Source organism: Meleagris gallopavo, chromosome 1 (assembly GCF_905368555.1).
Source record: "Meleagris gallopavo chromosome 1, MGAL_WU_HG_1.1, whole genome shotgun sequence".
NCBI lineage: Eukaryota > Metazoa > Chordata > Aves > Galliformes > Phasianidae > Meleagris > Meleagris gallopavo.
Genome location: NC_139404.1, coordinates 103,015,208 through 103,151,195, shown reverse-complemented (window position 1 = coordinate 103,151,195; position 135,988 = coordinate 103,015,208). Strand labels below are relative to the sequence as shown.

Genomic DNA, 135,988 nt, shown 5'->3' with positions numbered 1-135,988 from the left:
AGGATTAGATGTGTGTGTTTTTCTCATGGTGTTTAAGAGGAAAGAATTAAAGTGTGAGATAACTGCAAGATTTGCTAACCATCATTTTTTTCTCAGTGGGGCCACATTTGAGGTCCACTGGATTTAAAAGGAGCAGCTTGGTGGCTATGATTTATTTATGTTATATCCACACTCGGACAGAAACACAAAACAAAATACTCAGGAAAGCAGAAGGACATCTCCCATGTTCCAAATGATAACTTGTCTTGATCAACTGACAGCTGAGATTTAACTGTGCATGAGAAATTCATGACAGTTGTTTTTCCTTTCTCAAGTAACAGTGATAGGACAAGAGAGAATGGCCTCGAGTTGCACCAGGTGAGGTTCAGGTTGGATATTAGGAAGAATTTCCTCTCAGCAAGAGCAGTGAGGCAGTGGCACAGGCTGCCCAGGGAGGTGGTGCAGTCACCGTCCCTGGAGGTGTTCAAGAGCCGTGTGGACGTGGCACTGAGGGACATGGGCAGTGGGCCTGGTGGGGGTGGGCTGACTGGGTGATTGTAGAGGTCTTTTCCAGCCTTAATGATTCTATATGCAAACAAAAGTGTAAAAATAAATAAACAAATACACACATACATATACGCACTCACAGGCCATACATATGGACTACGACACAACACAAAGGCTACATAAAGATGTCAAATGCATCACAGTCCCTCACATATTTTACTGAAATAGTGACCATAGTCTAAAGACACAAATACTGAGAAAGGACTCCTAGGTCACATCCTTCCATGATATCCATGTTTTGAGGGATATGGTGATTCTGAAGAGGTGAATGTCAAAAGGTTAGGAAAACATCGAATCATAGAATGGCTTGGGCTGGAAGGGACCCCAAGGATCATTGAACTCCAATCTCCCTGCCACAGGCAGAGCCACCAGCCTCCAGCTCAGGCTGCCCAGGGCCCCATCCAACCTGGCCTTGAACACCTCCAGGGCAGCCTCTCTGGGCAGCCTGTGCCAGCACCTCACCGCTCCCTCTGTAACATGCTTTATTTCATTAGATATTTTAACCATACAAACTGTTCAGCTTGTCCTGTGACTGGAAGTGTGTTGCCTGTTGGTTCATCCCCGAGTAATGGAGATCTGTAAACATGAAGCACACTTGTTCTAGCAGCATAAAGGAATGAACTAGTGACATGGACTGCAAGCTACGCAACAACTATATTTGAAATGAAGTGTGTACTTTTTAACAACCAATGAGCCAATTCCTATACATGAATGTACTCAAAATATGCTCCATAACTGGAAATCCATAAGATAGGCACTGCTGGCAGTGGGTTTCTGTGGGGTCTCTGGGCTGTGGTGCTGTGCCAAAGTCCCTGTGAGGTGCAGGGCATGCAGCCAGGATCCATGCAGTCTGGCAGGGCTTGTTTGGGCAGCCTTCCCTGGCCTCATTTGGGTAAAACTTTCCTCTCAGGGCCCCAGTTCAGAACCACAAACAAACAAGAGCAGCAGTAACAACAAAACAGGGACTGGAAGCTGGTTTCATGTTACCATTTTCAGGCACCTAAACCCGAGGTGTGACTTTCAAGACTCTGGCGACCATCCAAGTGAAATCTAAGGGGATTAAGCCTGCTTTAGGCTCAGGTGTTTCATCTCTTATGAAAAATCAGTGCTTAAATGGCCACCTGGGAAGTGACCTTTGGGCAGCCGCCTCATTTATTTAAATCTTGACCCGAATACCCAGTTGCTACGAGATGACCGGGATGATACACATTTCATTTATTTGCTTGCTAACGTTTCAGGAGGGCAATGGAGGCTCCCGAACTTCCCCGAAATGCCCGTGCTCACACGCAACCACCATCCCTCCATGCTTCCCCAGCGAGGCCAGGAGAGGGCACATCTCCATAAGAATTCCGCTGCTGCTGAGTGGTGACGATGGGGATTTTCCTCTCTCCAAAACCCTCCCGCTCGTTCGGAACGCGGATTTTTCAATAGTTTTTAATGGCTGCTCTTTAAGATTTGCATAAGCAGAGATCTGCATTATATTGGGCCAGTGGGGCATTTCTGAAAGCAGGTGATGAGGAAAGAGCTTACAAAGCTTCATATGTGAGCAGGAATTAACAACGCTTGGAAGCAGTTTGCAACTACATCAGCTCTTCCTGATTGCCACTATCAGAAAAAGATCGTTTTTTAAAACACCTCCTCCCCAGCCTCAATAAATATGGAGTGCTGGGTTGGCTTAGCCAAGAAAGTCTGCAGACTTCCATTCATGATGCTGCTGTTAAATTTTAGGCTGCTTATTTTACCTATCCCGGTGCCTCATTAACTGCCTTGAACAATTCAACTCTTTAGACATGGTGAAAGCTGGGCTCCAGAGCTGGAGAACTCAGGCTCAGGGATATAGCTTTGCAACCCTTTTTCTTTATTTGGATGCGTCATTTGACTGCAGTGTTAGTTAGACCCAAGGGCTTTCTATTCCACAGAAATGAGCCATTCCAAATAATCCTGGGGAAGATGATTGGGCCAGATTCCTTCCAGGACGCTTTTTCTCAGCACAGCATTGTCCAGTCAGGTTTAAATTCTTAATTGTCTTTATTAGCTTTCTTGAATCTAAAAACTTCTAGGTTATTTAACAACAGAGTCCTCGCCACCATGTTGAAGCTCCTGACTTAATGTCAGTTAGCCAGAAGGAGAGCTGTTTAATCAATGGGTATACAGATGGTATAGATATATATCCAGGAGCTTGGCTAATATAATTTATATTGGAGAAATAAGAGAAAGTCACTCACCCTGTCCTGGGCTCACAAGATGAACTCCTGATGGAGCAGATCTCCAGAGAGATTCTTCCCCACTGGCAGTCAGCTCTTAAATGGGTCTAGGAGAGGTGGAGCCAGGCTCCACCCCTTCCTGCAGCACAGGTGATTTGCCTTCACCTGTGCTCCCCTGGCTGACTCATTGCTCGCCTCAGGTGATCAATCAAAGGTTCAGGCCGTGATTCAGCAGCCCCATACAGAGAGCATAGGAATGAATGGGCAACATGAGGCTATCATCAGCACTCACTGCAAGAACACTTGCTGCTATTCCAACCCCATGCTTATACCTCATGGACATGCAGTGCTGCCACATCGCTACTGATTAGAGTTTCAGTGTTTCAGAGTCTGGAGTTTCCATCCTTCAGTGGCACTTTTACCACCAGACATGCAGCATGTGAGCTTTATCTAGAGAAGACCCCAGCTGAACAAGGTTAATGTGTTCACTAAAGCTCTCTGCAGCGTATTTGCAAGCAGGACTTGTAGCTGCTAGAAAGGTCCATGGAAACCCTTCTCCCTCTCTGAATGTCAGTGGTGACACAGTCCTGCAGTGGTGAGTGTGAGTTCGCCATGCCTGGTGCCCCTCAGGGTATGGTTGACTTGTTTGGCTGCCAGGCATGCTGCTGTCTTAGATTCAATTTACCTCTGACCAGAACCCCCAGATCCCTCTCCATGAAGCTCTGCAGCCCCTCACCCCCAGTCTGTACACACACCCAGGGTTGTCCCATCCTGAGGCAGACTCCCGCACTTGCTCCTGTTCAATTCCATGTAGTCAGTAACTGCCCAGCCCTCCCATTTGTCAAGATCTGTCTGTAAGGCCTCTCTATCCTTGGGGGAGTCAACAGCTCCTCCCAGTTTAGTGTTGTCTTCAAACTCAGCATATATTTGAGTCCTGTATCTAGACACCCTCTCTAGATCAAATCTTCCCTTACAGATAGAGCACTTGATCCTGTAGAGAGAGGTGTGATTTAAATGGCTTAGAGAACATTGCTGATTTTGTTGGATTGCTCTCTAGACTTCTAAAATATCAAATAACAGCACAGGAACCAGTTAAAAGAAAAGAGGGGCTGCACATCTCCCATTTCTGTCATTAGCAAAACTCAGGGTCTTTTTCCAGTTGGACCCACAGAGCAGCTTCTGGGAGATGGCTGACATGGCAGCACATTGCCTGCCCACACAGCTATTCCCTTGCAGAAGCTGTGCTGTTAATGTCACAGAGCATGTGCAAGAAATGGTGACAAACTGGGAAGAGATCACTATTTTCTTCTGTGTTAGCATTGCTTGGGAAACTGGTGCCCACCGCCATCTGGCGAACCAGAGGGACATCAAGGAGGCCGAAAGAGAGCAAGCTGGGGACCACACAGGGAAGGAGAAGCGAGGTCTGGATGAGGAGTCATCTCCTTCAGACAGTTTTATTTGCTCCTTGAGTAAAGTGACAAAACCCATGGCCCTGTGCAGGACCAGTAACAAGTGTGGGTCAACAATGCCTGCTCTGGATGCTGCAGCAGTCAGGCCCTTGGCACTGCATGGAGATGTCCATCTCCATGGCACTGCAATGACACATGGATGCCATGGTGACATCTGTGCATCTCCCCAGAGGAACCCCTGACGGCTCTGTAGGATTTCGCTTGCCAACTGGTAGGGCAAAGAGTGGCTCCTCACAGAGATGGCTGCGAGTGCAAACTTGGTCAGAGCAGATAGTCCTGGAAATAAGATGTTTGAATAACAGACCCCTTCAGTTGTCATACCCTTTCATCCATTCATTTGTTCATTCATTCATTTAACGGTTCTGGAAATAAACTGCCTGAATAATAAACCTGTTCAGTTGTCATGTCCTTTCATTCATTCATTCACTCATTCATTCATTCATTCATTCATGCATTCAGTGGTGAAATCTCTGTCTGAATTGGTATTTCTTTGCTCAAAAGGCAGAAGAAACAATGCTTCTTGCATCAATTTAATGATTTTCTGTGACAATCAAGCTTTGGATTCTTAGCTGTAGAGGATAACAGACTGGTTGATGTTTTCGTGCTGCATGCACTGAGAATGCTCATCCTAATGATGTCTTCTGAGAGAAAATTAGGAGAGACTAATTAAATAACAGCATTTTAATTATTGAAGACTCAGACAGAGAATGTCACCTTCTTATCAGGATGACTGCTCACAAAGTATCTCTCTACACTGTCACGCAGTAATAACCCAACTTAATTTCCGAGCTAATGTTTACCAAGTTTGTGAGAAACCACGTGCCTTGGAGAGGTTGTTCTTAAAAATCAGACAATGGTGTTCAGAAGTTATGAAAAGATAACTATTTAGCTTTTCTTGTTATAGAGAGGTTACAATGGATATCACTTTGAGAAGTGTTTTAAATAGTAAAATCCATTTCTTTAACATCCTGAGCACTATGCATTGTACCAAGAAGGCAGTTCAAGCAGTCACGGAAGACAGCATACGGCAGCACTGCCACAGAGAGACTGTTGTCCTGTTCCCTTTTTCATTCCTTGTACTAGGCCAGAATTTTGCACTTCCGTGTAGTGAGCAGGAAAGCTGAAAGTGTCCAGACTTTTGGGACTTAGTTTTAGAGCAGATCTGCTCTCATATCAGGTTCACCACTGTATCACTACTGCCTGGGTGACCCACTGCTCGGCAAGAGAGGATCTGAGCAAAGGAGAAGGGTAATGCAGAGGTGAAACAGACAGACACGGGACTGTCATGCTGGCCACTGCCCTTACTTATACTAGACCCAGAGCGTGGAACTCAATAAACATCACTGACTTCCTTTGTGAATCTGCAATAATATGAGCAGAAACAAATACATAAGTGCTTCAGTCCCTACGTGGATTCTGGTGAAGTCCACTTCCTCTTCTATGATTTCTGTTTCGCAAAAATCATACTTACTAGAGAAAAAAAGACAGTTTACATTATTAGTTAGTAAGACCCGAGAAACCCTGTCCCTTATAGATACCATTCTTCCTCCATGTTTAAAGCTATTGAACTGTGAGTGAAGGGCAAAATCACTAAAGCATTAAACAGATCATTAAAGCTCTCAGGATGTTCAGAAGCTCTTCAGAGGTTTGTGATCCCTCCAGTGGAGATGCCATCTGCCTGTATTTGCATTAACAATATGGCTTTTAATAAGTGTGAATCTCACTCACACTAGTCTCTGTAGTGCATCTCCATCCTTGGCAGCTGCAGTTGTAGGGGAATCAGCCTGTCCATACAGGAACCATGCTTGCTCACAGCAGCCATTCAAGAGCCTGATTCCACTACAGCCAATGAGAATCTTTGCTGCTTGCAGGAAGTTTCAAGAATTGAGTGCGAATCTGATTTCTTCTTGGACTGCTGTTGAGATTATTTTCTGTAGAGGGTTTGTTGGAGCCTCCAGGTAAACATGGAAGAGGGAACTCAGTCATGTTCTTCATCCCCGTCACTGGTGCTTTCTTCGGTGAGAAATGTCTGATAGAAAATGGTGATGGAGATTAACTTCCTATCAGGAAGGAACAAGAAGGCCATTTCCTTCCAGCATGTTCTATGTTTGTTTGCCGAGTCTCAATGCCTCTTTCTGGAAGTGTAACCAGCAAAGGGTGGTTGCTTTATGGGGAGCCAATTCACCAGGCATGGAAGCAGTACACAGAACAGCCAGTGGCACTGCCCCATCACACAGCTTTGAGCCTCTACAAGCTGCCATTTAAACATGTTTCACATGAAATGTGTCAGAACATGGGTATGATTTTTTCCTAATGGAGATGGGCTTGCCTGTCTGCCTGTTGTCTCTGATTGTAGCAACCTTTTTTGGTGGACATTTCAGCCAAGACTGGCAAAGCAGCAAGAGCATCCAGCTGAGGGCTATAAGCTTTGTGAAATCCAGCATTGTGGTGGGGAAGCAGTATATATTGTCCTACTGAGGGAAAGGGGGTGGAATTAAATCCCTGTACATTCTGGACTCAGAGCTTCAGAAGAACTACAGCACATGACAGTGCTCATCTGGTATGTATGTTACAGGGGACATGGAGGAGCTGGAACTACTGCAATGTTGGCAAAGGGAGTGATTATCAGTCATCACTTCAGAAGAAATCCTGTAGGTGCAGTGCTTGATTTTGTGATGGATGTCGTAACGTCTAACTGATCACCTCAAGTGGTTGTGCTCCTCTTTCTCTCAGGGATGAAACATAACAAGACAACATTAACTTTGGTTTAAATTCTGCCCAGCTCTTCTTTTCAGATGTTCAGGCACAGAGTACTTAGGCAGTTTTATGGCTCCAGAGCTGTTCTTCAGATTCAGCAGCCTGATAATAGTGCTATCCTTTTGCCCCTTTGTCCTCCAGAGATTTTCATCAGTCCTTGCAAAGATATTTGAAGCTTGGGAAATAAGACCTTGCTCACACATGCCACAGAGATTCTGTAAGACCAGCATGTTCTAAATGGAGGGGAAAGGCAGATCAAGTGAGCTCTGCTTTCTCCTGATAACATCAAGGAAAACTTGTGCAGTTTACTTTGGTGCAGTCAGTGTACTGTTCTTGATCCACAGTGATATTGTGGGCTAGGTGGGTGCAGCTGTGAGGTGAACGGGCCAGGAAGAAGCTGTGCAGTGCTTGTTGCCCCACCATCTGCCAAAAAATTGCCAGCAAGGGAGTGAATGACAGTTTATTATGCTAAAAGCTGCACTGATGCAATTTTGTACTGATCATAACTGATCCAGGTGCACAGATGAGTTAACAATTTCCTCATAGACAGAAACCATGTCATTTCCTCCTAAAAAAAATGAACACCACAGGCATGGCTAGCAGCAGAAATCTGGTTTTAACCTAAAACAACAAGCAAGGAGGTGAGCTGAGACTTGTTTCCAGGTGTATCATCAGGCAACTGTGTTGACTGGTCCAAATCACTCCTTGTTTCCTGCTTGGAAAGCGCAGCTAAGAAGATAGCTTTACACCATGAGAAAATGAGACCTTAGCTTTTGCATGCACATGGGACAATCTGCTGATGAACTCCCTGGAAAATCAGTTTGCAGGTAAACTCAGATACTCACAGAGAACCATGTTATCAACACAGATGAAGCTACAATAACTGAAAAGACATTTTCTGTGCTCCTCCATTCAAGATTAAAGTGTTTTTTTAGCACGCCAGGTCACTCACTGATGTGGCAAGGTAGTTGAAAGGTTTTTGTAAATCAGGCTGGTTTAGCGACTATATTTTCTGAGGTCACTTTGCCTTTCACACTAACGTAAATTAGTTATTTTCTGCTAAACAAGTGAAACAGACATACCAACTTAAGAAATTTCCTTTTAGCAGAAACACCTTCAGTTTTCTCACCAGGACTCCAGGTCTTATGGCTGCTCAGTTTTTTGTACACAAACTGTCTCTCTTCACAAAGAGCAGTTATATCCTCTTTAAAGTGGGATAGGGGAAGGGTGACCACATTTCAAGTTTCATATCAGTCTTTCTGCAAAATGTTAGGTTCCTGTTAGCTGCAGCAGCTGGTTTAGTCAATGAACTAAAAAAACAATATTCATCTGCAAAAGTTAGAAGCCCCATCAAGCAGGCAAGAGTGAAGAGTTGTGCATTTAGTGCTGCTGTGTGAGCTTGAAGTGCTCAGCAGAGAGTATGGGAGAACTTCCCTGACTCCATTTGTCCATTTTGATTGAATAGAAGCTCCTATTGTTCGTTTTCATTCATGTGGATACCAGCTGCTTCAAATGTACAGCCTGCAGTTAACCTCAACTGGAAACAGCCATGCAGTGAGTGGGATGGCTCTTTATGTACAAAGATGGCAGAGAGCATCAAATAATGCTAATAAAGAGTGATGGCCACATTCCTTCATCTGGGATGAAATTCAGGGAGGAACCTGTCCATGCAGAGTAACTTGCTATGAGGTCTTTCAGGTGTTAATAACACCAGCACATTTTCTCTTCAAAAGTCTAATACTACATTAGTGATCATGAATTTCACAGAGAGAATGTCTAATTAACACTTTGACCTTTGGTATGATTGGTTGCTCCAACAAGGCCCATACCATCATGCATCCCCCCTGCAAATCTTCCCTGTTTACCTGTCCTTGAGTTACTTATCTGTAAAGTAGGAGAAGAATTACATCTTTAGATATGAAAGTGCTTGGCTGTAAGTAGCACTGCAAAAAGCATTTGAATCCTATCCCTAACACAAAGACCAGAGGTGAGGTAAGAATGCTGCAGAGAGGAGGCTGTATGTTTAAACGTGCTCCCATATCAGGATGGCTTCAGTGGAAAGATACCAACAGGGGAATCTTGTAGACAAAAGCTAACACTCACAAATGGTATCAACAAGGATGATGAACCCTGTCCTGCTGTTTTATCTTTAAACAGACCTTCTAATGTTAACGAGAGTGGTAGGAGGATAAGGCTAACTTTGGCAAGACCATCTCAAAGTAAAGCGAACTCATATCAGATAGCTTTGAATGAGACTTTGCTTTCAGCTAGTCCGTATGACTTGGCTATATTGAAAGAAGCAGCATATCTTTTAGCAATGAAGAAAACCTCTTGTTAACTTCAATTGTCTCCATTCTATGTTTCTTAAAACCGTATTGTTGTTCCCCATGACTGCTAATCCTTGTGACTCACACAAGGCTAATAATTTTAGCACAATTTAAACAAAGCATTTTTTCATCAAATTAATAAATTAAATCTAATAAACACCATTTGTTTCCTGCAGAAGAAAACAAAACCCTTGTTATTGTAGAATTAGCACAGCTATTTCTCAAATATTAAATTAAATGAAAAGGGATTATCACATAGCCTTTGCTGAGTATTGTCATCACGGTATTCTACCCCCTCCTTGAAGTCTTGGATTGGGAACAGAATAAACTCCCCATGATTCAGGTGGAAATATTTAGAGACCTACTACTTTACTTGCACTGCAATGAAGGTGTCTAGAGAGCTGGTGGAGGTGATAGCCAAGCTGCTTTTCATCATCTATCAGCATTCCTAGTCAGTCGGAGAGGAACCAGAGGAGGCTTGCCGATGTGACTTCCATCTACAAGAAATGTAATAAAGAGGATCCAGGGAACTACAGGCCTGTCAGCCTGACCTTGGTGGCAGGGAAGGTTACAGAGCAGATTGTCTTGAGGAATATCAGTATGAGTGGGACAGCTGAGGGATCAAGCCTAGCCAACATGGCTTCATGAGAGACTGGTCCTACTTGAGCAACCTGATCTCCTTCTATGATCGAGTGAAATGCCTGATGGATGTGTGAAAGGCTGTTGATGTAGTCTACTTAGACTTCAGCAAAACCTTCAACACTGTCTCCCATGGTATTCTGGAAAAATCGGCAGCCTGTGGCTTGGACGGATACACTTTTTGCTGGTTAAAGAACAGGCTGGATGACTGGGCCCAGAGAGTGGTGGTGAATGAAGTTAAATCCAGCTGGCAAGTGATCATGAGTGGTGCCACCAACGGGTTGTTACTGGAGCCTGTCCTGTTCCATATCTTTATTGATGACCTGGATGAGGGCATTGAGTGCACTGTAAGTAAGCTTGCAGATGACACCAAGTTGGCGGGAAGTGTCAATCTGCCTGGGGATAGGCAGGCCCTTCAGAGGGCTCTGGACAGGCTGGATATCTGGGGATGAAGTTCAACAAGACCAAATGCCGGGTCCTGCACTTTGGCCGCAACAACCCCAGGCAATGCTACCGGCTTGGGGCAGAATGGCTGGAAGACTGTGTAGAGGAAACAGATCTGGGGATATTGGTCATCACTCAGCTGAACATGAGCCAGCAGTGTGCCCAGGTAGCCAAGAAAGCCAATGGCATCCTGGCTTATATCAGAATAGTGTTGCCAGCAGGAACGGGGAAATGATCATCTATACTCAGTCCTGGTGAGGCCACACTTTGAGTACTGTGTTCAGTTGTGGGCCTCTCACTACAAGGAAGACATCAAGGACCTGGTTTGTGTCCAGAGAAGGGCAGCGTAGCTTGTGAGGGGTCTGGAGCACAAGTCTTGTGAGGAGCAGCTGAGGGAGCTAGGATTGTTCAGTCTGGAGAAGAGGAGGCTCAAGGGAGACCTTATTGCTTTCTACAACCACCTGAAGGGTGAGGTGGGAGTTGGCCTCTTCTCCCATGTAACTAGCAATAAGACTAGAGGGAATGGCCTCAAGCTGCACCAGGGGAGATTCAGGTAGGAAGTAAGGAAATAATTCCTCTCTGAGAGACTGGTCCGATGCTGGAACAGGCTGCCCGAGGAGGTGGTGGAGTCACCAACACTGGAGGTATTCAAGAAACATTTAGATGTTGTAGCGAGGGACATGATTTAGTGGGAAATATTGCTGATAGGTGGACAGTTGGACTGGATGATCTTAGAGATCTTTTCCAACCTTGGTGACTCTATGAATTATAGACACCAAAATTAGTGAAAAGTAAAAATAGCCATCACAGAGGAGAAATGAGAAACAAAGTAAGAACAAAAGTCAAACAGTTTTTGGTAGTATTTTTGTAAGAAGGAAGGTGATCTCAAGTGTACAGCATTTCCATGTATGAAACACTCTTGAGAAGTCAACAGGACCAGCCTTGTAAGTAAAGACTTGCCCATTTGGAGAAAATAACTGTCACACTAGGTTTCCACAGAGTTATCCCAAAGGATAGCCTTTTTTTTTTTTAATTAAATAAAAGAATAAAAATGATTTTATTCCAGAATGATGACATTTCTCTGGAAATGCACTAATTCTTTTACAGGAGCATGTGCTCTACCATTATCATTTTTGCTAGTTTCTCCATGTAGAATTTTCCACTAGTCCCATGTTAGCTCAGATATTTTTTCCGGTCAGTTCAGACAAGGCAAGTTTTCCACCATTATTTTTTGGATTGCCTTCATCATGATGGAGGCTTTTGTTCTTTTTTTGGGGGGAAGGGAAAAGGGTGTCTATGAATGTTAATATCCTTTTCCTTGCCTTATGTTGCATTTCTTTGACTCGCCTTGCCTCATCTTGCTGCCTTCTCTTATTTTTCTCTTTGTTCTATTATTTCCAAACATTGATTGAAGGTACTGTTTCCTTCCCACTGTAATTCTTAAATATGCAAGCAGATTTGACTCTCTATTCACATCTGATGTCTCCAGGCCTTGCAACAAGAGCTGAGTGCATATGCTACTGCGGTGAGCTCTGCCGGGCTAGGACAACTGGAACCTCATGGAGCATCTCCCACTTGCAAAAGCTTCTTGAAAGAAAGACTTGGGCATACCAGGCTTCCTCCTACTTCTCTGGGATCCAGCAGATGAGTCATGGCTTCCTTGCCACCAGATTCAGTTCTGGTTTGGAGTACCAATCAAATTGAAGCTTGAAACAATCAGTGTGTAAACCAGTGTAAAGATCCTCAGTCAAAAGTTTTGCAAAATAATATTTAATAATAAAATATAGGCATAATTCCAGTGCCAATAAATGTGCTACATGTAAACAGACGTAAAGATGAGTCAGAAAATTTGTCCAATTAAATATCATCTTTACTATATTTTTTATATCTTTACTAATAGCTTCTGCTATTAGTACAGGGTTCTACAAGTGTTCAGGTGTAATGCAGAAGTCCTCGTAAAGTAATGATTTGAATGAATCACTAAGTTAAAAAAGTCATCCTGGGCACCTGAGTTCCTTATCTGGGCATACTTTTAAAAATTTTTGCTACATGTTTATGCCAGCTGAGATTTTTTTCCATGTGTAGCAAATAAATCTATTGAAAAATAGAAAGTGTTTTGTGGACAAGTTCACCAGGAGGTGGTGGCTAAAGACTCTTTGCAACCTTAGCAAAAAATGAACCAAGAAAGTATTATGAACAGAAGGGTCACTGAAAGTCTACACAGTTTGACAAACCTTTCTGCAGCATGATTTGTTTTGTTTTCAGTTCATGCCTAAGGTCTGAAAATGAAATATAAATGTCAAAGGTTCACCTGGTTCTTCAGCCTGTTGTTTTTTTTCACAGAATCACTGAATATTAAGGGTCGGAAGGGACCTCTATTTTTTAAAAGCTAAAAAAAAGATGAAAAAGAAAAAAATAAGGAAGGAATAGTTGTTGGAAAATGCTATGTGAGCATGAACAAGCCCTTCCAGTCAAATACTTTTTTTCAGACATCTGAAGCTTTTCTCTCTAGTAAGTTGCTACAAGCATATAATTAAGGTTCCAGGTCTGTGACATTTTCCTATATGCTTAAGGGGGTGAGTTCTTGAGGTTTCTTGAGAGATTTTTTTCCCAAACTGAGGTCAAATAGTTGACTAGTCATTCCTTTCCTTGTTCTATATATAGACTATGCAAGAAGTAGGATATATTCTTTTGTGATTCACTATGAGGAAAATATTCCATTTCTCTTTGGAGACAATCCTCAACAGACCCCACAGCAGTCATTCATTTATGGTTTTCTGGGGGAAAATTTTACTTTCTCCCTATGTCTGACATTAAGAACTGCAGTGCTGCATGAACACAGTCCATTAATTCAAATTAAAGATTTACTCAACCATAGTCGGCTTTGTAAGGGCACTCAAAATGACACACACTTGAGAGCCACGTGTCTGTTAGAGATCTAGCAGGGCTGTGTCAATATCTTGGCCTTTCTGTAAGTGCCTCTGTGCCCAGGGTATGTAAATAAAAGAGCTCAGGAGGCCTCCATAAGGGGTCCTTGTTCACAGGGTGCAGAAGATACTGCTGAGCAGTCCAGCTGGAAAAGGAATTATGGTAGCTCATCCAGCTGAGCCCTAATTTTGGGGCTACTAATTTTGACTACAAATGAAAGAGAGAGAGAAAAGAGACCATGAGAGTCCCCTTCACATTTATATGGAATGAGGAGGAAATATTCCTCAAGTTTTGCTTCTGCTTTCAGACTGTCAGCATCCCACCTTTTGAGATCTTTTTGCTGTAGTTTCTAATCTCCAGCTCCGCATGGCATTGCATGGGGGTTTTCTTCTGGGAAGAATTATGGGGAGGGAGAAATAGAAAAAACACTGATTTTAAAGAGAGACAAGTTCTCCCAGGAACAAGTGGGCCTCTTGAAATCACAGACTTCAGGCTACCCAACACTGGAAGTTCATCTACTCTTTGGCTCTCAGAGATTTGTGTCCATTCCTTCTCCACAAACAGAATCAGCAGTGACAGAAGGGAAATGAAAGCCAAGAAAGGTAGACAAGGTAGACTCCTCTAAAAAATCATGCTGTTGTTGAAAGGAATGAACACTTATTTATGAAACTCATGCTGTACACCTGAGGTTCATAACACTGGCTCCTTCATATCTACAACATGCCAAATCCTAGTATATGATGTAAGGATTTTTCATTGGCAGCACAGCTGTTGTGGGAGGCATAACCCCTTCCTACAGTTTCTTGTGGGTATCATCATCCATTCCTCTTCTGGAGAAGATAATTTTTTGACCAAACACGATGTCTGAGGAAGATGAGTCAGCAGAGCACGGAGCGTGTCATCTGGAAGGTGACAAGAACAGGGCATTATTGAATTTTGCTCTTTCTGAAGAAAATGAGCAAACAATCGAGTAAGTAAAATATGCAAATCAAAGATACTTCTTTTTTCCAGACAATCTACTGCATTCGTCATGAAAGACACGGACAAAGAATGTCGTTTTCAAGAAAATCTATTATAAAACATCATTTTTCATGAAAAGCCTCTAAAACATTTCAATTCAAACAACTCCAGGAGGAAACTGCAATACAGATCTCCTGTGTACATGTAGACAGTGCAAACAGTTGCAGTATTATTTATGTTTTCAGATACAAGATATAAACTTTGCCATCTTGAGCAGGGGAGGAGAAAGATAATTGAAGTCATGTTTGGTATTAGGAGAAATTTTTTCTCAGAAACAGTGGTGGGGCAGTGGCACAGGCTGCCCAGGGCAGGTGGTGGAGTCACCATCCCTGGAGGTGTTCAAGAGCCGTGTGGATGTGGCAGTGAGGGACGTGGGCAGTGAGCGTGGTGGGGGTGGGCTGATTCTAGCGGTCATTTCCAGTTTTTATTATTCAGTGTTTCTATGGTTCTATGTAAAAGTCTAAGAGCCTGCCATTATCCTTGCTGACCGCTTTTCTTCTTCCCATTGAAGTACCTTAGAGCTTGCCAAGAGGGAATGACAGCTTCTCAACTACCGGTAGCATTGACCCTTTGTCTGGGTAACTTCTTAGCATCATTCCCAAAGAAGCTTAGATGCTATAGCTATGCAATGTAGTAACCACATATATAAGCTTAGCTAAAACATAATCTGCAGCCTGCAAATACCATCCTTTCTCAGTATAGTCTCTGTACCAAAAGTTACTGGCATGACAGGCAGTGCTCACTCCCAGCTTCATAGTTGTAAACACTTGTAAAATTCTCTAGTCTGGCCATTACCTATATGTTACTTCAGCATTTCACTTGGTTGAAGTGTTAAGGTCTTTCCTAACACTTCCAGTAGGATCAGTGCATCTGCTTTTGAGAGGTAGTACCCACACAACGCTCAATATTCTGTAGCTGCGTTGCCCTGTTGGTAGACAGCATTTGGAGTTTGACTCTAGTTTGACGCTTAGACACAATGTTGGAGCCTTTTAAGTCATGTGATGAGAACAGCAGCTCTTGAGGCGGGAGGTGAGACGAAGGAAGGGGAACAGGGTATGCTGTGAAGTGGGGTGCTGTGACACACTAGGGACCCACTGTGGAGCGCGCAGAGATGCGTCCACACCTGCACCCCTCTGACTTCACTGTGAGGAGCAGCCACCTGCTCAGCTTGCCATACTCTAACCACAGACAAAGCTTAGGCATCCATGCCCATTCCAGAAATTCTCCTTCAGGTTTTCTGTTCCTGCAGCTTAAGACACCTGGCTAATGACACCTATACTGCAGGCACATTTTATATAGGCTCAGAAACCCTCATTAGATCATCATGGTTCAGCATTTTCCTGTGGTAGCTGCCTGAAAATTGATATCCAGGCATCAGACTAGTAATTTCTAAAGTTAAAAAAATGTTGGAGTAGAACTGCCTTTCAGATCCATCAATTTAAAATAATTATGGGTTCATGCAGTGGAGCACAGTGGATTGACTTGAGCAGTCATACTGGCTTGAACTTGTTGACTTGATCTTTTAGTCAGACAACAAAGAACTTGTGTTGAAGTAGCTAGTCATTTTGCTTGTCAGGAAAAATTATTTCTCCCTTACAAATGGGTTTGTATTTGTCTGTGTAGAGCGTGATGGAGGATTTAAACAATTGCCTACTTGCAAGCTTGATCAGCATATTCATAAGACAATTGGTTCCCACAAAATACCCAAACTAGCACCAAACAGCTACTAGTTATTCCAGTTAAAATGTTTATGACAACCTTAATGTCAAAAATAACATTATCAGCAAAATTGCCCTCTAAGGCTTAGAGAATTGTAGAGGTGTAAGAAGATTTAGAGCATACGTATGAATATGCAAAATACCTGTTCTTAGCCAGTTATAATTTTTGGCTTACACTGCTGTAAAGAATATCCTGAAATGTGACACAGAGAAACCCACTATAATGTCTGTTAGTAAGGCCTGATTGAACCTGCAGGCAGCCTCATGATGAGTCTTTTTCAGTCTTGCTGAAAAATGCATGCAAGAGTTAACTCTGGAACACAGAAACAAAGACTGTGACCTGACTATTTACCTATTCATCATTTTAGTGAAAACATAAAATGTACAGAATCATTTTGGATGTATTCTTATGCCTTCACAATCAGAAAATCTTTATCTCACTGCCATGCTAGACATCCAGCTCTCCTCTGTGTGGCTATTTTCCATACAATATTCAGCAGTGCTCAGAATATGAAACGTGATGTGGGAACATTCAATTAATGCAATTAAGTAAGACACAATCATGTTTCACGCTAATCATTTCCACGATCCAACAAAAGCCTGCCCCATTTTTAATTTATCGGGAGCTGCCACTGAGTTTCCAGTCTGCTGCACCAGAGCCATCACAGATTTAGGTCAGGCTTGCCATGTCCTCTTCTGCCTGAAACAAGCTGTTTTCTTCCCTAGTGGGTAGATGCACACATCTCACCCCTTCTCCCACTGCCAGGGTATGGCCTGCATCCTGCAACTCTGCCTGCTGACTGGTGGCTTTAGGGCTGCTCCATCACCACTGGTGCTGAGGTTGGTCTGCTATGTAAGGGACTTCAGCACTGGGGCCAGAGTGATGCCTTGGGTGAAGAAATGAGAAAGTTACATCCTCATGGTGCACTGATGGCATAGCTGGTCCCCAGCAACCACACACTGCTTGGATAAAGCACTCTTCAAATCGCTAAGTTGTACACAACAAATCAGTTCAAGCAGTTTCACTGATTCCAGTATCATCTTCCAGGCTTGAAAAAGCGAATCTCACTTGTGTTTTAGTTCTTTTTCATAGAGCAAGGAGTCTCCTATATCTGATCCATTAATTCCCATGTGTAATACATCATACCCAGTGACATCTGTTTCCTATGATAGAATGCTATTAAGACAGATTTTCCTCACCTGTTGTGTAATACAAATTAAAACATAGTGTCATGAAGCACATGGATGGCCCAAAACTGGTGCTGGCTCCAATTTCCTAGCACCACATCCACATAAAAGCTACATCAATGAGACGGAGGCTTTGAAAATCCATTAAGCCCAGATACAATATTGAGGATCTCCAAAACCTAGCTGAGACATGTAGCTATACAAATAACTGGACATACCTCTCATATGGCTGGGGAACTTTACAAACCACCTTGAAATTCCTTAAGGTAACTTTTGCGGTGGGAATCCTTCCTCATCTGACCCTTTTTTTGTCTCTGACTTACAAGAACATTTGAGAAATGAGAGCAGGAGAAAATTTCATATGCATTTGTGAAACATTATGGTATACAGCGCAAAATAAAGGGCCTCTACTGATACAGCCAATGCAGAGACACGCAGAGACATAAAGGCAATCATTCAACAGGGACATGCGATTTCCCCTTTGGCCACCAAAGGGAAAGAGCAAACATTTTGTGAAACCTTGTCCTGCTGAAGACAAATCCAGCACTAGAGACATACATGTACAATAGATCACTGTGTCTCACAGACTGTATGCTAAAATCTCATGGACTCAGTCCACATCAGACTTCTACCTCAGAGCTCATGCACTTCCCAAGTGTGACCACTGGAAGCTCGATCTGGCCTTGTAGACTGATTCCCTGCTTTGGAGAGTGCAGATTTTGGTAGTTCAGACCTAAGCACACTGTCAATGAACCTTATATATCACAAAGGACATAATCCAGTGATCTAGGGCTTGTTTTACATGCTGCCAAGCTAATACTCAAATTGAAATCTTAAACTTGACTCTTCGTTGTTTTTTTTAATTTGTTCATTTGGATTTATTTCTTTTTTTCTTCTTGGTAGAACAGATTTATTGTAAGGAGTCTTTTATGCTCCTGAGCAGCAAGTATCATTACTATTTTTGGTTATCACAAGTGCTTGAACATGTTAGAAAGCAGGACGTCTGAGCTGCAGATTTTTTTCTTCTGTTGGTTTTGAACCCAAACTAGGCAAAATTCATAAATATTCTCAATTTTCCACAAGCTGCAGAATTCCAAGAAAGTCTAATTTGAAAACAATCATTACAAAAACATCTGTCTAGAATATCACAGTCTTGTGAAATGGAATTTAATCCTAAAGCACCAGGTGTTTTTCAGAAAACACAGGAGAATCCCAGCTCAGATGGATTCCAGAACTGTGAAGGCTTGCAGCTGTGTTCCAGGCAGCACTGAAGAAGTCATGATCTTCCTGGAAGTCACTGTGGACTTTGCGACCACAAGCCCACAAGGACATCAGCTCCAGGGCAATGTGCCATGGATCTAACCTGTGTTCTTTCCTATGTTCTGTGCACTGAGCTGGATAATAAGGTCACTGAACCTGCTAGTTTCAGACAAAATGTTCCTTGCTCAGTGAGTCAGTAACATCAGACTGTCTCCATTTCAAGTTTGTGCTGGTGAGCTGAACAGCTCTGTGCATCTGCACATGTTGGGAAAGATGATCATAGAATCATTAAGGTTGGAGAAGACCTCTAAGATCACCTATCATCCTAAGCCCACCATGCCGACTGACCATGTCCCTCGGTGCCACGTCCACACAGCTCTTGAACATCTCCAGGGACAGTGACTCCACCACCTCCCTGGGTAGAATTTTCTGGAGCCCAAAAGGAAAAAGAATGAAAACAAAGAGGGATAGGAGACCGGGGAAAGTCCAAAGTTCAATAATGAACCAATCTGTCAGAATCTGTGGAATGGTTGACTTGCTACACTTATCCTATTCATTCTGATATGACACGACATGAGAAGAAACACTGAGATCTTTCTTTGGCCAGTACTGCTATGGACAGTTCCTCACCTTCAGCTTTTGGGCAGTCGTACTGAGGCCTATAGTTCCTATAGAGGAACATGTATCTGGGGAAAAAAATCACATCAACTGAATCATTCAGAGCAGATGAATAAATAAATGATGAGCCTTCGCAGTCTTCTTTGCAACATTTTAAATATTGCAGCATTGGCTGTAATGGATGGATGCACTGGATGAAGCATAAGTCCTAACTGACTAGTGGTTACAAACACATCCTTAGGAGATGCTTTAATAGCATGCCTTGTAGCAGATATCCATTTATAGAGCACCAAACAGGATGAAAAGTGCTGTGGGTTATTACTGTCCCTGAATACCCTCTCATACAGGACATTTGAATCATTACTGCAGTGGCAAGAGCAAAGGCAAGTCTAGCACAAGCATTAGAAGAATGCACACATTGTAAATGTGAAAGTTGACCGTTTCTTTGCCAAAAAAGCTTTTGCAGAATTTTTTTTTACTTCACAAAATTCTACACAGGCATGCATATGTATACTAAAGTCTATGTAGGAATTTGTGCATGTGTGTGTGCTCACACGCCTCTACTACTGCAATCCTATGCTTAAATCTCTATGGCCCTATAAAATCCCAATTACTAATGTGTCTAAAATAAAACATGAACGTATATTTATAACGATGTGTAATATTTTATATAACACTTGAGAACAGATGTCCAGGGAGCTGCAAAATTTTAATTAAGGTTTTTCATTGCTTTTCCTAAGAAGTCAAATCAAAGTCCCATTGAAAGACAGGAGTTAGACAGATTAAAAATAAAACAAACCCCCATCCCACCCCCCCACCACCCCAACGCACAGCAACAAACATTTACATGTATTTTATACTTCACTCTGTAAAGGACATCTGTGGCTCATCTAGTGTAAAATAATCCAAAACTATCTGGTCTTTTCTGATGTACATTTCTCTAACGATCATAGAATCATAGAATCACAGAATGACTTGGGTTGGAAGAGACTTCAAAGTTCATCTAATTCATCATGTTAATCATGTTCAGGATAGTGTGAAAAAACATTGAGCGACCTGAATTTCTGTTAGCCTTTGTCACTGGGTTTATAAGTGCTTTATAAAGAGATGTTTTGACAGAGAAAGCTACCTGAGGTAGCTGCGTGCTGTGAAGGTACCTGTGCTGGGCTGGAAATCCACTGTCCCAGAGTACTGCCAACTGGAAGAGTAAGGCCGCATTCCAGGCAGAGATGCAAAATTAGCCTGTAAAGGCTGAGACTGACTAAACACGCTTTGAAGTGTCATATGTGGGTGCTGGTAGAGTGTGGCTCTGATACCATGGAGCTCAGCATGGCTTGATTGCCCAGTGCTAAAGGCAGGATCTCATGCCTCCTGAGATGCTGTTTCTGTACTCTTCTGGAAGCTAGTTTAAAGCAGGACTAGAAAACACAAACATAACTGCAAAAATATGTTTGACCTCTGGGTTGAGATATTCGTGTCTCTCAGCTATTGTAATTCTGCTGGCTGAGGATATCATTAATTTATTAAATTCAAGCCATCTCTGCACACAAGAAAGTGTCATTTTCTGTTTGTTTTGCAGAGAGGGAACCAAAGGAAAATGTCCAGGTAGCTGTCCACCATCCATCTCAGAGGATGAGCCCAAGAGGGCTGGACATGGTCTAGTGCTTTCACCATAGTGCCAGCTTTTTGCCACCTAAGATAGGACACAGGAGGCTCTTCTCGCATCTAAAGAAGGAGATCTTCCTGAGTTCAAAGGTCTAAGCCTGCTGCAGACTGAGGCAGAAGTGAAGACAAGAGGCCACACTGAGACAGGGAGTGACTTCAAGGAACACTTCTCTATTGCAGTATTCAGTCGTGGCAGGACATTGCCCTTACCTACTGGAATGTCTGGTTGCCCAGAGAAGCTTGGTGCCCCATCCCTGGAGGCGCTCAAGGCCAGCTTGGATGAGGCCCTGGGCAGCCTGAGCTGGTGGGGCAGCCCTGCCCATGGCATGGGTTGGAGCGGCATGGGCTTGGAGGTCCCTTCCAACCCAAGCTGTTCTGTGATTCTATAATTACCCTCATGGGACTGACACTGAAGAAAAGATGCAGCTTTCTGTGTAAACATAGATGTTGCCTCACTATCGTAAGTGGCTTAATTAGAGCCTGTTTCTAAATAGGTTTGGAATTACTGGTCATTCTTAGCTACTTCTAAAGCAGCAATGTGTTAAAATATTCTGCTTGATTCATTCAGTATCTCAAAGGCAACTTCACAGAAAAAAATGCTGTGAAATCAGTAGTAAGATGTTCACTCTTGATTCTAATTACTCTCAGTGGTTATATTTAAGCATTATTAGACATGATTAAATGCATGATCAATAGACAGGCCTGTTTTTATATACTGCGCTTAATATTCAGGAAAGGCCGCCGTGATGTGTACTTCAAAACATGAGTAATGTGATGGAAATCTACTAGCAGGTGAAAAAACACTTTCATGAAACGCTCTCTGAAAAGGGCAGTCAGTTCTTCTTTAGGATCTTACTCATCAAACAACAAAAGAAAACCCACACAGATGAGGGCTGAACTATTCATTTGGAAGTTTTTAATTTCTTTCCCCAAAAGAAGCAGAAGAATGTTTTTAAAATATATACTAAGTTATAAATGACATTTCTTTGTCCTAAAACATTTGTTTGGGGGTTGGAACAAGATGATCTTTAAGGTCCCTTCCAACCTGAGCCATTCTACAACTCTCATTCTATGTGTCTATGATTCTATAGTGTCCCCCCGCTCCCTGTGAGGAGCTACAACCACTATGAGGCCTTCCCTCAGCTCCTCTGCTCTGCACTGGACACACCGAGGGGCCTCAGCTGCTCCTCATACATCTTGTCCTCCAGACTCTTCACCATTTCGTAGCCCTCCTTTGGAAGGTCTCTAACAGTTTTATGTCCTTTTTGCACTGTGGTGCCCCAAACTGCAGACAGTATTCAACATGAGGCTGCACCAGTGCAATATAGAGTGCAATAGTCACTTCCCTCAACAACAAAGCATGTGGAAGTTCTAAGTGCCAAATACATATGTCTGTTCAAACACGAGCATGGATTTACTAAGCTGTCTGAGGCACTGTAAGATTATGAAGGTGTGCCATGGGAGATGCCCTTCAGGGCCCTGGCTGACTCTGTCCTGTCTCAAGGTCTCTGAAAGCCAGCAAAGAGACATCCTTGAGCAAACCACAGTGCCTCAAGGAAACAGGCATCTTTTTCCTACAGCACAGCCAGTGCTGCAGCTGCACCTCCCAGGTTGGCAGTGCCTTAACAGCTCCCACACGTGTCCTGGGAGAGTGTCTATGGTGTGGTCCTTTTCAAAGGATAAAGATACAGAACAGTCCTGCACTACAGAACAGGAGCCAGGAGTTTGAATGCAGAGGTGACGGTCTGCATAGTCTTGTGCGAAGCAATCTTTTCTGTGGACTATGATTAGATCCAATGACATATCAAAAATGAGTGACATCAGATATCATGAGGACTGTGACAGAAATAGCAACATCACATCCACACTGACCAGATGTGCCTGTGATGAATATACATGGCTTTGCCTAGTTATCACCGCAGGCTTTGGAGGAATCATTGCTGCTGGCATGTGTTTGATGTTTGTAGAGAGAGAGGCTTGTAATTTCTCTGGCAGAAACAGGCCACATTCACTCAGAGGGAAAAAAAGTAGCATTTTCCCATGCCTGGAAATGCGGAAAAGAAAAATGACTTCAACTGGACCTGCACACAAGCCAGCATCCATTGAGTATCATCCTAAGGGGAATGCTGGGCGATCTATGGTAAAACCCCTGCTTGCCCATTTGATAATCTTTGCACTCCTATCTCTGCCCCTTGTGAGCAGAGGTACCAGGACACATGCTCCGTATTTGCATGGCTATGACATCTCAAGTGCATGACACTTAAAAACAACAGCAAAAAATTGGTGGCAGATGGTCTAAAAGGACAAGGCTGAATTTGAGGATTAACCAGACCATAATAAAAGCTGTCATTACAAGTTGTCATCATTGGTGAGTTATATATTAGCTCTAAACAAACAGTGTTCCCTTCAGATACCAAATGTCAAATGTTTTAATGTGTAGAAATCAGGTCTTCCACTTCCAGCTGCTCTCATTTCATCCTGCCAGATGTACTGTCTCATCTTCTAAGACCTGCCAAAGAGCCGAACATTAACATACCTTATTATGCATGCTATTTTGCCAAAAGGGGCCAGATGAGGCCAAATTGTTCTGATAATAAGCCCTGCTGTCATTAAATACTATTATGCATGCTACTGTTGATCCTGAAACCTTTGCAGAATATTAATGAGGCCATCCTTGGCATTTGCTGAAAGTGTTCTGGATTAAATGAGTTCAGCACTCACTAGATTTGTCCAGAGAGAACCTGTGCTATGTGTAACTCAGAAAAAAATTAGGTGGCTGCATGCAAAAGATTTCCATTTCTTGGAAGAATTCTTTCTCCTTTAAAAACAAAACAGCTAAAATACTAATGGTTTGCGGTTTGAAGTTGGCTCATTAGCAGCAAAGAAAGGGAGGATAAAGGAAGGTATCACCACTGGGTGACCTGAATGTTACATTTCTTTTTTGAAAACCTTTTTTTATGGTCAATTTTAAATGAAAATGTTGTGAATTCTGAAGCTGAAAATGTCAATACAAAAATAGAAGCTGAAATATTTGAACTTCTCTGAATGTTTTTTTCCCCCCTTTTATTGAAGCGCTGTATGGGATTTTGACCTGGAGTTGTGAACATCTTTAGTTAACTCACAACTGGATTTTTCAGTGATTTTATTACTTGGAAAAAAAAATTCACTTGCTCTGTGCAATCCAACTTCTATGGGGTGAATACTGTATATTTATCTGGAAGTTTTGAAGTTCCTTTCAACCAAAGTTTCAGGTGCAATTGGAATCATTTGATTTGTTTTCTAGAATTACTTACATCTAGAAATTAAATTGTTTTTTCTTTTTCCTATCCGTTTTCTGCAAGTTTTTGGACAGTTTTTATATAACAAGATTTCAGTACAATAGTAACACATAAAAACGGTGGAGAAAAGTGCCATAAAGTCTCCATTGCAACTTGACCATAAAATCAAGCTTTACATCTGCTATGGGTGGCCTCTTCTCAGCTATTTAAAGGTTAAAGCCTTGTGTGCTGTGATTAATTAGTCAGAATCTCAGCCAGCTGCACACCCTTTGACAGAGATCAGGGAAAGTTATTGTGGTCATTTTTTTTGGCTATGCCACAGAAAGGGAGTATAAAAGAATACCCAAAAGGGAAATATTTTCAGCCCTTAACATCTGTCTGAGAAGAGATTGCACGTTTGCCAAAAAGACTGTCTCTGCTTCTAGAGGTGCAAAATCTTGTTATTATAAGAATAAAAGGGAATGAAAGATAGAGAGTCTTAAAGAGAGCCTTCCCATCTGGGTGCTCTGCCTCGCAAGCATCATACGGTTTTGCTGTAGCCCTGCAGAGATGCAGGAGCTGCAGAGAAGGCAGGGGCTTTGCAGGGAAGCTGCTGGGCACAGTATGCTGCTATACGATGCTCCCAATGGCTGCAGAACCCACAGCACAGCCTCATGCTGGTATGTGTCCCATTGGAGTTGGTCCACAGCTCCTTGCACAGGACAGCCTTCTTTTTATTTATTAACTTCCCTGAAAGAATGGTCAGGCACTAGAATGGGCTGCCTGGGGAGGTAGTGGAATCATCAACCCTGGATGTGTTTAAGGAATGTCTGGATGTTGTGTTGAGGGATATGGCTTAGTGAGAACTACTGGTGATAGGTGGATGGTTGGACTGGATAATCTTGTAGGTCTTTTCCAACCTTGGTGATTGTGTGTATGATTTTTTCTCCTTTTCTTTTTATTTACTATTTGGACAGCAGTTGGTTTTAGTGTGTGTTGCTCAGATTTGTCGCCTCTCAGAACTTGAGCAGCCACCACTCTGGAGTCTTATTTAACGTGTTTTCCCTGACCCTTTTGTCAAGCTGTCACTGTAGGTAATTTATTTCACTTTGTGCAAGGGCCGCCTGTCCTGGAAGTTGTGCAGCTTTCAGCCTGCCACAAAGTGATGTCTGCAGCTGCTTCTGGACTGTGCTATTGATCTAATGTACAGAATTGAGCAAATCACATTATCTCTCTGCATTTCACAATTTCCTTTTAATACAAGGGTACAGTGAGTGGGAGCCAAGAAGGGGCTTCTGAGAGTCTCTGACACTGCATCACTCCCTCCTGCTATGGTGCTGACATTCCACAAGACCCTGCAAACATCTGCTTGCCATTGCTCTGCTTTGGCAATGCTGAGGGTCTTAATCATACTTTGCTGCAAGTCCTTCCACATGTGTGTTTGTATGTTCAGCGTAAGTGTGGTTATACACATATTTTTGTAGCAGAAAAAAGTGAAGCCTGGTGTTTTTTCTTCTTTAAACCCTACGACACTCTGCATGTATTTCACCATCCCTTGTACCACCTGGGAAAGCTGGGGTGTCTACCCATGGCATGTGGACTCAGCAGTTGAAGGCAGTGTGAGGGCAGAGGGGTGGAGAGGAAGGTTTATGAGCCGGACATGTGAGAAGAATCTTCAAAGTACACATCTGTACTCTGTGCAGCAGTACGTATATTCAATAGGGTCTCACCCACACGTTTTGCAGCCTATCCAAAAGGAGGTTAAGGCATTTGTGAGAGCAACAGTTTATTCCCCATCTGCTGGTGAACCTGGAAGAGGCTGAGCCAACAAACTGAGAGAAGGAGGAGGGAGAAGGGAAGCAGGAAGCAGATACTAGGACTGCAGATCTATCCTGGGGGAAGCTGCTGTAGAACAGATCCCTTATTGGTACAGCAGTGTCTGGGGCTGGGAAATAGACCCAAAAATTCAGACAAGTTTTGAGTGTCTAGTGTAACTGCAGTAGCCATGGGTGCTGGAGAATGGGTCCTGGAGCATGTGCAGAGAAGGACAATGAATCTGATGAAGGGTTTGGAACACAAGTCTGGGGATCAGCTGAGGGAACTGAGTTTGTTCCCTGAGATTCAGGGAGATCTCATTGCTCTCTACAAACACCTGAGAGGAGGTTACAGCAAGGTAGGGATTGGCCTCTTCTCCCAGGTAACAGTGATGAGATGGAATGGTCTCAAGTTTTGCCAGGGGAAGTTCAGGTTGGATATTAGGAACCATTTCTCCTCAGAAAGAGCAGTGCTGCAGTGGCACAGGCTGCCCAGGGAGGTGGTGGAGTCACTGTCCTGCAGGTGTTGAAGAGCCGTGTGGATGTGGCACTGAGGGACATGGGCAGTGGCGTGGTGGGGGTGGACTGATGGTTGAACTGGGTGATCTTAAAGGTCTTTTCCAAACTTAGCAATTCTGTGGTTCTGTGATTCTGTTCTGGAGTGAGACAGCTGCTTTGCTAGAACTATTGGGAAGCTCATTCCCAAAAGGCCAAAGCAAAGCACCTACAAAAAAAACCAAACAACATGGCAGTATGTTTAAGTGCCCTGTTGGAATCCCTGCAGACTAATGCTTCTGACTATTTTTGCAAGAAAGAGAATTCTTTCCTTAAGAGGAAAGAAAGGGTTCTCTGCTATCTCCTGTTTTTGTCATACCAAAGTCCTTTCACTCACTGATTTTATTTTCAACTCTTTCATAATGCCTTGGATTGTGGTGTAGGTATTGCAGCCATATCATGAGATGCTTACTTTTATATGCACAAGAAATGAGCTGTTGCTCATGTAATATGCAAAAATTGCTATTTTGGTCTAGATATTTAATTCCAATCAACATTTTCAGCTGAAAATGTTGAAAATATAATTTTGTTTCCAATCAGCTATGAAGCTTTTAAAAAATTGAAACTGACATCATTTTGGTTGACATTTGAAGTTTTGGTTAAAGACAGCATTTTCATCACCATGTTTGGGAAAAAATACACTTTTCAATCAACTTTTTTTTTTTTTTTTTTTTTTTTTTTTTTTTTGTATGCCAGTGAGACTGGCAGGACTTTTTAAAATTCCTCAGTAGTTAATAAAATTGAAAAGAATACTCAACAACCTAAAAGCAGTTAGAAAGAGTTGCTTACCGTGTCTGCGTTTGTAACAATGACAAAAGACCTATTTTATTGAAAGCTTATAAAATTTTGTCCTTTGGATTCTATGACCTTCAACATATTTTTATAATCCAGGCCCTGAGTCAAAGCTGGAGAAATTCTCTTGACTTATTTCAAATTTAGCCAGAAAGACCAGATCAGACTTTCTCTCTGAGATGACAGTGTTGCACATACTCAAATGTCGGCATGTTTTGTGAGTAACTTCAGGAACATTTTGCAGAAAATTTAAGGGTAAGAATTTTGCTTCAGTTGTTTTGCTATTCTGCAATTTAAAACAATCCCACCACAGCCAGGTACCTGTGTGTATTCAACAGACAAATGGTCATAGATGATGACATACCTTACCAACGCAAAGGACATCCCCCAGCTGTTGCAGCATCTATGCCCTGGCTTTCAGAAAAAAAAGGGGTAACTTCTTAGGTAACATTTTCTACCACTGAAACGAAATAAACACAGAGCACATGCCTAAATCAGAGGCAGAAAAGAGAGCCAAGGTATTTTTAGACCGTCTGGGTTTGCAGCACAAGTAAGGGAATGACTTTAATTAGCTATAGCCAAGCTTCAGCCATTCTTTCTGTGGTTGACTTCAGTTGTCTATCTCACATCTTTGAACAGCTCTTCTCAATTGCATACAGGCAGCTTTGTTTATAGCAAAGACAAGGATCAAATGGTTTCCATTTTGGGGGGAAGGGAGAGCTAAGGAAGGCATTTTCTTCTCAGTGATCCTTGCCTACAGAGGAAGCTTTATAACTTCACAAAAGAGAGTACAATATGCTCAGCATATGTCAGTCTTTCCTCCCAGTAAGAGATGAATCACCTGTTTTCTCTCAAATGAAGATGTTTAAATCCTCTCTGTTCATTAGGAATAGGGAGCAGCTTCCTTATTATAATGCATATTAGTAATAATCCAAGCAAGAATAGCAGCATGTGCAGTTGATGCTTCATATTGGCTATGGATGCTGACAGAAGGTGTCTTGAGGGAAGGCCTTTTCTTCATGAATAACACAGAGTGTTGTATTTGAAGCTGCAGAAGCTCAAGGTCCAGGTAGGAAGCTTACTTCCTTCTACATGGGGCCACGCTTCCCCCAAGGGCCCTAACAATGTGGCAGACTCTGGAAGAGGACCTATGTCACCTCAGAGAATCTCTCTGGCTCATAAGTGCATGAAATTCGGGACTGGAGAAGAGTAAGGCAACACATCTTTCCATGGAAGAGGGCTTTGATAACCACCTACAGCAAAGCACATGTGTATGGATACCAGTCCACAAGTGTTCAAGATGACTTTTCCTTATAGTATAATATAGCAACATTTTGTGGTTTTAAGTCCTTGCTAAAAGCCAAGCTTCTGTCAGAAACTCCCCAGAATAAGTGCAGTTTGCAAATTGGGCTGTGAAGTTAAAGGAAGCAGAGCCGTGTAACCTCAGAAGGGCTCAAGAGACTCCACTGTAAATCTGATATTTGCAATCGTTACGGTGATGACAATATCCACCAGCTTAGGGGGGACTTAGTGGTGCTGGGAACTCCACAAATAGGGAGTAAGAAGATGGTCCTTGTCACAGAATTTGCAAGCTGGGTAAGACAAGCCAGCAAAGGACAGAAGGAGTCCAAGAAACTGTAATAACATGTCAACCAGAAGTGATTTGCCTGTTGGATAGTATGAACCTTCAGGTAACTCGTTGATTCTAAAAAATTGCAAATATTTTGGAAGACTGCATACATAATTTTGTGATGGAGCCAGGAATCCTCTAAGCTCATCTTGCTGGTTGTCTTGAAGCAAGCTCTTTTAAAATTTTCATATAAAGGGAAAAAGAAGTCTTCTGTTGCGTGGCAGGAGCAGAAAGAAGTGCTACTTTGAAAAGGCCAAATGGTTTATCTGTTTATACAATTCACCTTTCTCAGCATATGAATTAGTCAGTCACGTGGGAGTAGATGTCCCACTTGTGCAGACAGTCATGATTGAGCACAGGTTTGTCATTCATTTTTGAGCACAAGTTTGTCATTAATTTTTGTATGAACAAGAAATAGAAGTATCTTGTATGCTCAGTCTCACTTTTGTTCTGATCATGGGACAGGGCAAGAAGTGGGGAGCTCAGTGCAAAAGAGGAATTGCTGCTCTGAACTTGGATTGAACTGAAATGGTTTAACAAACGAAAATTAGTAAAGTATCCTGGGAGTTCAGATCTGTAAAGGATTTATCTGGGTAGCAAGTGGTCAGAGCAAGCTTTAAAGAAGGACCTTTGACTTCTTTAAATTTGTGATTTTAAGTACCTCTTACTGTCTCTAATCCTCTGCTTTCTGGAAGCAGAGATGTTTTGCTGGGAAGAAGCACATTTTGCCCATCCTGTTTAATGTATACGTCCCCTAAAACACCGTGAAGAGCCACCCCTGGAAAAATCATGCAGCAGAGAGCCTGTATGCGTGTACATGTGGCTGTCGTGCTGCACCATTTCTTTTGCCAGGGCTTTGAACAAGTGAGCCCTCAGCTCCTTCCTTCAGAATTGATTATCTGTCCATCCCACTGGCAACTTGACCCTTATTGGGGCTCATATACTGATAGGGCAGAGGGAGGGTGGAGGAATTGTTTCTATTGCCTGTGCTCAAAGCATGGCTAACCTCACAATGGATAGTTCACTCCTTTCAGAAACATGAGTCTAGGGACAGTTCTGATCACACTACTTTAGTATAGTGTACACATTTGCCTTGACAGCTTTTCTGTTGTTTATCTGATGACTGATAATTCAATGCCATCATTGCCCCAAATGTCTATGTAATGGATATCTTTAAAATATTTCACTATTCATAGGAAAAAAAGAAAAAAAAAAGTGAGAGGAAGACACTGTTGGTCAATGAAATCCTTTGACTCAATCTTCTATAGACATATTTATAATAATCTCTAGCACATACTGCTCATGTCAGCAACTTCTTATAATATCTACTAATCATTTTAATCCTTTGCAAAATATGCAAGGGAGTATCATGTACATAATGCATGCCCTAGATTGTTGAATTTTAGGAATTTTAGGAATCGTGTTTCAATAGTTTTAAGATGTTAGGAAATCGATTTCCTATGAAGAGAAGAAAATCAATCTTTCCCCTGACTAACTCCATCACATATCTCTGCTTGTCACTGAAATGCTCCCCATGCTGCCTTGGCCTCAATATTGTAGGTGGTAAGTTTATTGCAGCACCTTGAATCCTGTTTAAAGTTCCACACTGGATATAGTAATGTTCCTCATTGATTTATGTAAAGTAAACATTCCAACTTGTGTCAGAATAATTTGGAGGATTATTCTCGCTTTAAAAATATTTCTTTTCCAAGTTGAAAAGTTTAATAGTAGCCCCAAGCACAACAGTTGTGGAAACGCTTGAGGCTAAAACTGTACTGCCTTTGGATCATGGATAACACATTTTATACACATGATGTTTTCCTTTCACCAAGTTTGAGAGTTAAGGTTATGCAAGTCTATTTTGGAATTAAATAAAACATTTTCCTTTTACAGTCTGACAGTTTATGGACATTTCGGTAAATGCATAAGCAGTCTGTCAGATTAATGCCTTTATTATCAGCCTGAATACTTTGCGTTTGAAAAGTAACCTGCCTGAAAGAGACAAAAGAGTCTCATTCAGTGAGGTCTGTCTGGTTGCTGGTCTTTTTCAGTGAGAAGACAACCTCATCCCTCTGACTTGCATTTGTTCCCTCAATAAGGCAGACCCCAGTGTTCACGGTTCTGTGAGCTTCCAGGCACACAATGGCCGTCCTGTTTTCCTAGAAAGGTGCCACTCTGTACCACTTCTTATTTCTGCTTTGTGAAGTTCTGCAGCACAGAGATTGATATATCCCAGTTTTTGTGAAATTTGGAACAGGAATAAACCTCAAGGTGCGTGCTGTTTCATTTGGGATCACATCTCATCTGCTGGTACCTCATTTGCCCTTCCAAAGAAGGGCGATGAAACAGTGAGGGATGTGGAGCACAAGTCTGATGAGGTGTAGATGAGGGAACTGGGATTGTTCAGTCTGGAGAAGAGATTTAGGGGAGACCTCACTGCTCTCTACAAACACAAGAAAGGAGATTGTGGTGAGATGGAAGTTGGCATTTTCTCCTGGATAATAGTGATAGGATGAGAGGGAATGGCCTCAAGTTGCACGAGCGGAGGTTCAGCCTGAATATTTACAACAATTTCTTTTCAGAAAGAACGGTGAGGTAAAGGAACAGGCTGTAAAGGGTTGTGGTGCAGTCACCGTCCTTGGAGGTGTTCAAAAGCCGTGTGGATGTGGCACTGAGAGATGTGGTCAGTGGGCATTGTAGGGATGGGCTGATGGTTGGACTAAATAATCTTAGTGGTCATTTCCAACCTTAATGAATCTATGATTAAATGATTCTGTGTAGTCAGTGTTTTCCCCACTGGTATGCCATTAGTGTCACGGGAGAGCCTTCCCTCCTGTAGTGGCCAGGATGGCAAGGCTGTGAGGAAGTGATGGTATGTTTGTGTGTGGGTTGTTGGTGGCCTGCTTTTATCAGACATGTAGCTCCACAGTGTCCCTGTTCTGTCCCCACACAGTAATTACGGGATCATTTCTTCCTGACAAGGCACACAGTTCACACTCAGTCACCTCAATGGTGTATCTCTAGTGAGCTGATGGAGTCATCAGATGCTGTGTAGTGTCCTCGGCCGACCTAATAGCAGCAAATGACAATCATATAGCTCTCCTGAAAGCCTAGCTGAATCCACAATCTAGCTGGCTCTTTGATGAAGTATTTCTGCCTGCCCTGCCAGGGCTCTGGGCCTAATTCAGCCAGCTCCAGCAGGAGCTCCTTCCGCTTGCCCAGCCTGCCCACATGGTAGGAGAGGGCAGAAGATGACAATACCTGGAATGACAGCTGCTTCCCAGGAGCTGGATTTACAGGTAAAAGTACCTGACCCACTCCAAGGGCAGATCAAGCGCCAGCTGTCCTCTAAGCTGCTAATCAGCCAGCTCTCCCATTTCACAGGAGATCCTGAGATTAAAATCAGTTTTCATTACAGATTGATAGTCCACTTCCACTTTCATAACTGCTGGGGATATTGCTGCTTAAAGGTCTCTTTCAAGACTAATTTTGAGCCCAACTATACAGCCTATTCACATGATTTCTCTCCCTTATTGCCAGTATGAATATCAGAAATATGCATTTCATGCTGCGCTGTTTAAAAGATCACAGTTTTGCCTTTTTAGAGTTCTTCAATCATGTTTCCTTATTGTGAAAAATGCATGGCTTAATAGTTCAAAACTGCATTGTATCCAGGTCTATGAATTTTTTCCTACAAACAAGAGTTCATCTGCTTCAGTGTATAGGCAGAATTTTTGTATACGGGAAATGGACTAAATTCCCCACAGAAAGTTTCCAGATCTATACTTACTGTATGCAGAGATAACACCCAGGGAGAGGAGTATTCTGCAATGCATTACCAGGACTTGCTCTTTAGTCTTGACTCAAATGAAGCTGCCACTGATTACAGGCTCGAGTGCTAGGCAAGCAAAGCTGGGTATTCTGCAATACCCAGAAACCATAGTCTCAAAAATGTGCAAACTGTTTCACAGGCATTATCAGGATTTACTACATGTATTTGTTCAAGCTGATAAAGGACTACATTTTCAAATCTGACTTTTAAGTGCCAAATCTTTGGTGTCTATTAATTCACTTTGTATGTACACAACAGCATTTTATAGCGTTATAGTTTCTTCTGTCTGCTATAAATCTCTTTAGAAAGGATGAAGTTATGCACACTGAGAATACATAAAGCACACTGAAATCTTGGCCCCACAAAAATAAGTGTGAGTCTTGACTTTGTCTTCAATCTGTCCAAGATTTTACCCACAATGTTTAAGAACAAGAAGATTTTTCTAGGCTTAAAAGGATTTTTCTTCTCCTTACTGTTATTTAGATTTGTACTGCACTTTTCAGTATTTATTTCAAAGTGATATTTCATTGATTCAATAGAAAGAAAAGGCAATGCTCTAAATTGAAAGAGAACAGAGCACCTAGTCTACTAATGAACCATAATTATCTCTTTGTTCAATAGAAATTGCACTTAGCCCTCAATCTAAAGGACTGCTAATTCTGAGGAAAGTGCAAGTTCTGTGCAAATTTTATACATTAGCACATGTGGACAGATATTGATACATACACGCAGACACAAAAAATGGCTTTCTAGCAGCTATCAACTCACTCATCTGACTATTAAAGTAGCAGAAAACTCTAAAACAAAAGTTATTTCAATTTAGCTTTCCCCAAATTCCCTTCACTCTGCTTGTTGTGTGTATTTGGCCATTTGTCCCTGTTTTTTATGCAGATGATCAGACTGAAAACTTATGTCAACCATCACCTTGGGTAAGCAATGGCATTAGTCCTCAGACAGAAGATGAGACATCTTTGCTGTCAATGTACATCTACAAAACATCCAGCCTGTCTTGCTGGATGATTGCTCAGCATACTCAGTTTCTATGTTATGTTCATCCCGAATTCCTGTTGCACATCTAAACAATTGTATTAACTCTAGGAATACATCTGCAACAGAAATTCAGTTGAATTCATAAGCAATTGCCCTGTCTGGGTACAGAAGTCTCTGACTCTGCTGTCAGAACAGGTATAATATGTGCTGCAGTCACAGCCATATTCTTTTATTGCATTAGGCCAAAAGGGGTATTTCTAAGGCCCTAAGTGTCCTCAGGAGCCATTTTTTTTCTCGGAGACAGTGGCACTATCAGCTACTTTCAGAGAGATGTGAATAGTCCTCTCTTACGAAATGCTAGGATGATTGAGACAGATTTTGGAGGTTTTTATCTGCTTCAGACCCTTTGTAAGAGTGTCGGCAGAAAGGCCTCACTGTGCCAGTGAAGATCACTCCATTTTCCTCTCAGTAGGAAAACGCTTTCTGTAATAGATAAGACACACATCACACATCATCAAAGTGATATGCTTCCTATTTTATTCCTTTTGTCCCTGATTTAACTCCCACAGAGAGGCAGCAAACTACTTTAAAGGCTAACCACTGTAGACAGTGACTTTTCAAGGCTACATGCTCTGAAATTACTTTTTTTTTTTTTTTTTGAAGGAACTATTCATTTGCTTGTGATCAGCCAAGACTACATGGGAACTAGATTACTTATTGAGTTCTTAAAATAACCCACTTTATCTGCATTCTCATTGCCTGCAGAGATCATTTGGGCCCATACGAGGCATTGACTGGTTTAAGCTCCCATTTTGTTTTTAAGAACAAAAGGTCCCATATGTCTAAAATTACCTCTTTCCTCTCCCTTCTCTAGTTATACCAACTGGCAATTGACATGTTTGTCAATATCATTTAAAACATCATGAAGTTCAGAGCAGGTTTACGTGTCTGACAGATATGATGAAAGATACTTCTTTCCTCAGAAAGCCAGACAGACGAAAGCCACGCCAAAAAAATTTACTTTAGGAAGGAGATAGGGATTTCGCTAAGACCTCTTCTGCATTAAAAGCAGCTTTACAGTGCTGCTGGCCCTGCCAGCTTGCTGAGCTGGGCTCTACAAAGTCATAGCTGTAATGGGTTTGGAATGACTTGCACAGTGGCATTTCTGTGTGTGCATCGGGCTGGATACAGCTATTGTGTGGCTGAAGAGCAAGGAGAGATCAGAAGTTACAAGGCCACATCACATAGCTGAGAGCATAAGTGCAGCAGCAGTTGTGGATAATGGAATGGGACTGTCTTGCTCTTCTAGTTGGGAAATTTACTCTTACTTGACTTTACGTGCACTCTTCCTCTCTTCTGACTACATGCAGATCCAAGGACATGAGGCTGGATTTAATCCCTGCTCTGAACATTGCCTGACATGCAGCTGCAGTGTACTGTGAGATATTTACACTGTGTTCAGGTTTGCTCCAGAGACTGTTGAAGTCAGTGGGAGTCTTTCCAGCAATGTCTGTGAGCTTTTAATCCATCACAGGGTCAAAAGCAGAACTCGTGACCTGAGTATGCTGGAGTGCCATTGTCTCTACTTGTGGTGGCTATGTCAGCACAGGAAAACATACCTTGCTGCTATATGCCAGCAGGTAATTCACTGCAGAGCTGTGAAAGAGGTCAAAGCTTTGTAAAGGACATCTACACATTGCATTTTGTGTGCTGGCTGGCTCTTAAAGCACATCCGTGTCTGAAGCTTAACGCTGGTTTCCAGCCAGCTAGGACAAATCCTTCCTCCAAATGACCTCCTCAGACTGGTATTTGAATCACACTGGGGAAAAAAAAAGAAAGAGGAAAATGAAAAGAAAAGTGTAATATAATGTATGTGCTGACTGGACTTATTTGCCTTTTAGTTTTCATCTCAGGCATCAGCAGCTCAGTGCAGCACACAACCTAGCAGGGTCTGGAAAGCCTACCTGCTTCACATTCTATAGGTGCTAGCTTGACAAAAGCAGTAGCACATGGAAATAATTATTTTCTGGGTTGTCTCTTCAGTGTAGTTCTAGAAGAACTTTAGCATGTTATTGGGTCATGGTGCTCCCTGCCGCTGCCTATTCTGGACGTGTATGTGTAGCATCTGTGCTCCTCCAGCAGAGAGCACGTGCTTTCCTCCTCTGACTCACTTTCCAAGCTTTACTGCAACAAACAAGGTGGAATCTCAATTTTCGTGGCTGGCTTAGAATTATAGAATCATTAAGGTTGGAAAGACCACTAAGACCATCTAGTCCAACCATCAGCCCATGCCTGAGACCACTCTAGACCATGTTCCTCAGTGCCACATCTACCCTTTTCTTCAACACCTCTGGGGACAGTGAGTTCGCCATCTTCCTGAGCAGCCCATGTCTTCTCTTTCTGACTAGAAATTGTTCCTAATATCCGACCTGATATTATAAGAATGATGTCCTGCTAGGTGGCAGAATCCTAACAACATTGGGATGAAGCACCAAGAAGCACCGCACACCATGTGCTCTTAGCTGTGGTATGTGGGAACTGTTGGCATCGCCTTCCCCAGAATGGGTTTAGTCACCCACAGTGGGTAGCAAGAAACAACTTTTGCTGCCAGATGAAAAGAAGACAGAGTCCCATGGTGACTGGAAACAGCATAGTGCTGAAATCTCTGATTTTATGCAGGCCAGTCACCACAGGACTTAAAGGACCCAGCTGCTTCAAATTGCATCAGGCTGGAATCTGGCAAACAAATATGACAGAAGGAAACATGCACATTTGCAAAGAATTAAGCGGTATCTTCAGTGTAGGGCTTGGGTTTGCTATTAGTTGCCATCACGGCTTTATTTTGTAGGACTCTGAAGCATGGGTGTGAGTTGCTTTTGAGCATCCAGCTTCCCTGGTGCTTGAAATACTAAAAATCTTCCATCTACAAGCAGCAATCCTCTTCCTCCACTCTGTGATGCATTCCTTCTTCATTGCTGCATGGTTTTTCAGCTCACTTAGCAGAGGGTCGTTTTCCACATCAAGACTACCCCAAAGCCTGTCATTATGTGCTTGTGGAGGTGACACCACAGCCTAGCTGCTGTCACAGTGTGGGCTCAGTAGAAATGCACAGGGACAGTGCTGTGGGCAGGGGGACTGCTAAAGGGCAGAGGAAATTATTTTCAGGGGCACAGCAGGTTGAGATTTTTGAACTCTTGGGGATTCAGGCAAAAATGAAAGAGCATGGGAAGATTAAGAGACTAAGGCAAAAAAAAATCCAGCTGCTATTATTTCTGCTCGTGGAGGAGCTAATCTGCCTTGCTGCTACTGAAACATGCCCAGAGCAGAGCAAGGGAAGGGACTTTGTAGCCCTCAAACCAGAGACAATGTGGGAGGTGCAGTAGAGATTGTAGTTGCAGGGCCCAGGGCAAGGCGGCTGGAACTAATACAGTCCTCTTTGCTCTGGGCTTCAGTGGGGGCTTCCTACTCCTGCACTGCAACAACCAGTAAAGTCTGGTTCAGCCTCAATGGCATTTTGCGGTGATACCATTTCTTTTCCAGATCAGCTTCCAGGATTGCATTGCTGTTACTGCCAAAAATGTTATTTTCTTCAAAACCAACAGCAGGGGTCAGAATGGCTTTCCCCGCATCTGGAGCAACTCAGAACAGCCATTCTTCATAAAACCCACTGAATATCAACAGATTTCAAACAACCCTGGTTATTATGGATGTGAACCCGTTCCCTCACATGGTTGGAGACAACACTGAGATAATCCACTGTCTGTAATAGGTAGAAAACTAAGCCCAAGCCAGCCCAAAGCTGGTCTCCCTCCATCTGGGAGAACCTGATCAAGAAATCTCTTTCAAGATCTGAAGGGTGAATCCCCTGCAACTTTTTTTTTTTTTTTTTTTCCCAATAGGAGAACAATTTAAATTCAGATTGGAAATACCTTACCTGTAAAAGAAAGAACTTTACAGCTTCCATTTGAAACCCACAGATTAATACCTTCCCTATTTCAGTTTGTAGCTAAGTTACGGCTGCAACAAGCTGAGAGCTAAAAGCCAGGTAATTCAACAAGTAGTTAAAAACAACTCAATTCCAAGTGCTAAACGACTTGCAAAACCAGGTTACTGTAGCTCCACTGAGCAGCACATGTAGGTTTTTATCCACAGGGGAACATCAGTCAGGTAATTGCCTTTCCATTTAGAATGAATATCTTTTATTCTTTGCTGCTTAACATAGTGATTTTAAAAGAACAATCACTATTAACGTGAGTGAGGAGACACTGCTCTTCAGGCAAAAAAAGCCCATAGGTACTTGTTAAACAGGAATAGCACATCTGTCACTAGCATGAACCCCTTTGTAGCTGACTGTTTTTTTCCAGCTGAAGTAGAGTTCACCTGTGTAATTTCAAGAGACTGTGTGTGCTGCAGTACTTGCCAGTGTGAAATTAAATATCTTCCTTCTCATTCACCCAGCTTTCTAAGATTCCTCTTCACAAACTTTCCACCCAAATCATCATTCATGATCATGACTAATACTAAGTCATTTTTGTTGCCTGCAAATGTTGCCATTTTGCAGTTTGTGGGGAGTCTTTAGTCATTCATAATATCATCTTGATGTGAATTAAACCTGTCTGAATGTGCATGCTTAAATAATCCCCTTCACTTCTGATTATTGGAAGAACAGATTGAAAGAAATGTCTCTACACAACCAGGTATCCCTCTCAGAACGAAATCTTATGTACAAAGGGATGATAGGATGCAGGGAAATAAAAACAAGGGTGAAGACTTAAGTGTTTTTAAAAAGGAAATAGATGGAAAGAAGTCCAAGAGAAGGCATTAAAAAAACACCAGATGCATCTTGACTCAGCACTGGGAATACGCTTGCACAAAACTCCTCTGGGAATGTTTTCGATCTGAGAGTTGGCTAAAAGGAATCCAAAAACTCTAAGCAAAAAAGTTGGTCCCTGCTGTAGGACTCCTACTCGGTTCAGTGCAACAAGGTTATGTCCATCTATTGTAAACAGATTTCTGTCACAGATTCCCAGTTCCACCATCAGTTTCTCCTCCTGGCAGAAACAGATAAAGGAGCCCTGGCTGCAGCAGATGGATCAGATCAGAAGGGCTACTGATATACTGAACAAATTCTCATCTCACTCTGGGAACTTTCATGGGCTGATTGAGGAGATTGAGGAGATGGCTGGCAGAGATTTTACAAGGTCAGTCACACAGCTATATGCAGCACCAGTTGTACTTAACCTCTCCTGGCAGATGCTACTTTAGCTTGTTTTCAAAAACTGCCACTACTGGAGCTTCCCCAGTTTTCTCAGGCAAGATGGTACAGAGCTGTGTCCACAGCTCACTAAAAATCTTTCCTCACAATTAACCTAAATCTTCCCATAAGGCAATTAATTTTATCTTTGTGCCATGAGCATATGAAGGACAGTTTACGTTTTCTTCCTTGCAGCTATTTTTATGAATTTGAAGACTCATCAGTCATTATTGAAAATACTGAGTGGCATGGGCTGCAGGAAAGATCCCTGGGGAACACAGCCAAATAGTCCCCCAGCTTGATAGTGAATGACTGAGAAACATTGTCTCTCTGTCTTTCCTTCCTCTTTTTTAGGGCTATGGGCAGATGTCAATGCCACTGACTTGGCTGTGGCCTGGTTTAATTAACTGAACAGGATGTGGGGAAACTAATGGAGAAGACATGAGAAAATGCTGAACGTGAGAGATAACAAAGTGGGAAGCTGACAGAAGTACAGATAGTGACTAGAAAGGGTGGCTGGATTTTGCATGTATTTAAGGAGGTGTTAGTAAGCAATGGCCAAAACTCACAGATAACTGAAGGGAATCCTTAGGGAGTAGGATCTTGCAAGGCCAAGAACAGCGTATAAGCATGTATTATCTAGATACCGGTATCAGAAATGTTAAGATTGGTACAGCTGAAGCAGAAGTGGGCCAAATGAAGAAAAAAAATTAATTAGGAGTTGATCGTTTATTTGGAGGAAGCCTAGGATGGGGGAAGAGAGAAGCAAAGCACAGCAAAAAGGTGGATTAATACGTAGGAAAAAGAAAAACAGAGATATGTGAGTAATGTAATCAGGCTTGCACATCAAGTTTGTTACAGCTTGTGCAGGGCAATGTATCAAAACTGTTGCCCTCATCATACCATGCAAGCAAAACCTTCCTCTGTAGTAAGGAGGGCTGCCCTCTATAACTAATCAGAGAACATGCAAACACGGATAGAGCATCTTAGTGTCACAAGGTCCATGCCCATTCCAGGACTGACACCATCACCATCTTCCCAACAAATTCCCGTAAAGACTGTCTTTTTTAACTGCTTAGTTATTTGAGCCTGTTTAGAGCACGAAACTACAGTTATATCGATGAAGTATGGGGACATTGTTCTGGTGCTCAGGAGTGGAAATGAGAGGCCCAAAAAGGCATTTATTTAAGCCACTTTCTCACTACAGCCTTTATTCAAACTTTGGCCTGAGAATAAAAGAAAGTGATGTTACACTCTAGCCTTTCCTTAGCCAAGATTCAGACTCTTCTGAGTGAAAAGTTATGTGATCCTGCCTCTCATTTCCTCCTCCTTTTATTCAGACATGTATTTATCATCCCAAAACAGAAATCTGGGGATTAATTTACTCCTTACACTCTGTTTTTTCTTCCAGATCTTCTATATGACTAGGAAAGAGTGCTTGTTAGCTATTAATTCATCCCCATTCTATTTATGTTTGCATTCTCTCTTTCTGTGATAGTAACTTCCCTTCACTCTTTGACATTTTATTAGTTCAAAATGGGAAATTCTGGCCCTGCTGACGTCAAGAGGAATTTAGCTATTGATTTCACTGAAATTGCAAAATGACAGACTGCAAAAAGCTATGCCCAGGCTCTGTGTGCAGGGGGCTGTCACACTCATTATACATCACTTTTATTTTCCTCTCATCCGTCCCTGGGTCCAGCTCAGAATCAGTAACAGACTGGAAAGATGTGAGCCTTGATATTAACTATCTGCTTATATAATTTTTCTGATGCTGGCTTCAGTTACCCATAACTGGGGGTCATGCTTTGCTGCCAAGTCACTGAACAACTTCCTCTGTTTAAACAGACTATGTAAGCCCTACTTTTTCCCAGAGTTCACGACTCTTTCGGAAAGTGTTTTATGATACAGTTGTTATAGAATCCACCATCACAGTAACAGCCACAGACAAGGCTTCACTGTGGGCCTGGCTTCAAGCCCATTTAATTGAATGAAAGTTTTCCCTTTGCTATCAGTGAACACATACATCACGCTGCACCATACGTCCCACTGTAATAACAGTGCCGCAGTGTTTTGCGGGCTGTGTCTAGTCACTGTTTTTCTTCAGAAAAATCAGAGATCATGAAGCTAACATCATGCAGAGGATCCAAAAAGGTTTTGCACACCTTTGAGGCCCTAAAAAATACATTTTGAATGCTATTTCAGAGGATTTTTGCAATGGTACTTGGCATAAGAGCCCTGCGCATGAATTCACAAAAGGCTCAAGCTGCTTTTCTTTCCCTTCTATCCATCACTTACAGAGACTCTGTTCGTGTGAGATGTAATGCTGACTGTTGGGAGTTGCAAAGGGGAGCAGATTGGGGCAGTATGTGCAGTGTGATACATTCTGTTACTGTGGTGCTTGGCCAGCTTGGCCTACTCTATCATGGCCCTACTGCTGTGGGGTGAACCTGGGCCATGGCCTCCAAAGGTCTCAGAGCTGCAGGCCCTACTGCATTTTATGTAGGCATGGGGACACGTCCCCAGCATGTCTGCACTCTGAGTGCAACCATGTACAGCCGTCGCTCTTCTTCAGAGATAAGAATTTCACTGTACTTCATGACAAAATACCCTATTTTTACAAGGCACTGATTTGTGTAAATGCACTGCTTCCTTTGAAACTTTGTTGGGTGACATTTAATTGAAAAAATGAAGCACCTACTGTGTAAAAGTGCATCTGGGAGATGATGCAATTGGAAGTAATTAAGGAAAAGGCTAAATAGGCAAATTGTGTTGTATTCACACTGGTGATATTAAAACCTCATTACCTTTGTGAGGGATGATGGAATTCAGTGCCGCTTTTTGATGCCATACTTTGAAGTCTTAACAAATATATTTATTCCCAGAGGGAAACATAACCTAAGTCTCCCACACTTCTGATGAGTGAGCTGCTGTGTGACTGAATTAACCAAAGCACGTGTGGTGTTCTTGAGCATACAGTATAAGCTGAACACCTATAGGCCATCAAACGTAACTTTTATTGCACTGTAGAGATTGTGTTTTATAGAAACAATGTTAATATCCTCATACAAGCAGAGTTTTTTTTCTTTTCTTTAGATTCATGTTCATCATTTATAGCCTGACTGCAAGAGGGGACCCCTGCCAGATGCTGCAGAACAAGGACTGGACAATTTTAGAACATCCTGGACAAGAACAAAGATTTCTCCCCGTATTAGGTTGAAACACAAGTTTGGCCTAACTTCTGAAATACATGGGGGAAAAAGAAGGGAGAGGCTGCACTTCATAAATTCTTTTTAATGTGGATCTGAAACTGAGATATTTCTTTCCCGCATGAATGCACAGCTATTTTCTCTCCTTTTAAAAATGATCATTAAAAAAAATATTGTGAAACAAAGGTTTTTGGTCATTAAAAGGACAGAAAAAGCTCTGTTGTGACTGCTTGCAAAAACTGGGCTGCAGCTAATGCTGAGCAGTCAGCGCGCAGTTATCCTGGTCACCTGCTTTCCTGCAGCTCCTCAGAGTGCTCCTCATATGGGAATATCTGTTTTTTCAGTCATAACTGCTATTTGCCTGGCCCTGAGGGAGCTGAGTAAATTAATTGAATTGCTCAATTTTATTTACTTTGTTTCTCTTTTTCAAAGCAAAACAGCCCGTATTTCAAAATCCCTTTGTAATGGATAAAAACACAAAAGAGTCCCTCAAAATCCATACAAACATGCCAAATCAATTACAGCATAATTAGCCAGAACTATTATTTGTTGAAATCTTGTCAGCAAAAATAACTTGCCATTCCCCTTCAAATTGCTCCATCATCTTCATTTTCTTGACAAAGATTTTGAAAGTAAGACCATCGACCCTCCAGACTGAAGGGAGGGAATTAAATACAGATGTTCTAAGCATTACAAACCAAGGAATGTTGGAAAATGGTCGAAAAAGAAAGGACAAAGTTGGCCTGACTGAATTGTGGCTGCCCTTTCAGGGCAGGATGGGAGCCTTGGGCAGGCAGGCAGCACTCATGGGGCAGGCTGGACCCTGTTTGCCCTGGTGTGATGCTGTAAGCTGCTGCCCCTGATTTAAGCCAACACAGACAGAAGGAGGCCCACTTCTGGCAAGCTTTATCTGCAATTCATTTAGGAAGGAGGCAGGTCCTCTTTCCAGACCTAATTGGAAACAGGCAGCCTTCTCCTAATTGTGCGCTCCAACTGGTTCATGTGCATTAGCGGAGGAAATTGTAGAGGAACAGGGTTCTGAGTTGTCATTAATTTCCTGGACTGGAAGGTCCATACATTGGGAGCGTCGGCTGTTTATACATACATCTTTCACACTGTTCTGCTCCTTTATGTAGAAACTTGACCCCAGCTAAAATACAAGCAGCATGACTTTTTTTTTCTGCTCAAATTCTAAGCAAGTATGTAGAAAGATAGTGCATTTTCAAAGGGCACCTTGTAACCTGCTTCATTTTAATTAAAAAAAACAAAACCAAAACAACAAGAACGTAATGTCGAAAGACAGCTGCGAAGTTCATTTTTACATTCCTCCAAAATACCTTCTAATGTTTGATTGTGTCCACCTGCAGGGAATGTTGTAAGAAAGTAGTCTGTTTCAGTTAAAATGATGCATAAATATCCATTTGGGGCAGCTGAAGCAGAAGGTGGCTGCTAGGGCTACCATTTTCCTTTGGGCAGGGTGGTGGTTGTAGTGGTAGTGGGTAAAAATGCTGGCCCTGCCTTTGTGCCAAAGGCACCTGAGGTATCCTGTAAAGCCTTCATGGGAAAGCTTTGCTGAGGTGGCTGCTGTGTCCTAACTCAGGTCAAACTTGGAACATTTGAACTGATGGGAATGCAGAAGTAAAATGTTCATGCTCTTAATGTGTGTCCTGTAGCTCCTTCAAAATCAACCCTCTCTTTAAGCCTTCAAGGGGTTTAAGTATTGCTTTACTGGAACCTGAAGCTGGTTCCGTGCATCCTGAAGCCCTTGGAGATTTCAGAACCTGGTGCATACAGTCTGGAAGGACACCAAACCAAAGGAGCTGATCCCAGCAACTCCTGCGCACGGTCCTGCATTGCAGACTGTGGTGTATGGAGGTCTGTGGGACACGCTGCTGCATTTCCCACTTTTCTACAATGAAAGACACCGGAGTTCAGATCCACATATGGAGCTAAGCTGTGTTTGTTTATATACCTACTCAATAAAAGCTGTTACTGGGAACCCAGCTGTGACTTTATGATTTCCTCACGCTACTAACGAGGAAGATTTCCTTAGCAGTATGCCATTAATTGTTATCCAGGCTGAATGAAAAATAAATTCACAGTTCATAGACGGGAATTGCACAAACCTGATTTAAAGAGATGACAACATGTGTTGTCTTTCAGACTTTATGCACAGCTGGATAAAGATATGAGGCTTTACCAAATTCTTCTAGTCTCTGTATTGAAAAGAAAGAAGATTGAAGAAGGAGAGTTTGGACTGACAGGGAAAGTTTTCTGCAATTACACTGTCTTGAAATTGTGTAAGTTAATTTCATTAAGTGAATATTCAGTAGATATTTTTCTTTTAATCCAGTGAAACTTTAAATAACTTTGGTCCACATCTCTTCTGTCTATGATTTGAAGCCTTCAATAAATAGCCAGCAGGATGAGGACAAGAAATCCATTCTTCACTTGGCAACTTTAAGAGGTTTGCATCCTACAAAGTCACATATGTTCTGAATACAGAGTTACAGTAAAATAATACAAAAACAGCGATAAAACTTACAGACAGTATTTTACTTCTGTGTTTGTATTTTCAGTGTTTCTATGTCTCTACAGGTCTCAGTTCTGAAACTCTCACGTGTGAGAATAACCTGAAGTTATTTGAAAGTCACCTTAGAATTTAGTAACTTGATTGTATATTCATAGTTATATACTGATCGTGCTTAAGCAGACGTTTAAATTACTACTTAATTGCAATTAGGCAACTATACATTCCTACAGTTACTGCAATATGCTAAGGATTATGCTTATGTTCCCCAGCATGAGCTAATGCAGTGGAGAGATGCAAGAAAAAGAGAAAGACAAAGGCAAATTTTTTGAGCAGAAGGTAAAACACAAAAGATGAAATGCTGAACTCAACTGAAGGCAGAAGCTGTTTGAACTTCAGCTTTTCCCCAGTCTCACCCAGTACTGCCATGGATCCCAGCTTTCTGCCGTGTGCTCTGTGCCAGGGGCTGTAGCAACAGAGAATGCCCCCAGTTCCTCTCACAGGTGTTGCCATCTTTTATAGGAGTTTGTTCACTGCACAGAGTGATTTTGTAGAGAGCAAGGAGTCGGAGCCTTTCAGAAAATTGCTGTTAATCGGGTGGTATTTCTGGAGCCCAGCAAAACCAGGGGTCTCCTCTGGACATTTGCAGGGACCTCCGAAATGGATAGTGCTTGAATTATTACCTGTTTCTCTTTCCAGGTCCTCTTAACTCACATGAAAAATGGAACCTGCATTCACTGTTATGGTTAAGTGCTGAGTTATTGATGGGAACTTTAAAGCTATTTGTCAGGCAGAGGTTTGGGGAACCGAAAGGGGCAAAAGTTTTTTTAAAGAGAGTCTGCTGGGTGCTGGCCAGTGGTGTAGACCAGGGACTGAGAGTGGGTGGTCTTGGAAAAGAGCCAGTCGAAATAGGGCCAGGAGATGGTGTCATCCTTGACTCAAACACACTCATATTTTGGCTTTCTAGCAAAAGTTATTTCTTCTCTTTATTCTGCAGTTCAGCACAAACATCTCTCTCATTTTCTACAATCTGTGGGATGACGTATTCCACCCGCCAGGTGCAACACGGTTGACCAGAAAAAATGCAGTGAATTACTAAAAAGAAAAGACCATGAACAGGTCTAGGAGAAAAGAGTAACACCTGCTAAGTCATTCAACCAGTAAAAAGTTGACATTAGACTCTCCAGAGGTGAGTAAGTGACTCTTGAAAATAAAAAAATACAGCAGCAGTAGGACCTGTTCACATCAAACTTTGAAACATATCTTAAAATGTTCATGGGACTGGAATAAAGTGTGAGATTTTAGTATATTCTCTTAGCTGAGAGCAAAGAGGGAATGATTTTAAACTAAAGGAATGGAGATTTAGTTTAGATTAGATGTCAGGGGAAAGTTTTTCACAGGGAGAGGGGTCAGGTGCTGGCACAGGCTGCCCAGAGAGGTTGTGAATGCCCCATCCTTGGAGGTGTTCAAGGCCAGGTTGGATGGGGCCGTGGGCAGCCTCCTCTAGTATTTGATCTAGCAAGTGGCAGCTCTGCCTGCAACAGCTTAGAACTAAAAGATCTTTCAGGTTCCTTCCAAACCAAGCTATTCTATGAGTTTCTGATTCTATTCAAGTTCTTAAGCAGTGCAGCTTGACATCTTCCTAGCAGTAGGAGTTCCCGTTTTTTTGTTTTGTTTTGTTTTGTTTTCATTAATTTTTATTTAATCTTCTTGTTTTCAGTATTACTTGGTAAAAGCATATAGATTTTGCAGCACGTTTTGCAGCTACTGACAAGATCTGCTTTTAGCAGAGATGAGTGCCTGCAGGGCACTGCAGGGCCCTTTCCAGGCCATGGATTTCTAGGTGTGCCTCCCACCAATCAGCTTTGCCCTGGGTTACAAAAACATTTTAAAGAATTTAACCTATGAAGCCACATTAGGCAACACATTGGTCCTCATAAGCACGGTCACTTTCTAGGCCTTGCTTGACTTGGAAATCAGAGTTTCCTGTTACTGGGACCCTGATTAACTAACCAAAGGTGCAAGTGGTTGGCTCTAACCTCACACTTTTTCCACAAATGGCATAAGCTTAACATATTTCACCTTGAAAGTCACACTATTTCACTGGTGCTCGAGCATGATGGAAATTTTGATTTGTTTTCACAACCAATGCCACTCCGGTTTCTTGTTACTTTACCACTTTTCAGGAGATGAGAATTTCAGAGTGGACACATACGTTAATTATAGGGGTGATTTGAGTTCTGTATTATTTTCAACAGAAAAACAGGAAAACTGTAAGTATAATTGCAAGATTAAAATGTTCCTTTATCTTCTTAATTCTTCCTATTCATCATTAAATGATGAGACTAGATACAGAGCATTTCTGAAGAGCTTGTTGGATGCTGCTTAGGGCTAAGAAAATAAAAGTGATTTTTCAGAACATCAGCCAAACAAAGCAAATCAGCTGAAAATCCCTCTGGAGTGAAATAAGTTATGAAAGATTTCAAATTCCCTTCTTCTGGGAGGGAAAAAAAAAATCAAAACCAAAAGAAAGCATTCTTTTCTGCACAAAATAACCCATTCAACCTGAGCAAACTGCTGATTTCTGAGTTTGGGGAAGAAAAGCAAACAAAATGGAAAGCCAGGGTATTAAAACCTGTAAGAAAAAACATCCCCCTTTTCTCACCATTTCAGGGCTGAAAGAACACACTGGGCTGTGGGTACATTTAGTTCCCTTCCTTCCTTTGCTTGAGGAGAGTTGAATCCCATCTTCTGGTCTGCAGGCAGTTTTATGGATCTCTTCCCCAAATAAATGTACTTCCAGCCCAAACAGTTCTAAAGCCACTGATGGTTCCAGAAACACTGAGGTCACATTTTTCAATGAATTTACTATTTGCCAATATATATACACGGCTCTGCCTCAATCTTGCACAGAGTCTCATTAATATCACTCATCCATGTGTTAAATGTCTGCTTTTAAGTCGCTTTCCAGTACTCCAGACAGAAGGCAACTAAATCTTACAGAATTGGGCTCTGTGAAGTTGGGTTTAAGATGTCTTTTTTCAGTGGGGGTTGGAATTGCTGGGTGTGTGTGAGGTCTCATGCACCTCAGAAAGTGATGAAAATGAGACCAAATGCCCGGAGACCACAGTGTACAGGTTCCATTGCTGCAGAGCTCTGGGACAAGGAACCTTCCTGTTTTCTTTCTGTGCAGAGGTTTCCATTTCACTTGCATAAGAAAGAGAGCCAAAGAGAAGACTCACCCTGATTTTAACTCCAGAATGTCCTCCTGTGGCACTGGTTTTCAGATATAAACATCTTGAATTCCCTCTCCCTGGAGGCACTCAAGGCCAGGTTGGATGGGACTTTGAGAAACCCGGTCTAGTGGGAGGCGTCCCTGCCTATAACAAGGGGTTGGAACTAGATAGTCTTAATGGTCCCTTCCAACCCAAACCATCCCATGATTCTATGATTCTAAGATCTTGAATCTGTTGATGGGATAGAGCTGCTGTGTAGTGCTGAGGGTGAGCGGTACCACAGGCACTAGGACAAAACGTGCAACCACAGCAGGGGATAAGCTACCCAGCTTCTTGGCTGTGCTGCCTAGCAGTTGCTAAGGTGGCGAATCCTAAATGTTTTGCAATCCTTTTCTAATTTTTTTTTTTCCCCAGGATAATCATGGCTATTTTCCATGAGAGTTTTTAGACTTGTAGTAAAACTTTTACCTCAGCCATAATTGAGGCCTCATATTCTTCTGGCAAAAATGTGTATGAATGAGAAAGTATTTTCATTTGTTAGCTTTACATCTATGGGGACCTTGTTCAACAATGTCTTGTTCTTCTTGTGACCAAGAGCAACACCATCAGGAAGCGGATCTTCCTCCAGTGTGCTGTGCCCTCAATTCTTGTATGTCAGTGTCCATCAGATGGAAGCAAGGAGGGACTGAAGCCAAACTCTGCTCCTGATGAGGACAGTAGAGTTGAGCACACATGGAGGAACCTGAACTGGGCAGGGCATATCTTCAGTCTCCACCTTTGCCTGTCTTGGAGGCCCTTCGTCTGCTACCTTGAAGGAACAAGCTAGAACCACAGCCAAGTCCTCAAAGAGAGTTGTTCAACGCACAGTGGCAACCAGCAAATGCCAACTGAAGGAAGGCCATTCATGGGCTCCTAGAGTCAAAACACAGAATCAGAATCAGAACATGCTTTAGTAGAGGAGAAAGCAAAGGCCAGTCTGTGTGAAAAGACAGTTTTAGTTACTGGCAGGCAAACTGGTCTTTAGATGTTGCTAAGGTATTTATAGAGCTTCTGGAAAGGGATTTGAAAATATTCTATAATTAAGCATTTGAACTGGAATAATGTTATGATAAATGAACATATGGAGGTCCCAAACACCTTAAATAGTCACTCTGTGCTCCTAAAACAGAATGTTATTGGCTCTGATCTTGATTTAATGTTCTCAAAAGGGGCTTTAAAAACAGACCTGGGACAGAGAAGTCAAACATCAAGTTTTTATTTTAGAACTCAAAAGCCTAATGAGGTAAGGAAGCTACCAAGAGAACTATAAAAAGAAAGGCAAAAGGTTGAACAGTCAACTAACTTAAACAGGAGGAGGTTGCAGATGTGCATGATATACGACATAGGGCAACTGCTTAACTTTTTATTTAAATGTTAATCAAATCCTTTCAAAATAGATGTAAGAAAAAAGGGATCGTTCCTTTTCCTGTACTTTATCAGTTTGCACGGGAAGACCCCGCCAGCTGTAAAGAACCTGATGGCTTCTGGGTGCTTGCCTTCTGCTCTGCTTATATAGTTTTGATGAGGACTACACTTTATGCCAAATTAGTTGCATTACTACCATCCGCTAACACAGATGTAGCTGTACTGGCATAAAGGTATCCATTACCACCAGTACGTGGGTTCTTGATGATGATTATTTAGTAGCCATAAGATATTTTTTCACCAGTGTAACTTCAGTCATACTGAGAGTACCCTGGCACCCAAGTGAAGCGTTCAGTCAGCTCAGGTTTTAGCTAAACAGACAGGGCTTTGCAAAAAAAAAAAAAAAAAAAAAAAAAAAAGAAGGGCCTATGAAAACAGAGGATGAGCAACACGTCTTAAAACAGCCTCAGCTTTGCAGAGATTCTCATGTGTATGGCAGGAGCAATTTCTTCTTTATGTGATTGTACGAAACAGTAATGTCATCAGAAATATGCCAGTAAGAAGTATGTTAGAACTGTCACTTCAGCGTTGGCCTTTTAGAAAATCGTTCTACCATAGATATGTGTTAACTTTCAGAATGACTGGGCTAAATTTGTGAGAGCAAGGAATCCAAAATGCAATTGGCAGTGACAAATCTTTAACATTTTGGCATGTCCTCACTAAGCGTGGCTGTTCATCAACACTGAAGGAATTATAACAATTTACATCTCCTAAGAGACATCATAGACAGTCCTTTACTGTGCATGTGTAAATAACTTAAAGTTTTGAGTTGTACTGTTTGTAGAAGTGGGATAATTGGTGGTCCCTTAGGAGTAAGATGCAGTAGTGACAGTACCATAGCCAGTGAATCGATAGCCCTTTCTGCCATCTTGTTTGCTGGCTTTGCTAATAAATTGAGGACACTTTTTTGAACTGTCTGTCCACCTCTCCTCATGATGAAAAGGGAGCTGGGACAGGTTTTCTTATCTACCAAAGACCCACTCAAAAAGATCAAATAAATTGGGAAATCCAAACAATTCCCATAGCAAGGTATGAGAAATCCCTCTTCCCTTAAATACATATATCAAACGAATACCCTGACGTCACCCTCATTCACCATACAGAATCTACAGCAAGTGCAAACGCCCTTTTCCTTCTGGCCAGCTCAGATTTAACTACACAGAAACTGATCCTAACTCACCATAGGAGACACGCTCTGAGATTTTTGTACTTTCCTTTTCCCATTCTTATACAAATAAGCTGGGTTTTGTATCATTGTCAATAAAACCAACACTTTGTTCCTTACTCACTTTGACAGACAAAATGGGTGGGGCATAACCCATGATCATGGGGTGAATCTGTGATAATATTAAAATAAATCCCTAACTCAGTTTGGGCTGCACAAATGAGTTAATTGAAGTATAGACTATAAGAAGGTGCATACCTAAAGAATATTGGCACTGCTGTGGGAGCATTAAATCTGAATTATCCTGAATACTGTGTATGGAGCCTTTGGTTAAATATTACATGCATGGCGTTTTCACACTGTCATTCAGATTCATAAACCAAACAGGCCAACATGCGCAGACAAATGTTACAAGTATTTTAAGTTCCTCTAAGATTTTGTAAGCAGAGGGGATAAAGCTAAATGGAACAATTATTCTAGCATAGCATTATATACAGTTATGTCCTGAATCATTCCAGATGTGTGTCGTCTCAAAGAAGTGAAATCAATCAAAAACAATTGGTCCAGTGAAATTACGAATGTGTGTGTGGAAATAAAAAGACATGTGGGTTTGACCACCTCTGTGACTTTTCAAGAACTGCTAGAATTTCTTTGTTTGGGGTGGGTTTTCTAGTTAGCATCCTGGCTTCACTTAAGCACCCAGGAGACTTTCGCATGTGAATTAACGTGTCTTTTTGTATGAAGCTGACATGGCATATTTTCATTTCCTCTTAATACATCTGTGTATATATACATGCACGTATATGTATACATATATATTCATAGCTGTATAAATAAATCAAATAAATCTATGTATGTCAAAATGAATTTCTTTGTAAAATGCCATCTTGTAACTGAGTCTTAACTAGGTTTCAGAGCCTGACAGGATCTTAATCCACTCTACATGCACAGCAATGACAAGAGATCCCCTGAGCTTTGGTTTGGAGCAGCTCCATCAGCTCTTCCTCCCAGGTTCAGAAGGACAAATTAATGATCTTTGTTTCCCACTGGAATTGGTTTAAATGAAGTTATGTGCAACTAACTTGACAATGCAGCCAAAGACCAGCAATTGCTTGGCACTGCATCATCCCTTACTACTCTGCCTTAGCACTTTATCCAGGTCCTCCCTACCAGGAGGAAACTTAACATCTCTCTGACATTTGCTTTGTGGAATTTGAAGTGTCCTTTTCACAGAAATGGGTTTACATCCTTGGCCAGAATAGGAGAGAGTCTAAGGAGAACTTGAGTGTACAGTTAAGGACCATATCTCACTTTTCTGTACGTACAGAGAGAGAACTTCATTGGCTACAAATGCACTCAGGCTACAGGGAAATTCAGAGTTTGGACCTTTTGCTGGCCCCTCTTTCCTACTGTGAGATGAAGGGAAATCCATGGATCAGCTCTGGGTCTGGACCTTGCATCTGGTTCTACTTATAACACACCTTGGAGTAACCAAATCCCATTCTGTGATTCAGGTGATCATGATGATAGCAGAAACATGCTCCACTTTTTCCAAGAAGTAAAACTCATGGATCTATGTGTTGTACACCATGAGAACTGCATGAGAGAAAACACCACTTATTGGTTGAATGCTTGTTCTTTTATGAGCCTAAGGCTTTGTAAATGATTTTAATAATTGAAATCAACAGAATCATGAGATTTCAAGAGTGAATAGCTACTTCTTCAGATAGCAGTAAACAGCCTCTGCACAGTACATTTTACTAATTAGACAAAGGATACCCTCAGAGAGAGTCATCAGTGTGTGGAAAGTTGGCTCAAGTGCCCAGTTTTATATAGGACCCAAATATCAGTCATTAAAAATTAAGTTGGTCAGTGAAAGAGTTTGTCTATGAGTGTAATAAGGAGAATAATATTAGGACTAATGTTTTCTTTCTACTTCTTTCTAGCTTTCTACTTCTCTTGGTGGCTTCCCACCAGGACTGTTTTATATACCGGTTCCTGCAGTAAGCATGGAGCAACTGGAGGACAGTGAGTCTGCTGTTGTAGTCAGCAGATCTCCTCCAGTCCTCAGTAGAGCAAGGTACTTGAGAATCAGCCTAGTTTTCTGTGATCAGAGATCACAGAACAATAGACAGAAACTTGGTATAAAATTTTAAAGTTGACAAAGGAAGGGAGGCAGAGCCTTGGCTGTGCTTTGTGCCACCAAAAGGTACTGGGAAGGGTCCAGACGTCTCTCAGCAACTCTCTTCTCTGTAAACTACTATACCATGAGATGAACCAACACAGTCAGGTGGAAAGTGCATTGCTTCTTGTTCTTGGAAGACTAGTGGAGGACTTGACTTGCTTCCAGACAGAACTGCAGTATATAAACTGTGTTGGTGCGTGGGGCACTTGGCAGGAGGAATTCTCCCATAGCAAGAGTATAAATACGCTGGCCTGTAGCCAGCCCTGTTTGGAAGCAGGGGCAATGTCAAGGTGACCCTGGCTGGAGGGAGCCACCAGCTGGGGCAGCAGCGAGAAGGTCCAGGGTTAAACCCACCTGATGATTTCTAGGAAGAATTAAATGAGAGGGGATTGCTGCAGGCTGTAATGGCACTGGGATGCTGCTTCAGCTGTTTAATGAGGAAGTTTTGCTCCTCCTCATCAGCCTGTGTCTGTTTCTTGTTTCTGCAGTGTTTGTCAGAGAACTGGGTTACCAGTCAAGGTAAGAAAAGACTTGGAGGGACTATGCTTGCATTTGCAGTGCTCATGACATTTTTTGAGCCTGAGCTGTATCCTGCCAGAAGACAACAGGAAGATGGTCAGTGGCAACTCTGGAAGTTGCTGTACCTTTCTTCAGAGAACTGAGCAGATTTTAGCTTCCCTGTGTTACCAACCTTGCAACACACTGTCAGTGAGATGACAACAAACAGCATTACATATTTCACTACATTAGATGCTTGACCTGGGAGCAATTTTCTCCTCCTTGTTAGTGACAAATCTGTGAAAAGAAAGGAAAGACGGGAGCATGTTTGCAAGTGAATGAGGAGGAGGGAAGGAAAACTGAAAGATCTGAAAGCCAGCTGCTCTCCCAGCACACTTTTCAAGATCAAACCAGCCATGCTAGCAGGTGAAACCATTCCCTTTTGGTCCACCCGTGCAGTCGGTAAGAGCACCAGAACCAGCAGGGGCAGACCCAGCAAGCAGGATGGAGCAGACCATGGGAATGAAACAGGGCTTTCCAGGGCAGGGTGTGGATGGGGATCCCAAGTGAGGCTGCTCAGGGCCCCCAGGACCTCCATTGTGGCTTTTGTAGCACAGAGAGTCAAATGTGTAAGGTCTGAGGCTTCAGGTCATGAACTTGGTGCTCAGGCAGCAGAAGGCAACCTGAGCCTCCAGAGGGACGTTGGAGGGAAGCTGAGAAGCACAGTGCTCGGGGAATTTGCTCTTTCTCCAAAGATCTATGACCCTTGTGCTTTCTCTTAATGGAAAAAGAGTGGTTTGCCTCAGAACTCTCACAAAGCCCCTCTGTGTCTTGAGCTATCCTCACAAAGCCCTAGGAGGTAGTAAACTGTAAAGGAAAAGGTTCATATTTGGGCTTGAGGGTGTAGTTTGCATAGCAGGGGAGGCAGAGGCACAGGGGCTCTGAGCAGTGTGATCTAGCTGTAAGCATCTCTGTTCATTGCAGGGGAGATGGACCAGGTGATCTTTAAAGGTTCCTTCCAACTCAAATGATTCTATGATTTTGTTCTGTAAATGGACCAAGGGACAGAGATGGACAGCACATCTTGCAGCCCAAGCACGTGCTAAGAGTCCAAGGCAGAGATCCTGTTCTTGGACACTGGTGGAATCAGGCATGTCTCTCTATCAAGTCATCAGCAGCCACTTCTATACCTAGGAATGTTTTCACCCATCCAGTGGTTGCTTCTACCATTGTAAGCACATGGCATTTGCCATGGCAAGTTTGTGGAAGTATGATGCAGTCCACCTGCCAGCTGCCTTGTATTTATCCTTATATTTAACCATCACCCTCCATACCAAATAGACTTTATCTGCTTATCTTGCTTAATTACAGCACAGGTTTCACATTCATGGATAGTCTGTACAATAGCATCCATGGTCAAGTTCACCGTTAGATCGATCCCAAGCCATAAATATGTTGCATCTTCCTTGATGGCCTCTGAACCTGAAATAATTCACCTTTATGTTACCAGTCCAGACCTACCTAAGCCACTTCAATCCTAGCAGCCCAATCCACCTGCTGGTTGTTTTGATGTTCTTCAGTGGTATGACTCCTGAGTACATGGGCATCTATGTACTGTAAGGTCAGCTTGAAGGTCAGTGGAGCAGCTGTGGTGGCTTTGGAAAGGCACCTCTGCACAGCAAGTTCTTCTCCCAGTGACATGCAGGGGCAGAGCCGTGTGCATACATGCTCTGCAGCTGCGTGTTTTGAGGTGGCTGTCACCACTTGCCCTATCTTTTGTGACCAGATTAAGTTGTTTTTAAGGCATGTTCAAAGCAGTAGCCACGGGATATTTTTTAACTGGCTTATGCTTGCAGGAAGGATACAGTCACTCTTATTTAAATGCAGGCTGAAAATATTCATGTCAAGTGGGATCTGTAGTACCAGTACGTCCTACAGTCATCATGACATATGCACAATAGAGCATCCATTTTATTTAAATACCCATATGCTGAGCAGAAAGTGAATGGCTTTTCCAAGCCTGATGTTTGGAGGTGAAACGTCATAAACCATCCAGTAAAGAGGCTTCTGTCCCTTTTGATCCAATACTCTGCTGTCAAAAGCACAAGACAAAGGCTCTTCCACATTAAGGCTTTGAGAAATAAACCCACACCAGCATTAATTACTGATAAACAAGACTGCCACAAGCTAGATCCTGGCCACCTGCACAAGGGCAATCTAAAAGTTTACTGCTCCTGTTCTTATCGTCTCGGGTAGGTACCATCCCTGTTGCTGGGGCAGCAGGGGAGGTGATGTGCTGCTCTGGTGATTTTTACCAGGTTAGTGCATGTGGCTTGACAGCACTGCAGGTTTCTCCATTGAGATTTTGCACAATCCACTGCTGCCAAATCGGAAAGGCTCCACCCAGGTTAAGTCATCCCATTAGCATTCAGCAGCTCTGCAGACTAAATTGTAAGCTAGTAGGAACTCAACTGCTAAAAGTAAGATTGTGTAGTATCAGAATCTCCTGCTTTCATTTGTGACTTAGAGAAAACATAAAAATAAAACAGTGAATTATAATAAGCCATCGGGATTTCTTTCCTACCTCCTCCAAGAAAAGAAATTACCATTATAATAAACAAACAAACTACCCAGAGCAACGTTGCATTCTTCTGTTTAGTGCAGAATTAACAGAAAATGCCATTATGTCTGTGTCATACCTATCAAGTTCAGGAAAACGTGAGGATCTGAAACAGAAGTAATAAATAGCTAGCAGAAATGAGCCAGAGGCAGATGTAGGCATAGACGTACCATGGAGGGATTTTTCAAGTTTTGGTGACAGAATACATTTGGATTCATAAACATTTGCCAGGGGCCATCACTTGCTGGGAAAGCTGAGACTATAGTGTCCTTAAGTTCTCATTCAGTGCAAGCTGGCATGTGTGTGACCATGCAAAGCTGACACAAGTTAATGAAACAAGTGGCAGTATTTATAACCCCTGCAGTTCCTGGAATTGTTTTTCTAGCATGTCCTTTGTTGCTGAATTATTGCTATGGACTTTTTTAGTAGTAGGACAGACCTGGATCCACTGCATCATCATTTACGAAGCCAGTACATTCATCTTATCAAAGGAATTTTTACTGTATAAATGCTGGCTTAATAATCTAGCATTGATATGTAAAGAAGAAAATGAGGAGATGGGGAGGAAGAATGGCTCCGTCTTTCATCTACTGTGAAGGTTATTGTGGGGCAGCAGAGGAGCCATGGGTGCCCAGCCGTGTGACGTGACAGCCTGCAGAGCACAGCTTCTGACAAATGGGCTCTGACAAGGGCAACTGACAAAAGCAAGAGGCAGCGCCTGAATTTTAAGGACTCTTTCCTTTTCTTTTCTGCTTTCAGGAAGGCTGTTGTCAGCTGTTTGATGCAAAGCAGACTGATATATGACGTGGTCCCTGTGGGAAGCTGGGGAGATGCACACAGGAGCCAGCCCACCCCCACCTGCCTCCCTTTCCTATGTCACACCGTGACATACTCAGCCCTCACTGAGCCTTCTGCCTCCCTTCAGTACTGATGGGCCATCTCCCACCTGTGAGGAGTCTGAGGAAAGCTACATGCGTTGCATCAGCAAACAGGCCCTGCCTAATTTCCCCATGGTACTTGAGGGGAAATTCTCTATAAGCATCTGTAAAACTAATTTAATCTTTTCCTCCTAACACTGATGTATATGTTCCCTTTTGCAGGGTGTGTAGAAACTAGACCCAACTTCTGGCCATTGGATGCTGAGATGAGAATTTATCATGCTAACCAAAATTAACTCCTTATTGCCTTGTCCCTCTCCATTTGTTTGCTGTAGACTTCAATATCCTTTGAAGAAGAGACATCTTTACAACATTTATTTGCACAGCACTTAGTCTAAATTCCTCACTGGTCTTTGACTAAATCTTCCAGGCATTCCAGCTACCCACATAATATATTAAAGCAACAAGTAGCTCTCTCACAGGGCTCTAGTTAGGACAGACATCCATTGTTGGTTTCTTTAAAAACCTATTCTCTTTGTTTCCTTCCAAATGAAAACACTATTTTCATTTCAGGCTCTTTAACTCTTTCCCACATCTTGTGGTATCTTTCTAAAGAAAAGTGCCAGGGGTCCCAAATGCTCAGTAGATCATAGAACAGAATCATAGAATCATTGAAGCATTAACGTTGGAAAAGACCTCTAAGATCACCCAGTCCAACCATCAGCCCACCCCCACCATGCCCACTGCCCACGTCCCTCAGTGCCACATCCACATGGCTCTTGAACACCTCCAGGGATGGTGACTCCACCACCTCCCTGGGCAGCCTGTGCCACTGCCTCACCACTCCTGCTGAGAAGAAATTCTTCCTAATATCCAACCTGATATATGCATATGGAGGGTGTATACTCGGGGCTTCATCAGTGCCTTTAGAGTTCCATAAAGTCCTGCTCAATGGAAGAACAGGTTGCCAAAACAGCTTGCCCGTGCAATATACACTGTCTGGTTTATGTATGCCTAGTGTGAAGCTTAGTCCTTGGTTATCTTTATGGTTAGGGCTGGGGTTCACTTTAAAAGAATGAGAAACCGTGGAGTTGCAGTTCACTGCAATGTTGAGGGGCTGCCCAGAGAAAGTGCAAACTGCTGAGAGATCATCTCTGAGCTATCTTATGCATGGGCTATGTGTGAATGACCCAGTCAAAGGTCACACCTCATGTAGGGTTACTGTTAGATTTAGGCCTCAAGTTGCGCCAGGGTAACTTTAGGTTGGATATCAGGAAAAACTTCTTTACAGAAAGAGTTGTTAAGCACTGGAATAGGCTCCCCAGAAAGGTGGTTGAGTCACCATCCCTGGATGTGTTTAAAAACCATTTAGATGTGGTGCTCAGGGACATGATTTAGTGGAGGGTTGTTAGAGTTAGGGTAGTATGGTTAGGTTGCAGTTGGACTGATGATCTTTTCCAACTTGAGTGATTCTATGATTTTGTGATTAAGGTTGAGGGATGGAGGTAGTGCGGAGGTACAATTGTTGTGGAATGGAGAAGATGTATGCACAAGGAAAAAGTAGTTTGCCAGGAGGTCTGGCTATGAGATGCTTTTTGCATGGGATGTATCTGGAAGGCCATGTCCAAAGATTGTTCCTCAAATAATGGTAGGGTTACCTCTAGGGTTGAGGGAGGAAGGCTGCCTGGATTTGCAGCTGGCTTTTGGGTGGAAAGAGACTTCCCAAAGCAAGTGCAGTTCCGAGAGAATTTGTCTGTGAATCAGTTTTCAGTTTGGACAATGTCTGGGATACCTTATCCAAAGATTGTTCATCAGTTGCAGTTAGGTTTGTGGTTCACATTGAGGTTAAGAAGAGGAAATAGCTGGAGGTGCTGTTATCTTGGGGTGAAGATAGTATCTGTGAAAAGGAAGCAAGGAGACAAAATTATTTTTATTTGAGCAATTCCTGAGGCTCATTGCCCATAAGCCAATTGTTATTTTCCATTATGGTTAGGTCTGAGAGAGGGAGAAGTCATGGAGCTAAAAGATCTTGGCAGCAAGGTACATTTAGACTGGCTACCTCTCCAAAGACTGGCCATCGCTGCTTAAGTGAGATTTGGGCTTAGGGTTCAGAGTAAGTCTGGAACCATGAGAAGCTTTAAAGGAGCTGCCAAAGGGAAAGGTAAGCTGTGGGGAAAACTTGGCTGTGAGACAGTTTTGTCTGGCATATATCTGTGGAGCCTTGACTAGCACTCAAGATTCCACAGGGTTGTAGCTGAGAGAGAAAGCCAAGGGCTGCTTTTGGAAAGAAACCACCTGAGGAAACTCTTGGCTGCAAACTTAAAGGCAACTCATTCAGGTCCTCCTGTTTGGGTCCATCTTACTTGTCTGGGGCATAGTCCAGACCCCACACTGAGTAACTGTTGTAAATCTAAAGCAGTTCCAAATTGGTTTGGTTCTGTCATTTTTAGTCAGAACGTGGAGAATAACAGAAAACTGTAATGTAAGCTTAAAACTATTATTCCTGTTTAACCTCCTTCTAGTGCCCCAAATGTAAACTTTCTCCATTTGTTGCACACAGCCCTTATCTACATTGCAAGGGTAGTTTGAAAAGAAGTGTTATTTCTCCTGGTCATGATTTGGGAGTGAAGGTGTGGCAGTGTTATTACTACAGATGAGCCCAACTGCCAAGTTTTAAACAGTTCTGTGATCAGCCCATTCTGCCTCCCTCTTTCTACACCCATCCCTGCATCTTGCTCTATAGCAGTGTTGTTTGGCTGTGTCCTCCCCCTCTGATGGCTCAGGTTCTTGTCCTTGGAACATAGTTATGGGGTCCCAGCACAACAGTGTAGCTGGGAACAAGCCTTTCTGGAGAATGTATTTGGGGAACTTTACACAACTATATTTTCCCCAGCAGAAGCTTGAGAGACAGCCTATTCTCCATAATACTCCCTGTGCCATGGAACAGTGTACTCTGGCAGTCAATTAAACTGGAAGCTCAAGGGTCAGGAGAGCTGCTGAAGAAGTGATTGTTGTACCTTCACTAGATCCACTGATTAAAATGCTATCTATTCACACCTTGCTGCCAGCAGTTTCTTCATGGGGACAAATCACTGAAGCACTGGAGAGATGGAGAGGGTGCAACTCATCAAAGAAACCACAACTGTTTGCAGATGTTCTCCGCAGAACTGAGTTATCACCTGAAGAGAAGCAGTAGAGGTGACGTTTCAGAGTGCCCTGAGCAGAACAACCTTTACTCATCCATCTGGCATCTCTGTCTTTTGGAAGGACTCAATCATGTACAGGGCTTTCAGACTCCATGGCAAGCCAGGTTCAAGAATAACATGAAATCTATGAGCAGCGCTCACACTGCAAAAGAGCCGTGACGCTGTTAACAGGGTTTTCCTTAGCTGGTCTTACCCCACACTGCTGCTGCTAATATCTCTGCTTGGCCAGAGTGTGCACTCACCTAAAAGATTGCCAATTCACATTCTGGTGTTTTTTTTTCCTAAGGAAAGGAAAAAAATCCCAATTCAGTAAAGCACATGAATGTTGTGCTGGACTAGATCTTCTTCTAAGCCAGTCAGTGGCAGCCTTACAACAATTAGGAGGATTTAGCACTCCAGTAGGATCTATTTTACAGACATGCCCTGAGGTACTAAATTGTCTTAGTCTTTACATAATTTGAACAAAAACCACAAAACTGTTGAGTGGTTCCTGCACTTCAGTTGCTTTGGGGCTGTATCCTCCTGTGTTGAAATACTTGAGAATGAGGAAATTTGCCAAGACTCTGAGAGGTAGGAAAAACAGGAGAGAAGAGTCATTAAAATGCTTAGCACCTACTGTGCATGCAATTTGCATCTCTGTTGTATTGTAGAAAGATTAGCTGAATTTTCACAGTGATATTCAGAAATAAATGAGATGTGTCCCCAGCTTGCATATAAAGAAAGGGAAATACGAATTGTAAAAGCCTTTTTTTTTTTTTTTTTTTTTTTCAAATGCCTATGAGGGGCTTGAAATTCTTCTTAGATACAGTGGGAACTACCAGGGGTGTTTTAGAAGCCCCATAGGAAGCACCTCCTGGAATATACGTACAGCCCAGCCCTGAGGGAACAGTGACTCAGTAAAATCACTCATGTAGGCATCCCCTCTGTGTTCTCAATCCTGCTATCCTTACTAGACTCATCAACTCATCAACAAACTGACAACTCCTAGTCATCATGGAAACACTGTTCTTCAAAATGGAAATCAAAAGTGCTATTTTCCTACAAGCACTAGAATTTAGGTTTGCTTAGATGCCCCTCATGATCTCTAACAGAAAAGAAAAAAAAGAAGAGACAAAATTATGCCTGACTCATGTTTTTACGATTCGCGCCTAAGGAGCTTCAATATTGGGAAAGATTTGCAGACAGTCAGAGAGAGCTGTATTTGATGGGTTCAGGAACATTTGCATTTGTATTCATACAGACCCTTGGCATTTGTCTAATGCAAAGTCATGGGGGGCAGCCTAGAAGCCGTCCCTCCTGAAGTCACGCAGCTGTCACCAGTGAGGACCCCTTTGGGCTTTCCTGCTAAAAATATCATAGAATCATAAAATCACAGAAAAGCTTGGGTTGGAAGAGACCTCAAAGCCCACCCACCCCAACCCCTGCCATGGGTAGGGCTGCCCCCACCATCTCAGGCTGCCCAGGGCCCCATCCAACCTGGCCTTGAGGCCTCCAGGGATAGGGCACCACAGCTTCTCTGGGCAGCTGGGCCAGCGCCTCACCGCCCTCTGAGGAAAGGATTTCTTCCTAACATCTAACATATTTCACATCTTTTAGTTCAAACCTTTTCCCCTTTGTTCTATCACTATTAGATGTAAAAAAACAGCCTCCCTCCTGTTTATAAGCTGCTTTCAAGTACTGGAAGGCTTGAAAGGCTTGGAGCCTTCTCTTGTCCAGACTGAACAGCTCCCTCAGCCTGTCTTCATAGGAGAGGTGCTCCAGCCTTCTGCATATCTTCATGGTCCTCCTCTGGACCCGCTCCAACAAATCCTGAGCTGGGGACCTTGATGCACAAAGGGGGCTCACAAGGGCAGAGCACAGGGGGATAGTCCCCTCCCTCCTCCTGCTGGCCACCCCTCTTTTGCTGTAGCCCACGATACTGGCGGTCTTTCGGACTGCAGGCACACACTGCTGGCTTGTGTCAAGCTTTTTGTCCACCAGAACCCCCAAGTCCTTTTCTGCAAGGTTGCTCTCACTGAGTTCTTCTCCCATTCTGTACACACATCTGGGATTGCCCAGACCCAAATACAACACCTTGCACTTGGCCTTGTTGAACCTTGTTAGGTTGAGATCATGACTCTACCAGGACAACCATGCCACTGCCTCACAAATTACAACCTTACAACCCTACAGCTCAGACTGCCTTTGATTTCAGCTTCTTTAATGAGGTCATCTGCACTGGTGGGTGCCAGGTCCAGTAATGCTTCTCATCAAGTCAGTTTGTCTAATACCTTCACCAGGAAGTTATTCTTAACGGACTCCTAGAATCTCCTGGACTGCTTGAAGCTTGTGACGTTGCTTTCCCAGTAGACGTTCAGGTGGTTGAAATTCCCCATCAGGATGAGAGCCTGCAAATGTGATGCCTCTTGTAGCAAGAAGGCCCATCCACCCACAGGCTGCCTGATCAGGTAGCAGATTCCAACTAGTTGTTCTTTACTGGTCTGGTCCTTAATTTTTACCCACAAGTTCCTAAATTATTCATGGCTGTTCTTCATAGGCAACTCTTCACAATCTCTCCATTTCTTAACAGAGGCCAACTCCCCTGCCAATCCTTCCCTTCCTATCTATTCTGAAAAGCTTGCTGTCATCAATTGCAATGCGATTCATCCTGCAATGTTTCTGTGATAGCAATTAGGCCATAGTTTCCCAATTGCACAGTGGTTTCCAACTCCTCCCGCTTGTTTCCCATGCTGTATGCATTGGTGTGGAGGCACTTCAACTGAGCTGTTAGCTGTGTTACCTTCTTAGAGATGCCCTCTCTAATTCCTTTGGGATAATTCACAGGTATTTTCCTGTTGCTTCCTACATTTTTGGTGTCCCCTGGTTGTTCTCTGTCACTCAGAAGTACATCTCCTTCCCCTTTTGAATCTAGTTTAAAACTCAGCCAGCAAGCCCAGTCAGCTTGCTGCCCAGAACACTCTTGCCTCACCTGGTCAAGTCTCATTCTACTATGTCCAGTTGGGCCTTGTGCTTTCTTCTTGCCTACATAGCCCCCAAACAGCATGGTTCAGCCCATGCATTTGCTCTGCCCTTTGGTCCTTGGTAATCTACACTCCTGGGCCAGAAGATATTGTAATCTAAATGAGACAACAAATACAAACAAGAGAGGAGGATGTCCCCTCAGGAGAGATGTACACTGGGGTGATTGATGAGGTGAAGGAGAGGGATTGCTTGCAAAGAAAGGTTTTATGACAGTCATTGTCCTAATAGAACTAAAATGGGACAATTTCTTATTCTGAAATCCATCAGTGCTGCTTTGGGTGACCTTTGGCAAACCAATTCATCTCTGTCTGTTCCTCTGAAAAATGAGAATAATACAGCCTCGCTGTCTGGAGAACCCTTGGTAATTCTGTGATGAAAGATGTTTTATTGGTACCAGTATCATCTTTTATTGTCATTAGCATGATAACAGAGCTATCACCTAGCAACGGAACAGTAACTCTCTTGGCTGATTGTCCATGTACTTTTCTTGAATTTTGGCTCTGTAACTGCCTGCTTTCATTTGGAGCAAGTTTACAACCCGTGACAGTTCTTTTTTTTTCTTAACATTGACTGTTACAGACAAAGCTGTAATGTCATGGGCTACTCCTTGTTTCATCCCCACCTTTCACATCTGCCCTGATCTTCCATATATGCAATGGAGAGAGTATTAACTAACACAACAAATAATATTTTCTTCTCTTAGATAAGCTACAGAGCGGAAGTCTTGAATTTAAAAATGTAACTATAAACTATATTTAAAATGAAAAATATAGTTATATATCTGATTTACACAAATTATGGAGAAGAAGGGAGAAAGAATTAAAGCCTTACAATCAGAAACCTACTAAAATCTTGCAGAGATACTCCAGGCATCAGTTAAAGGACAGATAAAGATGTGAATGTAAATAACACCAGTCTCTGAAGACTAGGATTTCTGCCAGGCCCTGTAATGCCTTAGACCTGTGATAAAGAGCAATCCTATCCCCAAGTGGCACGTAGGCCAATCTATACCACTAGAATCAGCAAAAGATTAGAGAGGAAAACAAAGAGAAAGACAAAGGTAGAAAAAGCATTGTCCTATATATATATATAAAGTGCCCGTTTCTCTGATTTGTAGCCTAAAGCATGCAGACACACCAGTTTTGCTTGAAATGAACTGGTATCCTGCTACACTTTGGAGTGAGAGATCTGGTAGATGTGGCTTCTCTCCCCGAGAATGACTGCTGTAAAACGGCACTGTCATCCGTCTGACGCTTCACAGGAAGATAATGTGCCAGCTGGATGTTTATTGCCCTGTAAACCCCATGCTGTTCCCTTCAGTTACTGCTATAATGCAAGAGTGATTGCTGGCCCTCAGTGCATATGCAGCTCCCTCCTACAGAGACAGGCAGCGGTGTGGGTTTCAGATGTTTCTGGGCGCCTGCGATGTGGGGGAAGCCCACCCTTCCTCTCTCAGATCAGAGGGAGGACAGATGTTTGTTCACAGTGCTGATGTGTCCATCATCATTAGGTGTCTTTTTAGAGAAAACTGTGCCATGACTTAGCACATAGTACGACTTTTTCATAGTACTTGTCCTTGTGAGTTTTTTGTTTGTTCGATTGCCATGTTTGCATGTGTATTTCTTTTTCAGAGGTACTTTGGCTTCACACATGATAATAGATGATGTTTTTCATATAACTATCTTCCCTCCAGGTTCTGCTATATCCCTGTCTTCAGAAACACAATTCCCCTCTCTCTTCTCAGAAGTCACATCCACCCACATCCACACTCCTGCACACCAGCCCCCTTCCTGCTGCCCTAACACGTGTTCCTGTGCAGCACCATCACTGACTCCAGCCTCAGCTGAAGGCTCATGCAGTCTGGGTCTGCTCTTAACTCCAGCTCTAACCTTCCTCTCTCAGCTCTGTCACTCCTCTATCAGGATCCCTTTCCCCTGCAGCTCTTTCAAGTCCTGACAACCTTCCCAAAGAAGCTAGAAGAACTTCTGGAAGACAAGAAAAGTGGAATAAGCAAAGGTTCCTCCCTCTGCCCCTTCTTGTTAACTTCACTGCGCCTTTGGAAGGACTTTGGACTACAGGAGATGCTATTTTTGTCCTGCTTATGCAGCTATGCTTGATGCAATGAATAAAGCTGCAGGAGAACAGGCTTGCTGGAGAGGACTCTGAGTGCACTCGGCTATATCATATTTCCAGGTTGGTACTTGGGCCTCAACAGTGCTGTCACCACTGGAGACTTCAGTGACAAATGCAACCACAGCAGTTTGCCTTTCTTGTCCCTCACCACCTGCGCATAAAAAAAGAAACAGAATGATCTTAAGAAACTAACATCAAGGTTTTATTTGACACTGCTGAAAAGATTTGAGGGAAGAATGTTCAGAGTAAAATGCTTGTAAAAATTAGACATCAGCATCCCTTTAAATAGACTGAGTCTGATCCTTCCTAACTGCCATATAATCTTATACTTCTGACATGGGAGCACAAGTAACTAATCACTTCTGTAGTCTGGCTGTGAACTGGGGATTTAGTGTCTTCCTTCAAAGAGGATTGCAGGTAACTGACTAATAGTAAGGTAGGACTGCCTGAGATGACACTATCCATGCGAGCTGCTCTCCTGGCAACCACAATCCAAGAAGCGGAAAATACCAAGAGAAAAGGATGAGCTGGAAGGAGGAGCCATTGTTTTAACACACGGATGTTGGACTCCCCCAGAAGACATCTGCAAAGATGAAACAATTGGAGGAAATTTGTTCTGTGATATCCTTTCCCCCTGCAATGTTTGGCCATCCTGGAGAAGAGAAAGGAGGTTTCAAGCAGACTTCTTTGTGACATTGAAAGGATCTTGTAAGCAGGAGGGGGAGCAACTTTATACATGCTCTGATAATGATGGGATGAGAGGGAAGGACTTTAAACTAAAAGATGTGAAATATAGGTTAGATGTTAGGAGGAAATCCTTTCCTCAGAGGGCAGTGAGCAGCTGGCACAGCTGCCCAGAGAAGCTGTGGTGCCCCATCCCTGGAGGCACTCAAGGCCAGGTTGGATGGGGGCCCTGGGCAGCCTGAGCTGGTGGGGGGCAGCCCTACTCATGGCAGGTGTAGGAGGAGGTGGGCTTTGAGGCCCCTTCCAGCCCAAACCATTCTGTGATTCTATGAAAGATATCCCTCCCCAGTTTTTTATCAGCAAGGAATCCTCCTGCCTCGGCATGTGATTTCCCTCATCAATTCACAGTCCTCTGCTTGCAAATTGCAGTTAATCACTATGGAGACTGTTGCAAAGTCACCAGTTTGGGATTGGTCTTTCAGCTGAGCGCTGAATAACAGGTGCTGGGTGGCTTTGAGGAAAGCTCTTTATTCACACTGAGGTGCATTGTCTGAAGGTGAGGTTTTCCTTGCAGCTAAAAATACTCAGAGAATCAGAGGATAATGAAGGTTGGAAAAGACCTCTACAATCACCCAGTCCAACTGTCAGCCTGCCCCCACCACGCCCACTGCCCACGTCCCTCAGTGCCACATCCACACGGCTCCTGGACACCTCCAGGGACGGTGACTCCACCACCTCCTTGGGCAGCCTTTGCCACAGCCTCACTGCTCCTAAATAATGGCGTGGGCTGGGGGGATTTCCTGAAGTGCAAGAAACCTTGTGATATGGATATGACCTTGTGGCTCAGGGAGGGAGAAGGATGCAGCGCTGGTTTGGAAGGTCTGCATTCACATCCATCAACAGTAAGAGCGCTACATGCTCCAGCTGCAGCCCCAGGCAATCTCTAGCCTGGCTCTTCAGACTGCGAGACTGGAGCAAGAGCATCAGTCTCCCCATTGCTCTTGGCACAACAGCGAGGGAGTCAGGATGCCACTATGTAGGGACTATTTTGAAGCTGAGACCAGCACATACCTGAGAGCCATGGCTCCTTTCCTTGTGCCTGCATGCACACAGACTGGGGCTGCAGTCAGCTGGAGGGGTTTTAAAGCATCCTTCTGGAGAGCAGACCTAAATATGTCATCTCTTCCATTTGGAAATGAGGGTGGCAGCTCTGAGAAAAAGCAAACGGTGGGCATCCATGGGACTTGCCAGATTAGAGACAAATGGTACGAAAGCACTGTCAGCTCCTTGCTGAATTTGCACAGATGTCCCTGCCCTGTCCCTGCCCCCTCTACCAGCCATCGCGTGACATCGCAGCCTGTGGGGAAGAGCAGTGACAGCCATGGGTAAAGACTACATCATGTTGTGCACTACTTTGGTGGCTTCCAGGAGCTGAATCTATGCTCTGACAGGCACTGTGCATAGCAGTGGTGGTGAACAACTGTGTCTGGAGGCACCTGGGGACAGCAAGGCAAGCAATTTTAACCAGGTGCTGCTGATGCAAATCCATCAGCACAGCCCTACGTGGAATGCCCATTGCAGTCAAAGGCTCAGTTCCTCACCCAGCATCCAAGAGAGGACAAACTGGGGGAGAGAAGTCACATCCAGAAGCATCCATGGATGAAATATTGAAATGAAATGCTGTGAAAGGAGCCCTTGGGGCTTGGGAATATAACATCCTTGTAATGAACGAGACAAGTAGCCCTGCTCTGGGATTGTGCTTTGCCCCAGTTCCATTACTATGGACATACAGTAAAGACAGCAGATGTGGACCCCAAATAATCCTCCCATTTCAGCAAGGAGTGCTGGTTCAGAAAAGAAATGCGTAATGCATCTGCTAGAACAAGTAAGGCATGGTTCTGAAAGCATCAGTTCCACCTGTTTTCAAATGACAGAACTTTCAGTTCTGGGGAAAGGATCAGACATATTCTCATCTAAATCCGCGCCTTAAGATTTGGGCTATGTGTCACTGGAGTTAGAGTACCCCCAGAAAATCATGGGGCCCTGTTACATATCTCCATTTTTCTCTGAGTTGTACTAAAAATACATTACATTACAATCATTTAGCAATGTTTCTGCACACAAAATTCTCTTGGCTACATATATAATAGCATCATCCAGTACACATTGTTTTGGCAGCTTTATGTTCTTCAGCACTCTCACTGCCCATGCACCTGTTTTTTCACATGGGGTTTGCCCCACTGCTGCCAACTGTGATTCTTTACTCCTTTGCACATGTTTACTGTGTCCTCATTCTCTCAAACACAAGAAAAAGAGATCGTGCTGCCTCTGTGAGCCTGCACATGAAAGTCTGAGCAAGGTCTGCTGTGAGGGCTGAGGCAGAGCTTTGCTGAAGCAAGCATGTGCAGATTTCATAGAATCATAGAACTGTTTGAGTTAGAAGAGACCCTTAAAGGTGATCTGATCCAACCTCCCTGCAGTGAATAGGGGCATCTACAGCTCCATCAGGTGCTCAGAGCCCCATCCAGTCTGACCTTGAGTGTCTCCAGTGACGGGGCATCCACCACCTCTCTGGGCAACCTGTGCCAGCTCCTCACCACCCTCTGAGGAAAAAGTTTTCCTTATATCTCATCTAAATTTTCCCTCTTTTAGTTAGATGGGCTCTATAAAGTCTGTGCAGCATGTACTCATGAACAACAACACATAGCTGTGTAAAGGCTGAGGTTACCTTTCCCACATGCGATGAGGGAGAAGGAGGCTACTGCTTCTCCCCTTCTCTCCTCTTCAAGAGTTATGTAAGAATACAGCTGTGTTCATTAAAATGCTGGCTGCAACACTCACCATACTGATGTTTTCATAAATAAAAGCTGCTTTTTTAACTTGCAATTTTGCTGTGTGCTTAATTAATTAAATAAGGTGGTTTACATTGTGTGGTTATTACAAAGTAAGCCTTAAACCTATCAACAAAAAGCCTGAAGTTGTTACCCATGCCCATGGGGTTCAAAGTGAAATTTATTTAATCCATAAACCATAACAAATTGCTGGCCTCAGCAGGGATGGGAGAGTTAAGCACATCTTTAGGACAGTTTGTGTTGGGATAGCTGACTCCTCTGCTCAGAAGGCACACTGTGAAATGGACTCCTTTCCTCAGCCAAAAGAGTTTTGCACCAATCATAGAATCATAGAATCATAGAATCATAGAATCATAGAATGGCCTGGGTTGAAAGGGACCACAATGATCATCCAGTTTTAACTCCCCTGCTGTGTGCTGAGTCACCAACCAGCAGACCAGGCTGCCCAGAGCCACATCCAGCCTGGCCTTGAATGCCTCCAGGGATGGGGCATCCACAGCCTCCTCAGGCAACCTGTTCCAGTGCGTCACCACCCTCTTTGTGAAGAACTTCCTCCTAATATCCAACCTAAACCTCTCCTGTCTTAGTTTAAAACCATTCCTCCTTGTCCAATCACTATCTACCCATGTAAATAGCCGTTCCTCCTGTTTATATGTTCCCTTCAAATATTGGAAGGCCACAATGAGGTCTCCCCGGAGCCTTCTCTTCTCCAAGGTAAACAAGCCCAGTTTCCTCAACTTTTCCTCATAGGAGAGGTGTTTGCTCCTTGGAAAGTGACAGTCAATAAATGTAAGAAGAACCATCGTGGAGGAATAGCAGCAAGTTCCCTGATGGAAGTGGCAGGGTGGAAGATGTTTCTGGTGGTACAGATGTAGGATGAGCTGTCACAGAGGGTAACCTCTCATTCCCCATGCAGAAACTTGTGCAGGGCAGGCTGATGAACACGTTGCAGGCCCCAAATTGCAGAGCTGGCCTTAGAATGTGTCAGGCGCTTCCTAGAATGGAAAAGGTCTTTTCATCCCAGATCACAGATCTGTCTGTCCATCCAACCGTTGGTCTCTCCCAAATGAGATCTGAACCCTCCTGCTGCTTTTGACAAAAGGCCTCCAAAATCCCAAATTCCCACAGGTCTCACTGGTCAGGTAGAGAAGGAAACACAACGGAATTCAGTGAGGCACTCAGGAAATGCAGGTGCAAGATCATGGTCATGGCAAATTGGGATGAAGTTGCCCTGGAGCAGGTAGAGATGAGGGGGTGGGGAGTGCAGTATTGTGTTGTCTAAGAACCAGCCCCATGATGTTTTGTTCTGTAAAGGATTGAAGCTGTTTTGAAATAAAGCCTCTGGTGGCTGTCCTTGTCTTTGTTTTAGATTGTATATTATTTGTTGTTCCAAAGGACATGGTTTAATGGCAAAATGTCGGTGGCAGGTGGACAGTTGGACTGGATGATCTTGGAGGTCTTTTCCAATGTTGGTGATTCTATGATTCTACAATTTTATCTTTACAGGTAGCAGGAAATACAGTGAATTTGGGGATTTTTACAGTTGTTAGGAATGCTATTCCTACAAACATGAATTTAAAAGTTTCTTCAAGATGACAAAAATGCAATAGTCCTTTTTTTAGAGTATTAACCAAAATTTTGAAACAGGGTTAGCACCTTGCCTTTAACCAATACACCTCTTCTTGTTTCTTCTCTCTCAGGTCTCACTGCCTAGCATCAGCAACCACACCGCAGTGAAGTTCAGATGAACTCGAAGTTCTGTTTAGGCTCAGCCTCAACACCCTTTGTTTCTAACAGCAGCTAATTGCTTGTAACTAAATAATAGAAGGCATCACATTATGAGCTTCATTTGATGCTAAATATTTAAAGGGCTCAAACTGATGTAACCCAGCTTCCCCTTACACACATCTGCAAGCCATCTTCATGAAAGACAAGTACGTGTAATGCACATAGGTCCCAGGAAACACATGCTGATGTCTGTGTCTTAGGAACGAGTGCTCAAGAAGCTCGTTTGATAGAAACCTGCTGCAAATGTGGTGAGGCAGTGGCACAGGCTGCCCACGGAGGTGGTGCAGTCATTGTCCCTGGAGGTGTTCAAGAGCCGTGTGGATGTGGTACTGAGTGATGTGGGCACTGGGCATGGTGGGGGTGGGCTGGTGGTTGGACTGGGTGATCTTAGAGGTTTTTTCCAGCCTTAATGATTCTATGGTTCTATGATTCAGAGAGCACACTCCCTCCACTCCAAGGAGATGAGCAGTGAAGACCTCCAGCTGAGCATCTCCCAGTTTCCTCCTATACTGTTCCTACAGGAGGCCACCTTGGGTGCAGATCAGGAGGTTTGGAGCTTGCTGAAAGGCAGTGGGAGGCACACCAAGGAATGATTTTGCCACAGGGTTGTATTTCTGCACGCAAATGATTTATGGCTCTTGTTTCACAGAGCTGTGATAACTTTTTAATAGGAAACACAGGCTGTGGTTCCGCACCTTGTGGTTTCGTTGTGCTCTGGAAGGTATGTGGGGGAGAACAAAAGGGAAAGTGCACAGAGTGCTAAACAAGCAGGGAAGAGGCAGGCAAGTTTGGAATTAATGTGCACAAAAATAGCTTCCCTGAAATTTCCGTTTGCTCCTTGATAAGCAAAGCCTGGAAGTGTATCAGCCAGATATGTGCCCAGGCTGGCATTAGCAAAACCTCTTACTGGTGCACTGGGGCTTAGAAGTTGCCTGGAGACCTGACTCCATCATTTTGCAGTTACGCAGATGGATTTTGTCACAAATGTCAAGTGATGTAAAGTACAAACTCTTCAAGTGCTTCACACTGATCCTCTGTTTCCACTGGGTTCTGGGCATAAATAGTACCTCTAAAAGCCCCCATAAGCTCCCGTGCTTTCACCTTGCACCCAAAAGCTCAGCTGTGCTCTCTTTCCCCCCAAGGCATGACCTGAAACATAAAGACTATTTTCAGATCTACTGAACAGGTTCCTCATGGGCTTGGTGCCAAGCCTACCGCAAACACCTGAAAGAGAACCTCAGCCAACTGAGGACGTGCTCAGATCTGCTGCTCTATGAAACAGATTTTTAAAAAGGTAGAAGGAGGAAGAAACAGCGCTTATAGGAACTGTGGCACTAAGAATTGAAATGCTCCAGCTGAAGCTGTCTGTTTGCATGGGCGTGCTGAAATTGGTGAAGGACCCTATGAAACCAGACCCTACAACTGGAATGATTTACTCCAGAAGTGCAGAAGGCTGACCAGCAAATTCCTTTGCTTGAATCAGCGTGAATTCTTATCTGTGGGACTCGCCTGGCTGCCTAGGAGCTCGGTTTTCTTCCGAGGTGGCCAACTCTATTCCCTCTCTCGTAACTGAGAGTGGCAAGGCACTGCTGGGGAGTGATTCATTTCCCTTTTTCAAATCTCTGTTTTAAGGAAGGGAGAACTAGAGATGTCTATCTGCCTGCACTGGTGACAAAGGAGCTTGGATAACCAACAAAGACAAGATGCACTACATGCAAAGCGCTCATGTAAAGCAAGGGAAATTCAACCCTGTGCTACCATCAGCCTTTTAGGGCTTGTAGGCAAGTCACTGGTCCCTTGCAAAGGAACAGCCTTTGCTGGGTGAAGGTAAAGGTGGTGGTAATTCTCACCACCTCACTGTTCTGCTAGTTGTTTTGTACTCAGATGTTCCTTGCCACACGGTGACCTGGCAAACAAAGTCAGCACTCCATGGCAATCTTGTTCAAAAAGTACATATATTTAATAATGATAACAAATACATTTTTTCCCCTGGAATTTCCACTACCGTATTTCAAGAAGTCCCTTATGTGGCCACTGCAGTTTGACTGTACATAGCTACTGTCTAAGCTGGATACATGTTTATGTTCTAGCAGTGTAGTACTCATATATTCTCTATAAATATAATAAAAGATTTAACATTTCTATTTTCATTCTGATTCTTACACATATTTACCGAGTTTTCACAAAAATACATGTCTCTTTCCTACCTTCCCCTTTTATTGGGTTCCAAATAAACCTGAGTTTGTAGTTCAAGTCAGTACCTGCCATCTGTTGGGGTGCACAAGACTGATGCACACACGAGGCGGTTTTGCCATTGTTCCTGCTCACCAGCTCTGCAGCACAAATATGTTCTAGGTGTGAAGAAAAAGAAAACACTTCAATGTTTTTAAACAAAAGGAAGAGCTACAATGGACCCCTGGGATACACGGGTGTTCTGTACCAATAGAAGATGGCATTTTTCTATCGAAAAATGAGCCACCGTATTTCAGGCCTTTGTTAATATGTTGAGATTTCCACGTATGTCGTTTTACAGCTGGCTTATAACTGAAGTGGTGCCTTCACCACACTGAGCCGTACAGTCAGAAGCATTTGGACACCCCTGCACTGAACGATGGGCAGCTTCGAGGCTGTGGTGAAGGTCCCATCTGTGGGGATGAGAAAGGAGCCCTGGGCAGTCACGTGCTGCTGGGTTTGCCAGCAAGCACTCAGAATACTGAACAGTCCAATTATCCGTTCTGTCATCATCTGAATGTGTGATTTTTTTTTTTTCCAGCAGATTTTGATGCATGGCTTAAGCTATACTGAGAACTGGGAATGTCTGCTGAGCTGTGGGCTCTGCCAGGGACCTTTCCACTTGCCTCTGGTGGCCGTTCTCCACCTCATGAAACCGGATGGAAGGCTTGTCAAAGAAAGGAAACTCCTCACATTTGTACAGAAATCGAAGAAATGGGATCCCAAATCATTTGCAGTAACACTGGTAAAAAACAAGGGCTTGGGTTCCTCCTGATGAAATTTAGGAAATTTAAGTGAGATATGAGGAAGACATTTTCTCCTCAGAGGGTGGTGAGGTGCTGGCACAGTTTCCCAGAGAGGCTGTGTTGCCCCATCCCTGGAGGCGCTCAAGGCCAGGTTGGATGGAGCCCTGGGCAGCCTGAGCTGGTGGGGGGCAGCCCTGCCCATGGAAGGGGTTGGGTGGGCTTTGAGGTCCTCTTGAACCCAAACCATTCTGTGATTCTGTGATTCTATGACAATCTGATGCAAATTCCCTCTATCCCAGCAGCCCCAGTAGCAGGACAACGCTTCTGCTACCTTGTTTGCAGAATGACATGAAGTGAGTGGGCAGCAATGGGGCGCCTATGGGAGAACCAGATTAGTATGAGCTTTGCTGAGATGTCCCATATACACAAACACATATGCAAGCACAGTACACACAATACAAAAGTGTAGTCTTTGGCTAAATCTTCTAGTTTATAGGAAATGGTGTGAACACAAAAACAGAACCAAAAATGTTGCCAGCCTCTCAGATCATTTACTTAGAAAAACAAGACCAGTACGCAGAACATGTTGCTTTTTAAGAAACTTAATCTTCACAGCTCATAACAGTACCAAATTTTTGGTAACCACCACATAACCGATCTTGTAGTATAAAACGGCACTGGTACAAGTTTGTGTGTCCTTTATGAGTCTCTTCAAGTCACTGCAGTCTCTCAGAAAAGCCTTCAGGTGCTGTGTAGCTGTAACAGGGGCTAATGCAAACCTGCACACAGGAGTGGAAATAGTATAGCTACAAAAGTTGGAGGTGACCGGATTGCCTAAACACAGCATGTGGCAATGGAGATCACTGACTAAAGCATCCACTTGTAAACCCATTACATGAAAGGAACAGGCCTTCAGTGCAGTTAATTGTCATGTGATGAGCCTTGTTTTTGAATAATCATGTTCCTTCTGAATGACATGATTAAATTATCATTTTCCTTAGGAACAAATGATGCCATTACTAGCTACTTTATGTAGTAAACAGTAAGATCTGGTTTGACTTTCATTAGTACCACTTTTCTGAATGTTTAGACCGTGCATGTCTTGACTCAAGCTTCTACAAACTCCATCTCCCTGGCAGTGATTTTTAGCAAGTTGATTTTGGAAACTGCATCTGGAGGTTTTCCCCTTGAATGATGCCTGTAACAGGACAGCGTACTGCCTGGCACAGGCAGAATGAGCACGGGTAGCCTTACCATGGCCCCAGCTGGGGCCAGCACTCACAGCACCACGCCGATCACCTTGCTGAATCACACTGGTAATGCTCGTTACTCTTCCAATTAACTTTACTACAGTACAAAACTTTGAGCAGTGAAAATACATATTGACATGGCTTTTTCAAGACATGTTTTACTGTACAGTCTGATGCCTAATGCTAATATTTCTTAACACCACAAGCAGAGCACTCTTCTTTTCACTTTAATACATAGGACAACCCCTTCCTTACAAGTGGACCTCTGATTTTCTACATTGGACCACTGCACTGTGTTATGTAGAGATGGTGACATGCCTGTGGCTTTCCCTTCTTTTTAAAAATAAAAAAGGCTGGGTCACAGACAACAGAAATACAAATCCTGGCCTGCCAGACTAACACTGGCCGCTGACAGCATCTGCACTGAATGTGATCTGCGTGGGGCTCATCTGTTGCAGCTGAGGCATCCGTGCTTCCAGCGGTTTGTCGCCCACCGACTGCATCGCCTGGTTCCTCTTCCGCAGCATCTGTCCGATCCCCATCATGGGGAACCTGCCCCTGCTTTTAACACAGTTGGGGCTGCCCAACGGGTTGTTGGAAACCAGCTGAGTAGGGGACACAGCTTCTTCCTTGGTGGGATATGCTTTTTCCTCGTATGTAAAAGAGACCTGGTTGGGGTGGATGGGGGATGTACTTCCTGGCTGAAAAAGCGGGGACAGTGTCCTTTCACTCGAGCTTTTGGAAGGAAAATTCATCGGTGAGCCTAAAATCTTGTACTGGTGGGAGGGGGAGACCTGGTCTGTTTGGTCCTCTCTGTCAACGGACTCGAAGGAGTGCACAATGTTCAGGATGAGGGGAGAGTCCTTGGCCCGGCCCCCGCCCCGCACTGGCTCCTGCTGTGGGGACTCCTGCCTCTTCAGGAGCCGGGGGGTCCTGGGCAGTGGCTGCTGGGCCTCAAGGTACTCCAGGGAGCTGGAGGTGATGCAGCCGGCCTTGGTCGCCAAAGGCTCGTGGAAGGGGCTCAGCCCACTGGTGGAGTCTGAAAGCAACCAGAAAAGGAACCAGAAGAGCAAATGGCATTCAATAGCATCACTTTCTCTACCTCATGGCAGACAATTTTTCACAGACTGCATAACAGCATGACACATGTACCAGCTCAACCAAATGGTCCTGGGGATGCACACAACACAACATCAAAGAACCTGATTTCTTGACCCCTATTTGATATTTACACTGCTGATCACGAGTAACTTATCTGCCGCCTTCCTCAAATTCAGGAAGAGCATTTAAAGTGAGTAAGAGAAGGACATGAAATAGGAAACCATGGATGTTTTCAGCTGTTTGTATTAATCATATCCTCTAAGGCAATGTCTGAGAAAGCTCACATTTGTTTGCGTAGTTTTAGATGCGTCTGCATACTGAACTCCCTGACAGGCCTACAAATATAGGGGACAACAGGGAGTTAATTCCTAATGTCTCTACTTGCGTTTTGGAATAAAATCTGTTCTTGGTTTCATACATGTAAATATGGAGTAACTGCATTGGCCAGATTCAGGCTGTTACAGTTGGAACAGATTTGCTGCACTGACTTCAGCGACAATCTTCCCCGAACAAGGACTGAATATAAATGGAACAATCTTTTCAGGATTTGGCCCAATAATACAAAACAGCCCATGGAGAAGATCTGTTCAGTTTCTACAGAATGTTGGCACTCACTCACGCCAAGCTAGTTGCAAGAAAAAAAGTACATTTTGCTGCGTTTAGGAAACGCTAGCCAAGCAGCCTGCTTTGTTAGAATAATCCTAATTGAAAGAAGAGTGGACTGGCAGCTTATCTCTGTCTGTGACTTCTCCTGGTTTCAAACTATCTAAAAGAGATAGAAAATAATGCAAGACTTTGGACATCAGGTAATAGCCACAAATCTCACGTGTACTTCTTTCCAAAGGGATGGTCTTGGAAGAGTTTGAGGTCTAAATGGATGTATGGGATGAAATCACTTGCACTGAGAGTTGCTTGGGAAAAGCAGATCGGGTTTAATCTGACTTATTTATTTCCAAAAGTGGCCAAAATTACTTGACCACTTGAGGAAACAAGTGTCAAACACAATTTCCATAAGCAGAGATATACTTTAGTTGAGATCTGAATGATTTTCGGATTTCAGTTCAAAAAAGCAAGTAGAAAAAATCAACTGCTTATTGTCCCCTGTGCCTCTAAACAACCTCCTAGCACCATATTCAGCATCTCAAGTCACCATTTTTCTCTGCATGGCTCTATAGTTACCTCCCTTGATCAACAGCAAGGCCCCCTCCTGCTCCCCACTGCATTTCCCTAGCCACACGCTCCCTGTTTTCCCCACTGGCTTCTCTTCTCCGCACCTCCTTAACCCTGCCATCCTTGGAGCAGGTCCCACTCAGCCCTCCCTAGGCCACCTCCTCCCCTACATCAGGAATGCTTTTCTCCCCAGTGGCTGTCTCATCTTTTCCCTTTTCTGTTAATGCTCTTCCTCTTCCTTTCACTGCCAGTGGTCAGCAGTCCCCGCTGCATTTCCTCTTGCCTGCCCACCTCCCCTTTCTCCACCATCAACTGCTGCCACTGCTTCTCCCCAGAGACCAGCACTGATATAGGGTGACTGTTGATGCTTTCAAAGTGCCAATGTGCCAGCTGCCATGGTTTCCCCAGGATGTTATGTTCAATGTCTGATTACACAATTCCATCCTCTTTCACATAACCACATCCAGAGCAGGCAGCAAACACGAGCACTATTTACACACAACCATACACCACACAAGACATTGACACTACACAGGCCCATGCTAGCACAGTCACAGGAGGGCTTATGCCCCATAGACAGACCAACACTTCTCCTACTGACCTTTCTCAGCACCTCCAGCCTTGGCAGCTTTTCGGTCCCTCAGCAGAGCCTTGGTGTTCTGTATCTGTGAGATAAGACAGGAAGAAGGCTGTCTATATGAAACTGGACTTTTCTCAGTTTTCTTTGGGAGCTGACGGTGAAGAATTTCCCCTTTCTTTTCTTGTTTTCTGAGTTTTTTGTCCTTTAGGTTGTAAAACAAACAAGAACAATCTGGTTTACTGAAGGAAATTCAAATGTCCTAAACCCCCCAGAGATACACTTACTGAAGCTGGATTAAAAACAAAATATTTACAAAGAATTTATCCTGACTACTCAAAATAACTGTGTCTTTCAAGTCATATTTTCCTCTGATCTGTTTGACATGATCAGAAAATCAGGCCTGTCTTCAGAGGGCTTTTGTGCTAGGATACCTTGTTCAAGCAAATACACACAGATTTATGATCTTTCAGATTTGAAATTTGTCTGCCCATTTAAACACACACAAAAAAGGTCTTTGATTTCTGTTTACTGCACTTCTTCTAGCATTTCCAAAGGTGATCTGAAGGACTTTAACGTAGTTTAAACTCTTGGAGTCATTCATCTTCTGCCTGCACAATATCCCGAGGAACACGGCCTTTGCTGCACATCCCCGAGCTCTGATTCTGTGTGTGTATGATTCTGTAATTCAGCGGCCTCTTCTCCCACGTAACAATAATAGGATCAAAAGTAACAGTCTCAAGTTGTGCCAGGGAGGTTAAGATTGGATATTAGGAAGAATTTCTTCTCAGCAAGAGCAGTGAGGCAGTGGCACAGGCTGCCCAGGGAGGTGGTGCAGTCACCGTCCCTGGAGGTGTTCAAGAGCCGTGTGGATGTGGCATTGGGGATATGTTTAGTGTGGTCACAGGCATGGGTTGATGGTTGGACTGAATCATCTTAGTGGTCTTCTAACCTTAGTGATTCTGTGATTCCATGACTGCACTTGTGGATGAGCGCAAGCTGAGCATTAAGACTTACCACCCACATCAGTAGTGGATCTGATTGTTCTACAGTTGAAATTCATTGTATCTTTTTCAGCAGGAATCACCAGATTGTGTAACATTCAAGAGGGAGCCCAAAGTCTGATATTACTGAAACCCAGACATCAAAATTTGTGGCTTGTATTATGCTGTCACTCAAAGACTTCAAGAATCTCCCACCTCTCTTGAGGAAATGTGTGTCATGTGGTTTTAAAAGTGAATCTGAGAGCAGAAGGACTTTGGATTTGACTGCTTTGGGGTTATTTTTTTAGAGGGGCATCTGTGTGATGGAAAGTAATGTGTATGCATGTGTAACAGAGGGAAAGAATGCAGAAGACATTTTTTTTTATCCACTAAACAACTCAGGAAACATGTTAAGACACATAAAAGGAAAATAATAAGGCAGAACTCTTCTTGATCACTGCCACCTCAGACAGAATCAGACCCTCTGCACGGATGGTGTTTGGCACTGCTGGGACCATTAATCTTTGAACTTTCAGAAGTCGCAGAATCAGAATGAAGACCTTCAGGAAGATGTTCACATTTTAAGTTTTATTACAGAAGCTGTGAGGTGACATGGGAGAGAGAGAACCAGGGACATCTCTGGGAGCTTCTCACTGCCTTCTTCCTTTAGGTGTACTATCATAGACTCATTTTTCCCCAGCCTTCTCTCCAAACATCCCTTATTTCCTCCAACTGCTTTTCCCTTAGCCAGCTAATTCTTACACAGAATGAAACAACACTTTCTGGATCTGGATTAGCCATCACTTTCCTTGTGCTACACCTCCTGGTCAGCCTGATGCCTTCCCCCTTGTCTTTACAGACTGTAGCCATGCCAGACAGAACATTTATTCCTCTCTGCCTGTGTTGTGCTTGAAATAACACCACATCTGACCAGTCCCAGATAGCATTTTGGTGAGCACAGTCACTACTGATGTTGATGAAGTAATAACAACAGTAATAACAACAATAGCAGCAATAATAATAATGCTGTGTGAATAACGGACTACACCAATAAAGTCAGTGGGAGCTACACGTTTAATTTGGAGCTCACCAAACTATTTTTTTCTCCCAAGGCTGCAAGACACTGCTGCCAAGTTCAGCAGAGACTAGGTTCTACCACATATCGTTTTTTTTAAAGTGAGTGAGACTGCGTGGTGACTACATAAAGTCTAAAGGAGTCCATCAAAATTGTTTAACAGCTTTCTGCTATTTGAGTAGGTGAGGAAAGAATTTGCATTTTGGATGCTGCAACATCTGTCAGCATGCAGGACACTGCAGCACTGCAATATTTTTAGCCTTTTTGCAAGTGCAAAGCCAGAACCCCTAACTGCTCTGTTCTGAAATACGCTGGAGAAGATATTTGCCTGGAGAAGAGGAGGCTGAGGGGAGACCTCATCTCTCTCTACAACCACCTGAAAAGAGGCTGTGGCAAGGTGGGTGTCAGACTCTTCTTCCAGGTAATAGCCATAGGACGAGAGGGAATGGCCTCAAGTTGTGCCAGGGGAGGTTCAGATTGGGTATTGCTAACAACTTCTCAGCAAAAGTGGTGAGGCAATGGCATAGGCTGCCCAGGGAGGTGGTGCAGTCACCGTCCCTGGAGGTGTTCAAGAGCCATGTGGATGTGGCACTGAGGGACGTGGGCAGTGGGCGTGGTGGGGTGGGATGATGGTTGTATTGGATGACCTTAGAGGTCTTTTCCAGCCTTAATCGTTCTACGATTCTATGTTCCACATGCCCATGACTTTGTTTTTATGCTGCTGTAATGTTTTACTAGCAGCAGCAGCACAGTTGTGTTGTACAATTGAAGCACTGATGAAAAAGCAAATTCACACATCCGGCAATGAATTACTATATCCCAGAAGAATGCTGTAAATAATTTTATTTTTTAAATTTACTAAAATTCCTTCTCTTTGATGATCATTGTAGGAGAGGGAACAATGAAAATCCTAAAGTCCCAAGTTTCCACATGCTATTATATTTTAAGAAGGAAAGGAAGTGCTCCTTTGGGGGAGTTATAGAAGTTCACTCCTTACCGTGCTATACGCAGCCATGCAATGGCATGCTGCTGCACAATGAAAGGGTTGTGCCGGTATGTTATACTTGAATAGGTTCAGCATTACATCAGCCTCTGCTATTTCCTGTCCTGACCTCGACCCTAAAATCCAAACTAGTCCTGCAATGGACTTGAAAGGAAGATAACAGGTATTTGCCTTGGCCATGCCTGATATTGTGATAGGATGACGATATAAGTTCCTAAAATCACAAATTCCTCGAGCCTGAGCCCATCGGCTCGTCTAAGGGAAAGCAGGGATCCTCAGCACTGGTCCTTGGGTTTGCTGCAGGAATGATTGCTCACCACCTGTGGCCTCTCCTGCAAAAAAAGACACTGCTCAACTGCCCCAAGTGCTAAAATAAGGCCAGCCTGCAAACCCATCCAGATGCTTAGCCCTGAGAGAAACTCTCAGCACCCCAGCCCTGGCACACCACTGCTACCACCCAGTTTCAGACACTGAAGGGACAGGTGGGCTAGGCCTGTCCCCTGCCCATGTGCTACACTGCATGGCCCAGCAACAGCCAGTGTTTCTGGCAGCTGGTCCTGGCCCACAGAATGTCCTCATTTTACATGACAGAGGGAGGTGGAAGAAACACAGTCAGCTGCTTCTGCCTGTGCCTGACCACCTCTCTCCTGGTATTGCCACGGCAACACACAGCCATGCTGACTTGGGGGTATCTGTCTGAGAACCAGGGCCTCCCACTGTTTTCAGGCTGGGCACAGAGGAGGGCAGGGGGACCCTGATCACAGCTCATGAATCGCTCCCAGCTTATGAATTCTGTCACCCTGAGGTCCAGCAGCACCTGCTGATCCCAGCGGCACAATCCAGGCACTTCCATCCATCCCCCGATGGCATATTAGCAGACATCTACCACAGCTGTAAACGGCAGAATAATCTCGGGGCTTGCATTCACCCAAGCATGCTGCTTTACCTGTCCTGGTGTTATACAATCCTCTCGTGCAAATACAGCTAACGCATTATCAACATGCTTTATATTCAGCTGTGCCCATTTAGAAAGAGATTATACTGTATCATTATCACAGCGTCTGCACTGAGATTGCATTAAGGTAACTATTTCAAGAAAGAAAAGACACACCCTCATCCTCTAAATAGCTTCTTTGGGACTAACTGTGAGCACAGGAGAGGCTTTGGAGAAGCCTAGGGTCACTGAGTCACACCATTACCAGTTATGCACACTAGCTCTGTGCAGGTGCTCACACAGGCCTTGCTGCAGACTCCCCTGCATGCAGTATGGATGCAGAAGCAGTAAGCCAGTGCCTGAATGCTATGCAGTGTACTGCTGGGGCTCTTCGGCATTGTGCAGGGAGGCAGCACAGGCAGCTGGAGGAATCTGAGCCTGGCAGGGTCAGGATGCACCGTGCAATGCCTGCATCACAACCTCTGGGGACCTGCCTGAGTTCCAAGAGGACATTTGCCTGCAGCAGTTTGAGGTAAACTGTCACAGAGCATTTTGAAATACAATATTCACTGAGTCTACCCACTGCTGATACATTTTAAGTAAGGTGGTTTCAATTTATGTAAGAAAAGAATGGTAAAAGTGCTTCGCCCTGATATTTCCATCTGGCTTGCGACTCAAGTTTTTCTATTAAATTTGCAAGCAGTCTTTAAAATAAACAAAAGCAGCCACGAAACACATCTGTCCCTGCAATTAAATCATCAATCCAGCACTGAAGAGTAGCAAGCTCCTTGGGAACACTGCTATTTATGTCGTAAGATACAACTTGTATAGTTCACACAATCCTTGTAACTTTAGTGCTTCACCAAGTAACAGCCAGGGAACAAAAATCCAGACAGGAGAGGATTCCTTTAATATAAACTACCTCCTCTAATGCGAGCAAGAAGACTGGAGACAAACAGAGTGAACAGTAACCTGGTTCAATCTTTGCTCTGGCCAAGGGAAGTCCCTCACAACACAGTGGGCTAGTTCTCAGTCAGTTCTGCTGGGAAGCAAAAAATTCACTTGGGCAGAGTTTTGTGCTAATATAGTTTTACTGTTTCTAATAGTTTAGCCTGGGCTTTGCCAGGTCAGTGCACTCTGCTATGCAGATCTACATTGCATCATGGAAGGTGAACCCTGGCAGTCACTCAGCTTTTTGCCCTGCACCACCAAGGTCTTTCAACTCAAGACAATTAAGATATGGTCTTCTACAGCAACGTGCAGCTCAGAAGGAAACTAAAGGGCCCCCTGAAGAAATTTTGCTTTACTTTGCTAAACAGAGGATTTTTTCTCATGAAAGCTGAAAGTCATCTTTAAACTTCCACTCCAGGCGGCTGCTATTTTTTTCTTTCAAAAAGAAATTGAGAGAATTGTTCTGTACAGATCTTTTTTTTTCCTCACAGTTCCAGAAACTCATTGTCTTAATCCCAACTGCTGGAGATCCTCAAATTCAGCCTGTTTTTCAAATACCTTAAGAAGCTTTAATGAGCTTTACCTCATAGGAGTCTTTATTTGCCTTGTACTTGTCAATCTGGTATAGCTGGTTCTTGTGGCAAATATTGTCCTGGACTTCAGATTTCTGTGGAGAGAGGAGCATAGAAAATCAAAGTATGTAAGATAATTAGAGAAAACTGATGTTTAGCTACTGCTTAATGGACCATGTCCACTCTAGGCATAAAGTAGAGTCGCATCAACTTATGGAGATGATGAATATGATCCATTACATTCTAAACATCATTGATGCCATCATTAAAACATACTTGTTATGAGAACTGAAAAGAGAAAAAACTAAGAAGCTGTTGTCAGAAGAAAAGGTAATCGGGGATAATTTCTCAAAGGGAAAAAGCATTTCATAAAGAAAAAAACCCACACTACTGTGATGTAGGAACCTACAGACTCTTAGCTGTTTAAGACTCCTCGCCTGAACACAGACAGTTGTGTGGAGAGGCCATGAGAAGAGGGAGTGCCAGCTTGCCTTTGTGCACTTTGCCCATCCTAATACTTGAGCAAGTGCAATGCAAAACACAGCTAGGGAGTTCAGTTGCCCCAGATGTAGAAGAAAGGGTGGTGTGGCAAGGTGATTGCTCCCTTCAGCCACACACAGTGCAGTTCCACAGCAGAGGGAGGGAAGCACAAGGCATTGCAGGCTCTCACGGGTGTTCCCTTCAGGGGTCTCAGCTAGGTGAGCTGGGCAGCTGTGCACCATTAGCACAGGCACTGAAGGGCATGGATTTTACGGAGAGCAATGCTAAAGAAGTGGGAGAACATTTGCCAAGTCAAATGGGCTGGACTGCATACACATACACTGACTGCACAACAGCCTATCCTAGGATGGCAAATTTATCACTAGTTTTCTATGGAGAACTAATGTACTTCTCTGGAAATGCTTCTCACAAGATGTAAAGACTATAAGTAGTTATCTCAGCAACCTGGAGAATTATTATTTGAAATAATGCTTTTAGTTTGCAAGGAATACCTCCATTTCATGGTTACTGTGACAGAATTGGGAAAAAATAAACCAACGTGGGTAATGCCTTAAGAAACTTTTAAGCATTTTTTTACCCTCTCACCTGCTTGTCCAAAGAATCAGCATCAAGCAGTACTTACTCTAAGGCTTGCCAGGTAGCGCTCCAGCTTCTTATTAAGAAGAAAGTAGATAGCAAGTGTGTGACTTGCCCTGTTTGAGAGCACAGTGTTGATGACATCGCTGTTCTTATAGCCAAGCTTCTCAGTCATATGGAGCAGCACGCTTTGGCTGAGGTCCTCCAAGTGGATTCTGCAGAAAGAAGAGAAGCAGAGCACATTGCTTCTACTGTCTTCCCAGCAACAGAGCCTTGTTAGCGACGGTAGAGAAGGGATCTGGAAGGCTCAGTAGTGCAGACGTGAGTAGGTATGAAAAAGGCAGATTGCTACGGAACCACGTGCAAGATGGAACATCCTGACAGTTGAACAAACAGAACTCTTCCTGCCAGTTCAAACTGACCTTATGTGAAATCATGAAGGGAAATGGCACTGTGATGCTCAGGATGTCTCAGTTTGTTATCCTAGATGTGATCGATGGTGAAAACCATCAAGAGAATCCAGCTGATTTTGAAGGGAAAGAGGCAAAATCCAACTTAGGTAGTGACATTTTGCTTTCTGAAATGACTCTCGTAACCAAACACCAGTGTTCAGCTTCATTCCTCATCTATTGCACAATATTCATGCACAAAATAGCTAGAGAACTTTACCACAGAGAAAGATGACATATAGGAAGGATTATTACAGCAGCTCTCAAAATGGTAAAGCTGCTATTATACTCATGTTGGTTAAAAGCAGAAATGCAATACAAGTTTATGGATGTGCTTTTCTGTAGAGTCCATAACAGACTTAGCCAAGGTGAGAAATGCAGTACAGAACCTGTGAAACTGTAAATAACTTTTACAGGCTATGTTAAAAACAGATTTTCCAGAGGACTCTTATTTAGGTACCTAAAGTTGCTGGCCAGATTCCCAGATGTTCCCATCAATTCCTATCCATCTCCAAAGAAACGCAGGATTTTGTTTGCTTTCTAAAAAATATTCCTTGCTTCCAACATCAAGCCTAATATTTGCCCAGGGCAACTCAGGGAAGCCTAAGTTATGAGCTATTATATATTTAGAGAGAAAGGTATAATTACCTACCTTTCTCACCCCTTCTCTGCTACACCCTTGTCTTGTACACCTTTGCCATGGTGTGCAGTCTGGGTCTGATATGAGAAGGACTTAGACAAGATGAAAAACAGAGTATGGAAAATCTCAAATTACTGTTTTCCTTTACTCAGCACTCTTATTAACATGCATTCTGCAGCTAAAGAATGCTTGGGTGGTTTTCTAGAGTGTTCATAACCAAAACGTATCTTGGCCATTGCACAGTAAGGCATCTGGGCAGCAAAAAAAATTTAAGCAATTTCTGCTTGAAGTGCTGAGCAAAATTGGAAATATTTGCTTGCCTTCAGGGAATTTCTTTAACAACAGCAAGCTTTTAAAAAGCCTGAGAGAACATTCTCCTGAAAATGCAGTTTCTGCTGTTATTCTACCTTATCTCCATGCTTTCTCTTTACCTACTATGTTCCTGTCTCAGTAACAATGGTTGCTACCTGAAATTGGTAGAAGAGGACTGCAAGAACAGAACATAGCTTCTTGTTTATGATAGAAAGCACGATTCCTTGCAAATTAAGTAGTGGGTTTTTCAGAACAATGTTGATATTATCTTACCCACATTTGCACACTAGCAGAAACTTGGACACTCTGCTGAGGCTGACCCCAGCAATACTCTCTGAACAACTTTAAAAAGAGGCAAGACAAGTCTTTAAATATTTCAACCTTTACTGTATTTTTCCTACAAGGCTTCAGTATGACAAATTCTAGATAGGTCAATCTTGAGGAATAAACTAATTAAATTGTAGAAATATAATCCGAAAAAAAAAAAAAAAAAAAAAAAGAAAAGAAAAAAAAGAAGGTAAAGAAGGATTCTGTATGGCTTTCATCCTTTACAGCTTCATTGACTTCATCATACAATTTTGGTTCTGACAGAACAAGTAGTTACTTTGCTCTTGTTTTCACATCAAACAATGAGAAAAAACAATGCAATAAGGAAAAAAAAGTAACCAATTTCTTTAATAAGAGAGGGTAGCACTCCACATTAACGAGCTGTTTAAAAGTGCTTCTAATAGGAAAGGAATACTATCATCACCATATCTGCATAAATGCATGAACAAACATATGCCCTCTCTATAGTTCAGCTCTGCGTTTTCTTCTGTTCTTACATATGATTTGCTTGCCTTTAGGAGAAAATGATTAATGGGCACTCCATAAGCACTGTGGCACAGCTATTGTATCTAGTAGAGGCCAGCCTCTCTCGTGAGCGTATGACCTAACTGCACCAGTGAGCAAGCTCTGAAGTGGTACGTCCATCACAGCCTGACTGAGGCCTGATAACTGCAAGTAACTCAAAAACAGAGGCATGAAAATGCACCTACAAACGCAGAAGAATTCTGAAATCACATTCAAGCTGTATTTCTGTCTTTTTTCCTCTTCTTAGATAGAACACACTCAGCAAGAGAATTAAATTACCCGTATAGCTCTCAGTTACACTTACATTCATTTAACAGATGCCACATTTAGTAGACTGATTAGCCTCATTATGGCAGTGATTTCATTAGCTTAACGATTCATTCAGTTTACACTTGTTTTCTCCTTCTTTACCATATAATGTTCCTATGTAGAGTGCACTTCAGTACAGTCCAATGCACCATGGAACTCAGATTTCCTTTTGTTATACAAATTAACTCAATTGACCTTAAATTTCAGGCAGTAATGCTGAAATAATGAGTCTGCCTGTTCTCCATCTTGCTCCCTGCAAAACAATCCTTCCTATGGGTCTGAGTGTTTTGGTTGGCAATTCTGTCCAAGGCAGAGGGTTGGAACTAGATGACCTTTAAGGTCCCTTCCAACTCAAGCCATTCTATGTATGATCCTATGATCCCACTGCACGCAGTTAGCCTCACATACGCTTCAGTGGATGGATCTAGCGATGTCACCCTTTGGAGAACAAGTATCCAAGCTGTTCAATGTCTCTCCAACCAGATTTTGTGAGTGAGAGACATCTTATTCTGCTCAGGTCAAAGAAATACATGGTCACAATCATTGTCCACAACACAGTACTTGGGAAGGGAAATGTCTGCTGGTAAACTAGTGCACCTCAGTTCCCTGTGCACACAGAAGGAAAAGTGTCTCTCAGCCCCACAGGGTTGGGTCCTCCAGCTCTTAAACATGTCCTATTCACCTGGCTAGCAGTACCAGAGGGAAAAACAGATGGGGAGGCACTTTTAACAGCAAAATTGCGATTTCAGATGAATGCTCAAGGCTGTCTATATGTACAGTCTGAGTTTGCCTAGGCACTTAGACCTTCAGGGCACCAACACAGAAAGATGGCCTATTTGGTGAACAACAAATCACTTTGGAGTGAGGACAGTGGTTCTGACATTCAAAGATAGGCTGTCACACCCCTAGGTGTATGCTGTATCAGGATCTGGCACTTGATTAAATAGTAGGGTAGAATTCAGTCTCTTCTCATAGTGATTTGCCTATTAGTGAGTTAGGACTGAAATTCTGGGGTACTATCAAATTTTAAGCTCCAAAATTAAGCTTTAAGTTGCTCTATCTGCCTCAGTGCTGGTTTGGATATTGGCCTGCAAGCTAGTAACTCCTACAACATCTTCTGCAGGTATGAGATTGTGTGTAAGACACAGCGGAAAGGCTTTGATGCAGGAAGGAGGTTTAATCAGATCAAGTATAGACATACATTTCTAAGTGAGTTGCCTGAGGCTCCATTTACAGTCACACGAGAGAAAGCAGAATCTCCTGGGCACAATGTCATCCTGCTGCAGAATCAAAGAGAAGTCAGATAAATCATTCTGTAAAAATTTTTCTCTGTTGACTGTAATGAGAGCCCAGGTTGACTGGCTCATGTGAAGACTCCATACTAAAGATGCTGAAAGTTAAGAAAGATTGTTTCTAAAGTGGACCAGAAGTATTTTTCTTTCTTAGTTGTTTTTCCCTAAATTGCAATTTGGTCTGGTCATGAGATTCGTTATCTGTTTGCATTAGTCACGCATTTAGTACTGCACAGGTATTAAAGATCAACAACCAACAAGGCAAGATTATTTAACTCTGACCTTTCGCACCACGGTCTGCATGTTTACCTAATACACAGAACCCTCACATATGCATCAGAAATGGGTATAGCCTCTATTGGAAAATATCATGGCTCTATGACAAATAAGGACAAGACTACAAGTGATGTCTTCGTACACGTCCATTCTAAGTTCACATGATCTGCACTTCAGACTACTTCACAACTGTATCATATGCCATCTTCTAATTTAAGCTACTGTTTTTGACCACTTTGGGAAGCACACATTTAATGACCAATCCTTATAACTTTAAAAATTGAGTCAAAAAAGCAATCTCAGAAAATGCAGTGGGATGCTGTCATATAAGGAATGAAAATGTAGCATGACAGTTGTTCACATTTTAATGTACATACACACTGGCAGGTTTTCTCCACTCTTTGTACCTGTTTGGATATGTGACATTAGGTGGTGCTCTCCCAGGGTAATTCTCATTAAGCCACCGATTCGCAAGTGCCTGCTGGATGTTTGGTCTCTTTGCAGGATCTGGCTCTAGTAGAGATCGTAGAAAGTTTATGGCCGCTGTGAAGAAATCAAGAAAAGACAATTGCTATGTCATATATGCCATATATATATATATCCATATGCCCAGGGAGGTGGTGGAGTTGCCGTCCCTGGCAGTGTTCAAGAGGCATCTGGATGTGGAGCTACAAGATATGGTTTAGTAGCTTGTGGTAGCAAAGGTAGTGGGAGGACGGTTGGACCAGATGATCTTGTAGCTCCTTTCCAAACTTGTGATTCTATGATTCCATGATATACTTTATGACTTAATACAATAGTTGGGTTGTTATGCCTGACCAAGAACATACTAAAATGCAACTTTTTCTATACAGTATGCTCAAATGTCCTGAAAAACAAAGAAAGCTTGATACAGGATTGGTAACTGAAATAAACAAAGATTTATAGAGTCATAAAGGAGACGTGAAAAAGAACCTTTTGTTACAGAGCTTGTTTGAAGTTTCTGACCAAGCTAGTCAAAACTTACTTCATTTTTGTTTGAGAAATGAGGATATTAGAAAATCACTCATACAGAGTACAGAACAGAAAGAGATAGACTGGGGCTGAGTGGAAAGGAGGGGAGGGATGGAGAGCTGGGAGGAAAGACATAGAGAACTGAGTTTTCTGCTCCCATTGACAGGAGAAATTCTCTTCTGGCTTCCATCCAGACTACAATCAGTTGCAGGAGGTTTTGGCCAAATTAAAAGAGTAAAATTAATGGCCTTCATTCTTTTTTCAAATACTGAACTTTCAACTTTCAATGACATTCAACCATCCCTTGGGATTTTCTTGCAAAAAAACTCAAAAGTAGTTTTCCTGTATTTCTAAGTCATGTACTTCTTACACGCTTATGAACAATGAAATCAAGTGATTTAAGACTCAAAATAAGTCAATGTCTGAACTTAAAATAAATTCTGTTTTAGCTGTTTCTAGTCTTTATTCCTCAAATTATCAAGGTTACATTCAGCTTATCAACTACAAGTCAATGACGAGTTAAATATGTTCTCTACTATTCCCTACACAAAAGACAAAGAAACCTAATTCTGGGAAAGCCAAAACCAGAATAATTTTGTAGAGGAGATACAGTGAAGTGAGATACCAAGTGCATCCTGAATGTGCACTTTCTGTCACTGGCAACCAAAAGACAGAAATGATTGCTGCAGCAGTTTTCTCCAGCTTGGAAGGACAGCAATTTGGAAGCTTTTTTCCACCTCATTCTGCTGCAGAGCTACAGTTCCTAGACTCTCCTGTGCATGTCTTATCTATTTGAATCCAAATCTTGCAGAGACCTTGTGTAGACCTTGGGCAGTAGTAGTAGAACCACTGGCGTACTTATGACTTGGTGAAATATTTAATATCTTTGGATTTTTTTCAGAGCCCATCCGTGGAGGTGTTCAAGACCAGGTTGGATGGGGCCCTAGGCAACCTGGTCTAGCACTAGATCTGGAGGTTGGTAGCCCTGCCTGTGACAGTGGGGTTGGAACTTGATGATCTGCGGGGTCCCTTCCAACCTCAGCCATTCTATGATTCTATATGAGAAAGAGTTAAAGAGCCTGAAATGGAAATACTGTCCCCTATTCTGAAGGACAGCAGCCATGACTCATCTTCTTCACCAGCACAACTGTGAAACCCTTATGAATCCTTCCTCCCATATTCAGCTGACGGAGAACAATATGCCTGCTCACAGTGTGTTTGTCTGGAAATAGGAACCTAGACACAGTGCCATTGCCTTTACGGGGTTCTCTTCTACAAGACTTCTTTGTGTTTGTCTGGCTGTCGACCCAAGCATTTTCAGATCTCTGAGCTCAAAGTGACAGGCTGGCTGGGCTGATGCATCAGAGCAGAGCAGTGGGTAAGGGAGGGTTTCTCATCAAATAAGTCAATATTAGATTTGATAGGTGCCAAGACCTAACAGCATGGATAACTTCTAGTTTCACCATCCTGCAACCATCAGACATCAGCCGGAGAAGGCCCTGAGAGGATATCCAATGCAATGCAGGTCTAGCACTGAGAAGTTTATATTAGGAAGAGAGAGAGTTATGATTATGTATTTACCAGTCCAGCTAGGCATGAGCTAGGTGTTTTCTAAGCTCTGTCTTCACAAATCACTGATTTATGTCAGGTACTTCAATTTAAGTCTTTCCCAACATTTTTGTTATTTTCTTACGACAGCAGTATTGTGGAAACCGCAGGAAGAGACTACATCCAAGTTCATAAATCTCCTGCAAGCTGATGTTAGGGCTGTTCCCTGCGTACCCTGAAAGCCCGCACGTCAACACATCTTGGGCGCCAACCCCTCCGTTACGGAAAACAAGCGCCCCATTGTTCTGCCATTTTAGTTCCTCTCTTCCCAGTGCTTCCCGCTAGAAACCGCATGCATCCCATGGGTTCAGAGCACTCTTCCTAACACAAAACAGCCCCTCCCCAAACCAGCCACCATCCCCCTAGGCCCCCACATCAGCTAACAGCTCCTTAAAGACCCTGTTTTTTTCCCTTTGGCAAAAGACAGACTGATTAAAGGCGGCTTGCGAAGCAGTACGAAGTGCAGCAGGTTCAGACCAGGGGAAACTGATTCCAGAGACGGGAGCCCTCCAGAGAAGCTTCTTTGCCAGTGCTATCCAGGCAATGAGAAGATTTGTAGCAGCACCTTTGCCCACCTGAGCTGTTAGGTGGTAGAAAGAAGAATAAGTCTTTTTCACTTAAGCCACACAGCTGCAGGACAGCAAAATTAATCCCTCGGGAAGTAAACATGAAGTGAATGAACCGGTTTTTGGACCCATTTGAAGCTGCTTTTCATGCTGAACCAAGTAGCTTCATGAACAAAGGATGCTGTGAATTATCCCTCCAATGCTTCATTATGTGAGGGAATGTGAGGGCCTCATTTATGACGAACTCGAGGACAGCACTAATCTGATTAACCAGTGACCTGCACTTGATGGAATTTTGTTTCCATGGTGTAACTTTGGGGCAAAGTTTGCTCTTTAGACAAATGAGAGATTAGTACCATGAGAAAAAAAAACAACTTTCTCTTAAAACTTCTTTAATAGATTGAGTTCAGTAATGAACAGAAATGGGAAGAGCTTCAGGTATGGGCTACAAGACCTCTGTTGCTTCCATTTTCTTTGTCATGAATAAAATGAAGTTAGTGTCTCATTTAGAGGATGCCACAGTATAAGTGGGTGCCTGACTAAAACCGGGCATATAGCTGTTGTTTATGAAACTGGACAGAGAAAATGAAATACGGTCATTTAATTTTACAACGCCAGAGTAAGCTCCGAACTACAGGCATGGACAGATGATTGCTTGTGTTTGTTAAGAATTTGCATGCACCTCCATGTGGCAGCACTGCCTCTCCACTTCTGGCAGCTGTTAACATTTAGCTGGGCTGCAATAACTTCCCAGGACGGATCTGATTGATTGAGGTGGTGGAGTCACCGTCCCTGGAGGTGTTCAAGAGCTGTGTGGCACTGAGGGATGTGGTCAGTGGGCATGGTGGGGGTGGACTGATGGTTGGACTGGGTGACCTTAAAGGTCTTTTCCAACCTTGATGATTGTATGATTTGATGATAGCAATTAATCTGTATTTCATAGAAGAAACAGAAGTTATGAGTTGACCCGTGTGCTGAAGTTTTAAGTGATTGACTTCTGAATGCTCTTAAAAGGTAATGCTTCTCCTCTGCTGCAAAAGCATGGAAAACACAGTTGCACATGCGGTAGGTAGTGTTTGACAGGCTTTAAAAAGGGGATCACGTGTAAGTGATCATTAAAAGATAGTGTGCCACTTGATATTACCTTTCAGGCTCTCAGATATGAAAGGTGGGATTTTCTTACAAAAATTCCATCATCTAAACAGAAAGATTATCAAGTGAATGTGCTAAAGATTAAAAAAACATCTTTTTAGAGAGATTCTTTAGTCTCAAATGCACTTCTCTAGACTGAAAGGAAGACCATAAAAACACAGAAGCAGTACATGGAGGAAAAAAAGGAATGAATGCAAGGTGAATATCAACTTTCTTAACAACTGAACTCTGCTCACCTCAAATCAATAATCAGATAGCTCTGTTGTGTAAGCAACTTAATGAAAAATTGTTTCCTAAGTGGGAAAATCAAATACTAACCCCACCAGTTTTCCCTGTTGCTACACAGTTCCTTTGGGTGTCCATAGTCACACAAAACTGTAACTAATACAAATAAAGCATACTCTTGTTTAGTGGTAAGAACAGCTACTTTTATAAAGGAGCCCTGCATTCAGCAGCTGTGTAGTAAAATGTTAAAAGAGAGGACAAGGACCAAGCAAAACGTACTACTACAAGATATCTCTTCTGCAATCTCTATCTGTGAATTTACAGAAAAAGGAAACCTGATTTATGAAAAAGAAGGTTAACCTAAGAGGTTAACCAATAAAACAATTTGCAGGGCAGAGCAGCTGATTTTCTATCTACTGACCCAACGGCTAAATGTGGCAAGAACAAATGTCATCTTAAATCACAGTTTGCCATGTTGGTGAATGTGCAAACCTGCTGGCTTAAATCAAGGACTGATGCATACCTTTGTTCACACTTTGTTGAATAAAGGTTAACAAGTTTAAATCTGTTCCACTAATTTTCCATCATCTCTGAAAGTTCAAGCTTCTATTGTTCTTAGAGGATAAACAAACACTGTTTTCATTGGAGATCATAATGTCAAAAGATGCGACTGTGAGAAAATTTGATCTCCATGATAAAACTGTAGGATGAATGAAACAGCAAAAGGAAACCTGTCAAAAGTAGTATTATCTCTTTTGCTACACAAGGTCTGGTCTTCTCCAGGCCTTTCATGGGTAATTCAGACTTCAGTGCATGAGTTCTCCCTGTAAAGTCAGTGAAACCTCCCACATAAAGATAGCTGTGCTTGAAACAAAACAATGATTGAGAAGGCAGTACATCAGTTCAAAGCTACTGCACCGCCATTAAACAACAGCTGTTTTCTGGTAAAAGCCTCACTGTGGGAGGTCAGTTCAGTAAACTATTTGGCAAACTTGGCAAATCTTTACAACTATATCCAAGTCCCTGAATTCAAGAGTAATGTTGCAATTGATGCAAAAGATTTGGCTTCTAGATCAGTACAGTGTGAAACAGTTGGTATAATCTTCATTTTAATTTACTCAGTGGGGCTTCTATGTATGATAGAACATTCAAACAGTGGTTTTGTGCAGCTGAATCCTACAGGGGAGTCTCCAGAATGGAAAGAGCAAATACTCCAACCACATAAAATACAAAGCAAGACTGCAGCATCCCATCACTTGTAAACCTACCACTTTACAACATGCCAGCAACACGAATTGCTGGCAGAAAACATGTACTTTGTACAGATGCTGAGTGAAAGAGGAACAACATATTCCACTTCATTCACAGATAACCTATGTGAGAAAATCCTTAACCATCTATTTATTCTGCAAGCAGGAAAATCTGCACTTGGAGAATTCATCTTGTGAAACAACTTGTAAGGGCTTTTTCTTATACCCCATGACAGTGGTTTGCTGTCATTAGTGTACTAACTAAAATACACGATCGTTCACCCTTTTTCTATTAGCAATCTTTTAATTTCCTTGCAAACAGTCTGCCAGACGAGAACAGAAGCTCTCATGAACATCAAATTTAGCACACAAAAATAAAACTAAAGTACAAAGCATAGTTTATTCCAAATGCTGACACAGTCTTGCTATAAGCTGAAAAATGATTCTGTTGCCTAGTGACATGGCTTTGAAGAAAAGTTCATTTTTCTAATATTAACGCAACAACAAATTTGCATTTTATGAACACACAAAGTTTATCACAGGTCACTGTCCCAAATTAACTTTCTGTATGTGTGTGTCATTATTTCATTATGCATGTGAGGTCATTCAAGGTAGCTTACCTAAGCCATTCTATGATTCTATGATCATACAATCCTAATCATGATAACTCCCAAGAATGTGTTACTCCAAAATAACGTGCTTATATATCCATAACCTATGCTAAAATATCTGAACATGCAAAACTGACCAGCTATTCTGTGAAAGCAATTTCACTGGCTTTCACAGATTTGTTCTTCTCTCATGTTCAGTACAACTTAGTGTTTCTCCAGCTTATACACAAAAGTTAAAGCGAAAAGAGTTATACTGCAACAACTCCTGCAGATCTGCTCAAGACTAAAACCAAAAAGATCATTTTTCACTATTAGCATACCATGCTGGTAACACAACTTGCAATCCAAAACTCAATGCAATGGTTCCAACCAACTGGATCTGAATAGGTCTGAACGCACTTTTTTGATTACCTGTGGAGAGTTGGGTGGGAAAAGGGTTCATTTCTTTGTCCACCATTTTCTGGTACAAAGCTCTTAAGCTGAATGGCTCCACAGTAAAAGGTAATGTTCCAGTCAACATCGCGTACATGTTCACCCCACTAAAAGAAAACACAGAAAAAGAAACCAAAATAATCAGGAACAATGAAATAATTAGGCTTAGACTTTCTGACTGCATGTCATCTTTAATGTCTGACAGTTATTAGGAACTCTTCTGCTGTGCACAATGACTTGGGCACGAATTTGCAGAGGTTTACTCATGGAGGGTCACAAAACTTGTAGGACATAAGCTGGGTCTCACAGAACCAAGCCCAGCTGTTAGGCAAATTCTCAATCAATTTTGCTTCACAGTTATGTCTCCCATCAGGCTGCTTAAATGCCATGCTTTCAGCAGCCATGTCCCGCTGCTGCCCTGGGTATGACTGCCAATGTCAACAGGAACATCACTGGTCCTGGTTCAGTGCACAAAGGTTTCTGCTGACCCTCATGCCCTCTGGTGCAGCACAAAGATCAGGTGTGAACAATCACATTTTTCAGAGCAGAAAAGTTATTGCTTATTTATACCCAGCAGAGCCAGCGATGAAAAGTGGATTCTTATTCTTTTCCCTCTTAAAAGAGCTTTAAATTCAATTGAGTGGAATTCCTTCCTTTTGGGAATTGGTTTCCCCAGTCTGCTGAATGAATGCATGTGAACAGAAAGAAACCAAACCAATGTGCTTTTACGAACTATGATCACAGCAATCATTTGTTCAGCTATGAGGAAGGGCAGGGGTTAACCATATTTTTCTTTCTTCGATGAAAAAAAAAAAGCAGGATATTATTACTGGAGAAGTTTAAATGGTTTACAGGAATGACTGTGCTCTGTTTGCATTCCAGTACCAGTAAGAGCATTCCTCAGGGCTGGTAATCTCACCCTTGATGTGGAGGGATGGCCCACTGCAGGGTAAGAAATGAAGTAGTTGCTTGACAGTTTAGCTGTGAGTCTCTCTGAAGCATGGGCTACAGGATAAGGCTTCCATAGGGGAAATTTTCAAGAGTCTTTAGGTATCACAGTGCTGACCAATATGAGAGATTAATTAATCCATGTCCTAGTCTCACATATAAACAATGGCCAACCTTTCTTAGCAGGAGCAGCACTTATACAGTTCTTTCTATTTTCAGAGCATTTCAAACACTTCAACTTGGGAAAAAACACAATTCTATAATTTTATTTAAATTTATTAATATTTTATTATCCCCAGTTCACTGGTGAAGGAAAATCTTCAGATACTAATAAAAGCTAAAAGTTAGTTGATTTCATCTAATTCTTCTTCAGGACAGGCAATGATAACTGACACCATAGCCAACAGGAGGGCAGAAGGCATTTCATAATCTGTAACAGTACCACAAACAAATGACTCCAGAACACCTTTTTAGCTTCCTCTGTCGCTGTCTGTTCTTTTGCCTGAACACTGCTAGGTGCTAATGATCACAAATATTCTGGCCATTTCTTCTTCCCTTCTAACTGCTATGCTTTCAAAATGATGACTGGAATGGATTTCACATCTTCTGCCAGACTTGACTGTGGATAGTGCACAGAGACTGTATAAAAGCTTGAGGATCCTTCAGGGAAAACGAAAAAAATGTTCATCTTCTTGTGCCAAAAGACACAACATGTGTCTCACTAATGTGTCTCAGAGTCATCGATCAAGTTGGGCTTTACTGCAATCACACCCTGTTCTGCTTTCTATCAATCTACATACGGTTATGCAAAAGCTCTCTTTCAAATCAAGATATTCGTATAAAATAGTTCAAAGAGTCATGCTAATTAAACAGATTTTCTTGCTTATTTCTCATTTGAGCAGACGGTAACAATAAAAGTAACAAATTATGAACTTGAGAAGTAACTCACATGGACCAAACGTCTATTTTGGGCCCATATTTTTTCCTTGCCAGAAGTTCAGGGGCTGCATATGCTGGGCTCCCACACTGGGTGCTGAATGGATCAGAATAACCCAGGATGCCTGCACAGTTGCTCAGTCCAAAGTCTGTGAAAAGCACAGAGACCAGTTATGAAAGAGACAGATACAGCAAAACTGTAAAACAGCAAAACAGAAAAAGGAAAAGGCACATGTTAACCAAAAGCTATGCAATGAACTGCTTAAGAAAAAATCAATCACATGAAAAATTGTCTACAATTTGTGCTAAATCAATAGAGGTTTTGACAAGAAACAAAAAAAGTCTCACAACATGTATGAATATCAGTTTTATTCATAAAGCAACTGTGATTCACTCAAAATTGGACAGCTCAATTGGAGTTGAGTTTGTGCCATACAGTACATGATGGCCATGGGGAAGAAACTAACTTTGGGCAGTCAGGAGTTCCATACTGTGGCAGTGCTTTGCTAGGAGGCCAAGTATTGCTTCTTCAACGTTTTCCTTTATTTCATTTAAAGGAGCCACCAGATTTAAGGCAGGGAGGTTGCTTTCTGTAACTACTACACACAGTTAGGGTTGCAGTGTCAGAATTTCAACTCTAAAACAATGCAGGGAGATCCTGAAGCAAGAAGGGGAATGTGTTTATTTGGCTCTCTCCTTCTCTTTCTGTCTTGAATTATGCCATTTCTGGCCCCTGGGTGTATCTGATGTTCTCTGCTGGCAGGAACAGCAAGGAACTGGCAAAAGTTGGCATCACGAACTGATGACGAGCAAGATATGGTCCCTCGGCATTGAAGGAGACTGCAGTTTCACAAGTGCTCTCTGACAGCCCAAGCCCAGGCTGGCGCCATGGAGGGTGGTCTCCCCATCTCCTTTGTCTGCTCCAGTGCTTGTATGGCTTCAGGGTGAGTTGTGTTTCAGAAAGGATCTTAAAAATTAAAACACTAAGCAAGAACAGAAATTAGGAGAGAGCAGCTGTGAAAACAGCCTGTGGCTTGGTCAGCAGCTGTGGCAGAAGTGGCCAGCGGCAACATGCAGACAGGGCATGCAGGCCCACCCTGCCTGGTGGCCCACGCTTGGCTTGGTAGAGAGCAATTAAGAAGTCACAGCAACAGAGATGACAAGGGAAAGCAAGGAAGAGTTGCATAGGGTCTTGAAAGAGGACAAACAACCTGCTGGTGAGGCCCCATCTGGAATACTTTGTTCCGTTTTGGGCATCTCACTACAAGAAAGACATCAAGGCCCTGGAGGGTGTCCAGAGAAGGGCAGCAAAGCTGTGAGGGGTCTGGAGTGCAGTCTGATGGGGAGCGGCTGAAGGAACTGGGGTTGTTCAGTTTGGAGAAGAAAAGGCTCAGGGGTGACCTCATCACTCTATACAACCACCTGAAAGGAGGTTGTGCTGAGGTGGGGGTCTTCTCCCAGGTAACAGAGATAGGACGAGAGGGAATGGCCTCAAGTTGCGCCAGGGGAGGGTCAGGTTGGATGTTAGGAAAAAACATTTCTCAGCAAGAGTGGTGAGGCAGTGGCACAGGCTGCCCAGGGAGGTGGTGGAGTCACTGTCCCTGGAGCTGTTCAAGAGCCGTGTGGATGCGGCACTGAGGGATGTGGACTAGAGCAGTCACAGGCATGACTTGATGGTTGGACCGGATGATTTTACTGATCATAAAGATTATTTGATTCTGTAACATAATAAAGGGGAAGAAGGGCGGCAAACTCACAAGGATGAGGGTAATGTGGGCAAAGCTAACAGGCTGGGAAATCTGCCTCTGCAGTAGGGCAATATATCCATGAGTGGAAGGCTTAGAATAGTCACAATCAAAGATGTTCACATTTATTAATAGCGTGCTATTCATGATAGCTGCAACAAAAATACTAGTATCAAGAACACTGACATCTGTTTATCTCCTTTTCTATTCGTTCAGCCTTCTTAAAACTTCTCAGAATATCAGTATGTTTAAAATGAAAATGATCTTACATATAAATAAGGCAGCCCAAAGTAGCAGACCACTGAATCCTGCTCCTATAAAGATGTGTCTTCCATCCACACATCTCATAAAGTAGCAGCCTCCTGGGTGTGCTACCCACCTGCTTGACTGGGCTCAAAGCATCGCATTTCGTAGATCAAATATGAGAAGTAACTGCTGAGCCCACACTCCCTCTACTAATTAGGGTCTCTCTCCCTTATTTGCCTGCTTATTTGCATGAGACTTGAAGTAATAGCCTGTCCTTTAGTATTCAACTCATGCCAAATATGACAGAAATCAGACAGGAATCCCTTATGGTATTAAAAGCACTCTGGCAAGGCATTCATGTAAGCTTTGTTCCTTTATGAAATGGGGCTAAAAACAAATAATACTTACAAAACATACACATATAAGAGTGACTGTGTGGGTTGGAGCACCTAAAGAACAGTGCGGACTGGCTGGCTCTCTGAGGGGGAAGCAACTGCAGCACAACCATATTTAAACAGTCAAAGAGGCTCAAAAGGTTTTGCTGGAGCACATTGTAACAGCTGAAGGGAGGATCAAGGCAATTTCCTTGCCCCTGATGGAAAATAACTGTCTCTGTACACTGTTTAAACATCTTTGCTGGATATGTGTTATCCCTGGGGCTTATACAAATACTTCTGAGGAACCACTTAATTAATTTATTTATTAGCTATGGCCTGAGAGGGGTTATGTCAACTGTGAAATACTTCAAAAACTCCTACAAATAATACCTCTACAAGGTATTAGTCGTGGTCTTTATCCTACTATGACATATCACCTCAAAATTACTTGACTGCAGTACAGTGCTTTACAATCAAGTACATAATGTTTATATACTGACCTGGTGTAAACTAGCATCTGCTTGTCGGTATCAATGGAGGTATCCTCCTGTGAAAGTTTTCACTATCCTATTTGCTTAAACTACAAACATCTCATTGACTTGTGCTCGTTCATTAAAACTCAGCTGGGGTACTTTTTTTTTCTCATGTCTGTTGGAATTAAAAATGTGTGCAAACACATGCAGACTGGAGACAGGGATTTCATTGCAAAATAAATGGGAATATTGTTATGAATACCATAGCAGTGCATCGCAATCACAAGCTGATTTGCATTAAGGATGCACTTTTAATCTCAGTAAGAACGGAATTACCACTAACACTGATAACTTTATTGCTACCCCTGTCTCTGTCTTGGGCGTCTTTCAATAAGCCTAGCTAATTACAGATTTCAGATCAAAGGCCATGCTTGGTTTTCCAGCGTAAATATTATGACACGGAAGCACCACCACCCCCACTCTTCATGCTATCGAAGTATCGCATTACGCTACTTCTCAACGCCTCCAGGAAATCAACACTACAACACTGAGCTATGGATACATGGCTATCTCTGAAGCTGTGACAGTTGGGATATCAAAGAAACTATTTGATAGCACAAGCCTTAGTACAAAGCGAGAGCTTATGGCCAAGTTTGATCTCTGTGTACGCCAGCAGTGCTCCAGAGACCTCAGCAGAGCTTCTTATAGGCAAGGTCCTTTTGGTGCTGCAGGTCCTTGAGGAGACCGCCAAGGGCTTCACATGCTCTGTGAGTGACCTTTCATGGCACCGCTGGCTTGTAGATAAAGAAAAGTGAATTACTTCCAGCATTTCCACTCCTGACGTTCTCAGATTTGAGACTTATCCAGGCAGCTAAGAATAAGTTCACTTAACACGGCAAATGGAATTTTTCTAATAATACTATCTAAGAATATATTCTAACTAAAAAAGTGTCATTAAGCAGCTCGATGAAGAAAGGCGCTCAAAGGATTCAGTTCTCACTGAAATGCATGAACAAGTAGGAATTTTCAATGTCACTTTACATTACATTTTTCATCTTCCATTTTTAGATGCTAGAGCGTCTGCTGCTGCACCAGACATGGAGAGTAAACTCCTACCCCAAAGCAGTTAATGTGAGATGCTTTGTATCTCAGTGTCTTTCCTTGAAAGCATGAAAAGCAGCACATAATCCCTCAAAACACTCTTTGCTAGCGCTGAACTTTCCTGGGCTACACTACATGACAATGAAACTGATTCATCATGTTTCTAGGAAGACACTACATACTTTACTAGAAGTGGAATGATCTGAGTGAGGGAATAAGCATGGAGGAGAATGAGAAGAAAATGATCAGGTATATTCCACCAGCTCCATACAGGTGCTGAAACATTTCCCTTGAGTGTGTTGCACAGAAGCAGGACATGGGACATTTAGTTTATACCAGAAAACAAATCCCAACTGTCTGGGGCTGTTTAATCAAGTAGTGGCTTCTCTGGAATATTAGATCAGAGATTTTCCTTTGGGAATGGGAGGAGAGGAAACAACGGACTTCAGCTGACTGTTGATAAAATGCAAGTGTTTGAGCTGACTGATTTTTAATCTGTTTTTGCTTACAATGAAATTATTACTAATAAAATAACCTTTATTTTTCAATAACATACCCAGCTGGACAGTGGGATGTAATTGCTTTGTTTTAAAATACATACCGTGTACAATCTGCTTAAAAACATCAGGCTGCAGACCTGAAGACAATTTATCTCAATGCTAGCTGGGCTACAGATCTGTCTCTTTCTCTATGCATCCCACACCACCCACTGTGAGGAGACCTTTCTATGCAACTGAAGCAACTTAAACTGCAGGAACAGCTCTGAAGTTCTTTTTTGGCATGTAAGTTTAAATTGAACACATATCATCTGATTAGATTTGGTTTTGGATGTCAAGTTCACATAGCGTTGTGTAATCAAACACTCAATAACAGGAAAGTTATAGAAATTCTTTAAATCTATCAGATGTTCATACAGCACTGTTGCAAACCATCTGGTCTCACTTATCCGCTAAATCAAGATAATGGGTGGTATCCATCATTTCTGATGAATGATTCATGGTAACATATCAGTATCCTCTTGACCCATAACTGACGTAATGCAGCATTCTCTTTTGCTATTATTTTTCCAGAGACATTTGATTCACTACAGAGTACCAACTAAAAGTTGTGGTAATTCTTCTAGAGACTGAATTCCCTAAGTAATTTTTAAGAATTTCAAATTTAATTAACCATCCTCTTCTTGTTTGTTTGGAGACGTATGTGCTTTATATATTATACTGACTGTCCATTTGACCCCAATGTTAAGTGTTTTTCATTCCTTTTCAGACGATGAAACCTTTTGAAGAAAGTCAGGCAAGCATTTTAAGTCTGCAACTGCTGTTGGCAGAAGTGGAGGCAAGGAAATAAATATAAATGTATATTATTTTTTTTAACAAAGGGCATATTTCTTTTCAGTGCACATATTAGCATTAATGGGAGTTATGCAAAGGCAGTGAGAAAGTACATCCACAGATGATTAATCTAAAATGTCTGCTCAACTTGAATGAATCGAGCACTGCATACAACGGATTCTTGAATGCAACAAAGTCTCTATTTTTTAATTAATCTTTTTATTTTTTAAACAGCCCTCTAAGACAATTTCTTTTTGGGTTCTGGAATCAGATGTAAAGAATATAAATAGAGGACCAAATTTTGCCAGCTGCTAAAAATGTGTACGACTCCCACTGACTTCAGCAGAAGCATATGCATATGGGGGCAGAATCCATCCCTCAATAAATACGAAATTATAAAGATAATAAAATAAATGACTTCTGTGGTGCTAGTTTTCTAATTCTTTCAAGGTTCCTAATTTAAATAGGAAAGCCACTTGTTAGAAGATGAAGGATTATGCCTATACCCAGTTAAAGCTGAAATAACTGGAACATTTTTTCACAAGAAGCTGTCAGGAACAGCTTGATTGCTATCTATACTCTCCCAGCTCCTCTCTGCAGCAACATTAGCAGTTGTCACATGGAGGGTTATGAAGACTCAAAAATTCTCTTTATAAAATTACCAATTTTAAATACTGGAATTGCCAAACTAGGTTCATACCAATGAGCTTGATATTGTTGTCTTCATCTAGCAACAGATTTTCTATCTTCAAGTCTCTGAAAGAAATAAAATATTTTGAGTGAGGCTCTGAAATAATGAAGCAATTTCCCATCACTTTCATCAGTTTCTTTACAAGATGAAAATATAATAATGGGTATTATGAAACCAGCACACACAGTTCCACATTCAAAGCAGAAAACTCCATGCATTGTATTCTCTCCATAATTACCAGTGCCTTCACACAGAGGTTCACCCCAATTCTTCATGTGCAAAATGAATTTACAAACATTTGTCAGGATCTCCTAATCAGATTCTTAGAATTTCTTATCCAAGTCTGCAGAAACCTTGTACAAGGAAATCTTTCAAATCTGTTTTTCAATTGCAGGTCATCTTCTCATTACTTCTGATAACCAAAGCTTCTTCAATAAACTGTCTTCTGCAGATACCTGAGGTGCCAAATGGCTTTTCTCTGCTATTGTCTACAATGCTGGGGGCCAGAGCCAGCCTTTTGGGAGGGAGGAGAAACAAAACCAGTCCTCTTTTACATGGTCACTGAATGTCCTGCTGACATGCAAAATGAAGTAAGCGTTCACATGAATGTGTTCTTCATCATTTGCGAATATGGTTGTGTTTTACTAAATCACATTCTATGTTAAAAAAAAATCCCAGAGATCACTCCTCACCCTATCCCTCCTTCCCTAGCTCCCCCAAAACAACCCCAAACCCCAAACTGCATATATACGGTATAAAAGTTAATTATAACATGAAAAACTACTCCATGACTTCTAGCAGATGGTTGTGTCTTTATTACAAGAATTTTTCTGCAATCCAGACGCAAAATATTTCTAACTATTAGCATGCTGGGAGATCAATAGCTCAGACTGACAGTGATACTTCTCCCAGTATGCTTTGGAAAAAAACTAGATAATAAAGACATCAGCTATAATTACAGGAAGGCAGTGACATCCATGGTATTTTGCCTCTGTACAGCAAAGGGAGTAATGAGGAATATTGCAGATGAAGATAAAATGCTTAATAAAGTAAGACAGGTAAACCAACCAAACCAAACAAAGCGTAAAGAACATGGGAAAGAACGAAAACTAGCTATGACCAACTCCAGGCCTTTTTAAAATGTTCCTTTCCACTTCATTTTATGCCCATGCTATGTTTCAAATAAAACTGTAAAAAAAGTATTTATATGTAGGATGACACTCACTTCATCAATACAGTCACAAAGATCTTCCTCCAACAGATGTTTCCATACCCTACTTAGCCCTTCTTGGAGATCTTCCTTAGTTCATGCACAAAAAGAAACTGGACAAATAACACATATACCTATCAAATTTTTTTTATTTTTTAATTTTTTTTTTTTTTTTTTTTTTTTGTGAATTTCAGCTATTTGGTGGCATTCTTCTCTTTGCAGGAAACTTCATACAACACAACATGCTACAGATCCACCTCTCTGTCTCCTCTAAAGGGAGCTTCTGTTGTATGGCAGCCACCACGGCTGAGCAATTGCTTGGTACAAGACTGATATGTCTTGCCAGATGGATCCAGATCAACCCACTTCTGCTTCCCCCCACTGCCAAAAAAGGGTTTATTTCTTCACGTGTCACGTCTTTATTGCTTGCAGATGGAGATTTTTCCACAGACAGTGTGATTAGACTCTAGAAAGATATTGGGGCCGGGTATTTAACAGGGGAGAGTGCCAAAAAAACAGCATGGGAAAGAAAAAAAGACTTGAAAAATCAGTAGAAGTAAATGGGGTTTCAAGTTATACGCTGAAATACTCAGCGCAATTGCTCAAAGCAAGAAGCATGGAGATTTGAAAGTTCTGAATACCTTAGACATCAGCAAAGAAAAGGTAAGCTTTTAAAACTAAAGGAAAGAGGAAGGAAAGATGAAAAGTATAAGTTGTGGTGAAAAGAAATGCAATTAGAATAACAAATGAGCAATAGAAGAGCTAAAAACAAATGCAAGATATTTAAAAGTATTCAATGTTAAAGGCAAGGATAAATATTAAGGGGGAATGTTAGAGCTGACAGAGAAAAATAAGAGTCTCAGTATAGTCAGCAATCAGACCTGGTTAATTAAAGCCATTCAGCCACATGTCTGTTCTCAGCAGACCTGCCAGTAAGTGGTAGCTGATCTAGCAGTTCACATGTACTGCATTTTTGTCAGTCCACATCAACACAAAAGCCCTACTTCTTGTGTGATGCTGAAAACTACAACAGCGTATTTTCACTCCTTGGTACAGTCCAATGAGAAGATCCCATGTTAATCAGACTCAGCAAGACAAAGCCAGTACAAAACCAGATCAAGAAAAGCTGGACTAGATCATAGTTGGAGATCCACTGCAGCTATGGACACAGTCTTTCCAGTGGGCATGAAGCCCACGTGAAGTACCATGAAGCAGCCCGATCCCTCTGAGCAGTCACTCCACCAGCAGTGCACATAGAAGACCAGTGCTGATATTCAACAAGAACCTGGCACCCATAGCCAGGGCTGCAGGACTACAAATAGAGCCTATTGGTCTGGACAAGGACAAGGCCGGTTGGAATGGAGGGGTTATTCTGTGACTGCTTTAAGTGACTTTAACAATACACCAAATTACCTGCTATTTCATTTTGACAAAACGTGTAGTTGTATAATCTGGTTTTATATATATGTTTTAAGGTCACCTTGTAGAGACATGACAGATTTTTGCTCAAGTTCCTAAATGTTTTGTTATGTGAGTTCTGTCTGGTTACAACATAAGTGCATGGACAGAGTTGGTTTTGGTTTATCATTATTACTATTGTCACCGTTGTATTTACCTGACTTACATGAGTCACTACTTGGTTTGAATATTTACGTTAACTTACAGCAATGGGAAAACAGCACCACTGCACTCAAAAGTTAGGGAACACTGAATTTTATGCACAATATTACAATCATACAAACAAAAAAAGCATACATACCAGCATATTTATTCTGGGGTTTCATTATTTTTTTTTTGCTTGTTTTTAATGTCTGTATACTGCAAGGAAGAATACAAGCTACTTGCTGTGACTGATTTAATACTTGAAGTCCTTCTTGGAAGTCAATGGGAAGTCCCAGAGCAATTAAGTACTAAGCATACACACAGGTCCCTGCAGGTCCTCATAATTTTGCATGTGGCTTGCACTTTTCAACAGGTTTGTGGAGTTGGACACAGCTGCTTCGTGACTGTGAGGGCTGTGCAAGTAGCACAGTAGGTAGAATCAAGATGTGGAGAAAACACAAAGCTGCTGGAGACCTTCAGTTTCCCTTCTTGAGAGTGGGACACGCTCCACAGGACAGCCAGTTTGGGTTTGGAGTTTCTTCTTTTGTTCATAGGGCTGATTTTTCCCTGGCTCTGCATAAAGCTTCACAGACCACTTTGGAAACCCTTACTCAAGCCAGCAGCTCCACTAAGCAACACAAACCTGCTGCATCGCGCAAGATATCTCAGACTCGTGCCACATAAAATCACACCTCAACTACCAACCCACAAGCTCACTTTGTAGCAGCATGAAAGAGCTGGAAAGGGTGTAGAGACTTGGGTTCATCATCATCTTATCAGACACTTCAAAAGACACTGCTCTGTTATCAAAGTGTTATTTCCTCCTTTTTGTTACTATCAGTCACGAAGTCCCTGAGTTCAATGCGGCTGCATCTGTAAATGTGGATTTCAGTCCATTGTTTTTACTAACACAATGTTTAGTTTGTTTACAGCAGAGCAATTCAAGAGAGAATGCCCAAAGGTAGTTTTGAAATGTGACATAAAATAGAAAGACAAACCAGCTTTGCACTTCAAAAGGAGACTTTGTTCTGTAGTGCTGTCACAAACACTGCATCAGCAAGCACTGGCACTTAAAATTAATATGAGGGAAGTTACCAAAGCCAACATGTCAAAGCAGCGGGTACCAAGGCAGGAATCCTGCAACACCCTGAGCAACTCATCATGACATCACCTTGCTCTTCTGGGTGTGCCAGGGAAAGCACAGGAGACTTATGAAATAATATAAAAACTCTGCTCAAAACCTCAGGTATATTCTTTTGTCTTTCAAACTCCTCTTCTGCTTTTAATTACAAAATGGCAGAGGAAGGTATGAATATACTGCCACAGAGACTGGAGAAGGGAGAACACAGAAAGCTACCTTCACTACCAATACATTATTAAATTCTTTTCTTTGACATCCTGACAGTAATTGCACTGAATGGAATTGAATTTTGCTAAAATGACTTTAAAAGGGCTGTTGAGAATTTCCTGTGGGATGCAGTTGCAAGCACCAAGGCTTTCACTTCGTTTTCTCTGTTGCCCTTACTCTCCTCCCAAGGGGCTTATTGTTCATCCTGCCTTTTGACAGCATGAAGGCCTGTGTAAACACCCTTTGAAAAGAGAAAGCTTCACCAGATACTGCCATTTGGGTTTGTTTTCCTCTGTCAGAGGGAAAGATAAATATTCCTACCTGATTCACAGCTAAGCTTGTTGCAAGTGTATTTTTAGCAGCCAACCAACTCTGCTGATAAAAGGAATGAAACACAAATGATTATGTGAAATTATATTTAGAAAAGCAGTATTTTCTTTTTCAGGAAAGCAGTCAGACTTCTGAAAACTGGACTCAGCAAAGATGCTGTTCCTGCACCGGGGAGCTTGCAGATCTTGTACAACATAGGAAATGAAATACTTATCATTTAAAGCAGAGTCAAACTCATGTGCGGGCTTTTTGCCCTCTCTAAATAAAATGAGATTTCTTGATGTTTTTTCAGACTGCTTGCATATCCTACTGCTTCCTAAAAGAAGCATTGCTTTTGAGTTCTGGGTCCCAACTCTTTTCCAAAGATCCGTGTGCTTTTCTGTCATGCCAAGTCTTGATTGAAAATCATGAAGCTGGCTGAGTAATATTCATCAAATAATGTATTCCAGTTTCATACAACTTATTTTCGGCTTCTTTTTCACCCTGAATTATAGAAGGCAGCAAGCGATCTAGATTATTCCCTGCATAATGCAGACAAAATGCTGGTGACTTTTGTAATCAGTGGTTCAGTGAATACTTTTCAATGCTCTACCCAAATCGGTGTGAATGATGCAAGTATTTTGAGAGAGGCAAACAGCACACCGCTTTCCGGCCTACAGCGCCGTGTTTTGTTTCACACACAGCGACTGCAAACGCCCACAGATCACCACCACCACCTCAATGAAAGCGCCGTTATTTTTACCTGCTTTAAAAATAACAATAATAACAACAACAGAACACTGTCATTTCATCCAGGGTGAGCATGAATCAGCCTTCTGCACTATTTTTTCCCCCTCTTCAGCTGAGTAGTCTGTTTTTAGAGCTGCCGCAGTCAATAGCCCAAGAAGCTGAAGGACAGCTCTAGCGGTGACTGCCAGTCTTTCTCCCATCTCTCTGCATGCAAAGAGGGAGAAGAAATCTGGATTGGGCTGCCCATGTTTTTTGTGTCCCCATGCAGCCCTATGTACCTTGTTAACAGCATGACTGAAGATGCTGAACAATTAAGCTAGAGAAAATGTTTTAACAATAAAAACAGAATTGGGCCTGCTAGTTATCTGGATGAATAACATGGGTCTGAATCTTCTCTGATCAAGAGGGGAACCAGTCCTGCCAGCCCCCCCATAAGTGCACTGGACATCATGCCAGTAAGAAGAGGGCAGATTTTCCAGTGAGAGGTTCTGCTGCTAGCAGCTCAGCATTCTCATCTCTTCCTGACAGCTTTTTCTCTGCCCATCTGAGAAATGTTGACCTTTCTCCTTCCTGACCCCCTTTCCATATGTATGGGATACGAATCGATCCCCTAAAGCAATAAGTAGATTTTCCCCTTTCCAATGCCCCAAACTGCGGGGTTAATAATTTAAAAAGGTCAGCAGTTCAACTGCTGATAGAGAACCTACAGACTAAACCTGGCTGCTGCTCAAATATTTGTATTACAGTGGTACCAGAAGTTTAGCTCGAGATAAGACCTCAGTGCACCCAAGGTTATCTGTCCTCGTGGCACCAATCCCTAATGGATCACAGGGAACAAGCAGAGAGACCTCAAGACCAAAAAAAGCAGCTTTTGGGCCAGAAGGGCACATCTGGGGGGTTACTGCCTGCACAGCAGCCCTGTGGACTGGCACCTATGATGGCTCTCATCTTCTACACTGTAAGCACGGTTTAAGAGACTAAGACGCAAATCTGCAGAAGTATCCAGGTGCCTGGCTCCTGATACTGAGAGGATGGGGCCTACACGACTTGCTTGGTGTCACATGGCAAAGTCTGTGGGAGTTCAGACTTAACTCCAGTTGGCCCAAATTTAGAAAGTGTGGTCTCTTTCTTAGACAGCTCCCTATAAATACACCTAAGAACAGAATAAGAGACATACTGGGTCAGACCAAAGGTACACTCAGCCCACCATCCTCCTGTCTCCATAGCAGCCAAGAGCACGGAAATGGAGAAGGAAATAGGGACAAGCAGTCATGTGTGATATCTCCACCTGCACTCTCCCAGCCTCTACCAGGTGCTGCTCATGGACTTCAGGCAGAGATATGGTATGGCTATACTTCATTCTGTAACCCTCAGCAGACTTGTGCATGATTAACTTGTCCTATTTCTCCCTGAGCTCAGGTGAACTTTTAACTACAGCATCCTTCTGCAAGGAGATCCACATCCTGCTTATACACCGATTAAAAGAAGGTCCTAAAGAAAGAAACACATCACAAAGTATCAGCTCTGGGTTTCTCCTGAGAAGATACTGTGAGATGAACTAAACAGCCACAAACTCTGCATTGTACTCGTCTTTCTCCAGTCTTGTGAAGTCCCATTGGGGTAATAAGATTAGTGGAAAGAGCAGTGAAGGACAAACAAGGGACTTCTGTGGTCCCATCCCAACCAGGCTTCAGATTGGATATTAGGAGAAATTTCTTCTTAGCAAGAGCAGTGAGGCAGTGGCACAGGCTGCCCACGGAGGTGGTGCAGTCACCATCCCTGGAGGTGTTCAAGAGCTGTGTGAATGTGGCACTGGGGTATGTGGGCATAGTGGGGGTGGGCTGGCGATTGAACTGAGTGATCTTAGAGGTCTTTACGAGCCTTAATTATTCTATGGTTCATCCCATCTGTGTCATTGATTGACACTGGGCAAATGGGTTCATCTCCCTGCACTGCTGCATTTCCACCTGCAAAACAGCAGAGACAATGTCCTCAAAGGAACAGTGCAGCTGCTCATTAGGTAACAGTGGTACAGAGCTTCAGAGGCAAAATAGTACTACAGTAGCATGGGCCTATGCTTAAGGACATGGAGTTGGTACAGCTCCTCTGTGCTCACCTAACGTTAAACTTTCAGGCAAGTGCTTTCTGGAGATACCTTTATTGTCTAAAATTTGAACATCTAAACAGTATCATAAAGATAAGCCAAAAAGCTGGCTGAAATACATTTTGAAAAGGAAGTCACCTTGCTACATAAATTCATGCATAGATACTGCTTCTGGGATGCATTTATTCCAGAGAGGGTTTTTAAGATTACCTGTGAACTACGCCTGCCCGATGAAGATGTTCTACTGCCAGAATGAGCTGCCTGATGTATTTGCGTGCTTCGTGCTCCTCAAGTCTCTTTTTCTCATAGATCTTGTGCATCAGGTTGCCGCCAGGGCACAGCTCCATAACAAGGTAGTAGCTGTTTTCAGTTTCCAGAATGTCCAGCAGCTGGGCGATGTTTGGGTGGCGGATCATCTGCTGGATCTGCCCTTCCCGCCGTAGATTCTTGGTGACATAAGTGTCCTTTTTGGCTCTTTTCTTGTCAATTACTTTCACTGCCACCTAGTGAAAAACAGAGGAGAGGGGGTTGTTAGCAATCATAATTGATTTGTGATAATTGATTAGTGATTTATTGCTTTAACCTTGCACAAACAATCTCAAAAATAAAAACAAATAAATAAAATGATGTCATTCTCAACTGATACACCATTGTTTCAGGCACAGCTACCCAGGTCAGAAAAACAGCTGCTTTTGCAAGCCCAGCCTCCACTGACAATTTAGCTCTTTATCCCCTTGAGCGATGACAGATAAAAGTTATTGCGAGGAAATCAGTAACAAAGGGCGGGCAACAATGTCATTAACCATTCCCAAATACTCAGCACACACAATGCTGGACATTTAATGTCATCTACTTTCTGAGAAACTCTCCAAGTTGATATTTACAAGATGTGTCATATTTGGCTTTTCCCCGCATAGGCCACACGACTTGAGATTCTATGTTTCCATGACAAGTTTCTTAAACTATAGCCAAGTGTTAGTTTTTACATGATTGAAAAGAAAAAAAAAATTACAATGAAAAACAAAGTTATTTTGGTACCATTCTCCTGGCACCTTTTTTTTTTTTTTTTCCTACTTTCTTTTAAAGCAGACTTGAGAAACAATCTCCTTGTTACCTCTATAACTGAGCAACTTTGCAAAACCCTAAAAGGCAAAACTTTGTTTTTAAATGTAGCACTATACAGAGCTGTCCATGTCAACCAAAGCTCATCATGAAAGCACGTAACAGAAGTGAGGGGACTTTGCATCACGGCATTTGCTATCCCCTATCCAAGTGTTTCCATTCTTACTGCTGGTGCAGAACACCACACGAGAACAAAAGGCATGCTACAGCATGCTTAAAGAATCTGATTTCTTTTACTGTTTTAACAGAGGTATTAAACTATTTCAATAAAAGTATCTGCTTTGATCTGCTTCAAATTTGTAGGTATCTATTTATTGAGATATCTTATTTAGAGTGGGTGCTGCAGACTTCCAGGTCAGCTGTGCCAGATAATGATTTAACAGCATATGCCAGCTGAGCAACAAAGGCGCTGCTGAATCCTCCTCCCCTGCTCATTTCCTCAGAGCTCTGCAACAAAGGAAGTCCTTCAATGCATGCACCGAGCCCAACAGCTCAGTGATTGTTACCGAAGTGACAGTTTGCCAGGATGAGGATGCTGTGCTTGGTATTCCTGTGTGACACTGAATTTTGCGTGAACTGATGGAAAAGGTTCTTGTTTGCACAGGTACGAGGCCAACAAAAGGCACAAGAAACGTCACAATTCCTTTGCCCTCCATGAGGGAGGCACAAAGATGCTACGCTTGCATATTTGCTGCATGCCTTGATGTGGCCTGGGAGGATCTCCTGCATCACCTTACTCCTACAACAAGGAGGAACAAGCAGAAAGCCTTGGAGTTTTACTGACCTGACTGCTAACTCTCAGCATTCAGAAAACAGACCAAGTTAAACAGGCATCCCTCCTCGCAGCTGATGAGCTACCCACTCACAGCATGCTTCCAGCTGCAGCCAACTACATCATCACAATTCATGGCATGGGGGGTTGCTGGTCTTCCACAGCAGGCAGACAAAGTTACACAAGCACAGCTGGCCACCCTCCTCACATGGGAAATGCCAAGCACACATTAAAGCATGTGGCAGTACCCAGCTTGGCTAGCCTTACCTTGCTTTCCACAAGCCAAGGAAAGTTTAAAGTAGCGAACAATTTGGTCTTCCTTTAGAAAATAAAAGCAACCCAAAACATACAACAACAAAAATAGACCCAGGTCATTTGACTGACTGAGTCAAAGACAAGTTTTTACTGGCAGAGGACGTGAAGAATAAAACTACAGGAGTCTGGGCTCAATAGTTTAACAACCAGAAGTCAGTGTCATGGTATTCATTGTTATCTGGATCCATTTCTGCTGTTAGAAGATTATTCTAATGAAATACCTTTGATAAGAAGACAAGGCTAAACACCACATGCATGACAGCTGCCTGGGTGAAATGTGGAAAAGCATCAGAGCCATAAGTGCCTGCGAGCTACGTTCCTGACTAGTCACATTAAAGAAAGATCATTTCATTGTGAGATAAGACAACAGGCAAATCAGAGCTTTACTTAACCATTTCTGAAACCCTCAGGTGATTCACCAAGGAAACAGTCTTAAATTAGTAAGTTCTTCCGTCTAGTGAGATAAAACCAAGAACACAGAGGCTCACGTAGATTTGGACAGCAAACCACAGAAGTCATTCTGATGAGGACAAACAAATTAATGGGTAACAGAAACATGATATACCAGTTTGTTTGCTGGCAGCACAACACAACCTCTGCAAAAGTTGGAAAAAAAAAACCAACCACACACCAAAATGTTGATATTTTCCACAGCTGCAGGATACACAACACGGATTATTAACAAAGTGGAGCAGCAACCTGTTATACATATCAGGAAATCATCCTGAATTCACTGACTAAAAAAAGCACATTACTAAATGCATGCGTATCTCCTACACAGGCTGAGCAGAGCTGCGGGCAACACGGGCAAACACCTGAACCTGAGGGACAGAGCCAACCACATGTACACGATTACTTAGCAATTTCTTTACTATCACAAAGAACTTGCTATCTGTGCCTTAAGGACAAATTCTTCCGTTGATTTTAACGGATGCTTGGACAGGCACCCTACCTATCTCAGCAGAGCTGTCTTCATACCCACCCTTTACTCTGGGCTACACTTCCAGTACCTTCCATGTCCCTTACACTGGGTCCAAGAAGTCTGTCAGCACAGCTAACAAAAGAGGCAATAACAGTTTTATTTCAAAATGGCTTCGCACAGGGAAAAGAAAAGATTGAAATGCCAGTTAAGCCTACAGGAGACTTCATTTCCCATAACGGACAGGACACTATTTTCTGCGCCATCTTGCTTTGCTCCTGGAGGAGGAGCAGCACCTTTCTTCCTCTCCTAACTCTATGCCGCAGTACAGGAATATCTCGGATGCTGTTCTCCCCATCTCAGTGTTGATTCAAAACCCAAGATCTTTAAAGAAAACTTGATATATCTGAAGGAAAAATACACAGTCGACCCCAACACGTAAGCAGCCTATCAACTTCCATATCCACTCTCCATAACTGCATCTAGCTTTTGTACCTCTCCCTCTCAGCTCATCCCAGATTGTCCTGTTCCTTTCATGTATTTTCCTGCCTTCCCAGTCAATGCTCTTCCCTCTGCACTGCTCTTTTCGCTTTTGCTTTCTTGTAGGGTCCCTTTCCTTTACTAAATGAAATGTGTCCCATGGTACAAGAGTTGTGCAAATGGGTATGCACTGTCTGAGCTCTCATCATTTTTGTGATTGTTTGTTTGGGTTTCTTGTATTTTCCTTGAATATACAATTCAATTCTGAAGCATACAGAAGAATTCTAAGGATCAAACTGTGCACTCAGTAACTCTAGGGTCAACTTAGCTCAGTATCCCTGATTTTGAGTTCAGCCAGAGTTATCCCAGGGTAAGTGGAGAAAGAATGTGCCCCAGTGCATTTAATATGCACAGCCTCATGTATTTGTGTACATATCTGAAAATTCCATCCATATAGAAGGAAAATGCATTCAAAACAGAAAATACGGTAGATGTTAGATGTTACCTAACCATAAAACAAATGTGTTCAAGCTTTCATAACCTGCTCCAGATAGAGCAATTATTCTGTTTTGCTCTCCCAGGTTTCATATAGGGGCTCTCTGCTCTCTATCACCTGATCTGAACTGTTGGCCAACACTGGCATAGAACTAAAAAACAAATGATAAAGCAAGTAATTATTCTGAATATGTAGCAACAGTGGCTCTTGACATTCAACGCTTTGCTTTTGGGTAAATCTTTTCTGTGTAAATAAATAAATGGTTTAGGTTATGCTATGAGATACAGAGATGAATAACAGGCCGTATTTTTGGTTCCAGAATCCTAGAATTACTGCTGGAATGAATTACCTTCCAAAGTTTATGGTGTGACACATCATATGAGCAATTGCTGCTTCTCTCAATCGTTGCACTAAAATAGTTCAGGCTGGGCTAAAGCATACTGGAAGGGAGCTGAGGGGGAAGTGTAAACACCACTATTCTGCAAAGATAGTTGGAGGAGACAGTCACGATGCTTGCAGAACCCAGCAGCTAGAGCAACATCAGCAAGTACAGGCACGTGCCATCACCCAAACAAAGGCACACGTTTGACACATGTGGGTGGACGATTTTTGCCAGTCAGTGTTTTAGGAGGGTTTCTGGAGCTGCAGAGAGAGGCAGGGGGTGGAGTTGGCTGGCACCAGACAGCACAAAAACAGTCATAGCAATGACCTGAGAAAAAGCAGAAAAGAGACAGTTCAGAGGACCAGATGTTGCCTGGAGAAAACTGGGAGCACGGGCTTCAGGTGCTGGATGACTGAGGCATCCAGAGAAAGCACATTTTGCAACGTCTTTGTAAACAGCCATGCCTCAACATAAGGAATTGCAACAAAGCACAGAAGGCAGTTCAGGGAAAGTTGCTGGGTTTCCCCACAGTCCTACACAAGGACTAACAATGCTTTGGCTTGTCCTTGTCTGTTCCATCCTCCACATCTCTTCCCCAGTTACAAGGTGGAGAAAAACCTATTGATGGAGGAACAACTTACCTAAGCAGCAGACCCCTGCCCTCAGCTCTGCAAATACACCTCACCAGATCCCCCACAAAAGGCTAAGTGTACCAGCATCCTGCTGCCAAGCCTAAGTCTGCCTTTTCTCCAGCACACATTGCCTCAGGCTCAGCTGGCCTGCAGCATGCAGTGGCTTTCTGCTGAGCTCCCCAAGGAAGCCCCAGAGCCAATACATAGGGCTAATATTCAAACACACGCAGAATTGACAGAGAGCAGTATTTTTTTCAGAGGTTTTACAATAAAAAACTCTCTCTCTATCCAGCTTTTCCCTGTTGAATATCAGGCTTCATCTAGTTAAAGACATACCATAATTCCACCTGAATAAAACCTAACTTAACCATCATATGACTGCCAGTGACTGCAGTCACATGGTAAGCTAGCACTCAGACAACTCAGGTCCAAAAGCAGCCTTGGATTTTTTCTTGCCTACCAGATTGAGTGTCTTTGTGCAGGCTGTCACTTGGCAGAAGGATGCATCTCAAGAGAAGTCTTTCTGCTTGCCAGTAAATGGGTTTTCTCAATGACCTGTTTGCTGAGTCAAAGTCAAGAGGTCTTAAACAATACTCATGTCAGACACGTGCAATACCGACTAGAAGAACAGCTTCATGGCAGTGGCACCAGTCTGACAAAAAAGTGTTACAACATGTTTAACTTTACTGAGAACAGAAGGCTGCATGTGACCTCACAAAATAAGGGTATGACATTTTGAGGATTCTTAAGTAGTTTTCTCACTCCTCCAACCACTTGAATATTTTCCCTCTGAAAATTCCCTCCTAGCTTTAAATAAGAGGAAGCCAGTTCCTGCAGATCTCTGCCAAAAGGAACTTCAGCTGAACAGAGAGGAAGCCAGTTTGAATAAGAATCCAGCAGGCACCGTGGGATTTGGCCAGGAGACCAACACAACACAAGGGAAGAAACTCCGGCTATGAACTATTGGAGGGACACCCCACTTCCCATCTGCCTCCCCTCCTTAATTTTTTCCTATATTTTTTCTTTCTTTCTTTCTTTTTCCTCCCCAGGAACTACTTCTGGCAGCCCTGCTGGAGGTGATGCCAAGCCAGGCAGCAGAGCCAGTTCTCAGCACTGTCCCAGTTCACCCTGACCATTCATTCACAGGTTACAGGGTGCAGCCGGGAGGACAGTTAATAGGAAGGCCCAGGCCTCCATCCTGAACCAAACTTTCAAGCTAAGCCAGAAGAACGAGACAAATAGGAATACCATGCAGATATTCTCTAGAGCCATCGTTACTGCAAGCTGATCTCCAGTTCTTTTTTGAAGTGCCCAATACAACTTTTGCAGTGAGCTAATTTTCTTCCCTCCTTTTGGTGATAGCTGTCTGGCATTAGCTTGCTTTTTATTTACCACTGTTCTTACTACAAAAATCTGAGCTTATTTTTCAAAGCTGTTTGGTGATTTGGGGTGGCCAATTCAAATCATATTTGACAGACCTAACTTTGAAGCCTGCCCAAGTCTCAGTACATTCTTGAAAGCAATCCCTTTAAGAGTATCTTGGTTTGGGCATCCAACCAACCAGACATATAAGAAGCTGTACATAACTCAATCCAAGAATTAGAAAATGTCAACTTTTTCACTGGGCAGTGAAAAAGGTACTCTGCTGTACTATAAAATTTACTGTGATTTAACAGTTAATGCAAAGAATATTTTCATATGTCGTAAGTTCTGGTATCTTAATAAATAGCATTATAGAAAAGGGTCGTCCAAGTAAATGCATACCAGCAATCAGTAAATTGTACTCTTTCAGAAAGGGCCACACATACTCTGCTCGGGACAGAAAGAAATCAGAGGTTTTCTGCCACGACTGTCGGTCTAGGCAACATTATAAAACACAAACTTAACTTCCTCTGGAGGAGTAAACATCACTAACATGTAAGGAAGACAATATGCCTGCTGCTGGGCATTGGCCAAATTGCCATGCAGCCCATACCAGCCATGTCAGAGAATCTGCTTAATGCTGTTTGGGGGACATTGCTGGCAGAGCTCTCCTGGCTGCCCTGCATGGCTCCCAGCTCCTTAACACATGATGGCATCCTATTCACCCTTCAAGAACTGCTGTCAGACAAAACTGCAGAGCATTTCTAAAAGTATCACAAAAAGATAAGCAATTGTTATCCATTCTCATTACAGCCTTGTCACTCATCTCAGTGAAGTCAGCAATCAACCAAACCTAGAGCAATGCAAAAGATCTGCCACAAGAATAACATCTGTTCTATTTATCAAGGATACAGAAAAGCAACCATTCAACCATGGCCATCTGATACCTTTTATCTTTGCCTGGTATGCTTGCTACGAATGGCATAGGAGGAACTGAGTCTGAGTTAAACATATATGCATATGCATATATACACACTGAAAAGGCTTCTCAGTAGCTGTACAGTGAGAGTTGCATTGATATTTTACATTAAACAAGCAGTATCATCTCTGCACTTTACACTTGAGTGGTGCTGTTCAGCCTTTGATAACTTCTGTATTTGCTCTTTGTGGGACAGCTGAATCAAATACATATTATAAATATAATTTTTTTTCCCTTCTTTAGTTGCTCTGGCATTAGGAAAATCAACAATTAAAAAAAAATGTAGGGAGGAGTCACTTCTGTTAAAATATTCTCTTCTCTTCAGAGTCCCTGACAGCTTAAGCCAAAAGTTAGCAAGAGACAAAAACAGCTACTGCAAAGATAAGTACAGGACAAATGTGTTAGTATGCAGGGGACCACTCACTGTTGGCAGACCAGACAGTCAGGGAAGGTTTAAATCAGCCCCTAAAGAAGCATAAACTTTTCTAAATAGAAAAGTAGTTCAGAGTATGCTCATATGCTTCAGATTTAAGGCAGCCTGAATGAAAAGAATCAAAGCACCAGAAGATAAAATCTTACCATTACCTACAATGCAACAAAGATAGCACCCAGCAACGTGCAAAAGGATTGTGGATTATTTTAAATAAGCAAATGAACCATCTTGCTGTCACAGCTAACCTAAATGTAATCCTTAAAAAGCATAAGCAGGATGTATTTGTTAAAGGAAGAAAAGGTATTAATTGCACCTGTACATGGCAGTAGGGACTATTATTAGATTACTGCAACCAACTGTGGTGAAAGCACTTCGGTTATGATGTTAAAAGTTTGCAAAGAGATGCTTCTGAAAAGAGTTTCAGGAACAGTCCAAGGTCCATGAAATACTTGACAGAGTTACAGACTGAAGCTCTAAGTTTTTAGTTAAAAGAACGATAAACAGTAACTTGATTTTCTGCAGGTACCTGCATGAGAAAAAGACTGCTGATAATAACAGATAGTTCTTTAAAAAAAAAATAAAATTAACTTCCCAAAAGATAAAGTTGGGCAAACTCTGTAAACGCTGCAAACACAATCCATGTTTTTCATGTGCAGTAAAGCAGTGAAAGGAACATCTTGTATTACTGAGATGAAAGTAGACTCTGAATTCCCACCCTCCCCACTCTTAGAAGTATGCAATAACTCAATGAAACACTGATACAAATACTCCCAAAGAGAACATCAGCTTACTTAGGAAGTCCAGTTGGATGATGATAACCATGATGCCTTTAGGCACTAATGCCTGTACAGGTGAGGAGAATAGCTCTGTCCTAGCAGAGCTAGGCAAAACACTCTGGGAACCATTAGCAGTGACATCAAGGGGATGCAAATTTAGAAAACTCTGAGATCTTTGCTTGAGCTCTGTGGCACTGAAGACACAAAGTGTCACAGAGAGTCATGCAAATACTGATGTTGCTACACTCAGCCCAACTCACCCACACATCTGGCTGCCTACTGCATCAGCACAGCAAAATTAGCGTTTCCATAAGAATCTGGAGTTCGTAAGGACATACTATAAGGTTGCTCCCACCATGCCACGTGCAAGGGCAGACCATATGAAGGCTTTAAAATAAACAGCATTGCAAGGCTGTGGGTGAGAGGCTCAGAGAATCACAGAATCCTTAAGGTTGGAAAGACCACTAAGGTCACCCAGTCCAACCATCAGCCCATGCCTGGTACTGCTCTAGCCCTTGTCCTTCAGTGCCACATCCACACGGCTCTTGAACGCCTCCAGGGATGGTGACTCCACCACCTCCCTGGGCAGCCTGTGCCACTGCATCACTGTGCGTGCTGAGAATTTTTTTTTTTCCCCTAATACCTAACCTGAACCTCTCCTGGTGCAATTTGAGGCCATTCCCTTTCATCCTATCTCTGTTACCTGGGAGAAGAGGCCGACCTCCATCTCAGCACAACCTCCTTTCAAGTGGAGGTAGAGAATGATATGGTCTCCCCTGGGCCTCCTCTTCTTCAACTGAACAACCCACATTCCCTCAGTCATTCCCCATCAGACTTGTGCTCCAGAACTTCCTCACAGTTTACCTTAGTCCCTTTCACATGGCATGACATTCCCCATATTTCTGTAATTCCTACTCCATCTTTCTCTTCCTCCTCCAGTCAGTTGGGAAGGAAAAAGAAGGTAACTGCTAATCTAATGCATTAGTGCCTTGTTTCACATGGTCTGTTTCCACAGAGCAGCTCCGCTTCACTGAAGAAGAGCCATTCTCATCCATATTTCCCTTCAATATGTTTTTTACTTCACACCGTATTTATGGGTAATTTCATGCTATACTTCACGAGTAACAACTGTTATCTTCTCCTGGATGTCCTACTACTCTGCTGTTCCTGTGAAGCCAACTGCCTACTCCCCACTTACAAACAGAAGCTAATACGCTTACCTGACGAAAGGAAGGACAGCAGTTCTGCCCTTCCCAGACATTCAGAACAGAAACTCAAGTTTCAGAAACAAGTTTCACTTTTGCTTGGTGCTACACATCGAAATCAGCTGAATGTGCATGAGATACGGGTGCGGGCATAGGTTCATCTATAGGCAGAACACAGTTGGTCATGGCTGGGGTCTATCTAGCCTTTGGCAGAAACTCAATGACCTTTCATTGCTCTCTGGGTCAGCTAATTAATGGGGTAGCAATAATGGTGTCCCCCGAGGGACAAGAGCACATTTTTTACCTCCCTGGCCTCTAACGATATCTACACAAGCCAAGAGAGATTATGCAGGGAGTGATGGACGTGGCGGTGGCAGAAAGCCGGAGGCAAATATAAATGAGGATGCAATACTGAAGTTCCTCAAGAAATCCTTAGAAACTTGTCAAAACCAGCCTTCAGGCCTGTGCCCTGTACTGCCAAAAGAAAGCGTGTATCTGAATGCCTGGAACAGCTGGATTTGCCTAGCCATTGAAATGGAAAAATATTTGCTGAGTATCACTTTCCAAATATTAGCTATTTTGCAAAAAGAAGCTCTCTGACATGCTAAAACACTGTCCATCACTCAATACGAAATCTCTTTTGAGCTCGAGGTATTATCAGCTAGCAGGAAAGATGTTTTTTCAGGTCTTGTCACACAAACGCATGGGAATCTGATGTGCAGACACTGCAGCAGATAGAAAACCGGTTGAGATGTGCAAAGTCCTTACCTTACACTGTCTGAAGCTGATGGCTACTCACAGCTATCATGGAGAAAAATTAGTGTGACAACTGCTGGGAAACAGAGGCCTCCTCCACCCAGACATGGCCCCAGTATGCTGTCAGAACACTGGGAAGCAGCTAGAGCTGAGGCACAGCAAGGCATGCATTATGCTGTGGTTACAAATGAACCATATCCTATCCAGCTGCTTTTGATAAACTACAACTTGCCCTTTCAATGCTGAAAACTTCTGTCACAGAGAGATGGATGAGGATCTCAAATTGCTTGGGGGAAAACAAAAGCAGAGATTCGATACCAAATAAAATTCCTCCAACACCAAGCCTTGTGTGTGAAACCTTGTGGTTAGTGTTGCTTCCCACTTGCATGATCGTGGACTTGAAGAGTAGCGTAATCATGGAGTACCATACTTCATGCTAAACAACCCCTGTTTTGCATTTCAGTGATCAATAAACTTGACTTAGAGGAGACTGAAAGAAAGAAAAAAAGATGTCTGTTACATCAACAGGAGATGCTGCTTTTGAAGACCAGGTATCACCCTCCTTTGTAGTGATACAAATATAGGAAATAAAACATTTACAACTTCTAGGCATCCCTAATGAAGCTTCTTACATATATGTTCTCTCTCCTACCTTTGTGGGCATTATTCACAGAAAATAAATTTATTCCCTGAAAAAAAAGAAAAAAAAATGTTTCCATGACAATCTTCCACAACAGGCAGAGAGCAAAAGAACTTCCGTATATATAACTTATCTTTTTTTAGTTCCCTTTGTTGCGGTGATTTTCCTCTGAGCTCTGATGGCACACCACGAACAAGAAGAGCACTGTTGGGACAAGTGTTGGAAGTGCCAGGCCTGTAGCCCAGCAGCACACTACTGCAGCAAAGCATTCACAGAAAGAAAAGCTTGGTCAGGGCGGCACCAGCATTCTGATCAGTTTTTGTGGGTGCTCTCCCCTCTCAGACCACATTATCTCCCTCTTTCCTGAAGTGGTCCTTCCCTTCATGAGAAGGAAGTTTGACTCTGCTTCAATACCAAACAGGTTTGACAGTGCTTTACCTTATCAGCTTAGGAATGAGCACGCTCTGTCCTAGTGTGGGCCCCACGGTCGTGCTTGTGGTTGCAGCTCCTCCAGTAAAACCTACCACAAAAAGCCTTCCTGGTCCTCCTCATTTGCACCAGCTCAATCAGCCCACCAAAAGCACTGGCAACTCTACATTCATGTCCTCAAGGAGATCGGCCAACAACCGACGTAATTCTTTTTCTGGCCAATATTTACATAACCACTGGTTATCACAGAATCACAGAATTGTAGGGGTTAGAAGGGACCTTTAGAGATCATCAAGACCAACCCCCTGCCAAAGCAGGCTCCCTGCAACACACTGGACTCCCTACAGCAGGCTGTTATAGATGGGTTAAGATCCTTCTTCAAGACCTTTAAGAGTAATGTAATCGCACTCAGACTTCCAGCTCATTTATATATGGTTGTTTATAGAACACAACAGCTTGGTTTCTAGACTATTATTTCAATTCAGTCACCAGAAGGGTCATTGTGTCATCTTATGACCGCTTTACTCATGGAGTTATATCCTTGTGAAGGGTAAGTGTTGCTCCTTAATAACTTCAATTTTCCTGAGTGCAGGCTAACAAACAACTCGCAAGGGCAAATGGGCAGAGATGCCTAATGTGTTATGTCCACTAAAGGAAAGAAGCTACAGTAGCATTCTCCAGCTCCTACTGCAGAAGGAGATGTGGCAAACTGCAAGACGTAGAAAGAAAGAAATGTTTTAATTGCCAAGACACTTATAGGTAACACATGCCTGCAAGAACAGGCTCACAGCTTTACACGCCATTAAATACGTTAAAAATACAAAACTTGCAAGAACAAACACAAGGATCCAGATGTGAATGCCACATAAGATCAGCACCTGGTGTCAATTCAACCTGAACACTCAGCTTTCCTCAAACCTGCCTATGTCACTAAAATTGTGATGGTCTATATGAAAAGCAGCACATTGCTGACATGCACTGTTAGTGACATCCTTAAAACCGCTGAATGCAAACTTGAAAGCAGATTATCTCAAGAGGATAAGCAACTGCCACATGTGCATCAATTCGGCTCAGTGCAGAGCAAGTTGCAAGCTACAGCTGAAAAATATTAAAACAATCTTCCGGGAAGACAGGCTGCAGTAATTAACAGGCTCTCTTGCCTATGCAAGCCTATACCTGCTTACTCTGAGAGGGCAAAATAGAAAAGGGTTAGAGGCAAGAGTGTAGCTTTATAACAAGTGCCTGCTGCAACTGGTTGTGAACAAACTGTTAGCAGGTGCTCCTACAGGAGACTGAGCAGGTGACTGCACATCAGCAGTCTGCCTCATTGTCAAATTCTTAAATGTTTCGTAACACACACTGGGGAACTTTGTGCTGACAAAGCAACTAGCTCTCTGGTCCTGCTTCCAGCCAAGTCTTTCCTCATGTCATCGCAACTGTGACAGCACCCTTCAAATCATATGAAGCATCATATGTTAACAAAGCACACATTTAGAGACTTCAATACAAATTATGCATCTACATGCATATACACAAGCTTCTGTGAAAAGAATAGTGTCAAAGCTGTGAAAGCAAACACTTAAAAGCACAGAAATGTCAAAATTAAGGCTGCAGGAACACCCTCATTTCATTTCCTTGGTGCCTATAATTACAAGCAGCATCATAACACATCATCCAGGTGTAATGGTTGGCAGCTGTTAATAAAAATAAAAAGCACCCCTGAAGAAAGCCACCATGCAAATTCATGGTAAGTACTTTCTCTAAACAAGCTTTTTTTTTGGGGGGTTGGGGAGATAGATAAAAGAGAAAAATATGTAGAGAAATGGCTAAGAAGAGAACTACTCATTCAATATTTACAGTGAGAGCACAAACAGGTCAAAGAAACTGATATACAAGTATCACTGAAGGAGAAGCAACTTGCAACATTACAGTTTTTGGAGAAGACAAAAGGAAAGTCTGGAACTGGAAGACCAGTGACTACACCAGAAACTTGGCTTTTGTTTACTAAGAAGTAACTTCCTGGCCCATCTGCTTTGTAAGATGGTTCAAAAGCAACCTGCATGCACACAAAGACCTGAAAACTCAAACCAAAGGTTAAGATCCCAGGTCTATGTGTGAGTATAAGCCACAATTTTCTGTTCTCAAGCCAGCAATACTATTGGGCAGCCTCGACTCTCGGGACACAGACAAGTCTGACAGCGGTGAATCCTGATGCAGTAGCCCTCAGTGGGAATTGTCCACCATGTTTGTTTCCCAAACAGAGAAGAGGAATGTCATAGGGGTGGCACAGTAATTGAGGGCAGAAAGGATGCAAAAATCTCATCTGCCAACACGCTCAAAGGCCTCTGGCCACCAAGTCAAGCCTCCATTCTCTCAAGTCCATGGTGGAACACAAGTAGAAAACAGCAAATTTACTCAAGGCAAAGTTGACACAACAGCATGGGAAAATATGGCATTGTAACATCTGTTGTTATCCACCAGCACTACTTTGTCCATGCTTCTCTACGTCCACCTGCCTATATTCTCCTGAATGGTTGGTGACTTTCACAGGGAAAGCTGCTGGAAGATGGAAACCGTGCAAAACACATCACTCCAGCCTTTGCTTCCGGTGGTACATCCAGAAGCAACTCAACAACCACTCTTTGACGTGAGCAGGAGATTAGAAATGAGATGTTGAGACCAGGGTAAAAGCTGTCTAACAGTCTTCTCAGTCACAGGAAGGATTTCAGGAGACAACCACGCTGGCTGATGCAAGGCAGTCACACAACCTGCCAGACCACCAGTGCATCCCATTTTGCCTCTCTGGAAGCATCTAGAGCTCCCAAAGCAAAGGTGCAGCTTCTCCAAGCCTCGCACCCATTGAAAAATGCATGATGTTCAAACAGAAGCGTGCCAGTGATGCTCTGAATGCATTTCACAAAATTACATGCCACCAACGTCCACCAGCAGGGGACAGAGCCTGTGAGACAGCTGCCCAGGTGTGCTTTCAGAACACCTCCCCTGTTCCCTCCCTGGGGTTTGCAATGGGTGTTGCTAGCTCTCTGCAGGGCGCTTGCACTGCCCACGTAGCACTTCTAGGAGTCTCTAATACAGCTTTTTAATTTCTTTCTTTTTTTTTTTTTTTTTTTTTTTAAAGCATTTTTAATACAGAAATGCATTCAGAAAGCAAACCCTTTTGTGAAAAGGCCACTTTCAATATTAATTGCTTTACCTTCATAAAAGCTGGTAAACTGTATTTTTAGCAGCTGCTTCCCACTAACATTGTTACAGAAAACCACTCAACTAACTGTAACTAAAAATGGCCCTTTTTGGAGTGTAACAATAGCACTAGAGAAACTGATAAACACATTTTTCAGCAGATGAGAAATCAAATGACTCAATTTGCCTCCATCTCTCTCTTTGTAGAGACAAATACTATACTTCAAAGTAAGGTAAAAGCAATCTCAGGTCAAGTTTGCTTATGAAGACTTCAGCTCACACCATTTTCTCTCCTCAATATAGGGCCATCCTGCGATGCCACATGGAGTCATTGAGGGTTATGGAGTCATTTCATCAAGGTCCACAGCAGATGGCACGATCCGACCAGTCTACCAAGAATGCATGATGCTACCCCTGCTGCACTGATAGGGAATGTAATTTCGGCTGTTTAGAACTACAGAAAAAATTATCTTGCAATGCCTGCTTTCTGCTGCCCGGTGACAGGCCATGCTGAGCCTCAAGCACAACGGTTGGAACAAACTGGGAGTATCCTGGGCAGAGGCTCCGCAAGTTAGCGGTATAACAATGCAGCTATCCCAGCGGGGTTTCATAGCCACAATTTAAATCTAAATTGGCTCGCTCTTCAGAGAGAAACTGTTTCCTTAGGACTGGCAATAAAGACTGCCTGCGCTGATCTAACAAATCAGCCTTCTACCCAAAAATGTTAGATTATAGGCTGTGATATTTTTATTCAAAAGCAATGGAAAGAATAATCTGTTCAACATTCTCCTATGCTCAGCTAAAATACACTTAATTGCATCAGGCATTACCAAACATTTCTCCAGCCCAGACAATAATAACATGTCTGACATGCTGGTAATACAAACCTCGAGAAGTGCTGCAAAAGATTTGATTTCAAATCCAGTGCTACAGACATTCATAGTGAAGGTTTAAAGCCTCACCTTAGCTCACCTTCTCGTGCTCAGGAGCTGCTGGTTCCAGTCCCACGCACTGCACTCAACACGCACAGCCCATCCAGCTGCCCTTGGAGCAGCTGGTAAAGCAACTAGCGCCTGGCCCACAGCATCTTGTGCTCTCTCTAAGACCTCTTCAGCTTCTAGCCATTTCAGGGTGAGGTAATGGCAGATTTTTGGCATTCACTCTGCAATTGCCTTGATTCTGTACAATGCATTGTGTCAGTGCAATGGATCTGAGCCTAGCTGGAGACTCATTAATCCACAGATTTCATTTCTAAATACACAATTTTCTGTAACAATAATGCGCATTAACTCCTCCATAGTCACTAAAGTCTGCTGCAAATCAAAACCTGCTTGGGCACCCTCGCTGAAATCAGATATTCTGGTGACCGTAACAGTTTGGACTGTGCCAAAACAGCTACCAGGCATTAGCAGTAAGACCCCTACTTCACACTACTACCGCAATTTTATTGAAACATAGGCAGCGCCCTTGCTCGACAACGGCTTTACAAGACAGAAATCAGATGTCAATTACTTTTTATCTCAAAGTACATGCAGGCGCTAATCCTGGAATAATAGGCTCATAAAGCACCAGCCTAGAAAACTGCAGTGACTACAGCAATCCAGTGAGCTGTCTGCAGGAGAAGGCTTTGTTTCCACGTCTTGCTTCACTGTGCCCCACTTGCAAGCATGTTAAGTGCACACTCCTGCAGATTAACTTTCCCCTGCAAATGAACATACCCAAAGATTAAGCCCGGTCAATCTTTCCCCTCACCCTGCTGAATGCAGGGCAGTGCCATTCCATTATAGGGCAATGCTCCCCTCAAACTCCAGATGAGTGTGGTGTCACTCCTGAGGTTGAGGGATGGAGGTAGGCATGGAGAGATGGCCAAGGATGGCTGTCACACACAGCTGCTCACTCATGCCTTGGGTACCTCTGTTAGCATCAACCTGACTCTGTTAGCTGTTCCTGGGAGGTCTGTGCCCAATATTGCTCACCTAGGCTCTGACACTGGAGCACCAAATGGATCCTAATTCTCCAGCACTTGGTTTGCTCTTGTGGAAGGACTTTGCCATGGCAATAAAACATTTGTCATGGAAGAACATTTTCAAACTAAAAAAGAGGAGATTTAGATTGGATATAAGGAAGAAGTCTTTTACAGTAAGGGTGGTGAGGCAGTGGAACAGGTTGCCCAGAGAGATGGTGGATACCCCACCTGTGCAGAAACTCAGTGCGAGGCTGGATGGGGCTCTGAGCACCTCACGGAGCTGTGGTGTCCCTGCTCATTGCAGGTGTTGGACCAGATGGCCTTAAAGGGTCCTTACCAATTCAAACGATTCTATGAAAATCTCCTCTTCCCACAGAACCTCCTTCTGTCCCCCAGTGTTGCCAATCCTGACTCTCACGCTGCCTCTTTCCTTCTCTCCTCATTCAATTTCCACACTTGCCAGCCTCAGCCTCCTCCCAAACACACTCCCAGGGAAAGGAGTCCAAGGAAGCAGATGTTTTCCTTCTCTTCCTCATGTTACAGCCAGAGCTCAGTCGCCTGTGGTGGGTTCGGTGTAGGCAGAGCTACCAGCAGCTGCGAGGCAGATCCAGTTTGGGCACGCCTCAGCCTCCTCTGGCTGGAGGCCACACAAGAGCATGGCTGAGGAACATGCCCTGAAGAGCTGAATGTCCACCAGCTCCCTGGATGGGGTGAGATCCTCAGGTGGGACCGTGTGTGGGATGGAAAGCATTCCCCCTCCAGTCAGAGAGAGGAACCGCACTGAGATAGGACCTCACCTGAAGAAAGTCATTAAGTGCCCTTATCTCCATCCACTAACTCAGATTGCTTATCCATAAATATCTGAAATGAAATAGGTGCATATTCTGGTAGGATGGACCCTTAATTAGTGAGTTTAAAACTATGCAACTGATCTTTTTACCCACTGAAGTCAACAGCAAGAGCCTGATTTGATCCTATGACAGAAGATAAGGTCAGACAGCACTCAGACACCAAGGCTCAGCAGGAAGAAAGGGAGATCACAGAATCATTAAGATTGGAAAAGACCTCTAAGATCACCCAATCCAACCGTCACCCATCCCCACCAACTGCCCACATCCCTCAGTGCCACATCCACATGGCTCTTGAACACTTCCAGGGATGGTGACTGCACCGCCTCCCTAGGCAGCCTATTCTTCTAGATTCTCCTAGAGCTTCTGCTTGTCACTTTGTCATAACATGTCTTATTCAAGACACTGGGGGAAAAAAAATAAATAAATAAAGCAAGAGCCCTGGCAGCTGAGATAGAGGGGCGTGTGGTGGGGCTTTTTATTTTTGCCTCTTCACAGACAGAGATAAATGTAGCAACCCAAAAAGTGGAGGTGGGAAGGACGTGTGTGTGCATGTGCCTTTTATCAACAGAAGGATCATTGGATGTATCTGTTACCAAGGAGAAGCACACGCTTGGTAACAGAAGAGAAGAACAACAAAAAATTTTTTTTGCATTCCTATATGACAGCAATCATTTCTGTCATGAGGAAATTCATAGCTCTACTCAAAATTTAACTCTGTGACAAACTTATCGGAAGAAGAAGGAAAAAAAAAAAAACAAGCCTAGAACTGCATGAACCCTGTAGAGATGCAACCCTAACAATAGTGTACGTGCAGCGCTGCTGGAGCCAGAGGAGATACTGCTGCTCTCAGCTCACCCGGCAGCAGCGGGGTGCCCTGTGTTAAGCAGAGCTCTGCCAGCCAGCTTCAACGCGAGCGGGACAGCCCTGCAGCGGGGCTCTCCAGCATGCCGTGCTCAATGTACAGCCAAGCGCCCGCTGCTCTTCATCAGTCGTGACAGAGCCTGACTGATGAGTGGAAGACTTCGCTACAAGACTGCAGATAGGAGACGAGAAACAGAGCTCCTCGGTGGATTTTCTTTACTAGATGAAACAAAAACACACGTGAGGGCACCTTGTGATGTGCAGCACTATCAACTACCAACTTCTGCTCACCGAACCGTAACACCGCCAAAGACACACGCAGCACCTCCTATCATTTCAATGAGCGAGGAGTGTCTGCACTCTGTCACCGATCAGTGGTAGAAGTCTACGTACCGAGCTACCAAAAACACACCGCTCACACCGTCGTTGGTCAGCGGTAGGACACTGCGTACCGTGCTGTTTTAAACAGCGCTTTCTCACAGGCACAAACCTGACACAGGCGAGTATCCCCGCAAGGCGCAGGTCGCGCAGCCCCAGCCCGGGACCGCTCCCTGTACCGCCGGGACTCCCACAGCCCCCGGGGCGCCACCGAGCGGCTGCCCTCCCGCCCCGGCCGGTCCTTCCCGTCCAAGATACCTTCTCTCCGGTGAGCACATGCAGCCCCTCGCGGACCTTGGCGAAGGAGCCCTCTCCCAGCTTCCTGCCGATCAGGTAGTTGCCGACGCGCTTGGTGTGCTGGAAGTCGCGGAGCTTCTCCCGCGGGGCCGCCGCCGCCGCGCTCAGCCAGGCGGCCAGGAAGCTCCCCTCGGCGCCCGCCGCCGCCCGCCGCGCCTCGCCGCCGCCGCCGCCGCCGCCCGCCACCCCCGGCGGCTCGCTCAGGAGCCCGTCGCCCGCCGCCGCCGGCATGCCCGGCCCCGGCGCCGCTCCTTCCCCGCGCCTCGCCCCGGACGAACGGGGCGAGCGGCCGCAGGGCGGAAAGTTGCTCGGCGGAGAGCGCCGGCGGCGAGGGGCGGAGCGGTGCTGGCGGCGGGGGGCCCGGGCTGCCGCCCCTCGTCGGAGCCGGCGCCGCCTCCTCTCCACCCCGCTTCTCCTCACGCTGCCGCCGGGAGCGCCGCGCTGCGAGCGGGAGGAGGAGGAGGGGGCGGGGGCCAGGGCTCGGCTCGAGCCCGCGGTAATTGAATCCAGCAGGCGTGCTGACCCCGCCGGGCGCTGCAGCGGGGTGTCCGCAGCCCCAGGCGAGCCGGACGGCGATGCAGGCTGAAAGGAGCCGCCCGGCTGGGGCTCGCCGCTGGTCAGGGATGCTCTGATAAAGCCGCTAATTCATTGGAATAACCCACGTCTCAGTTTTTCTGCTACTATTGACATGGCTAGTGGGCATGGTGGAGACGGATTGGCGGCTAGAGGTCTTTTCCGACCTTAACTACTCTACGATTCCGTGGAATGAGAAAGTAACCAAGGACCCCTATTTCTCCTTGAGCCTGCATGAGCCGCGTTAGCAGAGCCTCCGGAACACACGCAGCTGTGCTGACCGAAACCAGAGCTTTACTGCTTTCCCGCTAGAGGGCTGCTGGTGCACGCTGTGCCTCCTGTTCTTAAGCTCTTCTCTTCCTCGTTAAAAAATGTCAAAGCAATTTTACACCACGCTTCTGCCTCAGCGCCGCTCTTAATGCGGAGCTGCAGCTCTCCAGTGCCTTCCGCTGCACCGCTAATAGGATTGCGGCTGGCACAGGTGCTGATGAGCCGTGCGCTGCTTTCATGCCAGCTTTCACTGACATCGTGGTGCTGGTAAAACTTCCTCATTTAAGGCAGAGCCGAGAAACATGACAATTTTACCTTCCCAACAGCAGTGAATTACAGTTTGAAGGCTCTCCTGTTCATCCAGCCTTCCCAATCTGAACAGGAACTCAGCACTCAGGCAGTAGGGAAGGGCAGCAAACCCACTCTGCCTCTGTGGTGCTCCTACCATCCTTCCTTGTACAGAAGCCTCCCATGTGTATTCCCTGTGGCTGCAGCAGAACGGTTCCACTGTGGGAAGCCGGTAGACAGCTACACACCACCACTGGGAGCAGTGCACAGCCAGACAGCTTTCCAGTTGTGGAATGGCTATATTATATTTTTATTTAAAGATATAACTATGCTAAGAAGCTTTGCAAATATATTTGCTATATAGTAAGGAACCTATTATATGTTTTGAACAGACACTTCAAGAATTCCTGAGTGTATTCCCTGTGTAGTCAACCGAAACAAGGCAATGGGAACAATGGTCACACCAGAAGGTGCTGGAAACCACAGACTCACAGAACGGTTTGGGTTAGAAGGGGACTCAAAGCCCACCCACCCCAACCCCTGCCAGGCAGGGCTGCCCCCCACCAGCTCAGGCTGCCCAGGGCCCCATCCAACCTGGCCTTGAGTGCCTCCAGGGATGGGGCACCACAGCTTCTCTGGGCAGCTGTGCCAGCGCCTCACCGCCCTCTGAGGAAAGGATATCCCCCTTATATCTCATCTACATTATTCTTCTTCTAGTTTAAAACCATTTGCCCTTGTCCTATCGCAGTGTAAAAAATCCATCTTCCTCCTGTTTACAAGCTTCCTTTAAATAATATAAGGCTGCAGTGATATTTCCCAGGAGTCTTCTCTTCTCCAGTCTGAAAAAGCCCAGCTCTCTCAGCCTGTCTCCACAAGAGAGATGCTCCAGCCCTCTAAATATCTTCATGCCCTCCTCTGAACCCTGCTCCAACACCTCTGCATTTTTCCTGTCAGCTGTAGGACACTGCGTACCGTGCTGTTTTAAACAGCGCTTTCTCACAGGCACAAACCTTACACAGGCGAGTATCCCCGCAAGGCGCAGGTCGCGCAGCCCCAGCCCGGGACCGCTCCCTGTACCGCCGGGACTCCCACAGGGGCCCCAGGCCTGGACACAGCACTCCAGAAAGGGCCTCACAAGAGCAGAGCAGAGGGACATAATTCCCTTCCTCTCCCTGCTGCCCACCCTTCTTCAGATGCAGGCCAGACTACTGTTGGCCTTTGAAGCTGCAGGCAGACACTGCTGGCTTGTGTCCAGCTTTTTGTTCATCAGAATGCCTGAGTCTTTATGTCTCAATGCTCTCAATAAGTTCTTTCTTTTCCCAGTCTGTACACATATCTGTGTTGAACCAGTCTAAGTGCAGGATTTTGCGCTTGGCCTTGTTGAACTTCATTAGGTTCTCGTGTGCCCACTCCTCTAGCCTGTCCAGGTACCTCCGGATGGCATCCCTCTCTTCTGTTGTATCAACTGCGCTACTCAGCTTGGTGTCATCAGCAAACTTGCTGAGGGCGAACTCAATTGTACTGCCTCTGTTGTAGATAAAGACAGTGAAGAGCACTGGGTCCAAGACTGACTGCTGTGAGGCACCACTTAAGACCAGCCTCCACCTAGACGAGGAACCATTGATCAGAACCCTCTGGCTGCAGCTGAGCATAGAGGAAAAGCACAACCCTGTTGAAACACCAGCAGGGTGTTCTTGGCAGGAGGAGCCACAAGGTAAGGAGGGCATGAGAAGGAGGAGACCATCGGGTGGCTTGGATGAACAGCAAGAGCGGCTTATACTGCTCAGATCTGTGCTGTTTATGGCCTGGCTTCAGAGCTGCCCTGCCTTGGCCTCAGGACACACAGAAAGGGACACAAAGCAATGCCAGTGTTCCTCGTGGCATGGGGAGGGTTGTCAGGGACTGACTGTGCTATATGCAGTGTAACCTTGTTGCCTGTTGCCCTGCAGGTGCTACCCAGGCTTATCTTTACTCTGTGGGACCAGGCACAAGCAGGGTGCTGGGCCTGTTTAAAGGAACACACAGGCAGACAGACGGATAGATAGAAGTACATGCCTTTGTTTGGGATCACAGCTCCCACTCGGCTAACAGAACTGCAGGTTTGGCCACCGTGAAAACTAAACAGATGTTAATGGCACATGTTTTTCAGTCAAAACCCTGAAAATCAGCCTCTCTTAAAAATAAAACTGGCAAGAAATGCCCATTGCAGAAAGCTTTAGGGGAGCTCTGAAGCAACACGGTTTTGACTACTTTTTTTTTTAATTTGCTCAGCTTGGGGGCTTAATGAGTTGTCAGTGCCCTTTGAAAGAGGTGAGACTGCACTCTCCTCATGGCTTCTCTCCTGTCCAGCTGTGCCCATTAGGTTGCAGTCTGGATGGAAGGGGGATCAAAGGCTGCATTCATTTCTATCCATGCTTTAATTTAAATTTAACTCCAGCGTGCTTTATTTTGAGCTGCAGTCCTTCTAGGTAATGACATTTTTCTGATTAACTGCTGAAATTACTAATGAATTAAAGGCAGCAGTCTGCCTTCGGGTTGCAAAAGCTGTAATAACAAGCTGCTGAAAATAATTAAAACTTGATTTAAATCCATGAAAACACAGAAATTCAGAATTATTCTGGTGCTATTGTCCTCGGTTGTCTGCATCACTTGAAAATATTGTAGTAATGCGTGTTATCAGTGGGAATTCTGCAGCCCCTCACAGGCCCCTGTGCATGACCCCAGGGCCAAGGGATGCCTCCTTCATGGGGCTTAGCACTGCGGCTGAGCTCCCACGCTCTGCTGCTGTTCCAGGAGAGGATGTGGCAGAGACAGGGCTGGAAAATGCAATACAGCAGCAAAACATGGCCCTGCAATGGGAACATTTGTGACCCTGAAGGTCGCCTCACCTTGTGGTGCCTCTCCTGGAGCAGCTGCTGGTGGCAGCCTGCCAAGCACTTCTCCCCAAAGCATGGGACTGTCGCCAGGGGTGCTTGAGTTCTCCTTACGCCTCACCTGCGCGTGTGAGCCATATTAATTACTCTCACTTGTCTTTCTGAAGAGATCTGAAGTCCTTGAGCAAAGGAATGAAGAAATTGCAGCTCTGCTCAGCAGCGTGGTGGTAAACGAAGAAGCAGGTGAACTCACAAGTAAGCTGCACAAGAGCAACGTGTGAATTCTGCTCTGGTCAAGTTAAAAGCAGGATAGCTCCATTTACCATCAGCAGACATTTGGAAGCCAATGATTGAATGCTGACTTCAGCCAGACTGTGAGAGAAACACTGACTTGGCACTAATAACTTATGTTAAAAAAGTTATGTTGTTATTGCTCATTGTCTCCTCAGTATTCTTCTATGCTTTAAAATAGCATTTTGGGGTGTGGGTGGTTTTTTTGGACGAGGGTGTGCATTTCTAATATTTGGGTTTCAGATATTACAGGGATATTTATTTAAAACAAATTGTTTTATTATATTTTTTGAGGAGTTAATGTATTAACGTTAGTTCTTGAAGGATTTATGAGCCATGTTTTTTTGCAGTATTTAAATCCCAGCCCAAGTTCAGACCAATGAGGCCCTTCTTTGCACACTGCCACCTCTGCAGTAATAGAATCTTACGATCATAGAATTGTTTGAGCTAAAAAGGAACCCTTAAAGGTCACCTGGTCCAACTCCCCTGCAGTGAACAGGGACATCTACAGCTCCATCAGGTGCTCAGAGCCCTGCCCAGCCTGACTTTGAGTGTCTCTGAGAACGGGGCATACACTGCCTCTCTGGGCAACCTGTTCCACTGCCTTACCATCCTTGTGATAAAAAAACTTCTTCCTCATATCCAATCTAAATCTCTCCTCTTTTAGTTTGAAGACGAGAGATAATGCATTCAGTCCAGCAAGGGTGCCTGTTACACTTCAGGACACAGCTCCTTCAGCGTGACAGAGTCCAGGATCATCTAATAACATTGTGACTTCTGTACCTGTGGACAAATGCTGCAGATACTGGCCAACGTTCACAGGGGTGTTGCTACATCCATGTGGTCTTCTAACCATAGAGAATGAACGTACTTCACCCTTCAAGGATCAGGAAAGAAGCTTTCATAGCTAAGCTTTCCTAAGTTTAAGTTTGTGCTTGAAAAATATCGAGCAATGTTTGTCTTCAGAAATATTTTGCATATACATATGGAAAAGCGCCTGAGTAAGTAAACAGGGAGCACTGAAACTATTTGCTGACTTTCTCAGAAATATGTTAGCAATGGGTTTATCTGACACTGTTTCTCTGACCACCAAAAGCTCCAGTTTTTCCCATGCTCCCACCAAAGTCTTCAGCTTGCACTCTGCCTAGCAGCTTCTGCAACAAAGCTCTGTGCAGCTGATACAAAAATCAAGAGTGTGCAATGACTTGGAGGCATCATCAAATAAATTGAATTTGATATCAAAGGAAACAGCAGGAGGTCACTGTGTTGATGTTGTTAAGTCTTTCTCCTATTCCATTAATTAAGAAATTCCATGTTTTAATTTAAACTAAACTGCCGTGAAACCCTTCTTGTGGTGCATGGTGTTAAAATGTAGCACCTTGAATTTAAGCTTCATTTACATTGGAGAGAACACAAGAGTATAGTATAATTATGCCTATCTGAAGTACATTTTGTTTTCAAAAGCCTTTTCATATCAGTGATGGATGACATGTAAAGAATAAGGAAATCAGACTTCTGTAAATCTCTGGAATGAGTATATCTTGTCATACAGAATTTCTCCTGAAGTTCACCATGGCAATTTTTACAATAATAGTAGAGAAAAAATATCTCAGTCAAATACAGGAATGTCAATATAGCAACCTAGAACTCCACATACTTAAGTGAAATTTAACAATAAGTATGGCCAAATTTAGCTTGAGCGTCTTGCGTGGCAGTGCCCTTGCATGCAGGGAGGGCCTGCAAAAAAAGCTGCAAGGTACAAGAATGTTGTCAAAGCCTACCAAGATTTGCCTGGGTCAGTCCATGGTGTCATGCTGCTCATGTGCTCTGAACAGGGTGATGAGAATGAGGGTCAGTTTGTATCTGAAATTAAGCTAGGTACTGATGCTAGCCCAAATTATACTGTGCATGACAAAGACCATGCTAGGGAACATTTGAGCGAGTAACCTGCCATGATAAAAATTCAGAATCAAGATGCCCCCAAGCCATGAGGTAGTATTTATCTGTTCTCCTTTTTCTCGGCAATAAGTCAGAAAATATGCCAGTACTACAGAGGGTAATTTAGGACTGGTGATTTTTCCATCGTTGCTGCAGGCTGAGCTCCATCAGCCCATGAGTGCAGTGTGTTCGCACCTGCAGCAATCTGCAGGCTTTGGGGTTGATGCAAGTCAGCTATTTAAATGCTTTCTTGCAAGACAAGTTCCAAACACCTTGTTTATATCAGTGCTGAAATGTGAACAAATCAGTGACTCACTTCTG

At 43.2% G+C, this 135,988-nt stretch overlaps 1 protein-coding gene across 2 annotated transcripts; it reads right to left on the bottom strand.

Annotated features, from left to right (window-relative positions):
- Window positions 1-72,314: 72,314 nt before the first annotated feature.
- Window positions 72,315-129,890, bottom strand: HUNK (hormonally up-regulated Neu-associated kinase). Of its 2 annotated transcripts, none has more exons than XM_085241880.1 (10): window positions 129,396-129,890; window positions 110,396-110,688; window positions 102,872-102,927; window positions 96,912-97,047; window positions 94,994-95,121; window positions 88,585-88,720; window positions 84,094-84,262; window positions 82,982-83,065; window positions 77,477-77,657; window positions 72,315-75,643 (listed from the first exon to the last, which is right to left on the bottom strand). In XM_085241880.1, exons 1-10 carry the CDS (start codon window positions 129,663-129,665, stop codon window positions 75,000-75,002), a joined length of 2,097 nt encoding a protein of 698 aa, XP_085098006.1. In that variant the 5' UTR covers window positions 129,666-129,890; the 3' UTR covers window positions 72,315-74,999. The 2 variants fall into 2 exon arrangements, with proteins under 2 accessions (XP_085098006.1, XP_085098012.1); XM_085241886.1 differs by having other exon boundaries at window positions 77,477-77,540; window positions 129,396-129,889.
- Window positions 129,891-135,988: the final 6,098 nt, after the last annotated feature.

Excerpts from the sequence above, each read along its gene's own strand:
- HUNK (XM_085241880.1), bottom strand. The coding sequence starts at position 129,665 with ATGCCGGCGGCGGCGGGCGACGGGCTCCTGAGCGAGCCGCCGGGGGTG. Across the intron at positions 102,928-110,395 it reads CGGGCAGGCGTAGTTCACAG|AGACTTGAAGATAGAAAATC; the intron begins GTAATCTTAAAA and ends TATTTCTTTCAG. Across the intron at positions 97,048-102,871 it reads CAACAATATCAAGCTCATTG|ACTTTGGACTGAGCAACTGT; the intron begins GTATGAACCTAG and ends TGCTTTTCACAG.